The 141377-nt window shown below is 57.0% G+C and overlaps 2 protein-coding genes across 4 annotated transcripts; one reads left to right on the forward strand and one right to left on the reverse strand.

Moving 5' to 3' along the window:
- Positions 1-9703: 9703 nt before the first annotated feature.
- On the reverse strand, positions 9704-116346 carry MCPH1 (microcephalin 1). 3 transcript variants are annotated; one of them, XM_079779009.1, is made up of 15 exons: positions 115732-116346; positions 114424-114515; positions 112820-112938; positions 106886-106973; positions 105707-105821; positions 104447-104590; positions 103923-104012; positions 102273-103211; positions 99045-99151; positions 97716-97753; positions 96409-96571; positions 77237-77314; positions 10874-11111; positions 9980-10125; positions 9704-9822 (listed from the first exon to the last, which is right to left on the reverse strand). In XM_079779009.1, the coding sequence occupies exons 1-14, from the start codon at positions 115769-115771 to the stop codon at positions 10070-10072; spliced, it is 2307 nt and encodes a 768-aa protein (XP_079635135.1). In that variant the 5' UTR covers positions 115772-116346; the 3' UTR covers positions 9704-9822; positions 9980-10069. The 3 variants fall into 3 exon arrangements, with proteins under 3 accessions (XP_079635135.1, XP_079635137.1, XP_079635136.1); XM_079779011.1 differs by lacking the exons at positions 9704-9822; positions 102273-103211 and having other exon boundaries at positions 9987-10125; XM_079779010.1 differs by lacking the exons at positions 9704-9822; positions 9980-10125; positions 10874-11111 and adding an exon at positions 75442-77021.
- ANGPT2 (angiopoietin 2) lies at positions 31234-75316 on the forward strand. The gene is made up of 9 exons (XM_079779012.1): positions 31234-32087; positions 54398-54553; positions 57482-57603; positions 59944-60176; positions 63402-63529; positions 67944-68045; positions 68550-68716; positions 73412-73542; positions 74516-75316. Exons 1-9 carry the CDS (start codon positions 31755-31757, stop codon positions 74674-74676), a joined length of 1533 nt encoding a protein of 510 aa, XP_079635138.1. The 5' UTR covers positions 31234-31754; the 3' UTR covers positions 74677-75316.
- Positions 116347-141377: the final 25031 nt, after the last annotated feature.

The following is a 141377-nucleotide window of genomic DNA, read 5'->3' on the forward strand; positions in this document are numbered from 1 at the left end:
AAATCAATTGTATATATGTGTTACATATATGTATATGTATTTATATGTATGTATGTATGTATGTATGTGTATATATGACAAAACCCAGAGAGTGTACACCACCAAGAGTGAACCCTAAGAAAAACTATGGACTTTAGTTAATAAGAATGTGTTAATATTGGCTCATCAATTGTAACAAATGTACACTAATGTAAGATGTAAAAAACAGGGAAATGGGTGGTTGGTGAGGGGAATATATGAAAACCGTATCTTTTGTTCAATATTTTCTGTAGATCTAAACCTGCTAAAATTGTCTATTAATTTTTATAAATATCTAATTAAAAATGTTTTATAGCCTCATATTCCTTTTTTTCTTTTTTACCAAAGTAAAACAGGGACATGCGTTTTACTCACGTTACCTGTTCTCATCGCTGTTCCTTCTTTGCTTAATGTCCTTGCCATTTCCTGGCCTAATTTTCCTTTTTCTGGCCAAAAATAACCGCCAGCAGAGGACGCTAGAAGGCAGGCGTCCCTCTGCCGAGAGGGGCCTTGGGCTCCGCTGGCTTAGCTCTAACTGCCCCGCTGCCCCTCGGGCACCTGGGGATGAACTCCCTGCTCGGAGCTTTAGGAGACCCGAGGGTCTGTCTACAGGGCGGCCGCGAATATCTGAAGAAAGAAGACGCGCTGTCTGGACACCGGGAGGGAACTCCCAGCTTTCCTGGATGTTCATGTGTAAGGCAAGTTGAAAGGTGTTGGTTTGCTTTTTCATCTTGTAGACACCAGAGTTCCCTGTCTAGCTAAGTTCTCAAGAAAATTAGAATACATTTCACTTAACCACTGTTTAGTGAGGGATCCAGGTTTTGGCTTAATTTGCTGTTGCTCTTCAAAGAAAACTCCCAGTAATGACAGCAAATAAATGAAGATATTAAAAGCTTCATTTAAGAGTGAGTTTCTCAGAGCCGTCTAATTAACCTGTAAAGTCATTTCATGTTCAGGTCTTTACTGAGGAACCGGTTCATTAAGAGTTTCGTTCAACTGGCCCATAAAATTCTGAATGTGACTGCCCTGTCTCCAGAGGTTATCCAAGCAAGGACGTGGGATGATCCCGCAGAGCATGACATGGGAAAATGCTTCAACTATTTATAGCAGCTCTTCGCTCTGGAAATCCCAGGCCTCTCGGTCTATTTATAGTCATTCTTCGGGTTAAAAGGGTGAACGCAGAAATCTTGAAAATGCTGCCTCTTATCCGGCGTGGAGGGAGACGGGTCAGCTGTCTCCCGGGGTTTGGTCACCAGACCTTCGGAGAGTCGTTCTGGAAACGACAATACACGCATCTTTGTTGAGGGAACAACGGGCTTCGTCCCGGCGAGCCGTTTCCCGATTCAGTGATGCTGACTGCAAACTGGATGTTGTCCCCGCACATGTGGGGAGGGGAGTGGGGTGACAAACATTTGCACGGGGCTCACGGAGACTCTCCGACGCTGGTCCATTAAGCTGGATAAAATGACCACGTTCTCCATTCCTCCGAGGAAGACCGCTTCTGAGAATGCCCGTCCTCAGGCCGCCTCCTCCTGCCGTGACCTGGGGCACAGGCCTCGTGTGGGCAGCACGGACTGCGGGACCTGCCGGCGCCGGGAGCCTGACTGGCCGCTTCTCAGTGTGTTCTGGGGGGAGAGAAAAGTTAGGGTTCCCGCAGTCGAACGTCCTGAGAGCTGGCCTGCCCTGAGCCGGGGGCTGCGGGAGCAGCCCCGCTTCTTCAGAATGGAATCGGTTGGCTCAAGGGCTAAGAGTGAACGTCCATGACTCCCCCTGTGGAGGACGATATGGCGTTTCCTCAAAAAATCAAAAATGGAGCTCCCACTTGACCCAGTCACCCCACTTCTAGGAATACATCCCAAGACACCAGAAACACCCATCAGAAAGGACATATGCACCCCTATGTTCACAGCAGCACAACTTACAAGAGCTAAGATATGGAAACAGCCAAGTGCCCATCAGGAGACGAGGAGATAAAAAGCTGTGGTCCCTTTACACCATGGAACACTACGCAGCTGTAAAAAAGGAGGATCTCTTACCCTCTGAGACTGCATGGAGGGACCTGGAGAGCATCATGCTGAGTGAAATAAGTCAGAGAAAGACAAGCATCACATCATCTCACTCATGTGTGGAATCTAATGAACAAAATAAACTGACGAAAGGAGTGGACCCAGAGACACGGACCACGCCTTTATCATACAGACGGCCACGCCTTTATCATACACATGACCACGCCTTGATCATACAAATGCACCACACCGTTATCATACAGATGACCATGCCTTTATCATACAGATGACCATGCTTTTATCATACAGATGATCACACCTTTTATTACACAGATGACCACGCCTTGATCATACAAATGCACCACACCGTTATCATACAGATGACCACGCCTTCATCATACAGATGACCACGTCTTGATCATACAGATGACCGCGCCTTCATCATACAGATGACCACGCCTTCATCATACAGATGACTGCACCTTTATCCATTCTGCTACCAGTGGGAGCTCCACAGCGGCTGCCGGTCTCACTCCCACCAGCAGTGAGGAGGCCGCCCCGTCCCTGCGCCCTGGCCAGCTGTGCTGCTTGTTGATGTGTCGATGGCAGCCACTCTGACAGGTGTGAGGCGACAGCTCACTGTGGTTTGATTCGCCCCCCCTCCAGTGCTGAGTGACATTGAGCATCTTTGTGTACGTCTGATGGCTGTCTGTCTGTCTTCCTCAGAGAAATGTCCCTTCATGTCCTCTGCCCACTTTCGATTGGATTATTTCTTGCTCTGGAGTTGTATGAGCTCCTCATGCATTCTGGATTCCAACCCCTTCTTACATGCATCATCCGGGGAATATCCCGCCCCACTCAGTAGCTCGCCTTTTGGTTTTGTTGATGGTTTTCTTTGTGTAGAAGCAAAGACAAACACCATATGGTCGGACTGATATGTGGAATCCACAAAAAAGCAAAACAAATAAACAAAACCAGACATAGAAACAGATTAAACGGATGGCTGCCAGAGGGGAGGGTTGTGAGCATTGACCTATGAACCAGGAGGCCAGGGTTCCATTCCCAGTCAGGGCGCATGATTCTCTCTCATCATTGATGTGTCTGTCTCTCTCTCCCTCTCTGAAATCAGTAAAAACATATTAAACAAAGAAAAGGCAAAGGGGACCAGAGTCAACAGCATTGCCGTAGGTTGGCAGGGTGACAGGTGAGTCCTAGAATAGAGGGGTGGCCACAGGGTAAGGTAAAGAGGCGGAACCACCATATTGTACATCTGAAGCTAACATGACCTGTGTACCGGCTCTACTCAAAGGAAAACATGAATTTAAGGAAAAGAAAAGTGGGGGAGTCCCCGGAGCACAGGCCACGCTGGGCGGCCGCTCCCCGTCCTGTCACGCGGGGTGCACACGTGAGCCAGTGAGTCACACTGTGGTCCGTCTCCGTTCATCCCAAACGCACTTCCATGTCACGTGTCCGGAACAGAAGACACCAGGAGGCGCGCTTACAAGTGCGCACGGCCCGTGACCTTCCGGGCGGGGAGAACCATCTCCTCCGATGGCGGGTCAGCGCCAGGGCAGAGACCCACTGCGTGAGAACCACGACACAAACATAAGGGGGCCCAGCTGGCGTGGCTCAGTGGATAGAGCTTCGTCCTGTGGACTGAAGGGTCCCGGGTTCGAGTCTCATCAAGGGAATGTGCCCGGGTTGCGGGCTCCATCCCCAGTGGGGGGCGTGCAGGAGGCAGCCGACCAATGATTCTCTCTCCCTTCCTCTGAAATCAATAAAAAATATTTTAAAAATTAAAAAAAGAAAACAGTAGTAGCTCATGGATGGGATGGAGAGGAGGGAGGCTTTAGAGAGAAACACAAGGGACCCCCCATTTCTCTCCTTCCCGCCCTGACTTCGGTCCCACGGGTCCCCCAACAAACCACACCTCCCGCCGGGTGGGCTTTCCACGGCAGCATCTTCCAAGGGTTCCCGTTGACCCCTGACCCCGGGCCCAGGCCTCAGGAAGCTGCCCCGGGCCAGGGGGACCCGGTCGTCATGGTGCTCACGTCTGTGCACACTCCTCCCCATGGGGCTGGGGGGGGGGGGGGAAGCGGCTGTTTGGGGCCAACAAGGTGCCACGCGTGGACGGGACGCGACCTCTGAGCCCGCCGGGTGGGAGGCGCTGCGTGGCGCAGGCCGCAGCGCGGGGGAGGCCGAGAAGCTGAGGCCCGAGGGGCTGCACGTGGCCAGCACGGGAGCGAGGGGACACCCACCACGCAGGACGGGGAACGCACCCACCTGCTTCTCGGGGACTCGGAAGGGGGTCCTCGCGGAGCCCCGTGGGGAGTCGGTGCAGGCCGTTGCTTGGTGGGCTCTGCTGGGGCAAACGTGAGGGTCGGGAGAGCCCCGAGCCAGGGGGGAGACCGAGGCCCGCGTGGCAGACAGCACAGCACGCGCCTTCACCCGTGGGCTGCGGGGAGGGCCGGTGGTCCTGCAGCGTGCGGCCCACGGCTGACCGTGTCTGTGCTACGCGCACTGCCCAGCGTGTCCTTCCCCGAGCGCGGGACCCCTCGCCTCCCTATTTGACAGTTTGTGTTTCCGTCGCAGCCGACATTCAGTGTCACTTTCATCAGTTCGTGTTCAGCACAGCGTTCGACAATGACATGACTGAGGAAGCGATTCTGCGAAAGTGCAGCCCACACGGTTATTCCAAGGTTCTGGCTGCGTTCCCGCACTGCACTTGACATCCCGCGACTGTTCTGTCGCTGCCCATCGTCTTCTCAAGCCCCTGTCCCCGCCCCGCGGCCTCCTCTCTGGCAGCCAGTCTGTCCTTCGCGGCTCTGAGTCTGTCCTGTCTTAAAGGAACGATCCCTCCGTCCACTGAGCACCCCCAATCGAAATGAGAGTCACCAGGGCCTGTTGGTCCCACTTCACAGGCCCGCGGCCTCTGCCTCCCCTCCGTCCTCGCTGTCCCTGCCGCTGGACCTTCAGAACCTTCCAGCATCCTCTGCCTCCAGGCTCGCCCACCCAAGCCTCCTCCACACTCCCTTCAGACGACTTTCAGGCGACCTTTCCCCCACACGCATCGGATCACACGGCTTCCTGCTCAGAAGCTTCTAAGTGAAGGGGAGCCGGGCTGGCGTGGAACCTCTGCCTCCCATCTCCTGTCCGGCCGTTCCCGGCTCCGAGCCCCGCTGCCCGCCCCTGGCCCGCCGCGCGGTGCAGGGATGGTGAACCGACGCTCCCCGGGCGCGTCCCTGCTGCTTCCTGGGAGCGGCCGCGCCCATCTTCCTGCCAGAGGCTCGGACGTGGCTCTTTTCTTTCCTTAAGGTTTTTATTGAGTTTAGAGAGAGAGGAAGGGAAGGGTAGAAACATGGAGGAGAGAGACACACGGCTGCCCCCAGCCCCCCAGCCCCCCAGCCCCCCAGGCCCAGGCCCAGCAGGGCTCACGGAGCAGAGGCTCTGCGGGAGCCCCTCCGGGTGAGCGTGCTGTGACCAGGACAAGAACACAGAGAAATCCTTCTGGAAGATTTCCAGACCGAGGACTGAACTCAGGAAGGGTTTGGTGAGCCGCGCTCACGGGGAATTCAGGGAACGCGACGTGTTGGTCTCCCTCCCAGCAGCAGATGGATTAGACCTGACGGCTTTCTGTGACACGGCCCTTTCGGGCTGGCGGAGGCTCCACTGGGAGCCCCAGAGAGAATCCGACACCCCTCCCGCCAGACCCCCAGCGGGCGGCTTCACCCAGGCTAGGGCTCGGCTGGAGGGGGGGGGGCGGGCTGGCTCTTAGGAGGCTGACTGTGCTCACCATGATGTGTGTTTTTTTGTGGGGAGGGCTCTACTTGTGACTTTGAGCATCGCCCACTTCATGGGCAGCTGCAGGCACCCTATTAACTCCGGCTGGTTTCATCCCGAGGATCGCTGGCTGCTGGGCAGAGGCAGTGGACATTACCAGTGAATCCTGACAATCTGGGAGTTAGCTTTTGGGTGTGAGAGCGTCCCGTGGTGACTGAAGTGGCTGAACCTACCCGCCCGCTTTCCTGGCGGCACCTGGAGCAGAGGGTCCCCAAGGAGCCGCTTCCCAGCCATGCGCAGGGGCCGGCGCCCCCAGGGGGGCTGGTACCTACCGGGAGAGCAGGACTGCGCTGAGCGTGGGCCAGCCAGTGCCCCCCCGCCCCCCGCGAACTCCTGTTACAGAGCTGTCCCGGGTGCCAGGAAGTCCAATGTGGCTGCAATTCGAGTCCCAGCATGGTTTTCAGGGGGAGGTGGCGCGGGCGTGGATTTCAGGGGGAGGGGGCGCGGGCGTGGATTTCAGGGGGAGGGGGGGGGACGCGGGCGTGGATTTCAGGGGGATGGGGGGGCGCGGGCGTAGATTTCAGGGGGAGGGGGGGACGTGGGCGTAGATTTCGGGGGGTAGAGGGGGCGCGGGCGTGGATTTCAGGGGGCGGAGGGGGCGCGGGCCTGGATTCCGAGGGGAGTGGGGGTTGGGCCCCGCACTGAGAACCCCTCCTCCGCGTCCCTAAGTTCAGGGCTCCGGGTGATTCTACCAACCTCCTGCCCTCAGCGCAGGGAGCGAGCGTGAGCCTGGGGCACAGCTGTGCTTCCTGTGGGTCTAAGCTGGGCCCCAAGGGCATTACAAGGGGCCCTGGAGCCAGTAACCGCAGGAGGGCGTGCTGGGAACTCTCAGGAACCCCGGTCCCCGTTGACCGCTGCAGGCCCCTCGGAGGCAGACGGAGGGGAGTGGCCTCCCAGCGCTCTAGGACGGCTGCCTGAGCCTCCACTTCCCTTCCAGTCCCTTCCCCTGAGGCCCCAGAACCAGAACCAGGCCCTGAGCCCGCCCTCCGGCTGCCCAGCTGCTCTGCACACTCAGGATGCCTCGTGGTCCCCAGTGAACGGCGAGTTTCAGCCGCTGGCAGAGACGCGTGGGCTGACAGCCGGCTGCGTGTGCCAGGCCCTGCGTGTCACCCCCCCCCCCCCCGCCCTGCCCGCCGCCCCCCCCCCCCCCCGCCCCTCTGTGCGCTGCGTTCACGGCTACACAGGGACAGAGGAAGACAGCTGGGGAGCCCAGGACGGGATTCCTCCCTCCGCCCAGGCTGGGCACAGGAGGGCCACGTTAGCTTGTTTCTGGTAAATCTCCTCTGAGTGTTAAAGACGTGAACTGCCGTCCCACAGAGAGGCTGAGTCCAGGCGTTAAAAGTGAAAGCAGAACAGATGACGGCCAGCATCCCGGAGCCGAGCCGGGGAGGGGGCACGGGATGGCGGCCGAGGCTTCGGGAAACACTGACCGCTAACGACCAAGCAGGACACACACAGCGACCACACACCAGGCCGCCGACCAGCCTGCTCGCCTTTGCGCCTTCGTTCAGTCGCTTCCATCCTCGTCTCGGGAGCCGCTCCCATGCTCCCGGGACAAACTGAGATCTGTCCTCCTGGCACAGAAAACAGACCATCGTCCTCCACGGAGGAGACAGCAGCCTGGGAGCGGGGCCTGGGCTTGAGCCACAGCCACAGGGCCTCTACATGCGTGCACCCGCGTGACCGAGCAGTTAAGCAATGATTAAACACACAATAGCTGTAGGTAAAAAATTACCCCGTCTTCATGGTTTTGTTTATTACTTAAAAATGTATTTTTTATTGATTTCAGAAAGGATGGAGAGGGAGAGAGAGAAACATCAATGATGGCAGAGAATCACTGACGGGCTGCCTCCTGCACGCTCCCCACAGGGGATTGAGCCCGCACCTGCCCACAGGGGGGGCGGGAAGCCGAGGAACCCGCTCTGGCCTCCAGAAAGGAGGAGGCTAAGCAGGCGGGAGAGGGCAAAGGAACGGGGCTGAACACAGACAAATACGGAGCCGAGTGGAGCTCAAGAAGAGGTGCGGGGGGACGGGGGGAGGGGTGGTGGGGGAAGCAGGGAGGGAAGGCAGCCCGGGAAGCTGGGCCTCCTCCATTTGCAAAGAGCTCTGAGCAGGGCCGGTCCAAGACGGTGTCCCTGCCCCTGTGGACACAGAGAAGCCAGGCCTGGGGTGGAAGGACCTCGGCCGGAGGAAGGCCCAGCACCAGGAAGGAGCCGCCAAACTGCAGCCAACACCTGCCGGCGCGAGGCTCGGACGGCGACTGTTCCCAACAGGAAGTGACGAGTCTTTCTCTTCAGAACAGCAGCGCTGCTGACCACTGCAACACAGTGCGTCCCAGCCCAGCCCCTCAGCTTCCATGGCTCTGCCTGCAGCCTCCACACAGGGGCCTGGGCCGCTCCGACTGCAGCCTCCCGCCTTCAGAGTGAACGTGCCCCATCCTCGGGCTCCGTCTCCGTCTCCGTGACGATCTTGGCAGCTGCGAGGCACTGCCCGGCCGATGGGCCAGGCCGGCAGGCAATTCCCACGCTGGGCCTGCACTGCCCCGTGCTTCCCTGCGAACCACGCTGCAGCCAGCCTCCGCGCGCCTCTCCCCTAAGGGCACGCTCCGAGAGGAGGACCGGGAGGGGCTGTGGGCACCCCTGCTCCCAGGTGCCGGCTGGAGAGAGACCTGCTGATTTCCATCCGCACACGTTTACCAAGACCGGCCGCGGCTCTCATGACCTGCCCGGGAGGAGCCAGGCTGCCGAGAGGAATGTACGCGCTGCTGCCTTTGGAGGGACGTCCGCGTCCACCTGGGACATGGCCTCTAAGCAGCGGTCCAGCCGATGGCCGGCAGACACTGGGTCCGTGAGGTCCAAAAGGTGGCCAGCAGACACTGGGTCCTCGAGGTCCCAGCCGGTGGCCGGCAGACACTGGGTCCGCGAGGTCAGAAAGGCTCGGCCGCTGCTCGAAGGCCCGTTTTTACTGGTTTCTGCCCGACGACCTGCCCGCGGTGGTTACACTGAATCCATCGGCCACCTTGAGAGCTGCCTCTTACCGATGTCGTCTTCTAAAACATGAACGCGGCACATTTCTCCGTTTGTCAGATCTTCAGTCTCTCTTAGCAACGTTTTACAGGTTCCCGTACTTTTGTTACATTTATTCCTAGTTAATGTTTAGATGCCATTATAAACCAATTGCATTCTTCCATTTTCAAATTGGTTATGGATAATATATATAGAAATACAATTAACTTAGTTTGGCATATTGGTTTTTATGTCTTGTAACCTTGTTAAAGGTTTTTATTTTTTGATTCCTTATATATTTTACAGATAGCGTCATGTGATCTGAGAACAGTTTTACTTCATTTCTAATCTGTGTGCCTTTCACGTCGTCTTCTCTGGGTGGGATCCGAGGAGCATGGTGAAAGCCGCCCTGTGGGACCGTACAGACCCCTCCTGAGCCCGCAGCCGAGGTGCGGCTCACCTGCGGCACTGCCAGGAGGATGGGAGGTTAAAGGCGCTTCCAGGGCCGGGCCGGGGGCGCCGTGAACTCGGGGGCGCCGTGAGGGGACTGCCTGTGTCGGACACGGATTTAAATCCGAGAGAAAGCCCTCATTACTTCCATGCGTCGTGACCTGGACTCCCGAAGGTGCACCTCCGGAGTTGACCATTGCGACGTCGGGGGACTTGAACTCGGGGGAGTCACAGCTACGCGAGCAGCCGCCCTCCCGCCCCCTCAGCAGGTGCCCGGGCAGCGTGGGCCAGTTCCCTCCGGGGACGGCGAGCCCGAGGGCAGCGTGGCGGACCCGCCCTGCTCCCGCCCCGCGTTCAGGGCCCCCCGCCACTAACCTAACCGCCTAACCGCCGTGAGTCTCGCTGCACAACCAGCACCCGGACCGAGGGGCGGCGTGGCCATCTCTGGCGGACGGCGGCTAGAAAGACCAGCGTCTGGAGGAACTGAGGGGCGCGACCGTTCTCTGCAACGAGACCATGAAACGGTCCCCACTCTTTATTCACCAGGAGAGACCGAGGCCTGTGGGATCTGGTCACGGCCACTCCCAGACACAGACACCCCCGGGCAGGGCAGGCTTCCGAGACGCGGGGCCACGGGAGGCCCGTGGGTGGGAGCCGCACCCAGCCTCGCTGCGGCGTGGACGGCCCTCTGGGGGCTCCGGCCCCGTCTCCGGAGCGTCGGATGGAGCCGCCTCAGGCGCGGGAGGGCCCTCACGGCCGCAGCAGGTAGTCCTCGCAGGCGCAGACCGCGTGCTGGGTGACCGAGTCTGGGGAGAGACAGGGCAGGTCGGTGGGTCAGTGGCAGGCGCACAGGAAGCGTCCCCTTTCTGTCCAAGCGTGAGCCGCACCGTGAGGTCTGCGGTGGCCTAGCGCCGCACTCTCCCCGCGTCCCCACGGCCGCAGCACATAAATCAGCAGGAAACGAAACCAAGGAGAGACGTGGCCTCAGGCACACGCACCTCACGCTGGGCCACCACGGGTGCCGTCGGAGTACTGGCTTCGCTCCTCAGACCACCAAACAGGGACCACGTGGGTGACGTCCGCGCAGGTGAGCGAGCGGGAGCCGCGGGTCAGCATGTCAAGCTCACCCGGCCCAGGAACGCCACGCGTATGTCCCCCCCCAGGACCCCGGCTGTCCCCGAGCCTGCAGTCAGAGGCACCCCCGACCTCCCTGCACTCCCCAGAACCCCAGCTGTCCCTGAACCTGCAGTCAGAGGTGCCCCCCAACCTCCCTGCACCCCCCAGAACCCCAGCTGTCCCTGAACCTGCAGTCAGAGGCTCCCCACAACCTCCCTGCACCCCCCAGAACCCCAGCTGTCCCTGAACCTGTAGTCAGAGGCACCCCCAATCTCCCGTGTGTCCCCCCCAGAACCCCGGCTGTCCCTGAGCCTGCAGTCAGAGGCACCCCCGACCTCCCGTGTGTCCCCCCCCAGAACCCCGGCTGTCCCTGAGCCTGCAGTCAGAGGTGCCCCCCGACCTCCCATTGTCCCTCAGGACCCCCGAGCAGGTTCCTACCAAGGATCCACTTCTCCGACAGGTACGTGACGGCCTCCTTCCTTCTCCCCTGGCAGGGCCCGATGAAGAGGCTGGCCTGGCGAGGGACCCCCGTGACCCGGCCCCCACACAGGAGGACCAGCTCCCACAGCTTGGCTCTGGGGGGGTCGCTGGCCGGTGAGATGAACATCGTGGGCTGGTCGGCGAACAGCGTCCCCTGGTACTGCCCCGCGGACAGGTGGCGCTCCTGGCGGCAGAGCTGTGGGCAGAGACACAGGGTCGGGCCTGAGCGGTCGTGTCGGGAACTCACGCCCTCTTGGGGGTGGCGCGTGGCACGGCCGGTGAATCCTGAATCTGAGGACCCGGAGCAGGTGGCGGCACAGACACGGACGTTCTCCGAAGCAAACTGCAGGCAAAGCCGTACAGGCGAGCGAGGGTCAGGCCCTGAGCTGTCCGCGCTCTGGCCGAGCTGCCGAGGACTCCCAGCTGCGCAGCAGAGAGAACACGGTGTCCACGCGTCCCGGCACCGCCCCACCCGCACGAGCAGGGCAGCCTGTCACAGGCCCGGGAGGGCTCCCCATGCGGCGCCGCGGTCCACACGGGAGAACCAAGCCGAACCCCTCACGCCCCCGGGCGCGTGGCTGGGAGGGATGCGGGCACAGGGCTGTTGGGGGCAGCGGGAAGCCTTCGGACCCGGGATGCGGGGTGAAGACCCTAACTGTAACGGAGCTTCTGTCCGGCTCCCTGCAGCGGGGTCTCCACGCGCTGACCTGCGCCCTCGCAGGGACTCCGATGGCCGGGCCCAAGCAGCCCCTGTCAGAACACTGCATTCTGGTCTCAGGCCCTTTCCACTGCGGCCAGCCTGCCCGTCTTACTGCCGAGCAAACGCCTCAAGGAAGGCAGCGCACAGGGAGGGCGGTGAGAAGCACAGCCGCGGGCCGTCTGCAAACTGCACTCCCACGGCGGCTCACGTTCGGAACCACGACTCGAGCACCGCAAGGAGCCGAGTCCCAGACGCAGCCGAGGCGGAGGAACCAGGCCTCCGCGGGATTGGACCGGCCTGTGCACGGGACGGGGTGGGAGGGAGGGAGACACGATGACAAAACGAGGTGCTCCCTCCAGGCAAATCCTCCCTCTGCCACCTACTCTGTGACTGAGCTTCAGACGGTCAACACCGTGCTGCCCAGGGCGGGGGACAGGCCGCGGCCCTGGCCATGTTGCCAGGTGTTCACAGGGCATCTGGCGAAGACCCTTCACCCCCATGACTCCTCAGCCCACGCCCCTCCCACTCCACAGCCCATGCCCCTCCCACTCCGCAGCCCAAGCCCCTCCCACTCAGCAGCCCAAGCCCCGCCCACTCCACAGCCCATGCCCCTCCCACTCCACAGCCCAAGCCCCTCCCACTCCACAGCCCATGCCCCTCCCACTCCGCAGCCCAAGCCCCGCCCACTCTGAAACACCTGCCCCGTGGCCCCAGGACCCCTCGGGGTTTTCTCTTGCCCCTCCCGGGGCCTGGGCTCACCTTCTCCAGGCCACACTATCCGAGAATTCTCCTCTTCCCGCCGCAAGCTCCGTCCTACCAACGCGGTTCATTTCCGGCTTCAGCACAGGCTCTGGGCCCTCAGAACCAACCACCCGCTGGTTCCTTTCGAAGGACTTGCAGGCACCCCACATGCCACGTGTCCGAATCCTAACTCACCCTCTCCATCCCCAAACCGGGTCCCTTCAGGCAGCAGCCGCAGTGACTCGGGGCCGCTGTGTCCAGCTCAGTGCAGACAGAGGGCCAGGCCCCACCAGGTCACGCAGCCCAAGGGAAGGCCTGGTTCCCACTGGCCGCTCCGCTCTTAACACAGGCACACGCTGCTCCCAGAACCTCCGGCCGGGGAACCCCCCCCCCCACCCCCTCGGTGGAAGCAGTGCCCAGGAAGTGCCTCTCCTCTCCTCTCCCTCACCCCCTGCCCCCGCCCCTGCCCCCAGGGCCGGGTCTGGAGGAGCAGAGCTGGTGGAGGCACAGCTGGGAGCTCAGAAAGCCCCATTTCCTGGAAGACTGCGACACAGCACTCCCGGGGGAGCCGGTGAAGGGAAGCCGCCAAGATGCGGCCGAGCTCTGGGACAGTCAGTGAGGCCTGTCCCCTCGCGGCTCCTGCCGACGCGACGGGAGACGAGGGGGCGGGAGACCCAGTGGCCACGCCGGCCCACACACCTGCACCTGCACCGACTGAGACTGAGGTGCAAACACAACACTTCTCAGTCTGAGGGGGGAGATGGGAGGGTGTCGAAGCAACGGCCAGGGAAAGTGGTGCCGAGGACGCCAGGAAGCCTCGGGGTTTCGCCGGCAAAGCCTCCGGCAAACCCTGCAGTCAGGCCTGGAGGCCGCGCCCAGGGTCAGGGGCGCTTTTTAAATTGCTTTAAGTTCCTTTTCTGGCTTTACTGAGCAACAGGACGTACAATCGGCCCCGACGGGAACACCACGTTTCAAAATGTTTCTCCAAAAATGGAAACGAGGGAAGGAGAGGGGCTGGGGCCCAGCACGGCGCGTCTCCTGCCACGGGAGCGTCCGCTCGATGGACCGTCTGTGCTGGTGTCCAGAGGAGGAGGGGGAGGCCTGCCTTGCATGCAGGGGTCTCCGAGGACGGTTTTCGGAAGTTCTCGTTTTAGGAGAAAAGTGGAGTCAAGCCCCCAGCCAGCACCAGCCTGCGCCTGCTCCCCACCGTGGACTCGTGTGAGCCCAGGAGGCTGCGTGCCCAGCCTCTCGCCGGCTGCTGAGACCACCGTGTGAGGCCTGGATTTTTAAAGCGCCGTGTGAGTTTGAAAGGCCACGTGAGTGATGGGAACAGTCGCCTTGGGGACCCACAAACAGGCGGTAGGAGCTGTGAGCCTGGGCTTCATGCCTCGCCGCCTTCATCACTGTGAGGAGAGGCTCCGCGCTGCGTCCCCGCCGCTGCGTCCGGCTGAGCGGGCCTCCCCGTGCGCTTCAGCACATCAGCGAGCCGGCCACACTGGCCTCCAGGTCACTTTTCCTCTCGGTTTTCGAAAATCCCGGCAAAATACACACAAGGAAATCGCTTCTGGGTTCCACAGAACTTTATCTTTGACCCTTTAAAAGCTGCCCGGTAGGTGGCAAGACGTGGAAACCCGTGAAAACCCCGAAGCCGTGGTGTCAGTGAACGCTGGGGCCCCTGGCAGCGCCTTAAGTCCGGGCTGCGGGCCGGACAGCGGGGCTCCCGGGGGCTCCAGGGGTGCGAGGGCCGAGGAAGGGTCCAGCAGAGGCTCAGTACCCGGGCAGCACACAGGTCCCAGACGTTCTGGGTCAGCTAAGGGGGCGAGGCCTGGGCGCAGCCATTAACCGCCAGGGGACGCTATGAGCCATGCCGCCCCGTCACAACCGAAGGGGCTCTGCTCACCAGCATCTGCCCTGAAAGGCTCTGTGGTTCGGAGGCCGGGAGCCGAGGAGACATCTGCCGGGACTTGAGGAGTGGGTGCTGTTTGCCTTGCGTGGACCCGACCCACGACCACAAATGCACAAACTATGGCCGCTGCCCTAAGAAGCTTGAAAGGGGCGGGAAAACACCCACCACAGCGAGGCCGGCCGCGCCTCCTCCGGGAGTGTGGGAGGAAGGAGCAGACGGCGGGTCTCCACCTCATGTGACCTGGCAATGTGAGCAGCGCTGTCCACACCACCAGCAGGTCCTCCCGGAGGCCGGGGAGGGGACCGGCTTCTCATCTGGAGGGTGCAGAGCCCGCAGACCCGGGCCAGCATGGTCAGCGCCCACTGCTCTTAGAGGCTCCCACAGGGCGGAAGGAGCAGAGGCGCGAGGGCCACGCCCTGGGCCGCGGGCTGGCGCTGTTCCTGGTGCTGCAGCCGCGGGCCTTGAGGACTGAGACCTCAGGGCGGAGGCCCAGCCCAGCCGCCAGCCACAGACGGACGTGCAAACCACGCTGTGGAGCCCGCAGAGACCTGCCTCCCGGAACGCCGCACGGAACGCGGGCTGTGGGGCCAGACCGACGCTGGTGCAGAGTTTGTTCCTGGCTGGATCAGCCGGGGTCTTTCCTGAGAACCCCACAGCCCACGCTCAGTGGGAAACCACAGCCAGGTGCCCCTCCTTGCCAGGCCTTCCCAGGGTTCTCTCTTCAAATGCACACGTCCCGGGGGAGGGACTGCACGGTGAGAAGCCACATACATGCATAAGCAATGATGTATGGTTTCCTAGCATGTCCATCTGCCGAGACCCCGCTCCCGCGCCTCTGCACCGGCTCTGGGCACGAGGGGCAGCCTGTCCCGGAGCTCCGGGCGGGCGGGGGACAGCAAGGCTGCCACATGTTTGAGCCTCAGCCATGTGGCTGCGTGTCCTCTTCACGGCTACACATGTCCCATTACTTTCTGACTCACCTGGCGATGAACACCGGGGTGCTCTCTCTCCTCGGAGTAGGACATGCTTCTGTTTCCCGGGGAAATACCAGGAGTGGAGTGGCTGGCCATTTGGTAAGTACGCACTCGTTACACTTCAACGGAAACTGCCAAACAGCCTCTGCAGTACCTGCCGTTTTATCCGGGAAGCAAAGCATGCGTCCTAGCGGCTCTGTGGGCCATTGCCTCGGCACTAGCGTGGCCTCAGTGGGTGTGTAGACGTGGCTCTCTGTGGCTTCAACGCTCATCTCCACGGCGACTCTCTGGGCATCTTCTCCTGTGCCCTTTCGTATTCACAGCACCTCCCTGTGAAGCCCTGGTCTTTGTTCAGGCCCATTTTTAAAGAACTTGGATTGGGTTGTAAGAATTCTTTATCTATTCTGACTACAACTTTCTTTTCAAACATATGGACTAGAAATAGTTTCTTAATTCTGGGGCTTCCCTTTCATTCTCTCAATGATGTCTTTAAAGAACATAACTTTTCATTTCCATGAAGTCAAACTGCAGCTCATAACACACTCACCACAGACACCACACACACACACACACACACACACATACTGAGTGGCCAGATGATGATGACTCTGAACGCATAATCATCTGGCCACTCAGTGTATATCCTATATAATAAAAGGCTAATATGCAAATTGTCCCCTCGACCAGGAGTTCAACCAGCAGGCAGGCTGGCCAACCGCCCATGTCCCCTCCCCCTGGCCAGGCTGGCCGGACCCCACCCATGCACGAATTCATGCACCAAGCCTCTAATACACACACACACACACACACACACACACACACACACACACACACTGAGTGGCCAGATTATTATGCGTTCAGATCATCATCATCTGGCCACTCAGTGTACACTGCATGCACACCTTTATTTACTTACAATTTCTTTCCCACTTTAAGACCACACACACGGGGCCCTACTGAGTCTAGTGTAACTCTCAGTACCATCGAGATGGAATAAAACCCACAGCACCGACAGCGGCCTCAGAGGGTGGCGGAGTTTAAGTCTAACCGCAGTGGGGCCCGGGGGTGACCAGGAGGGAAGGAGCCGAGATCTGTGTACGAAGACCCGTCTGCGCACAGTGAGGAAGCCGCGGAGCAAACGCCCTCCAAGGCTGACCAGGACGCGCCGCGGATCCGCGGAGGGAGGGACAGGCGAGGAAGCCCCCACTGGCCCTGCTGAGCAGGACCCCAAGGCTGGCGCCCCTCCCCCACCCTTCCCGCAGGACTGTCCCGTGTTCAGGCCAGGTCCTCCCAGCCCGTGGTTTCCCACCCACAGGCGGCTCCGGCACCCCCACAGCCTTAGACCAACTCCATCTGCCTCCCTTCACCGCCCGGATCCTCACAAACCGGGCCCAGGAGCACGTCCGGCTGCGGCCCCGTTTGGTCGGAAGGCCTCTCACACGCGGCTCATCGGGCCGTCCTCCCCACGAGGAACCTCCTGTCCTGGAATCTCTGCTCAGGGCCCGGCCCCCTTCCAGGCAGACGCGACTCCACCTCCAGATGTTGCGGGGTCTCCAGCGCAGGTGCAGGGGCCGCACCCGCCTTCCAAGCTCGGGATCCAGCGGGAGACAGCCGTGAACGGCCACCCACGGGCCCTGCTTTCCAGGTGCTGATGCTGGTGCCGTGAGAACAGCACCGAAACCACAAAGGGGGGTTAATTCCTCCTGGAAGGAGAGGGAACGCTGCCCGGAAAAGCCTGTCCCGGGGAGTCAGGGAACGGGTGTGTGTGGCACTGTGACGGGCAGGAGGCGCGGGGTCAGGATGGCCATGGTGGGGAGACCGGCATAAACAGCGGGCCGGGCGCGGAGGTCGCCGTGTTGGAGGGTCTGTGAAAGGTCCCAAGTGCCTTCCTGCGGGTCTGACCTTGACCTTGGAGGCAAACGGAAGGCCTAGAAACGTGGATGCAGAGTGCAGCGCGCTGAAGCCTGGGGTCCAGAGGTGAACGGGGCAGCGGCGGAGAGGCCAGCCCGTCTGCAGCTCGGCAACATGCGGGGGCGACGTGTGAGGGCCATGATGCTGGTGTCCCGTCTGCGCGCCTGCGCCCCGTGTCCCCCATGCCTTGCTGAAGCACCCACAGAAGAGGAGGCAAAGCTCTGCCTCCCGGGGCTCAGTCCATGGCCCCCTTCTTACCGTCTCTACTGGTGGGGCGGCAGCAATTACAGCCTCACGTCCCCTGCTCTGTGGTCACCCCAACATCTGCCCCCCAGACTGTGACCAGGCACTGCCATCCTTCTCCACCTGGTGTGGGCTGTTGGTTGGGGTTGGGTCACACAGGCCTCCTAGCGCCCTGCCCGGGAGGGGCACCTGAGCCTCCTAGCACCCTGCCCGGGAGGGGGACCTGAGCCTCCTAGCGCCCTGCCCGGGAGGGGGCCATGAGCCTCCTAGCACCCTGCCCGGGAGGGGACCTGAGCCTCCTAGCACCCTGCCCGGAAATGGCACCTGAGCCTCCTAGCACCCTGCCCGGGAGGGGCACCTGAGCCTCCTAGCACCCTGCCCGGGAGGGGCACCTGAGCCTCCTAGCACCCTGCCCGGAAATGGCACCTGAGCCTCCTAGCACCCTGCCCGGGAGGGGACCTGAGCCTCCTAGCACCCTGCCCGGAAATGGCACCTGAGCCTCCTAGCACCCTGCCCGGGAGGGGCACCTGAGCCTCCTAGCGCCCTGCCCGGGAGGGGGCACCTGAGCCTCCTAGCACCCTGCCCGGGAGGGGGACCTGAGCCTCCTAGCACCCTGCCCGGGAGGGGCACCTGAGCCTCCTAGCACCCTGCCCGGGAGGGGCACCTGAGCCTCCTAGCACCCTGCCCGGGAGGGCACCTGAGCCATACAATGAGGGGCCCGGCCTCCTGGACCTCCCAGCCCCTGGAGCAGTTACCTTCTGAAGCTCTAGCATCACTTACGTATCCAAACGATGTTGAAAAGCCCACCCTTACTCACACTTACTCACCGAGGCTCCGTTCTTTCCTCTCAGAGCAATAACCCACCCTTCGGTGGGCGTCAGTCAGTAACAGCGACTTAAAAACCCGGCGAAGGGAAACTCTCCACAGAGGGCCGCCAAGCTCTCGTCTGTCACATCGACAGTCTTGCTCAGACTAACACGCGGTCACGGGGCATCGCGAGCCCGGGCCTCCCTTCGGGTGGGAAGCTGGGGGAACCCGCTCACGGGGGGACCTGAGCGCTGTGCCCACTGAGCCCCGGGAGGTCACGGAGCAGCAGAGGCCTGGCCACACTCCCAAGGTCACGTCCACAGCGCCAGGCAGTCACCATGTGCCCACAGGGGCAGCTCCTCAGCCTCAAAGGTCACCTCACCAAGGACGATGCACAGACCGAGCTCACGGGGGCAAGATCAAACCGCAGGAGACACCACCCCCGCCTGGCGGACTGAGCGGCAGGAACCTCGCTCGCACTGGGGATGCGGCGGTGCATGGCAGCGCGGGCTGTTGCTTACACAACCAAACACGCTCTCCACACGACCCAGCAGCCACGCTCCTTGGTATTTACCCAAGAGCTGAACACTGACGTCCACACGAGAGCCGCACATGGATGCTGACAGCAGCCTCACCCGCCGAGGCGCCCTTCCGTCGGGAGGTACCGACGCTGCGCTCACTGGACCACGAGGTGGGCCTCCGCTACGAGGAAGGGCGTCGTCATGGGGAGCCAAGGAGGAGCCGAAGGCGTGCGGCCCCTTCATAGGGTGATTCCAACGCCGTGCCGTCCGGTTTCTGGGCGGGGGCGGGGGGGGGGGGGGAAGAGCAGACGCACGGGGGTTTTCCAGGCGTGAACCCCTCAGTGCTGGGGGACCCCCCTTCATGGGCACATGCCACCACACACCTGTCCACACCCCAGAGGCCGCTGCCCTGTGGGCTCCGGGGGACGACCCGTCAGCAGCGCAGGTTCATGGGCTGTGACAAATGTCCCGCTGGTGAGTGAGGCTGAGAACGCGGGAGGGTGTGTGTGTGGGGGGAGGATATAGGAAATCTCGGTACCTTCCTCTCAATTTTGCTCAAAACCTGTAACTATCCTTAAAAACGGTCTTCGTTAAGAAAAACAATGAGGTACTCCGTGCTCCATGCCTGAGGGAACAGAGCCTGCAACCACCTGCCCCTCCGAGCCCGCATGGCCCTGGTGTAGCCGCGGGGACCCCATTCCCCGCACGTCCGTCTGTGGCCCCTCCTGGGCTCCCCGTGAAGTCCAGATGGCGGACCTGTGAGGGCAGCAGTGGGTTTCACACGTGGCTCTCGCCACGTCCCAGGCAGCACCGCAGCCACATCCTTCAGGCAGGACGGACCCGGACCAGCGTGCTCCGAGCCGAAGCCGAGCCCCCATCGCTGCTGCCAGACGCTGGGCTGAAGCCTCAGCGCGGACAGGAGGAACAGCTCTTTCCTCCTCACGGTCCCCGCCCGCCCCGCCCGGCAGCCCTGGGGGCAGCAGAAGCTGGAGGCACCTGCCTGGGGGCGGGGTGGCTCTCCGAGGCACGCCCTCCCTCCCTCCTGCCTTCCCTCCCTCCCTCCCTCCCTCCCTCTCGGGGCTGCATTTAAAAATGTGCACCTCTCTACAGAACCTCCAACCCCCAGCCCGCCCACTGCCTTAAACAAAAACACAAAAACAAGCCCCAAGCGCAGGGAAAGCCGGACCAGGGGACACTGCGGGGCGGCGGGCCGGGCCGTTGCGCCCGATGACTCAGCCAGCACCTGAGAATGCGCGGCCGCTTCCTGCCAATAAAACCCAAACAAGTTGCTTCCTCCACAAACACGCGGTGACATCAGCGGCTCCTATCATCCGGGCGCCCCCTCCAGCGTTTTCTTTGGCAAATGTGGAAACGTCCTCCTGACGGGGAGGGAAACAGCGCCGTGCGCGTGCCGATAAGAGAGGCGCAGAGCGCACCCAGCTCCCGCTGGCCGGCTGCGCTGGGATGGGGAAGGCGTCCCGCAGTCCGGGACCCGCGCCCAGGTACTGCCTGAGTCACTGGGCGCGCATTCCAAAGGCGTCCGTGATTCCTGTCACAAGGTCCGTCCTCTCAGGCACGTCCTTCCGGCAGGAGCAGCATTCCTGCGGGTGACGCGGAGCGACCTCCGGGAGGAGGCGCCTTCCTTTCAGGGCCTGGGGGCCGGGGGGGGGGGGGCTCCCCCTGCGCAGGGGCTCCGTGGGTCCACACCTCTCCAGGCTTCGCTCCTCGCAGCGCCAGGGGACCTGTTTCATGCTTTTTAAAATTTAAATTCTTTATTGTTTAAAGAATTACACGTCTCCTTTCCCACGGGCCATCTCCGCCGCCCCCCCGCCTCCCGCACATGCCCGCACCCCGGCTGTCCGTGTCCACTGGTGGATCTCTTACCCCCCCACCTCCCCTGCCTTCCCTCTGAGGCTGGACGTCTGTTGTGCGTCTGTGTCTCTGGGTTTGTTTATGTTGTCCGTCAATTTCACGCCTTTGAGATTCACGGCCTGATGTCCTCTGTCCCCCGGGTCAGCAGGTGCACGTCCCAGCGACGGCCTCGCTCCTCGTCCGTCCTTGGAAAAGCACTGGCTTTGGAACTCGGAGCCTGAAGGCGGCGCTCCCTCCGGGAGGCTGGAATTGACGATGGTTCCGGAAGGCCCAGCACCCACGGCAGGAGCCCACGCGGCCCGCCTTCTCTGGGGCCGCAGCGGCCAACCTCCAGTGCACGTCCCTCTGTCTGTCCAGATCCCTCAGGATCCGTGCAGGGAGCACCCTGACCTGGGCGGGGGGCGGGGGGGGGGCGGCCACACCCCACTCTCGGCGCCTCCTCCCGTGCCGGCCACGACAGCAGGGCAGGCGGGGGCTCTGTCCCCTGAAGGCAGACTGCGGGGCAGCACGCCAGGCACACCTTCACGGAGAAGCGGGCCACCTCACGCGCACAGCGCACCCGTCCCTGAGCGGGACCGTGACCCCAGACGGCTTCCTAAAGGTGGGAGACCCTCCAGTTCCAAACCCAGGGCCCCTCAGCCAACCAGCCTGAGCCGCAGCTGGAGCCGGACCTGAGTGCGAAGACGAGGATAAAGCTCGCCGTTTGGGGAAAAGGAGAGAGACAAGCAAGCGCCTAGATCACCCTTGAAGTGACGCGTGCGCCGAACACCCAGCAACTCAGGTCCAAAGGAGAAACTGAGTCTGGCAGGAACCCACTCGGTGTCTGGATTCACTCAGAGGGCGAGGACCCAGGTGGGGCCGTGCAGGGCAGAGGCGGGGGAGGCAGGGGGAGGGGCCCCCTCACTCGGCACGCATGCTGGTTCTGAGCCTGAGGGGCAGGTGCTGCGCGGCCTGAAGTGCCACGGACCCGGGTCCGAGCAGGACAGAGCCTTCGCCCTTCCTGCTGCACATCCCAGCGGGAGACGGGGCCCTCGCTGGGTCCCTGGGGCTGTGGGTCAGGAGTCCGGGCCCCGCCCTTCCTCTCAAAGCCCCGGTAAGTCTCCTCGGGTCCACTCCCACCGCATCCAGTGCGAGGCCCTCTGCAGCCCATCTCCACTGGCCGTGAGGTGAGGTCACGGCCCGGCGGGCGCCCTCCCCCGCCCCGCGGAGCGGCAGGAGCAGAGTCAGCACCGCACCAGAAGGAACTTGGGAAACGAAACTGCGCTTCCAAGGCGAGAATTCTGAAATCTACATTTCTTTCCTCAAGAGCTGACTAGCTGTGCAACGAATGAACAGAACAGGCGACAAGGGGCCTCTCCCACCAGTAATGCCCGCCCGACGCTCCGCGGCTCTCAGACACGCCGCCCTCTCCTGTGGACGCTTGTCCTGCTCCCGCGATGTCATCCTCCCCATGTCGTCCCCTTAGCCGGCACCGACACGCAAGAACACGCGGCTCCAGAGCCAGTTCCCCCAGGCCCCTCGCCAGCGGGAGCCCAGAACCCAGCAGATCCTCTGGTGGCCATGCGGGGGTTTCACCCGCGGCCCCCAGGACGCCCGTGCCCCCAGGACGCCCGTGCCCCCAGGACGCCCGTGCCCCCAGGACGCCCATGCCCCCAGGACGCCCGTGCCCCCAGGACGCCCGTGCCCCCAGGACGCCCATGCCCCCAGGACGCCGAGCCGTGTCCCTGCTCTGCCTGTGGCCACATCGGCTCAAAGCACCACAGAAAAGAGCAAAGGGCTTCCTCCCTCCCTGGCAGTGGTCCCCGGCCGATGGGTGCATCCGGGTCCTCCCTCCCCGTCACCCGCTGCGTGTCACTCGGTTCCGGGAGTGACTGCCACACGACTGGAAGCGGGATCCCTTCCCGAGCGAAGGAGACACTCCTGCTCCAAAACGCCGTGAACTCCACCGTCCTGCCCCCTCCCTCGGCTCCTGGTCCCCACGCCCTCGCTTCCCTGTTACAACGCTTCGACGTGGCCTTCGCGGAGGGGCAGTGCCATTCGCTAGCACAAACCTGCGGGCACAGGGCGGCTGTGCGTGCCCTGGAGGCACATTAGTAACACTGAGGGCGAGACTTCCCTCTGGATTAGCTCCATCTCAGTGAGCGCAGCTGGTCGCATCATCCCGCTATTTGGCCGCAGCTCACGTCTCCGTCTGAAGACGAAGGAGACGCAGAGCACGCAATGGCCGCACACGGATGCACACGTTAAGCCCGAGACCACGCCCGAGGTGCCGAGTTGCCACAAACGCCGGGGCAACCCCTGCAGCACCGAGGGCGGGGGTCCGAGGGCCAGGGCGCCCTGTCCCCACTGCCCAGCTCCTGGTGGTCCCCCCACCACCCCCCTCCCTGAAATAACCCCCTGTGCAGGGTCCCATCACTCCAGAGCGAGGGCTGATGTCACCCAGTCTGGAATTCCTGGTGGGAAACGCGGATGAACTCACTGGCCACCGAGATCCTGTTTTCGTGTCAATATCCTCAGTCACAGAATGTGAGGAAAGAGAGGAAGTGAGACGGCAAATAAATATTCCTCACTCGCTGTCTGTGTGTGCTGAGAAATTCCCGTAAATTCAGGTGCCACTTGCTGGTCGAGAAGGAAAAACAACGCTTAACAAGCGACAAAAATGCCACCTGAGTCCGAGTTCTGGAAAACGTCCTGATCTCCAAGGACGGTTCTCTCCTCCTTCACCACAAAGAACCCTGCGGCCCCTGGGCCCTTCACCCCTCCTCCTCCCTCCTGCCCCCTCTACCCGCCCCATCCCTTGGCCCCTTCACCCCTCCTCCTCCCTCCTGCCCCCTCTACCCCGCCCCATCCTTCACCCCCTTCACCCCTCCTCCTCCCTCCTGCCCCCTCTACCCCGCCCCATCCCTCACCCCCTTCACCCCTCCTCCTCCCTCCTGCCCCCTCTACCCGCCCCATCCCTCAGCCCCTTCACCCCCTTCACCCCTCCTCCTCCCTCCTGCCCCCTCTACCCGCCCCATCCCTCACCCCCTTCACCCCTCCTCCTCCCTCCTGCCCCCTCTACCCCGCCCCATCCCTCACCCCCTTCATCCCTCCTCCTCCCTCCTGCCCCCTCTACCCGCCCCATCCCTCAGCCCCTTCACCCCCTTCACCCCTCCTCCTCCCTCCTGCCCCCTCTACCCGCCCCATCCCTCGGCCCCTTCACCCCCTTCACCCCTCCTCCTCCCTCCTGCCCCCTCTACCCCGCCCCATCCCTCGGCCCCTTCACCCCCTTCACCCCTCCTCCTCCCTCCTGCCCCCTCTACCCCGCCCCATCCCTCAGCCCCTTCACCCCCTTCACCCCTCCTCCTCCCTCCTGCCCCCTCTACCCGCCCCATCCCTCGGCCCCTTCACCCCTCCTCCTCCCTCCTGCCCCCTCTACCCTCCCGGTCCCTCGGTCTCTCTGCCCCTTCACGCTCTCTGGTGATCACCATTAGCCATGCGCTGGGCTTTCTGAATTGGTAGCTTAGTGCCTGTAATCAATTTGGGAAAATCTCCAGCCTGTGTTTTCAATGCCTTCGGCTGTTTTCTCCATCCCCTCCAAACCAGGTCTCCCCCCTTTCCTGCTGGCTCCGCCTCCCGTGGTTCCATGCCTCTTCAGTGTTCAGATCTAATCGGTCATTGAACATGCCCTTAAATGTCAGTAATTGCACTTTTTAGTTCTGGGAGTTTTCTTCTCATAGCTGTAAGATTTTTTCTTCTCTACTTTTCTCATTTAAGTGTTACCAAATTTTATTTTATACGTTTCAGCCTGGTAGGTATTAGGGGTTGAATTATGGCCCCTTCGCACCCCCACAAGATATAAGTGCTGGCCGATCGCCCGTGCCTGAGACCTGACCCCGGACTGGAAATGGGGCTGTCAGAGCGTGCTGCAGGCGTGGGCCGTGTAAGGGCCTTTTCATCCAAGGCTCACGCGAACCACGGGTCCCCTAGCTGCGACCGGCTGGGAGCTCCCTGCTGCTTGGTGTGTGCGCACACACGCACGGAGTGGGACTCGACTTCTGCGTGTGGCGCGGTGTTTCTCCGCGTGGAACTGTGATGAAGGCATCCTGGGTGGTATGTTAGTTGCTATTGATGCGTGTCCTTATTAATTGCACCTCATTCCTGTAACTGACTAATGAAAACGGTCAGTTTTGCTCACTATCCTATATAATAAAAGCATAGTATGCAAGCTATCCCCTCGACTGGGAGTTTGTCTGGGAGTTCGACCAGGGGGCGGGGCCGGCCAGGGGAAGGGAGAGAGGCCCTGGCCGGCAGCAGGAAGCCCCAGCTGGAGGTCGAGGTGGCAGGCGGCCGGGGGAAGGGAGGGAGTACCTGGCCGGCAGCCGCCAGGGACCCTACCAATGCACGGATTTCGTGCCCTCGGCCTCTATCCTATAAAACAAAGGGGTGATATGCAAATTGACCCTGACAGCAGAACAACCAGAACCACCGCCTGACAGTCACTGAGGCGCGCTGACCACCTCTGGGTCCCTTCCCCGGCCGGCAGGCTCCCATCGCCCGTGGTGAGGGGAACCGGGGGTGGGTGGCGGGGATGCGGGTGGCGCCAGGCCAAGGCCCCGCCCCACCAACTGCCCCACACACAGAGGGCACCCCTGGTGAGGGAGGGCCGGTGAGCGGGCAGAACGGCTGACCGCTTGGCTCCTCCCCCTGGCCGGTAGGTTCCGATCACCTGATGGCAAACGGGGAACTGGGGGTAGGTGGTGGCGGGGGACAAGGCCGCTGCCGACAGCTGGGGAAGATGGCCCTGATTGCAGGCCAGGCCTAGGGACCGTACCCACGCACGAACTTCGTGCACCAGGCCTCTAGTCTATACGAAAAAGCCTACGCGACTGGCCAGTCGCTATGACACACACTGACCACCAGGGGGCAGACGCTCAGTGCAGGAGCTGCCGGCGGCGGTCACTTGGCAGTGGCGGTAGTTGGGTGACGTACCCAGAACCAGAAAGGAGGGAGCCCAATTCTGGGCTGCATCACCCGAGAACCGCCCTCTTGCAATCTGGGACCCCTCGGGGGATATCGGAGAGCCGGTTTTGGCCCGATCCCCGCAGGCCAGGCCGAGGGACCCCACCGGTGCACGGATGGGACTCTAGTTTGTTATAAGACCAGCAGAGGGAGCAGCGAGCATCACCAGTGGATTTAATATTTGCATTCTCCTACAGCAAGCATGTCAAACTCAAAGGCTAACACGGCCAAATAAACAAGGTTTCAGTTATGTGGGCCGCAAAAAAACAAAAGCTTCAATTTTCATAGAAACGCAGGTTTATGTGGATAGAGACATGCTGAATACAAAGGGCTGAAATAAATGAGTCATCGTGAACATAAAATAAATGAACATCTTAATAATAAATTTTTCTTGAACATTACCAGACCCTGAATAACTGCACAAATTAATAAGCATAATGCAAATAAACCTATTTTCCTTGTTCTCCGAAAGCAAAATATTTCCTGTTGTGCACACCCAACAAGTCAGTACAAGACTAATGACATAGCCATCGGCGGCTAAAATATTCGCTGCTAGTATTAGTGGAGAGAAATTGCCGAAACCGGTTTGGCTCAGTGGATAGAGCGTCAGCCTGCGGACTGAAAGGTCCCAGGTTCAATTCCGGTCAAGGGCATGTACCTTGGTTGCGGGCACATCCCCGGCAGGGGATGTGCAGGAGGCAGCTGATCGATGTTTCTCTCTCATCGATGTTTCTAGCTCTCTATCCCTCTCTCTTCCTCTCTGTAAAAAATCAATAAAAAATAAATTTAAAAAAATAAAAAAATAAAAATAAAAAAATAAAAAAAAAATTAGTGGAGAGAAATGGTGCGCCTGCGTGTAAGGCGTGTGAGGGAAATGAATGCAACACGATGATAGTAACCAGTCATTAACGAACACTATAGTTCGTTATTAATAACTAGAGGCCCGATGCACGAAATTCATGCAAGAGTAGGTCTTCCTTCCCCTGGCTGCCGGCACTGGCTTCCCTCTGGCACCCAGGATCCAGGCTTCCCTCCAGCTGCTGACAGGCACCCGGGACCTGGGCTTCCCTTGCAGTCCTGGCTTCGTCTGGAAGGTTGTCCGGAAGGACGTCTGGTCTAATTAGCATATTATGCTTTTTTTAAATTATAGATTATGTATAACAGGATATTGTAAAAGTTAAGTTACAAAGTTTTTATTAACATGTTTCTTACATTCCGTTATATTGACTGGGCTGCAGAAATATCCCAGGGCCCGCAAGTTTGACATGCTTGTCCTATAGGTAACATCGCTAGATTTTTGTTTTAGTTTTTATTTAAGTCAAGCAACACTTTCTGACGATAAGTTAAAAAGGTCACTGAAAAGTGCATCAGGATTTTGGGAAAAGCAAACTTTTTTTTTTCTGTAACTATCCTACCAGCGTCAGGGCTTTTGAAAACAGATGCCAAGACGAGGCACTTAATTCAGTTACCGATGTCCTCTCCTGACAGGCTTGCAAAATAAACTTCCTTTCATCTTTCTTTGCATTGAGTCTCTTTCCTTGAAATAAAATATTTGGGGATGAACAATTCCTTATTTAAAAAAAATAATTAAAAAAAATTTTTTTTATTGATTTCAGAGAGGAAGGAAGAGGGAGAGAGAGAGAAACAACCATGATGAGAGAGAATCATCGATCGGCTGCCTCCTGCACGCCCCCTACAGGGGATCGAGCCTGTCACCCAGGCATGTGACGTGTCTAGGAATCCAACCGTGACCTCCAGGTTCACAGGTCTACTTTCAACCACTGAGCTACACGGCCGGGCGAAATGGTTCATTCTTAATGGCGCGAGTACCAAGGAATCGCATACGATGGGGCTTAGGAAGACAAGAGGTGCCCGTCCTGGGTCATCAGGAAAGACGTAGGTCACGGGACAGCCACGCGTGGATTCGTGAAGGAATAAGACGGAGTATTTTTATACACTTGGTGCAAACATCACATCTTTGTATGCACAACTATTCCAACATCGTTCTCCAAAAACTAATTCCTCAAAAACACTTTTTATACATGTAACTCCATAATCAAGCCTAATTTCCCATAGGAAGATTTTTTTTAATATCGAGTCAGACTGATGGGAATACCCAAAGGGGATCTTGTGCTTTTCTTTTTTTTACTTCTTGGACGTAAGTGATTTTATTTATGTTAACCTATAACCAAGAGTGATAATTTATCATAATGTAAACAGCATGCATGACATTTCTCTCTCTCTTATTTTGAAAGGCTTCTCAATTAAGATAAAAATTTTATAGTTATATTAAAGATTAATCTAGATGGTATTAAGCCCTTTCAAAAGAAATTCACCGTGAGAGAAATTAGTTTTTAGTAGAATGATGATGACAAGAGACTAGACACATTTTTTTTTCACAAGCAACAGCATTTGAGTTCTCTACATTTTTGTTGAAATAAATGTAAGAACATTTAATATAAAATTATAACTCATAAACTCACTTCAAAGTCTCTAATATTATTAGTCAAAGGAAAGACTTTATTGACTTTACATTGGTCACGTGTAAAGCAGTCATCACTGACATCAATCCATGAAAAGAAAATGCTTGGCATGTTTTCTATGGGGAGAAAACAGGACACAGAATTACGGGCAAAAGATTATCAGGCGAACGCACTCACCTGTTGTTTTAGAATTCACCCACCGGCTTTTTAAAGTTATGATTTGTATCTTAGCCTTTCAGGCATTCTTTTGATGAGATGATAAAACATTTCACAAAAATATTAGAGAATGAAAATATTTAAAAATCAAAGAGCATTTGAGATAACTTTTTTGTAACAGGCGAATTATATAAACCAAAATATTCCTAAAAATTCAGGGAATTCATCATGAAATCTTAAAACAAACAAACAAAAAACCCCCACAAAAAACAGTTACTTGGATATTTCCCAAGTCCTGACGGTCACATATCTATCTACACAACGTGGCCTCAAACGCGAAGGCTCTGCAGAGGGTGCTACGCTGGTTTTTGGCAGAACAAACAAAGAGTCCAGGAATCTCTTAAGTTTCTTTTTAAAAAACTGCCCTCTGTGTCTTTCGGACGTAACTTCACAGGGAGCCTCGGACAAGCAGGGCGACGAGTGGGTTTGCTTCCTCTGTGACTGAACAAACCTCAGGAAGAACTGCGGCCACGGAGCCGTCACTGCGACCAGGTTCCCTCATCAGGTCATCAGCTCCGACTCGCCCCTCCAGACCAGCCGCCCAGCAGCAGTGACGCAGCTGCGGGGACGAGGCCCACGCGCCCAGTCTGCCCCCACGCCGCTCACCCTGCCCGCTCACCTACCCACTCACCTACCCACCCACCCTGCCCGCTCATCTACCCGCCTGCTCACCTACCCGCTCACTCACCTACCCACTCGCCTACCTGCTTGCCCTGCCCACTCACCTACCTGCTCACCTACCTGCTCACCTACCCGCTCGCCCTGCCCGCTCGCCTACCCGCTCACCTACCCGCTAGGCCTACTTGTGGGAATGGAAACACCTGGAAGCTCCGGGAAATGGCTGCTCCCAGAGAGGAAGTGGCCTGAGAACACACCTGGCAAAGGCCTGTCCTCCCTCCGGCAGGCAGGTCCCTGTCCCGGCAGAACACACGGTTCCCCTCCCCCAGCCGGGTCCCAGGGAGCCGAGGCCGCCGAGTGGACACTCAGGTTGTTCTCCAAGCACATGGCAGGTCCAATGCCAGAGATGCTCACCTGCAGCCAGACGGGCCTGCGCTCCACGGGGCATCGCGCGTCATGCCAGGAGCCGCCTAAACTCTAGAAGGCACAGCAGGCCCTGCTGGCCACCTCCATTCGGTGGCACGAGGAGGCGGAGAACGGGAAAACACCGTCACAGCGGGACAGCGGGGCATGCAGCCGGCCGTGCCCCTGGGAGGCTGCACCTGGACGCTCGAGGCTAGAGCGAGGCCCGGCGTCATGCCCGCTGCCCTGGGCTCAGCCAGGCCTCTGCCGCTCGGAGGCGCAGGCCCAGGGGCTGAGGCAGGCAGCGCCAGCTCAGCGTGACCACGGCCACAAGTGGGGAAACGGAGGCTTGAAGCCGGGCTTCTGATCTCACTGAACCCAGTTGTAATGTCTTCTAAAACCCGCAGGCTTCCCCCGCCTTTTCCTGACCTCCGGTGCCCGTGGGACCAGGCGCCCCTGTCCTGCTCAGTGACGCCCAGCGTCCAGCTTTCCCGAGTGACGGGGCCTCGGGAGTCGGCTGAAGGCACAGCCCTTCGGAAAGACCTGGCGCTCTCTGCTCAGGCACGGCAGCACGCGCTGTCGGGGACGAGTGTGGCGCCCCGCCTGGCGCCCAAGAAGAGCCCCTGTGACGCCTGCTGACGAGAAAGGCCAGACACGCGCTGCGGGACCCCAGTGGAGGCAGGCGGCGTCTCGGGGGAGCCCGGGGGAGCACAGACTTCCCACCCAGGCAGGACCTGGGGCCTTCGAGGAGGGCGGCCTTAAGGTGTAATGGAGTCTCATGAAAACACATTCCAGACCTGAGCTCACTCTGCAAATTCACCTTCACCCAGAACAGAATCACGAGCCTGTGCTCTGTGTGACGGCAGCAGCCCGAACCTGCACAGAATTTTTGTGAGTTTATTTGAGCCAAACGGATGACAACGGCTGGGAAGCAGCACCTCAGCGGCTCAGCTAGTGCTCGGGGCACGGCAGGCTGCGCCTCACTCCGACATCACCACCCACGGCGGCGGCGGAGAGGGAGCGGTGGAGAGGAGGGATGCCCTGGGGCTGGATAACAAGTGACACGACAGACACACGCCGTGTGCACGGCGGGCGGGACGGTAACCATCAGCACTCACGGCGCGTGGCGATGTGGGAGGGGACCAGGGCCCTGAGGGTCTGGCAAGGCCCCTCTGGCTTTGCACAGGTATGCCGCCAGGTGCGGGGGCAGCAGACGCTCACGCAGGTCAAGCCGGACTTCGGACGGGCTCCGCCCTGACCGCCTTCCTGAGGAATGTGCATGCGGGGCCGTCCTCGGGGTTCCTGCCTTACCTGGTCTGTAAGGCACACCTGGGAGCCGGGCTGGCATGCGGCGGCCGGGCCCTGGCTTTCCAAAGGGCCCACCAGGGAGGGGTGCCCGCTGGCACGGAGATGCAACGGCCACCTCCCTGGTGCCCTCTGCTGGGGGTGAGCGCAGCCTGGTCTCCAAGGGCCGGGCTCAGCTCCTCAGGGAGAGGCGGGGGCGCCCGGCCTCGGAACCCAGCCAGGCGAGTCCCGGCCACAGGTGAGGACCTCAGCCATTAATTACAGGGGCGGCTGGAACGGGCCCTGGAAATGTCACACGTGACGGGTGAGAGCAAGCGGGTCTGCAGGCGCAGGTCTGCTCTCCGCTGCCCCGTCCTGCTGCTCTGCCCGCTGGACCTGCAGGCGCCTTCGGAGGCCCCTCCCGGTCCCTCTGACTTGGGAGTGGGTGTTTGTGGGAGAGACGGCATCGGCTCAGACACGGACCTTCGCTCAGCGAAGCGCGGTCTCCCGCCGAACGGAAATGAAAGCTCGTGCTGAGCCGAGGGTCACAACGCAGGCAGGTTTCCACGCGGCTCCGTCCTCCTGCTGACCCAGCCAGCCAGCCCTGACGCAGCTGCAGCGCGGGGCTCCGAGGGCACGGGAACCTTCACTGCGTTCCGGCTGCTGCCTCAGCTACCTGGCCGCCGCGGAGGCGGGCAGAGGAGAGCGGCTCTCAGGAAGCGCTCCGTTAGGGAGGTGCCATGCCCGGGGCCTGCAGCCTCGGCGGCGTTCCCAGTGGGCTCGCCGGCAGCGCTGGCGGGAGGCAGGCAGCCAGCGGCCGGGGTTTTTCCTGTTGCCTGGCTGCTGACCCCCCACAGGAAGATAACGGAGCGGCCGGGGGCGGAGCAGCTCACACACATGCCTGGCTGCGCTGATCCACTCATATAAGGAGCGGGAGCGAGCGGCTCGGATCCTGACACGGCAGCTCTGGGCAGAGAGAAAAGCCCAGCGACTGGTCCCTGGGAACTCAGCCCCCAGGCGCAGGGTCCACGCCCGCGGCAGGGCAGCCCCGCGGACTGAGGGACGGAGCCGGCCCGCCTGCTGCCCGGAGCGCAGGACAGGCTTCTGCGGATGGACCCTGAGCTGAGCGCTGAGCCCGGCGTCTGAGCAGCGGACGTCCCATGCGCGGCGGCCTGCTGAGCGGCGGGAGGGTCAGCGAAGACGCAGGCATGTGGCAGCTCGTGTTCCTCACGCTGAGCTGGGACCTGGTCCCAGCCGCGGCCCACAGCCTCCACAGGAGCATGGACAGCGTGGGGCGGCGGCAGTACCAGGTGCAGCACGGCGCCTGCAGCTACACCTTCCTGCTGCCCGAGACCGACAACTGCCGCCCGCCCGCCAGCTCCTACGTGCCCAACGCCGTGCAGAGGGACGCGCCGCTGGACTACGACGACTCGGTGCAGAGGCTGCAGGTGCTGGAGGGCATCATGGAGAACAACACGCAGTGGCTGATGAAGGTAGGGCCGCGCTCAGTCCGAGGGCGCGGAGGCTCTGCTTCAACAGCGGGGGCGGGGTGGGGGGGCAGGGAGAGGGGGTCGCCCCATGAGTGGGGTTTCTGGGTCCTGGGCAGTGAGGTTGTGGCTGAGGGGAGGATTCTTTGAAGAGAGCCTGACTCCAGGGAGCGAGCTCTGCGGGAGGGTCTCCTCTGAGGAGGCAGCGGCTCAGGCTGCAGCTTGTGGTTAAGCTCCAAGCTGAGCTCCCTAATGCCCTGCCCTCAGGCTATAGACCTCACTCACCAGGAAAGCCTGAGAGATGACAATCCTGCTAATTGCTGATTGGGGCGGATGAGGAAAGTGCTTTACCAATTTCCTGAATTTATTTACTAAAACGCACTGTGGCTCTTGGTAATGAGAGGAAGTTAGCTAAAGAGACCTGTGTTTCTCCGAGCCCTGGCTTCCCCCGGGGCTGCCGCCTGGGAAGGGCAGAGGCTCCCTGAGCTGGACCCGGCGCGCAGCCCCCTCGCCGGCGCCGTGGCTGTGAGGGCAGCCGCCCACAGGGGAGGCGCGGGCCAGACCCCTGCACTCACTCCGGGACAGGGGCCGTGTTCCCACGCAAACCCGCACTGTTTACAGGACCCGGGGCTGGTTCACGTGGACTGTGCGCCGAGGGAGGTGAGGGGCCCTCCGTCGTCCGTGGGGGGCCGAGGGCAGAGGGGCCCCAGCCCCCAGGAGCTCACCCGCTGGCTCTTCATTCACAACTTTGCCCCAGAGACCGTCACCACCAGGCCTGCCTGTCACGGGAACTCTGACCTGGGCCGGAGCTGCGTTTCTCATTAACTCGCGGGGAGGAAGGGGCCTCAGGAGCCCAGCGTTGGAATGAATGGGGCTCGCAGCTCTGCCTTCACGGGAGGCAGCGGCCGCTTCCCCTCCAAGGGCAGGAGCAGGAGCCGCAGAGCGGCCTGCCCTCCCGAGAGGGTCCCCGACTGCTCTTTTTAAATCGTCTAAAACGCACGGAAGCGTAAACAACGAAATTACACCCACGACACAGGCTCCAGGCCCGGGACACACCTGCCTCCTGGCCCCCCGCTCTCGTGACCCCTTCTTTCTGGGACCTGCTCCCCAGTGGGCACCTGGGGGGAAGCGCCCACAGCCGGGCCGGGCAGGGGGAGAGGGGACACCCTCCGTCCTGCAGGCCGTCCTCTCTTAGCTAAACAGTCAGAACAGGAAAGAGTGTTTGCACGCGCCCCACACCGCCCCCCCCCCAGGTCTCCCTGAGACCCCGAGCCAGGGCCGCCTTTCTCTCAGACAAACACCCACGGGCCTTTGGGCTCCGTGTAAAGAAGGACGAGGACAGGGACTCCACGTGGTGTTCTGAGCTCCTCCGAGCCGAGCTGAGCGGCGCAAGGATGATGCTCACCTCCTGGCGGCTCAGCACCTGCCTGCCACCTGGGCCCGCCCCTGCACGCCCCTCACCCCTCATGTGCGGGCTCCCGGTTTGGGAATAAAAGCTAAAGAGCCAATATGACCCCACATGAAAGTGAACCCCCATAACCTCTCTGCTGTTCCTTTCCTCTGTGTTTTGTCACCTGTGACAATAAACATCGCTCTTTTCAGAAGAGAATAAAGATAAGGGATGACAGGCAAGCCGCAGGATCAAAGGGTCAGTGCCACACTTAACACCTCCCAGACCATCACAGAGAGAACCGCCGTGTTATTCATTGTTTCCCATATTTCCTTCCTCTTAGCGCCGTTTATATATATTTTTTGTTTCCATATTTCCTTTCTCTCCCTGACCAACACTGAAAATGAGAGGGAGAGGGAGGGAGGGATGGATGGATGGAGGCAGGGAGGGATGGATGGATGGAGGCAGGGAGGGAGGGAGGGAGGGAGGGAGGCAGGAAGGGAGGGAAGGATGGAGGGAGACAGGGAGGGCTGGAGGGCGGGAGGGAGGGAGAGAGGGAGGGAGGGAGAGGAGCATGGACCTTGATGCTTTCAAGAAACCCTGTCAAGGAGGAGAGTGAGACACGTCCCTGGTGATGGGGCGGGATGAGCAGCCCCGCCCCAGGTGTGGGTGCTGGGGGAGCAAAGGGTGGAGATGGTGAGGGGACCAGGGGACCAGGGGACCAGGGGGCCGGAGGGGTGGCAGTGCCGCCCCAGGAGCTTGCACCTCATCAGAGCTGCTGCTGTGCCCCTCTAGCCGGTGGGCGGGTGGGACTTGGGGGGCGGACTTGCGAATGAGTGAGGAGTGAGCCTGGAGGGAGCAGCTGGGGGCGGGGAGGCTGGCTCTCAGCGCTGGGGCAGACAAGGGCAGGCAGAAAGGGCTCTGTGAGGGCGGAAGGCAGACGGCAGCTCTGGAGGGCACACCGCCCCGATGCCCAGCCTCACTCGGGACACAGACAAGTGACTCTGCAGAATGGACGGGTCCTGCTGGGAGACCAAATGTTTCCCCGTAAGAGGAAACGGGAACGGAAATAAACAACTGCTTCACACTGATGAGTGCCTTAGATTCATAAACAACTGCAAAGCCCATTGTGCTTCACCACAGAATGTGTTCCAAACAGCTCCTGTTAGGACTCCCGGTAAACACTTCCTGCGATCCCGCGGTTCTCAGTGCAGCCTGCAGGCTGGGAACAGACCTGAACGCAGTCCTCTGCTCTGTAGGCGCCTGAGGACGTGGCAAAGAGGAGAACCGCGCGTCCCTCCCCGTGAGGTCACCGTGCAGCTTTGCTCCTAAAGGCAAATCTGTGTCCACTCCGTGGGGGCCGAGGCTGGGAGGCCCACACGCCCCCGGGCCACCAGCCCTCCCAGCCCGCCAGGGACTGTCATGTGTCAGTGTGTGCGAGAGCGTGTGTGTCAGTGTGTGAATGTGTGAGTGTGTGTGTATATGAGTGTGTGAGTGTATGTCAGTGTGTGACTGTGTTGTGAATGTGAGTGTGTATGTGTGAATATGAGTGATGTCAGTGTGTGATTGTGTGTGCGAATGTATGTCAGTGTGAGTGTGTGTCAGTGTGTGACTGTGTGTGTCAGTGTGACTGTGTGAGTGAGTGATGTCAGTGTGTGACTGTGTGAGTGATGTCAGTGTGTGACTATGTCAGTGTATGTCAGTGTGTGACTGTGTGTGTGAGTGACGTCAGTGTGTGACTGTGTGTGTCAGTGTATGTGTGTCAGTGTGTGAATGTGTGTGTGATGTCAGTGTGTGACTGTGTGTGTGAGTGATGTCAGTGTGTGACTGTGTGTGTCAGTGTATGTGTGTCAGTGTGTGAATGTGTGTGATGTCAGTGTGTGACTGTGAGTGATGTCAGTGTGTGACTATGTCAGTGTATGTCAGTGTGTGACTGTGTGTGAGTGATGTCAGTGTGTGACTGTGTGTGTCAGTGTATGTGTGTCAGTGTGTGTCAGTGTGTGACTGTGTGTGATGTCAGTGTGTGACTGTGTGTATGAGTGATGTCAGTGAGTATGTGTGTATGTGCGAGTGTATGTCAGTGTGTGTGTGAATGTGAGTGTATGTCAGTGTGTGTGTGTGTGAATGTGTGAGTGTATGTCAGTGTGTGACTGTGTGTGAGTGATGTCAGTGTGTGACTGTGTGGGAGTGTATGTCAGTGTGAGAGTGTGTTTTAGGGTGTGAGTGTGAGTGTGTGGCTGCACCCCCCGTGTCCCTGCTTGGTTCACTGATGGAAGGAGAAGCCCGTCCTGCCGTGGCCGCGCCCTGATGGGGAGACGGCCTGGGCCTGCTCAGTGGAAAGCAAACGCCGTGCTTCCAGATGGGTGGACGGACGTCTTTAAGACGGGACAAGAGGGTTCCCGTGACTGAGCGCACTGAGGCACGGGCGGCAGGGAGGACGAGGTGACAGGTGTCACTGGGGCAGGGCCAGTGTGGCCAGGGCACGTGTCAGAGTGTTTGTTGTCCAGGCAGGTGTGCACGACATAGAGCCGAACATGAACCGTGAGCGGTGTGACGAGGGCTGTCGTGTGGGGAGACTTGCCTTCCGCGGCCAAGCAGCCGCTGCTCGTTACGCGGGCTGTGTGCTGCGCCGACCAGCTCTGGGGACCACGCCACGACGGGGTGACCATTTGCCTGCAGAGCCGAGAGCTGAGACGGCTGGGGCTCGTGACGGCCAGGACCCCTTCCTTCCTGACGGGAAACCCCACGCCCGCGGGGCCTCCTCCTGGCACATGGAAGGCGGCCGTCTGCATCGCAGGCCGGAGCCAAAGTCGCTCAGAGGCAGGGCTCCACCTGACCGTGGAGGGATGGCGCCGCGTTTACGGGTCGGAGCCCAGGCTGCCACGTCTTGATTCCATGCCACACGTGACCGCAGTTCTGCTCATCTGTGGTTGAAAATCCTTTCTTATCTACCAACACATGGTCATTTAGAAACCAAACAGAGAGACTTTGGAAGTGATTGGCCGGCACTGAAGCTAAAGGTCAAACCCTTAAGACGGCAGAAAAGATCAGTTCCCCTCCCTGCTCTTCGTCCCCGCCTGGCTTCCCCTCGATCACACGCAATGAAGGTGCGCGCTCGTGCACGCCCAGATGACAGCGCCGCCGCCATCACCAGACTCTCTGGCTCATAAGGGCATGAAGAGAGCCTGGAGGGAGAGACGCTATTTGGGGGAAAAGAGCAAAACTTAGGAGCAGAGGCACAGGAGACGGGGTTAAAGGTGTGTGTGAGAGACAGACAGACAGACAGACCGACACTTGCTCCCCCCGAGGTGAGAGGCCCACACTGTACCCCCGAGGTCACAGCTCCGGACACAGCAGGCACCACCACCGCCCCCGGTCACACAGGGACACGGGCCAGGGCGTCAGCGCCACGCAGTCAGCGGTGGCGCAGGCTCAGCGGAGGGAAAAGTAAACGTGGGGAAGCACGCGTCCCACTCGGTGACGGCTGACGGCGGCCTGCCCTGTCCGCGGGGGCCGGGGGAGAAGTGTGAACGGATGCGAACCGAGTGTTACTTCTTAGCTCTTTAACGTCACGGAGCGTCACGGTGCGGGAAGGCCGGCCACCCCCACGCCTCAGGGCTCGTCACGCGGCGCCACCGGGCTCACGTCTTCAGCAACAAGTCAGCAAGCCTGTGCGGGAGGCCCGCGCGTGCCCAGCACCCACCCCACCTCGACCCGATAACGGAGGCGTTTACTTTAAAGTACAAAGGAAGCGAGTCCGAGAGGTGAGGGCAGGAAGGGAAGCGGCCGCCCAGCACGCGTCCAGGGCGTTCAGGGCACGCGGTCCGGGCACGGCTGGGCGTCTGAGGGCCACTGAGCGGGCAGGTGAGAGAGGAGACCTTGCCGAGAGGGAAGGAGGGGGCGGGGCCCCAGCTACTGCGGAGAGGCCACTGGGACGTCTCCTGTGCAAAACGATGACACGGAATCCCACTTGTAGCTCCGAAAAGTACAACCCCCTCGGTGCCGACCAGAGGATGACGGACGTACGCGGCGTGGCCCCGGCGGGAGCTGCTGAGGTGACACCTGCACGTCACCGAGCACCTCCGATCCCGCACAGGAAGCCAGGCCCCGAAAGGCAGGTGCCTGCCCTGCCCCCGCGGTGATTTGGAAAGGACGAGAGGGCGTCTCCCACCCGCAGGTCTGACCCGAACCTCAGCACCAGCACCATGCGAGTGCGGAGTGAGGAACACGCGCCCCAGGACGGAAGGAACAAACGGAGGGGCGTGTCAGGGTACCTTTCAGACACGTCTCCCCGCCTGGGCTGAGGCGGCTTCTGTGCGGCTGAGAGCACGGGGACGGGCTCCCCACACCTGGACAGCGAGGCAGGTGGCCAGCGTCTGCTTTAAATCAGCATTTTGAGTAGCCATTTCCCCCTGAAATCACCATCCTTTCTCACCCTGATCTGGGCGCGCGCCGCTAGGGGTGAGACCCTCAGGAATGGGCCTGCCCTCCGACCGTCTTCACTCCTCCAGCAGCCAGCACATCCCCTTCGCACGGCCCAGGAACCCAACTACCCTCCTGCACGACCTCCTTTGAGCAGACTTCACGCGCTTCTGGAATCCTAGACAGCTCACCACGACAGAGGACTCATTGTTTAGAGAACCAACGATCAAGCACACTACACTTACATGTCACGGATATAACCTGCATCTTCATATTTAATTTTATGTGGGGTGTGTGTGAGCGTGTGCATGTGCATGGGTTGTGTATGTGACTGTATGTGTGTGACTGTTGTGTGTCTGTATGTGTGTGACTGTTGTGTGAGTGTATGTGTGAGTGTGTATGTGACTGTTGTTTGTGTGTGTCTTTTGTGTGTTGTGTGTTTGTGCATATTTTGTGTTGTGAGTGTGTGCATATGTGTGTGAGAGTGTGGTGTGAGTGTATGTGTGAGAGTGTGCGTGTGACTATTGTGTGAGTGTTCATTCATGTTGTATGTTTTTGTGTGTGCACATGTGTGAGTATGTTGTGTGAATATATGTATGAGTGTGACTGTTGTGTGTGTGCATATGTGTGTGAGAGTGTGGTGTGAGTGTGTGTGTTCGTTCATGTTGTATGTTTTTGTGTGTGCAGATGTGTGAGTATGTTGTGTGAGTATATGTATGAGTGTGACTGTTGTGTGTGTGCATGTGTGTGAATATGTGTATGTGTGTGAACAGTGGTGAGACACGGAGGCCTTGGGAACATCGCTTCCCAGCGGTTCCATGTGCGGAACGTTTGGAAAGTCTTTCAAGGAGGCGTGCAGCTGGACTGCATTCCCCAAGGGCTCCCCCGTCGGAACCACGTCCTCGCTGCTCACAGGAAGGGTCTCCCTGGTGTGAGGGCGGTTCCCGGGCACTGCCCCGCCCCTGCCTCCAGGACTCAGTATCCTAGGACATACACCAGTCAGCCTCCCTGCGCCTGTGCCTGCGCCCGTGCCCGCGGGAGGGCAGGCCTGGCTCTGTAGTCTCTAACTGCCCCCTAGCAGCGGGCTCGCTCCCTGGAGGCTCTCCTCTCGCCTCAGAGCTTGGTAGTCAGGCTGAAAGCACAGGGGACGGACCTGCTGGAAGGTGGGTAACTGGGTGGCCCTAGCGCGGAGCCACAGCCCGGCACAGCCTGCTCACAGCGCCTGTAGATTCCTGTGGCTCTGCCCGTGTCCCAGCGTCTCTCCTGGTGCAGCATGCCAGGTCCCAAAGCGGGAGACCGTGAGCGCGGCACCCCAATGGCCTCTTCTGCCACACGCCTCTCCCTCCTCCAGGACGTGGCCGCAGGGCCTCTGCCTGACGGGCCTCCCGTTTGCTCAGTGCCCGCCCTCTCACTCCGCTAAGGGGGCCGGCTGACCCACGTGCACCTCTCACTGCCGTGGGGCCTCGGGGACGATCTGTGTCCCAAGTGGGTGGTGAGTGTAAAGTGACTGAAGCTGCCAGGCGTCACCAGGGACTGTGGTCGTGTAGCAGCGGCAGCACACGCGTCAGGACCTGCGCTGCAGCCAACCCCACAGAGGGGGTCGCCCGAGGAGGATAACCGAGGGGGTCGCCGAGGAGGCCTCTGTGCCCTGCGACAGTGACCTTCCTGGCGCAGAAAGGACGCCTGCAAGTGGGTGGCAGCACTTGCACTTCTGTCATTTCTCCCGCACGCACGGACTGGGCCCCTAGAAACGCCGCTCCGAAATCGCCCGGGCGCCCCCAAACCTGCCCATGCCGTCATGCCGAGGCCGCCGGGAGCCCATCAAGCAGCCACTTGCCCGTGGACTCGGCGTCTGCACTTGGGCTCTCAGTGGGTCCAGCAATGCCGCCTGGTCTGCCCGCTGCCGCGGAGGAGCAGGGCCCGAGTGGGCCCGAAGCCGCCTCCTAGATGAGCTCATCCCTGCACCTCTTGGCCGGAAAGAGCCAAACACCCGGGAGGCAGATTCCTCTGAGCTCCTGACGGCATGTTCTCGGTCGTTAAACTTGTGGGATCAACAGACAGGATCAGTTCTTGGTTATGCGCTGGATAATCATAAACACTCGTCTGTAGCTAATTGAAGTATTCCTTTGAGTTTTATTAACTACTATTGAGTCTCTGAACAATTATTACAAACAGATGTAGCTTAAAACTTCCCTGAGCAAAATGTAATGAGAAATTCTAGTGCAAAAACACTGCTAGAGAGAAGATATTTTGCTGAGTCACATAAAATAACCAAATTCCGACCACAAGCTAATTATCCATGCTTCACATTTAGTGGAAGTACATGAAATTCTTAATTATTTTCAGCTATGAAGGAGTATTCAGAAATTACCTTTTAAAAAAGCTTACCCAGTTTAACTTAATAAAGTGTTAATGATAGGAACTCCTGACCAGAATTGGGTTTAACTCAAGCATAACAGTGAAGTGCTCCTAAGAGCAGTGATGGTTGGGACAATTTGATGACAAGCTAACGCATCAAGATGAATCAGAACCCCGTCTCCTCAAATGACAACTGGCCGTTTTGTGGTGCGTAACGAGCTGTCCGCATGTCCCATGTGGCTCCCTGCAGGTCATCGCGAGCACAAGCATCCCACGTGCTCCCCTCTGATTGGACAGTGTCTGAAACGCAGACTGTATTACAGGCGAGCCCGCCTCGCGCCCTGAGGTTGCCCACCACCCACACACAGAGCCTGGAGGAGAAAGGGAGGACGGCAATGACTGAGGGATCATCGGCTCTCTCCCCTTCATCGGGACCCTTCTCGGCCCGTCTCGGTTCTCAGGGGCTCAGAACCCCGAGCCGCATGCGGCAGCCATGCCCACTGCCTCCCCTCCCCACAAACAAGGTCAGCACTCATGGCTACGCCGCCAGCAGCGTTCGCTGGTTTGTTTAAAAAGCCTCAGGGTCCTTGCAGAGGACACTGCTCATACAACAGCAATCGTGACAAAGCCCAGAACTCGCCCCCTGGGCACCCGTGGTTGTCTGTAAAAGGACGTGACGATGCTGCCTGTCGTCATGGTGACACGGGCTCAGTTATGTTCGCCACGGCCCCCTGAGCAGACACCCCTTCCTCCGAGAAGAGACTCAGCTCCGAGAGGCAAACCTATCCTCAAGCTCCTTGATTTCAGAGCTTGGTACAAAGTCAGGTTTTCAAAGATGGAAGAAAAGCCCCACCTTCTGTGTGTGAATCAGCAGAGCTAACAGACCATGGGGTTTCCCAACACCCGGCCTCTGACCCACACGGACTCACGCCAGAGCTGCCCACCTCCAGGGCGAGAACCACCTGGGAGATGGGGGAAGAGCCAGGGACCCACGTGGTGGAGGGTCCGCCCCCTGTTTGCCCTGGGGAGCGCTGGGAGAGCTGAGGGGCTAAGGGATGTGCAGGGGTTTCAACCCAGGGTTCCCACGTCAGAGGCCCCTGTCCGCCCAAGTTTTGCCTTTCACTCTTGAGACTGGAACCTAGACCTACAGTGAAGGCAAAACATGGCTGTGACAGGGAGCAAGCAGGTGCACTGACAGCCACTGGCAGCCCAATCTGGAGGCCACGGCACGGCACAGCACATCGTGGCACGGCTTCCGGCCTCCGGAGGAACGCACGTGTGAGCAGGTGCGCCGCTCCATGCTCCCTCCCCGCCAGCCTCCCGTCTTCATCCATCCGACGTGCCCGACTCTGGGCTTTGCCATCTGCGTTACAGAATGTCCTGCACTTACTTTTCTTGGGGGAGGGTGCACACAGGAAGCAGGGGGAGGGGGAGGGTGCACACAGGAAGCGGGGGGAGGGGGAGGGTGCACACAGGAAGTAGGGGGAGGGGAGGGTGCACACAGGAAGTGGGGGGAGGGGAGGGTGCACACCGGCGAAACTTGGAATAAAACGAGCAGCGCCTGAGTGCCTTGGCCCGTGTAACGGCCTGCAATGCCGGCACCGTGGCTCTCCGCTCGGTTCGTGTCTCACAGGACTGCGTGATTAGCTCTGGGGGCTTCCCTGGGGCGCGTCCGTGCTGCACGTCAGTAAGCCCACCTCCCCGGGCAGTGAGTGTTTCATGCACAGCAGACGCCATCTGCGTCCCGCTGTGCCACTGCGGTGGGTGTCGGTGCTTTCACGGAGTCAGCACTCCTTAGGTGGACAAGCCCCGCCTGCTTCTGTTGCCTCAGTGACCTCCAAGACCAGCCCACCCCTAAGGAACCCACTCCTCCGAGGCCGGGGAGGCCTGGGCTGGGTTCCCGAGGGCCAGGGAGAACTGGACCCCAGCCCGTGCAACCCAGCCCCACGGCGCCCATCCTCTGCCCGCTGGGCCCTTCTGTCTTCCCCTCCCGACACCCCAATCCCAGGATCAGCAGAGCCAGATGGCCCCACACACCTCCCCAGGTCAGAGTTTGCTTCCGCGGGCACCGGGGACCCTCCTTCGTCCCAGCCATTCTAACCGTCCAGCCTTAGTGAGCGCGTCACCACTGGGAAACCCACCGTGAGCCCCGTGCCACGCTCATCTCCTCTTCCCGCCACTTCCTGTGTGCACCCTCCTCCCTCCACCCACTTCCTGTGTGCACCCTCCTCCCTCCCCACTTCCTATGTGCACCCTCACCCACTTCCTGTGTGCACCCTCCTCCCTCCCCACTTCCTGTGTGCACCCTTCCCCTCCCCCCGCTTCCTGTGTGCACCCTTCCCCTCCCCCCGCTTCCTGTGTGCACCCTTCCCCTCCCCCCGCTTCCTGTGTGCACCCTTCCCCTCCCCCCGCTTCCTGTGTGCACCCTTCCCCTCCCCCCACTTTCTATGTGCACCCTCCCCTCACTCCACTTCCTGTGTGCACTGTCCCCCTCCCCCTGCTTCCTATGTGCACCCTCCTCCCTCCCCCACTTCCTATGTGCACCCTTCTCCTCACCCACTACCTATGTGCACCCTCCCCTCACCCTACTTCCTGTGTGCACCCTCCCACATCCCCTTACTTCCTGTTTGCACCCTCCCCATCACCCACTTCCTGTGTGCACCCTCCTCCCTCACCCCCCTTCCTGTGCGCACCCTCTCCCTCACCCACTTCCTGTGTGCACCCTCCCCCTCATCCACTTCGTGTGCACCCTCCCCCTAACCCCACTTCCTGTGTGCACCCTCCCCCTCACCCACTTCCTGTGTGCACCCTCTCCCTCCCCTCACCCACTTCCTGTGTGCACCCTCCCCCTCACCCACTTCCTGTGTGCACCCTCTCCCTCCCCTCACCCACTTCCTGTGCGCACCCTCCCCTCACCCCACTTCCTGTGTGCACCCTCCCCCTCCCCCACTTCCTGTGTGCACCATCTCCCTCCCCTCACCCACTTCCTGTGTGCACCCTCCCCTCACCCCACTTCCTGTGCGCACCCTCCCCTCACCCCACTTCCTGTGTGCACCCTCCCCCAACCCCACTTCCTGTGTGCACCCTCTCCCTCCCCCCCCCGCCGTTTCCTGTGTGCACCCTCCCCGTCCCTCTGCTTCCTGTGTGCATCCCACTTCCCATGTGCACCCTCACCCTCCCTTCCACTTCCTGTCTGCACCCATCAGAGCTTGTAGCTCCCACTCAGTGAGTCAGACGTGAGTCCTGAGTGACTGTGAACGAGAGTCACTCTTCTGAAGATGAGGGAGAGGGTGGCGTGCGGCCCTGTCACGCTGTCACTCAGAAAGCACCGATACATGCAAACACCTGACTCCCTAGCGATGAAGCCCAGCCAGCCCAGCGTGCCATGGCGGCCCGTGATGCTCACCCCACTGACAAAGTGTCTCTTGAAATGATTTCCCCTCAAGCCGAGAGTAAAAATTCAAGCATGAGGACGAAAAAGTCAATTCTGAATGACATGCTTTTTATAGCTCACGCAGGGGAGTGACGGGGCCAGGAATTTTCCACTAGTTTCCCTGGAACGGACATGCGCGTGCAGGCGGAGGGCGGAGGGCGGGGGAGAGGCGCGGACTCCAGCACTGAGCCTGGTCCTGGGAAAATGACTCAAGGGCTTGCGCTGTCACCACAAGCATGCGGAGAATCGCACTCAGAATGCCGCCCCACGCTGCCTGGGCGTCGCGGGAACTGGGTTTTCTAAGCTATGAGCTAGTTCAGCTCGAACACACGAGGGTGGCCAGCACGCAAGCTCACGGATCACATGCAGGAACTAACCACCGATGTAACACGGCACACGTCCTGTCCCTCCACCACGCCACCGAACACCACCCAGGCACCAGGCCGTCCGGGCTGCCCGGGGCGCGCAGAGGACTCCCCAGGCCCATGTCAGCCTGCAGGAGACGCGACAACCAACCGCTCGCAGGAAACACGCTGTTTTCCTTAACGTGTCAGAAGGTGGGAACACCGTCAGGGCACGTCTTGGTGAAGATCTTAAGTTACAGCTCTGTACGCCTCACTGGCTGTCCAATAAACACACGGAGTCACGGAGATGGCAATCACGGACAGTGCGCATCTGCCCGGGGGGGGGGGCAGTTCACCCCGTGTGTGCCAGCCTCCATCTGAGATGCTGGGCGACCTGCAGGCCTGGCCACCCTTTCTCAGCAGCGTTTGCTCACGGACGGTGCCTCTGGGCCAAAAGAAACGCTGAACAGCTTACATTTATTAAGTAGTTTCGTCCTGAAATTTCGTAGCCAGTTAAACACATAAACTGAAAGAGAAAACATGAGCTTTACTTCTCTTAAGCGACCCCAGTCACTCAGAGTGAACATGGCTGCAGTGGGCACTGGCAGCTTCTCGCCCCCGGGCAGACGGAGCCTCGTCTCCAGCTCCAGCCCGACTGCCGTGCAGGCCTTGCCTCCAGGACAGCACCCAGCCCCGCTCTGCACGCCGTGGTCCGCGGGGGCTGAGCGCCATGCGAAGCTCCTGATTCTCCCAGGGCCGGCAGGTGAGGTGCTGAGGGTGACCCTTCAACCTGTAAACTGTCTCCCGGGCTCCTGAGAGGGTGCCATGGCACACAGTCTGGGAACTGTGGTAAGTGGCTGCCTTTCCCACTAGCAGCCCAGGAGGCGCTCACAGAGCCCTCGAGCGAGGACGCACCTGAGCTGACCGGACAGGACCAGCTGAGCTGGGTCCCCCGTGGGTGAGGCCCCAGGTCGCACTGGGCGATGACCTGTTCCCTGCTTCAACCCCACGCACAAATCGACTCCTTCAGGCTCTTCTCGGATGCTAAAAGCAGGAAACACTCGAACGGGAGTAACTCAAAATACGACTAAGTGCAAAAGGCTAATTCACTGACTTCACTTTCCCCGAGTCATCCGAACGTGTTCCGCCGGAGGTCAGTCAGTTCTCCCTGCCCTGGAAGGCTGCCCCGCGGCGCGGGCCGGGCGCACACGGGCACTGGCTCACTGTTTACTTTTAGGCCAACGGGAACGGCACGCAGTCTTCCGTGGTCTCCGAGGAGCCAATGCCTTTTAGGCCCGATCGGGACAGAGCCCGTGCGGGACGCTCTGCCCTCTGTGGGCGGCTGCCATGCTGCAGCCAGGCTCTGTGCAGTCACTTCCAATTCACGGGTCCGAGGTCGTCCGTTCGGACATCGGTTAGGGACAAGCAGATGAAGGCCGCGGACAGGAGAACGCCCAGCTTCGCACTGAGGGCTCCGCTGCAGGGAGGAGGCCGCAGGAGGCACACCCGGGAACACGTCAGCTGGGGAGGTCCGCGCATGTCGTCGCGTGGAAAAGGGGGTCCTCGGCGGTGAGTCCCGCGGACTCGCGAGCCCGTCCGTGGGGTCCCCGCGGCTGCTGGAACCCCTCACCCTCCTTTGGTGGCAGGAGGAGGAGGCCAGCAGGAGGCCTGCATTCTGAGGCTCTCGGGCCTCCCGAGCCCCCCACGCCGCCCTCCTCCAGGACCCGCAGGGCTGCCTCCTTGCTCCTCAGGAACCAGCCTGCCGTGAAAGCACCGTAAGAGGAGATCACGTAAGTCCCTGCAGCCGTTTCCTCTCCTCCCGACCGGCCGTGTAACTTTATTCCGTGTGGAAAGAAGGAGACAGCCTGCTCTAGAGATGGGTCTTGTCGCCAGCGGTCTACCAGGATCTGGCAAACTCACGCAATAGGAAGAGACACGGGCAGGTCGGACACAGGGACCTTCGGGGGAAGCCTGTGGCAGAGAAGGGTGAGGAGGCAGCACGCAGCTCTCTCAGCACACGGCCAGGTGTGTCCAGGTGTACTGGGGCGTGGCCGCAGGGGCGGCTGCGTGTTAATTCTCTCCTGGGAGCTCGCACTGTGACCCAGGCCTATGTCCTAACTCACAAAATGCGAGCTCAGCGATGTTACCGATTTACTGAATTCTAAAGCCCCCCCCTCCAGGGAACTGAAAATGGGGGGTATATTCGTATCTATGTCCACACGGGAAGACACGTGTTTGTAAATGTGGACGCCTCTGAAGACGTGTTTCGGTCCAACTGCCACCGTCTCCCTCTCAGTGCATCTCAATCTCAGAGGCAAGACCTTCAGTTTCATGAAAAAATAAACACCCAGCCCTGGGGCGCTCAGCGGGCCGGGCGTCGTCCATGCACCAGCAGGCGCAGGTTCAGTTCCCCGTCGGGCACACACCTGGGTTGCGGTTGGATCCCCAGTGCATGTGGGAGGCAACTGGTCGATGTTTCCCTCTCACATCCGTGCTTCTCTCTCCCTCTCCCTTCCTCTCTCTGAAATCAATGAAAATATACCCTCAGGTGAGGATTTAAATAAAGAATGCCCAGTATATTGTCGTCTGAATTCACCCACCTCTTCCCAGAGCTGCATCCCAGCCGCCCCATTTGCACTAGCCGATGGTTCTGTTCACTTGACGGAGAGAGCAGTCTTAGATCCCTTTCACCCGCATCTCTGCGCGAGAATACACCAGGAAGCAGACGATGGCCAAGGTGGACAGAGCCCACGCAAGGGGCCCACTGAGAGTGGCGTGAGTCTCCGTGGCTTTGGCTAGCGGCTGTTGGGCTCACGCTGCCCTCCTCACACACTGCCCTCCTCACGGGCACCTCTGCTTGGCCTTCCTCCAGCCCGTCAGAGCGGTCAGCCAGGGCACCAGACTGCCGAGGGGAGCTTTACCCACAGAGCCCACGCCGCGGGGCCATCTGTCCCGAGGCCCAGGCCTGTGGGAGGCACGGGGAGGCCGGGAGAACCCCTGCTCTGTCTCAGGAACTCTGGGGGGGGGGACGCGCATCCTTTCGCCCCCACCCCCACCCCTGGCCACTCCGCATGGACAGGCCCAGCGGCTCCGGCAGCACGTGGGGGTAGCTGCTCCCGCCAGCGATGCAGCCGACCCCAGCGCCTGGCGGCTTGGTGGGAACCCCGGAGTGTGGCGGGCGGTGCCCAGGGCTGCCTGACCCAGAGGGATGGAGTTCTCCTCTGTGCCAGGTGGGCGGCTCCTCAGACGGAACCGGGGCTCCCCTGGTCACCACGTGGCCCCGCTGCCGCCTCCCTGCCCGTCCGGCGGCTCCTGGGACCGCGTCCTAAGTAAACTTCCTGCATGTAGCCTGTGTCTCGGGCTCTGCGGGGGAAACCCATGCGAAGGCCGTGTGAGAATCTGAGATGGATACACACGTGGCATCTGCAGCTGCAGGCGGGTCTCACCGTTCTCGCAGAAGATGCACACACAGGGCCTCAGGCACCCGCTGCTCGGCCCCGCCCGGCCTGCAGCCGCCTGTGAAGGGGCTGTGGCCAAGCCTGAGGGGGGCGCCAGGGAGCAGAGATTCGGGTCCATGTATATGGACCCAGGAGCCTCTACAAGCTTTCGTGCCTGACACACAACACGTTTGTCACACGAATGCCCTGGTTTACACACGGTTCCTCCAATTTGTATAGATTTTAAAGGGAAAAATAGTCATTGCATCGGCAGGAAATGAGCACAATGTTTTAAGGGGGAATTACGTTTTCCCTCAGACTCTGGACTGATGGTCAGGGAAACATACAAAGAGGCAGAGCCACGTGAGTGCATGTGACGAAACCCCCAGTTAAGTAACCAAAGGACCACGGAGCCTCGGATAGAAGCGAGGACACGCATGCGACTTGCACAGGAGGAGGGGACAGACTAGCAACTAGGCCCCACTGGTGCCCGCAGCTCTGCTCCTCATGCCTCGAGTTCAAGGTCACCAGCGTGACCTTCAGTCCCTGCAGAGCAGTGTCAACGGGAAGTTGCTCCCACGTTCCCTGCAGAAAACAGCGAGAAGCACTCAGAGCCCATCAGTCTCAGGAGGCGCTCCACGAGCCGGCGCGGGTCCACGCAGCAGGGGACGGGGGCTGGCTGTGTCCTCGCCCTGCTGCCTGCCCTGCCCAGTCAGTCACCGAGGCACGGGGCTTTGGCAGGGGCTCTGGGCCACAGGACTCAGGCCTGCGAGGCGCCCCGCCTCCCCCGCCTCCCCGCAGCTCGCCTTAACCACCGCTGAGCATGTCGGTTGGCGCCGCCTGCCACCTCCCGAGGAGAACAAGAAACCTCGCGAGGAGGAGGAAAGCCCAGCTTTGCCACTTTGCAGTCTGAAGAGCTCACGACAGGGAACCCAGAACATGAGGTCAAAGCCTCCCAGTCTTCCTGGAGTCAGTCATCTCGCATTCTGGTTTCCCACAACCACCAGAGCGCGTGCTCTGCCTGCGGCCAGCTCCGCGCCTGCAGAACGCCCGCTGCAGCCTCCCAGCGAGCGAGCAGTCTCCAGTCCAGGAGGTGGGACCAGAACAAGCCCAGGTGTTCCGATGCCACAGGGGCGAGGGGTCTGACGAGGTGAGGGGGCCACAGGCGAGGGGTCGTCTCCTCTCAGGAGAGAGGACCAGGCGAAGGAGCCACAGGCCAAGGCCCAGAGGGAAGTGGCCCAGGGCCAGATGCAGCTGGAGGCAAGCTACACGGGGGAACGAGGCCGGGGTTCCAGAGCGGGAAGGGGGTGCGGCCATCCCGGGAACCAGCATGCCGCCCGCAGGCTAAGGGGCAAGGCCGCGTCTGAGCTGCCCAGGGCCAGGCCTGCACCGAGCCCGCAGCTCCCAGGTGCGCTGCGTGACAGTCCGGAAGGAAGGGTGGCAGCGTCTGGTGGAAGAAGGGAGTGTGGGGGCTACTGAGGGAGAAGAGACGAGCGTTTCTAAGTTGCAAAGCTGGAGAGTAAATGCTGCCAGTGACACAAGGTATTTGTCCGTGTGCTAGGAATCAAGTTGTTCAGGTGAGCAAAGACTAATTAGCCATTTGTACGCCATACGCGTCTCTAGAGGCAAGTGGTGGACCTTTTTAAGCTAAATGGAAAATACGGTGGCCGTTAACTGGTTCAGTAAACGTCAGGAACACACCCTGGCAGCCAGGACCCCGTGGTCGGTGAGGGACCCACATCCAAGTCTTGGGGCGCTTTTGTAAGTGTTCCCCTTTCCCAGCCAGTTTCAAGATTCCTTTCCTTTCGATAGAAAAAGCAGACAATGATCTTGGTGAGAAGGAGATAGCGAGGGAACTACTTCAACGTGTAATCAACCTGCCAGTTGCCTCGAAAATGGACTTATTTTCCTGTCAAGTTTGATCATTGCAAACACGGGGGGGGGGGGGGCGAGGGAACCCGTCAGGACGGATTTCACGTCTTAGAACAGATGTCTGTGTTAGGCGTTTATTCCGGTCCCTAGAGCGTCCACGCATCGCCAACTTGCAAAGACTGTCTGAGGTGCGACTGCCTTTGAATGAAAACGACCAAAAGGACAATCGCCGCGAAGTGCCCATGGCATTCGGGCTGCTCGCCCTCGCTCTAGGGAAGGGGACGCAGCACTAATTCCAAGAGGACAGAGTGGACGTCCACACGGCCCCTCCGACGCGTCCGTCCAGGGCCTTTCAGAGGGACTGGGACCCACAGGTCAGCACTGGGCCTAGTCACCCTCAGACATGAGGGTCGCCATTCCCGCAAGCGCCTGGCGAAGCCGCAGCCAGAGTGGGGAAGGAGCCGCCCTCGCTGGGGAGAATCCCGGCGCTCAGCGGTCCTGACTAGAGCAGCGAGTGGAAAGGCATGGGAAGGAGACGGGGGGGGGGTGGGGGTGGGGGCGTGCACGCTCTGCTGGGAGGGAGGTCTCCTGTGCCTCCTCCTTTCGTCCTGTGTCAGGACTCCCTCGCGCCAGCAGGGATTTCGCCGGGCAGGTCCCTGTACTTGTGGGCTTCCGCTGCAGACAATAAAAACCAGATGCCACACAGAAAGACGTCTCAGGGCCATAAACTGGGAAGGACGCACTGGTCCCAGCCCAGGGCCAGGGAGGTGACCAGGTGCCCCTCCCACAGGGGGGCAACCAGCAAACTGGGCCAGGCAGCTTCCCAGGGGCTCGGCCTCCAGCCCGGGATGTGCAGGGAGGTGGGGGCCACCACGAAGGTCATTTCCACACCCATTACGGCCGCCGGCGGGAGTCCCCCCTAAAAAGTTACTGCTCATCTTGGGAGGGAAACGGATGCCTTTGTCATGAAGCTCCCAGGAGTCAGGCACCAGTCCTGGATTCCAGGCGTGTCTGCTGGTGAAAACGGCCCGCCCTCCGACGGCAGGGTAGGTGGTCTCTGGTTTTCAAGGCTGCAACCCTGGGCTGTGGGAAGGCACATCATGCCAGCTGGGGGACAGGCCACCTTGGAAGGTTGTTAAAAGGCAGGAAAAGGGTGGGTGGCTGGTGGGTGAAGCGCCAGTTTGACATGCCAGCCCTCAGAGCCTCAGAGCGCCCGCCTCACACAGCACCCGGAGCCCTCAGGGAGCCCGCACACGATGCCAGGCACCCGGAGCCCTCAGAGTGCCCGCCTCACACAGCGCCCGGAGCCCTCAGAGAGCCCGCCTCACACAGCGCCCGGAGCCCTCAGAGTGCCCGCGCACGATGCCAGGCACCCGGAGTCCTGGTGGCTGAGACACGGGGAGTAACCGCGGTCACCGTGGCTGTTACTGCTTCTGACACCAAATACTTTCCTCTTCCTTCGTCGAGCGCTCTCAACTCACGCCACCCCCGTCTCCTAAAACCTTCATTCCTCTCACAGCTTCAAGTGCGAGAACACGAGTCTTTTTGAGAATCAACACAAAATGTCTAACAGTGATGGGCAACCTTTTGAGCTTGGTGTGTCAAACTTCGCCAAAAAACTGAGCATAACTTGGGTAGTGTGTCACTTTGAGGAAAAAACATTATTTCGCAAATGTTTCATCCTCGGCATGCGGCCGCCTCAGCGGCCGCGTGTCATCAGAAATGGCTACGCGTGTCAGTGCTGACACGCGTGTCATAGGTTCGCCATCACTGGTCTAACACCTGACATTTCTGTATCCAGTCCTCTTTCTCCCAAGACGTCGACTAGTTAGCAGCTGGGCCAGTGCAGAGCCAATTCCACTTCCTTTTGCTGCATAGATTGTATATAGAGACTATACACATATACGACATCCACTCACACATCAGATGTACACACACATCACACGTACACACATCATACGTACACACACATCACACGTACACACACATCACACGTACACACATCACACGTACACACACATCAGATGTACACACACATCACACGTACACACACATCTGTAATTTGCTTGAATGTAAGAAGAACCACACACACATACACACACGCTATCCATATACTTTGTCATCCTGAAAAGGTGAAAAGCAGTTGGCTTAAAAAGAATTTTGCATCTATCATTTTCAAGCTTAGACAAAGTGATGGCAATAATGCTAAGAACTTGCATTTTAAAAATTAGGTCTTTTATGTCTTTTAAAGCTCTCGAGTCTAACGTGAGTTTAGACCCAGCAGCTGCAGAATGGGGCTGGGGGAGCGCTACAGGGCTCCGTCCCCTCTGGCCACACACCAGAGGGACAGGGAGAGAACAGCTCTTATCTCGCTCGTAAGGACGGGTCAGTAAGATGGCGCCCTTTATCTGTCCTAGCTTGTACACCATCACTCGGAGCTCAGACGGAACCCAACTCCGCCGAGTGTGCCTTCCCGAGCTCCAAACTTCCCAGGATAAGTTCTTTCTAAATATTATTTTTGCTGGGTGTTAAGAGTAACCAAGATAACTTCTCTGGATGACTTATATAGCTTTAACTTTACCCTCAAAAATTCCACTATTCCCCTGGTGATGAGCGAGAGTGAGAGTGGGCGGGAAGGGAATGACAGACTTCTATGTGAAGTTCTCTTAAGCTGGGCATCAAACCATGGAAGTCTGTAAAGAGGGAAGGCCAGGATGCATTAAGATAGAGTGCCACGAAGCCGGCCAGTCATCCGGGTGACAGGCGCTGCTCTGGGGCTTTGGTGAGGTCCCTGTGAGGTGTTTGCTGGGGCTGCCCGGGAAGAGAGCCTGAGATGTTCACGCCGGTCTAGTCTATTTCACTCACACGGAGAGGCCAAGGCCGCAACATGGTTCTACAAACAGTCAGAGCCCAGCGTTGGCCAGGTTCACACCCTGGATCTGCCCAGCGGCCCAGGGAGAGTCAGGGGCGCCCGGGAAGCATCCAGATGTGTGTGTGCACGTGCGTGTGTACGTGCATGCTCCGTGAGTGGGGACAGTGCATGGCAAGCCAGCCCAGGGAGCCAGGAGCACAGCTTCAAGGAGCATCCTGAGGCCTAACACGACCCGAGTCACCGTTTACAACTCGCTCCAGGAGGAGCTCCCGCCTGCCTACCTGCACCCCCAGGCAGGCGCACGGAGGGCCGGGCGCCCCCACCTGCACCCCCAGGCAGGCGCACGGAGGGCCGGGCGCCCCCACCTGCACCCCCAGGCAGGCGCACGGAGGGCCGGGCGCCCCCACCTGCACCCCCAGGCAGGCGCACGGAGGGCCGGGCGCCCCCACCTGCACCCACAGGCAGGCGCACGGAGGGCCGGGCAGGCACCAGGAGGAGAACCCCTGGCCTGGGACTGCCTAGTGAAAGGATTCTTGGGGGTTTTATATTTTTATTTTTATTTAAAAAAATATATTTTATTGATTTTTTACAGAGAGGGAGAGGGATAAAGAGTTAGAAACATGGATGAGAGAGAAACATCGATCAGCTGCCTCCTGCACACCTCCTACCGGGGATGTATCCGCAACCAAGGAACATGCCCCTGACCGGAATCGAACCTGGGACCTTTCAGTCCGCAGGCCGACGCTCTATCCACTGAGCCACTACAGTCAGGGCTCTTGGTGGTTTTAGAGAAAGGCATGATAAGCAGTTTTGTGATCAAATTTTACTCATTCAACTTAACAAGAAGCACTTGAGCTCTAACCACGTGATAAAAAGACAGAACCAGGGTGTCTGTCCTCCTGACCGTGCAGGGTGGACCCCTGAGTGGACTGTGGCCCCATCACTGGTCGTCACAGAACACAAGGAAGAAAGGAAACGGACCTTCAGGGCCTGAGTGACGCGCACACTGGCTTCCACGCTCAGCTCAGCTCTGAGGAAGCAGCCCGGTGCCCGGGGCACAGGGGGATGCCAGGCTGTGGCACCCACACACCGAACCTTAATCCGCCGTAAAAAGGACGGAATCTTACCCTTCGCAGCCGCCTGGGTGGACCTAGAGGGTGTGGCTGAGGGAGATAAAGTCAGACAGACAAATGCCAGATGGTTTCACTCAGAGGTGGAATCTAAAGAGTAAAATAAACAAACAAGACAGACTCAGAGACACAGAGCAGACTGATGGCGGGGGGCGAGGGCACTGAGTGAAAAGGTGAGGGATTGAGCAGCACACACTGGGGTTACGGACATCGAGGGGATGTAAGCGCAGCACAGGGAACAGCCAATGACGCGGGAACAACTAGGCACAGTGCCAGGTGGGCACAGACCCGCCATCGGGGTCACTCTGTAAAGCACTTTGTAAACAGTCCTCGGACCCATCAGAAACTACTTTGTACATGAGGACCCGGGGCCCGAAGGTAAGCCGCCTCCTGATCACAGGCTGCAGCGTGGGGAGCAGGCGCCCCTGCCCGACCCCATGGCCTGGCGCCCGCTGTCCTGCGTGGACAGTTCCCTATGTCACTCGGCAGCCGAGCTAGCACCCCACACCCACACCCACGGGAGGGAGACGGGTGCTCACCCGCACGGCAACTCGGGCAGGGAGGCGAGGAGCACTGGGGTGGGGTGGGGCTGGAACTGGTGCGTGAAGCGATGGAACTGAGACGTGCACCCGGGCACCGGCTGGGGAACCTGAGCTGCCTGATGTGTGATGAACTCCGTGAGGGGGCGCGCTCAGAACGTGAGGGGTCCTGACAGTCCGGGCAAGGCCGAAGGCGGCCTCCCCGCTCCGTCTGAGGCATCTGAACTCTGCATTCTGGGAAACAGATCTACAACGTGGCACAAACAACGCTTCTCAGGGCCAACTTTCCATTCCCTACAGCACAGGGACCCAGCGGCAGCGGGCAGAGGGCGTGGCAGGGCGACCCTGGGGTCCCTCCCGGACACCCCGTCGCTGTGCGCCCCGCGCGTGGCCTCGCTCCCTCCGCCTGCCGCGGGGTGGAAGCCTAGTTGGCCTCCTATGCACGCACGATGCCTCGTATTTGACTGCTAGTGGCTAAGGTTCCGCCCGACTAACGCCCCGCCCCGCCCGTGCCCACAGCTGGAGAGCTACATCCAGGACAGCATGCGCAGGGGCGTGGCCGCGCTGCAGCAGAGCGCTGCGCACAACCAGACGGCCGCGATGATGGAGATCGGCTCCAGCCTCCTCAACCAGACGGCCGCGCAGACGCGCAAGCTGACAGACGTCGAGGCCCAGGTGAGTGATGCGGGGACAGGCGGTCCACCAGGCAACAGCCCGAGATGGCGCACGCGACCACGAAAGCCCAGTGGGCAAGTGGAGGCAGGACGGGGGGGGTGGGGGGAGGACGCGGTAAGCACTCAGGCCCAGACCGGGATGTGGCATCGGGACCGCATCCTCGCGGTTAGCGCTGAGGTGAAGGGATCTGTCCCACCAGGGGCCGCGCCGTGCTCCTGTCCCACACACGCGTGCCTCTCGTGCTTCTGGGCCCTCGAGGTCTCCTCCTCCCAGCCCTTAGCTGCTCGTGCAGAGAACGAGGCCCCGGGCAGAGGCTAGAACTGCTCTCCATCAGACCTCAGGGCAAAACCTCCATCTCGGGGAACTGTCCCATCGCTTGTGGTAGAAGACTGTGCCATTCCTGGTGTGAGTTACACAATTTGTCCTACCGGTTCACACAGTCACGGTCTGACTTGGCAAAGAGGCAGACGGGGGAGCAGGGAGACAGAGAGATAGATGGACAGAGGGATCAGGGAGGACAGAGAGGCAGACAGAGGGAGCAGGCAGGACAGAGAGACAGACAGACGGACAGAGGGAGCAGGGAGACAGAGAGACAGACAGAGGGAGCAGGGAGCACAGACAGACAGATGGACAGAGGGAGCAGGCAGGACAGAGAGACAGACAGACGGACAGAGGGAGCAGGGAGCACAGACAGACAGACAAAGGGAGCAGGCATGGGGGCTCACTCCGCCGGGAGCCAGGCTCTCTGATGGTCCCGGCTCCACGTGGCTGGATGAATAGCTGAGCGAGGCCCTGGGCTCTGGGACCTCAGCCGTGTGGCTATGGATGAGGCAGGGTCACAGGAATGACTGCTAAGTCCCCTTTCAGCTTTAAGAGTCTGTGAGCTAATGGTTAACAGTAGAAAAGACCTTGAAACACGAAAATATTAAAAGAATAACTGCAAAAGAGTAAAACAAAATTCATGGAGCCGCCAGCGGCACACACAGGACAGCAGGTGAGCGTGGGGGAAGAGCTTCGGGAAGAACCTGTGGCGCCCCCCCGCCCCCCGCCCCCTGCGAGTGCTCCCGGCTCCCAGGCCCGCTCCCCTCCGGGCTGCTGGGCGAGCACCTTCCTGCTCTGAGGATCCGTGATGCTCAGGAGAGACCAGCAGCTCTAATGCAGGCACGTCCCACGCACGTCCCAGTGGGAGTGGCCGTCTCAGCTCGGGGGCCAGCCAGGAGGTAGGAGCCTCACCTTCCCCCTGAGCTGGGCCACCTGTCCCCCTGGCAGCTGACGGCAGGGAACAGGAAAACAGGGTGGTGGGAGAAGCACAGGTCAGCTCACGTGAGGACGGGTAAGAGTGACCTGCTGACCTCATCTTCCCACAACCTCAGACAGTTTAGGGAAAACAGGAGCATGTACACGATGGGTCACAAGGTACCAAAAAGGGTAATCCACAGAGGTGATAAAAGGTAAGAATGAAAACGTGTAAAACTTTTAACGGGAAAGTGTCAGCACACCCAGTCCGTTATTACAACAAACGGTCGTGACGAAGCCACGCTGCCGCTTCTGATGGAAGGCTGGTGGGTGTGGGCTCGCCCGATGTGCCCGGAAGGTGACAGCAATGAGTGGCAGAGCAGCCGGGACGCACACCTCCCTACATCCTGTGCAAGACCTGCCGGCGCTTCATAAGCCTTTGTGGTCGGGGCCGTGAAGCCACACGTCACAGGATCCAGCTGGGAGCACGGCGGACGGCTGGAGAGCAAACAGCCATGTCCAGGTGGACACGTGAGAACGCGGCCCGAGCCGGGGCTGCGCGGCGCACTGTGTCACCAGCAGTGACCGTGCGAGGCAGGGTTGAGTCCAAGCATGGACGCTGCTGTACCAAGTGTGACTCCTCGAGCCTGTGAGACGACAACGGGACAGGGGCAGCGGCGGCCTGGGATCCTGGACTCAGTGACCGACAGGCACCCGCAGCCGGAGGCCCCGCAGGCGACGAAGCATTGCGCTGGGTCCTGGGCGAGGAGGGACACGCACGCCACCCTCCGCACCCCCCCCCCCCCCACGGTCCTCTGGGCCTTCGGAGTTTCCATTCCCTCTTAGCAAGAGCCCAAACAGAATGCTTGGGCCACAGAGGGAAGTGTTTGGTTCAAGCCCCGCCCCAGGCTGGCCAGTGCCCGCGTGGCCACCGAGGAGAGGGCCCGGCCTGCCCTCCTCCAGCCGCGACTCAGGCTGGGCCGGCCCTGCCCTGCCCACGGCCTTTCATGAATGTCAGGGCCCCGAGCAAACAATGCTCCCCTCAGTCAAGAACCCCGGTTCCTGCGCAGCCATTCCGCCCACACTTCCACGTGACTGCGCATCCCGAAAGGCCACGCCACACGGGAGCGAGCAATGGATCCTTCCTGCCGCAAGGCAGGCAAACGCGAACGCACGTGTCCTTGGGCCGCGGTGGGGCCGTGGCAATGCGTGCGGCGGGGCTCCGCATTCCCCCGTGGGCTGTCTCCTGACGGCTGACGCCAGGTGTAGAACCGGAAAAAGAAACGGAAGAGGAAGAAGACGCTAACCACGAGACCACCAGCGACGAGGAGACGGGGAAACGAGCTGTGGCGAATGGAGCAGGTGGCGTCCGCCCAGCGTGGCCGCGGACAAGGGGAGGCAGGGCCTTTGTGTCACAATTCCCGGCATTTGGGTGAGCGTTTCACACCCACCGCCTCACTGAGCACGGCCAACACGGCAGGACAAGGAAACTAGCGCTGTTATCTGACACAAACACCACTGTCCGGAACGGGCAGACACTCTCCCAATAAAGCACACCCTGACGTAACCGGGAAACCACGCCTCTGACCCCGTAGGCACGGGGTGAACGCGCACTCTAGGGCTGGATCCCCGCCCGGGGGCTCAGGGTCCCAGTGAAAGCTGACCGGCGGGCGTCTGCTGTGTCACATGCAGGTGCTGAACCAGACGACGAGGCTCGAGCTCCAGCTTCTGGAACATTCCCTGTCCACCAACAAACTGGAGAAACAGATCCTGGACCAGACCAGTGAAATAAACAAGCTGCAGGATAAGAACAGGTAAGAAAAGCACAAATAATGTATAATTTGAAAAAGCAAGTCAATTTTTAATCCAAGTATTTTTCTTAAATGTTTCAAATTTTCGCTTCTGCAAAGCGGGAAACACACGTTCGAGACCCATCACTGAGCCGGGTCTCGCTAGGCGCATCGTGCCGAGGCCTCTTGAACAGGCTGCGCGGTCACTCGCCGACGACGCCGGGGGCAGCGTGTGCCGCACTGGCCAGCCTGCTGACACACCCAGGAGGGGCCTGTCCCGCTTTGTTTTATTTACTGCGCCACGGTGCTCGCACCCTCGGGCACGGCACCCAGCGCCCTCCGTGTAAAGATCTGTCCAGTCACTGCCACTTCCCCGAGAAGTGGGACCCGCCTCCCGAGCTCAGACACCGCTCAGCCCTTCACGAACGGCCCGCACGCTGCTCAGTCAGCTGGAGCGCTTTCAAACGCAGTCATGACTGCACCCCTTTAACTGCCGCTGACTGGGTGGTTCTGGGTGTGAAAGCTGGACAAGCACGGGCCGGGGACCCAGCCGCCCTGGGCTGGCGTGCGTCCTGCCTCATCTTGCTATAGGCTCTCCATTCCTTCACACTCTTTCCCGAACAGCTTCGCTGCCCCCATTTACTCTGCTTTCCCAGGTGCTCACCCAGTTTGTGAAATAAGATGTAAACATCACAGTATTTACTGAAAGACGTCCAGTTCAGCCCCGCGCTGTTCAAGGGCCACGGTGTTTGATTTCCTTTCATTAGAAGTGCCGGTGCGGCTCACCGAGCTGATGTCAGCCAGCGCTGCTCTGACTAGGACGGGCGACCTGGAGCGCTGGGAGGACCCAGGCTGGCGTGGCCCCTGCGTTTGCGAGGAGGCCTTTTACATCAGGATGCGACTGCCTCTGCAGCTGTGCTGGTCTAGCTCAGGGAGAAATCAACTAGTTTCCTGAGAAAACGCATGCCCGTGTGTCCCCACATCCACGCACGCGCTGGGCCATGTGACCGCCCATCTCTCACGCCCCCCCCTCCCCCGGGGGAACAGTGAAAACAAAGGAGGGCGCATGCTGTGCAGGCGGCAGAGGCAGGGACCAGTGCCCGCAGGAGGCTCCAAAGCTGAGCCTGAGCGGGCGCTGGCAATGACGCCAGGCAGAAGGCCACGCTTGGCGCATTTACCTCCGTTACCTTCTGCTGTGGTGAGTCACCTGGTTTTCATTAAGGATGGTGACGTACAACTGACAACGACTTGGCTGATGTCAAGGAAACTGTTAAGGGATGACCACTGAAAAGGATGTGGGAAACGGGTGCAAGCCGAGTGCACGTGACCGCGTGGAGAAACGGGCTGCTTGCTGGCGAGGCGCGGACAGGGGCTACTGTCCTGGTTCCCAGGGACCGAGGGCTGGGGTGCAGTTACCAGATACAACCGGGTGTCTGACGATAACTGTGCATACGGGATGCTAACGCTGCCAGAGAAGGCTTTACTGGGTGGTCAGTTCCGTGGCTGAGTCATGTCCCAGGGGTAAAGATGGAGATGTTACTGCCCCAAAAGAAGCACACTGAGTCAGACCACAGAGCAGAAGGGCCTCCGAGGCCACATACCTCGCGCCTTCGTTTATAACATGACTGTGCACCGTGATGTTCTGTGACAGGCAGGGCATTACTGAGAGCCAGAGAGCGCAAGGCCTGCCAGGTAACAGGCGAGGTCACGTGAGGAGGGAGGGGCTCAGCCTGCTCTTCCCACTGCCCCGCCCACTTCCCCTGCCCTGTCCACCTGCGCTCCCAAAGCTCAGGCACCTCTGCATGGTCCACGCTCCTCTCCAGAGAGGCCATGGTGGCCAGCCTTCCTACTACAGACATCCTGGGATACCCTGCCACACCCCTCCGTTCTCACGAGGGCATGTCCTCCTCAAATCCCTTCAGATGGACGGCATGGCCACCTGTCCACCCACGGAGCGCCCGAGAGCTCCTTCAGGCTGCAGCGGCATCACCCTACAACTGCTCTGACATCTTTTAAAAAAGTTTCATTGATTTCAGAGAGGAAGGGAGAGAGAGAGAAACATCAATGATGTGAGAGAACCACTGATCGGCTGCCTCCGCACACCCCCTACTGGGGATCAAGCCCGCGATCGAGGCATGTGCCCTGATGGGGAATCACACCGTGACCTCTGGTTCCCAGGTCGATGTTCAACCACTGAGCCATGCGGGCCGGCTCCTCTGACATCTTAACGGTGCCTTGGAGAAGCAGAAACTCCAAGGACATGAATCCCTGGGCGAGGTTACGAGACTGACCAGACGGGCATGGGCCTGGGCCTTGGGGGGCTCAGAACACCCTGCACGAGCTGACACGCTTTCCCTCCCCAAGCTTCCTGGAGAAGAAAGTGCTCGACATGGAAGGCAAGCACACGGTGCAGCTCCAGTCCATGAAGGAGGAGAAGGACCAGCTGCAGGTGCTGGTGTCCAAGCAGAACTCCATCATCGAGGAGCTCGAGAAGCAGCTGGTGACGGCCACCGTGAACAACTCGGCCCTGCAGAAGCAGCAGCACGACCTCATGGAGACCGTGCACAGCCTGCTGACGCTCGTGTCCACGCCAGGCGGTGAGTGCGGCCACCCCTCAGCCAGTGCACACCCTCGTGGCCACGCCGGGCGGTGAGTGCGGCCACCCCTCAGCCAGTGCACACCCTCGTGGCCACGCCGGGCGGTGAGTGCGGCCACCCCTCAGTCAGTGCACACCCTCGTGGCCACGCCGGGCAGTGAGTGCGGCCACCCCTCAGCCAGTGCACACCCTCGTGGCCACGCCGGGCGGTGAGTGCGGCCACCCCTCAGTCAGTGCACACCCTCGTGGCCACGCCGGGCGGTGAGTGCGGCCACCCCTCAGCCAGTGCACACCCTCGTGGCCACGCCAGGCGGTGAGTGCAGCCACCCCTCAGTCAGTGCACAGCCTCGTGGCCACGCCGGGCGGTAAGTGCGGCCACCCCTCAGCCAGTGCACACCCTCGTGTTCATGTCGGGCGGTGAGGGAGGCCACCCCTCAGCCAGTGCACACCCTCGTGTTCATGTCGGGCGGTGAGGGAGGCCACCCCTCAGTCAGTGCACACCATGGTGGCCACGCCGGGCGGTGAGTGCGGCCACCCCTCAGTCAGTGCACACCCTCGTGTTCATGTCGGGCGGTGAGGGAGGCCACCCCTCAGTCAGTGCACACCATGGTGGCCACACCCACCTCAGATCAAGTGCAGTGGAATTCAGTGAAATTCTCAAAATTCTAAAAAATTCTCATCTTTCAGAAAAGGCATTTCTTCTCTTACATATCCTATATAAAAAAAGGGTAATATGCAAATCAACCAAACGGCAGAACGACTGGTCGCTATGACGCACACTGACCACCAGGGGGAAGATGCTCAACACAAGAGCTGCCCCCTGGTGGTCAGTGCGCTCCCACAGGGGAAGTGCTGCTCAGCCAGAAGCTGGGCTCACAACTGGCGAGGGCAGAGGTGGTGGCGGGAGCCTCTCCCACCACAGCAGCAGCGCTAAGGGTGTCCGACTGCTGGCTTAGGTCCGCGGGGAGTGGGCCTAAGCCATCAGTCGGACATCCCCCGAGGGCTCCTGGACTGCAAGAGGGTGCAGGCCGGGCTGAGGCACCACCACCCCCCCCACCCAGTGCATGAATGCTGTGCACCAGGCCTCTAGTTTGATATAAAAGCTTTACAGGGTCTCAACACAGAACCAAGTAGGAAGGACAAAACGGAAGAAGGGGAGGGATGTATTTACACAAAATAGTTATTATGAAACAAAGCACCCAAACATCCTTTTATTCATGGGCCACAAAGAGCCCATTTGAGTTAGTCCCACCATCACTGGGTATACGGGCCTGGCAGGCAATGTCTTAAGTGGGAAAAAGAGCCCTGGGCCCCGAGGACTATGTGAAGACTGGATGAGACACTGTCAGTAACTGGGCAACGCTGCTCCCTCCTCTAACACCCACACTTGTGCTGCCCCCCCACACCTGTGGGACCCCCCAGCTGCACCCCCCACACCTGTGGGACCCCCCAGCTGCACCCCCCTCACCTGCGGGACCCCGCAGCTGCACCCCCCACACCTGCAGGACCCCCCCAGCTGTACCCCCCACACCTGCGGGACCCCCCCCAGCTGCACCCCCCTCACCTGTGGGACCCCCCAGCTGCACCCCCCACACCTGCAGGACCCCCCCAGCTGTAACCCCCACACCTGCGGGACCCCCCCCAGCTGCACCCCCCTCACCTGTGGGACCCCCCAGCTGCACCCCCCACACCTGCAGGACCCCCCCAGCTGTAACCCCCACACTTGCGGGACCCCCCCCCCAGCTGCACCCCCCTCACCTGTGGGACCCCCCAGCTGCACCCCCCACACCTGCAGGACCCCCCCAGCTGTAACCCCCACACCTGCGGGACCCCCCCCAGCTGCACCCCCCACACCTGCGGGACCACCCCCCCAGCTGTACCCCCCACACCTGCGGGACACCCCCCCAGCTGTACCCCCCCTGCACACCACACCCCCTGCAGCACCTGTTTCTCTACCTCCTCACTGAGGGCGAAGGCTGTGTCTCGTCCTGAATTAGAGATGCGACATGTGGTTGTGGGCGTTCTACGTTTTTTCCTTAAGTACACGTGTCTAGTTCTTTACGGCTCACCTCATACTGTCCTTCCAACTTGTATCTTCGACAGACACACTTTGCGCATGAGTCACATTGAGCTTTCATCTTCCCCTGAGAGACACGATCCCGCTCCCCTTCAGCGTGCAATTACCCCATCTCAGCAGAGAACGTAGACAAGGTTTCTACTCAGCCAGGACACAAACACGGGGCACAGGACCCACCCTGGGGCTCAGCGCCAGGCCTCACACGGGCCAGAGGGCCACACCTGCCCTCCAGCTCGCTTCTCACTCGTGTCATTGAGGAAAAGTACACTTTTCCACTTTCACAGAAAAGGCATGACCAGGGGAATGGAGGTGCGGGAGGTGTCAGCTGGGACGAGAGAGCAGAGAATCTGGGTCTCTGGCAGGGAAAGCGGAGGAGGGAGAGCAAGAGGCCCCGCCCCGTCCCCCGAGCGCCCCCTCCAAGGGCCCAGACCTGTGCCTGGGACCCTCCCTCCAGTGAAAAGCAGGCAAACGCCGCGAGGACACACACACACACACACACACACACACACACACACACACACACGGACACACACGGACACACACGCACACAGACACACACACATAGACACATGCACACGGACACACACACGGACACATGCACACACACACACACTTTTAAAATGTGGCAAAAAGGGATGGGAATTCTGAATATTAAAATTTGGAAGAATTTCATAGTCTTAGAATTTTTATACCTAGACAAAGAATTTCAAAGACACAGATAAACAAACATTAAGTTCCCCTTTAACACAAACTCTCTGGGACAATTGCTAAACCCCCAGGGTCACTAAATGTCTTCGCCAGCAGTCTTGATGGGGTGAGGGCCAGGGGTGCGTGCAGCCCTGGCTGGTACCATTGCTTTGGGGGATGTTCGTTTATTCTCCTGTCATAACTGTATCGGGCTCCACTCCGGATGGAAGAACTTTAAAAGTGATAGTTTGTTACAGCCGATGGGGAAGCTGATGAGGAAGCGGGGGCGTGACCACAGGTAACCATCGCTGAGAATCAACAGCACACAGGCCGCGAGGCAGGTTTGGGAAAGGGCAGAAAACCAGCACGTCCTTCCTCCTCCTGTGAGAAGTCAGTAATGACCCCCAATGAGTGCCTCTCGGAGCCCCACCTAAAATAAACGCTCTTTATCTCTGGAAGCAGCCCGGCCCGCCCCGGCCGCTAAGGAGGAGCAAGTCGCTTTCCGAGACTGCGCCGAGGCCTTCAAGTCCGGCCTGACCACCAGCGGCGTCTACACGCTGACGTTCCCCAACTCCACGGAGGAGACAAAGGTGAGGGCTCCCCGGGTTCCTCCCGGCTGCGGGCAGGGCACTCTGCCCGTCCTGCGGGCTCCAGGTCCACGCTGAGCAGGCTGACCTGCTGACCACATGGCGCTCCGCTCACTCGACTCCCCTCTCCTGGCCCCGGGCTTGTCAGTTGTCCTCCTTGAAGTGTGAGACCCTTTCCTTAAGTTTAAAGAAAATACCTCCCAATGAACAGCCATCGTCCCCTTTCAATGGTGAGTTCAAGTAACAATGGGGCACCCCAAAGGCTCAGGGGCCACGCCTCCTCCCTTCCCCAGGGCTGTCCTCTGGGACAAGCACAGCCTGGTGTGCAGGTGAGCAGACATTGCCTCAGCACACACCTGCCTCAGCACACACCTACCTCCAACACACACACCTGCCTCAGCACACACACCTGCCTCAGCACACACCTGTCTCTAGCACACACACCTGCCTCAGCACACACCTGTCTCCGCACACACCTGCCTCCAACACACCTGCCTCCAACACACCTGCCTCAGCACACACCTGCCTCCAACACACACCTGCCTCAGCACACACATCTGCCTCCAACACACACACCTGCCTCAGCACACACACCTGCCTCAGCACACACCTGCCTCCAGCACCAGCACACACCTGCCTCAGCATACACACCTGCCTCAGCACACACCTGTCTCCGCACATACCTGCCTCCAACACACCTTCCTCCAACACACACCTGCCTCAGCACACACCTGCCTCAGCACACACATCTGCCTCCAGCACACACCTGCCTCAGCACACACACCTGCCTCAGCACACACCTGCCTCCAGCACCAGCACACACCTGCCTCAGCACACACCTGCCTCAGCACACACCTGCCTCAGCACACACCTGCCTCAGCACACACACCTGCCTCAGCACACACACACACACACACACACACACACACACACCTGCCTCAGCACACAACACACACACACACACACCTGCCTCAGCACACAACACACACACACACACACACCTGCCTCAGCACACAGACATGAGAAGGCGTGCACTCCGCTTTCAATCAGCCTTGGAGTCAGCTACTGTCCCCGGTGCCCTGGAAGCAGTGCATTAGGGGAAAAGCCCGAGGTACTCTGCTGCCGATGAGAACGAGACGCCCCGCAGGAGGGAGGCAGGCAGGGCTGGGCGTGACGAGTCTCCGCTCGCGCTGGAAGTATTAGGACTGGTGTTCCTCTCAAACGTTAGCAGTAACTCACGCAGGGAACAGCCATCTTTCTCCTCAAGTTCCTTTTCTCTAAAATGGTCCAGATGAAGTGCTTTAGATTCCCTTCCAGCCGGAGACTCTGATGCACAGGTGTGGGCTTACATTCTGGCTCTGCCAACTGTGTGTCTGAGTCAGTCACTTCAGCTGTACACGGCCCGCGTTCCTCATCTGTCACGTGATGTCCCCTTGAGGCTGGGGCTGGTGCTCACCGCCCATCCCACAGACGGGAGTTGTTACCCCGGGAGTGCCCTCAGCCCCCAGGGACAGCTCCCTGCATGGCGGGCGCCCCCTTCCGCCCCGAATCAGCTAATCCAAGCGATGGATGTTGAGGAGATTAGGGAGATCTTTTCCAAAAGGGCCTAAATATTTCAACGTCACTTCTGAAAACGCCAGTGGTCTTGGTGCAGACACTGCAGGGTGGCGCATGGAAAGCGCTGTGTCTGCTGGTTCGAGACGGAACAGTTTCCTCCCAATGTCACGGGAAGGCTCTGTGTGCTTGTGTGTGCTGTTCAGTGGGTCCCTCACCGTGACCTCAGGCCGATCACAACCTTGAACTTGCTCGAGCACTTGCAGAGACCTCCCGCTTTAGAGCCAGCTCGCCCTGAGCCCTGCGGCGGGGCGCCCACAGCCCCAAGGGCCCTGGGCGGGGGCTGCTCCCCATTCCCCCAGTGCCGCGGGCTTGGACGACTGAAAGTCTCACGACCGAATTAGCCACAACACCCCACTTTCCGCGAGCTCTCTCCTTTAAAACCTGGACAGTCTCGGCGTCAGAGACCAGGGATGCACTGCTCACGCACACGCAGGAACCCGCCCCATCCCAGAGGCTCAACTCTGACTTCCAAACCGAGATGAACGGCTGACCTGACATCAGTAACTTCAGAGCGGAGGTTGGACATCTAAGGACGCCACGTTCCTGGAGCGAGGCAGGCGCACTGAGGACCAACCAGCCTGCCCGGCCGGATGCGCGTCCGGGTCGGGGGTTCACATCTCTGCGCGCACACGCCTCGCAGCCCGAGGCAGCGTGTGGAGCCAGTTCACCAGGTGGGTTTTACGTGACACACGATGGACGTGAGCGGCCGGGCCGCCGTGGCCCACAGCAAACAGGAGAGGACTGTGTGTGGACCCCCGTCGACGCGGACCTGCTGCGGGGCCTCGGGCCAGTCCCCGTTTCTGGGGCCGAGTGAGGTGGACAATACTCCGTGGCAGTCCTGTGTCCCACTTCCCAGCTGGGCGACGGCCGGCCGCATTAGCCAAACCCGACTACACCTCCTTCACTCCAGAGGCAGCCACAGCCTCACAGAGCCGCTGTCTGATTGGATACCACGAACAGGAAGCAGTCTCGCAGAGCCGGTGTCTGATTGGATACCACGAACAGGAAGCAGTCTCGCAGAGCCGGTGTCTGATTGGATAACACGAGCAGGGGATCCCTGGAGCTCCCCACGGGTGTGCACAGCGGCAACCATGACTAACAAGGTTGCTGCCAGCCCAGGGTGAGGGGTTCCCGCAAGCAGATCAAGTCTAATGTCCAATGAACTGAAGATGGGAAATCATTTTATTCTTACCTGGAGGCCCGGTGCATGAAATTCGTGCATGGGTAGGGTCCCTAGCCTGGCCGGGTATCAGGGCCGATTGGGGCCTTCCGGCTGCCGGCCAGGGCCTTCCTTCGTTCTGCGCCACCCCCTGGTGGTCAGCACACGTCATAGCGAGCGATCAAACTCCCGGTCTCCCAGTGGAACTCCCGTGGGGACAATTTGCATATTAGGCATATATATATGTATATGTGTGTGTGTGTGTATATATATATATATATATATATATATGCATATGCATAAGCATAAGTGGAATTTTCTTTATTTGTTAATCTTCACCCAAGGATGTTTTTCCCATTGGTTTTTTTTAGAGAGAGAGAAAGGGAGGGGAAGAGACAGAGAAACATCAATGTGAGAGACACATCGATTGGTTGCCTCCTGCACACGCCCTGACTGGGGGCCAGGATGAGCCTGCAACCCAGGTGTGTGCCCTTGACCAATCAAATCCACAACCCTTCCGTCCGTGGACCCACACTACCCGCTGACCTACACAGGCGAGGCTGCATGTTCCTTTCCAACGGACAGGTTTCCAAAGGGAGAGGCTGTGAGAGGGGAAGGCTGGCAGCAGGCAGCCCTCAGCGTGGAAGAGGGCCCAGCTCACTGGTTTAGCGCCCGGAGCAGCACGCCTGTCAACATGTTCGCCATCATCACCGAAAGGACCGCGGAGAACGTCAAAGCGAGACTACTGCTCATGGTTATGAACCTCACCTTCCACATTTACTACCTGCTACACTGCAGGGCGTTTCTCTTCCCTTTCCGGGAAACGTTTCGTTCCACCATAATCTCATTACTTAGAGCTACTTATGTGATCTTCTTCTCAGGGGGTTTTAATTTCATGAAAAACCTCTAGCTGAGCTGAAAGGGAGCATGCATGCCCCCATCCCAGAAAGAATTCCGTTCTGACAAAGTCTAAACCTGCCGAGCCGGCGTGGCAGCAGAGCTGAGAGGCGCTGGGGGTGGGGGGAGGAGCGGGAATGCCACGGGCAGTGAGCAAAGGGCAGAGCCCGATGCGAGTCGGAGGCAAGCAGCCAGGCCACGCTTGGATCACACCAGGCCCGTGGCCCCTCAGGCCCCTGCTGCTGAGTGATGGCCGCCAGTTTTGACTTGGCCCCACGTGGGGAAGCGGGATGGCCCCAGGACACGCCACATCACAGGAGTCCCGGGAACCCTAACAGCAGAGGTGCAGGGACTGGCTGACGTCACAAAGGTTTTCAGGGACATGGACGGGGTCCATGCATGTCTGCCAGGGTGGAGACGAGAGGGCGGGGCCCCCTGCCGATGCCCCATCAGAGCGACTCTAAGGAAGGGCGAGCCGCGTCAGCTGCTGGGGGGTCGTAGCCTAACAGAGGACAGGCACCCTTCGTCCATCGCCAGCCTGCGTCTTATCGCTGTGATCTTCATCCTCTTAAGTCATGGGTTTCAATTTATTTAAAACCACCTGTTTCTTGGGAGACCACGAGATTCCCCGCGGAGAACCCCACCAGCACATGTTGTTGGGCATCTACACGTATCTCGCTCCTCACATTCAGCAGGAGACCCAGTCGCAACCCGCACACCAGTCACGTGCCCTTCCCGTTGCAGGCCTACTGCGACATGGAGTCCGCCGGAGGCGGGTGGACGCTCATCCAGCGGCGAGAAGACGGCAGCGTGGACTTCCAGAGGACTTGGAAAGAGTATAAAGCGGTATGAACAGCCCTGAGCCATCTGAAATGAGAGAGCTTTCACCACAAACCCAAGCTCACCAATGACTCAGGACAACTTTTTAACCAAAGGGTTCTGTTACCTGGTGTGTCCACCCCCCCCCCGCCCCCATTAAAGACCAGCCCTGTCAGTATAGTGTGGGCCACGCAGTGAGAGAGAGCACGTGAGCACGGGGCTCACATCAGGGCAGCTGGCGGCTGGCAAGCCCACACACCCAGCTGCTACCCCAGCACGAATTCCCCCCCATGAAGCTTAGTTTCTTATAACTGGCCTCACCCAGCCTCACCCAGGCCCACATTCTTCTCTGGAGGACCCGTCTCCCGGCACAGTGACATCTGAGGTCGCTGCACGGGAGGGAGGTAGAGGGCCACTCATCTCAGACCCAGGGGAAGCCCACGGGGAAGCCCACACGGAAGCCCACGGGGATGCCCTCACAGGAAGCCCACGGGGAAGCCCACGGGGACTGACTTTCCACTCGGGTTGCAGGGCTTCGGGAACCCGGCGGGCGAGCACTGGCTGGGGAACGAGTTTGTCTCCCAGGTGACCACCCAGAAGCGCTACGTGCTGAGGATCCGCCTGGCCGACTGGGAGGGGAACGAGGCCCAGGCCCTGTACGAGCACTTCTCTCTCTCGGGCGAGGACCTCAACTACAGGTGAGGACTTGCTGGTGATTCTCCCAGGAGGGAGCACCACTGTAGTGGCTGGGTCCAGACCACCCTGAGAAAACCTCTGGCTTCCTAGAGCTCCTCGCCCGTTGGGTGAGCCTCTCCGTTCTCAGAGTCGAACTGGCTTTCACGACAGAGGGGCCCCTGTGAGGACAGTGCTTGCCTGGGGCCTGCTCCCTGTCTGCAGGAGCCAACGATGCCGTCCGTGGGCGTGGAGTGTGGGCCTGCAGGGAAGTGTCAGGATGGCGTCCTACAGACACACACTTAGGGCTGCTGTATGATTTACCCAAAAGCTTTAAGAGTCACTGCCTTCTGCAGTTTAAACACACCCAGTTGTATGATTCAGCCCAAAGTCAGGATGACTGCCAAGTTCAAAAGAGGCAGAATTGGGGGAACGGTGGACAGTCACCCCGCAGCGCTCTGCTATGGTTCCCTTACTCCCTCCCATTACCTTGTACGCCAGCTGGTGGCGCTACTCATGAAGGCTTGGAGAAAACAGGGCAACCCTGGCCTAGAATTCTCTCTGGCTGTAAAAGCGGTGAGAGCAGGCAGGGCAGCAGAGGCTCTGAGAGCCGGGACCCTGAGGCTGTGCGGGTGGGTGAGGCTCTGTGGGTGGGTGAGGCTGTGCGGGTGGGTGAGTCTGTGAGGGTGGGTGAGGCTCTGTGGGTGGGTGAGGCTATGCGGGTGGGTGAGGCTCTGTGGGTGGGTGAGGCTGTGCGGGTGGGTGAGGCTCTGTAGGTGGGTGAGGCTGTGATGGTGGGTGAGGCTCTGTGGGTGGGTGAGGCTGTGCGGGTGGGTGAGGCTCTGTGGGTGGGTGAGGCTGTGTGAGGCTGTGAGGGTGGGTGAGGCTGTGCGGGTGGATGAGGCTCTGCGGGTGGGTGAGGCTCTGTGGGTGGGTGAGGCTGTGTGAGGCTGTGAGGGTGGGTGAGGCTCTGTGGGTGGGTGAGGCTGTGCAGGTGGGTGAGGCTGTGAGAGTGGGTGAGGCTCTGTGGATGGGTGAGTCTGTGAGGGTGGGTGAGGCTCTGTGGGTGGGTGAGGCTCTGAGGGTGGGTGAGGCTGTGATGGTGGGTGAGGCTCTGTGGGTGGGTGAGGCTGTGTGAGGCTGGGTGAGGCTGTGCGGGTGGGTGAGGCTGTGCGGGTGGGTGAGGCTCTGTGGGTGGGTGAGGCTGTGTGAGGCTCTGTGGGTGGGTGAGGCTGTGTGAGGCTCTGTGGGTGGGTGAGGCTGTGCGGGTGGGTGAGGCTGTGCGGGTGGGTGAGGCTGTGAGGGTGGGTGAGGCTCTGTGGGTGGGTGAGGCTGTGCGGGTGGGTGAGGCTGTGAGGGTGGGTGAGGCTGTGAGGGTGGGTGAGGCTGTGAGGGTGGGTGAGGCTGTGCGGGTGGGTGAGGCTGTGCGGGTGGGTGAGGCTGTGAGGGTGGGTGAGGCTGTGCGGGTGGGTGAGGCTGTGCGGGTGGGTGAGGCTGTGCGGGTGGGTGAGGCTGTGAGGGTGGGTGAGGCTGTGCGGGTGGGTGAGGCTGTGCGGGTGGGTGAGGCTGTGAGGGTGGGTGAGGCTGTGAGGGTGGGTGAGGCTGTGCGGGTGGGTGAGGCTGTGCGGGTGGGTGAGGCTGTGCGGGTGGGTGAGGCTGTGCGGGTGGGTGAGGCTGTGAGGGTGGGTGAGGCTGTGCGGGTGGGTGAGGCTGTGTGGGTGAGGCTCGCACAGAGGAGGCACTTATGGGCGTGTGGTTCCTAAGGACTCAGAATGCATGTGCCCATGATGAGGACGGGGAGGGGGGTGGACAGTGCAGGGGTGCCCCAGGAGCTGGTCTGAGGGCCCCGCAGACCTCAGCCACCCCCATGCCCCGAGGAGCCCGGCGGGCAGACTGGGGGTGAGTGCCAACCACGAAGCCCACGTGCACCGCCCACTGAGGTCGGAGATAAACCACGAGCAGGGGGACCTCACACGAACCGTCACTGCCTGGCACAGCCCCACGCAAACCCCGTTCGCACCCTCTGCCCCACAGGACAGTCTCAGGCCCGAGCTGGCTCCCAGGGGAGGGACGGCCAGCAGCCTGAGCATGCGGGGAGTATGCAACTCCCCAGCGCTGCGCCCCACCCCCCAGCCTGCTGCTTTGTAAAGGGCCCAGCAGAGGGGTATGCCTGAAAGCAGGCAGGTGACATCCGGTCGGTGCTGACCGCGCAGTGGGAGTCAGGGACAGTCCACAGAAGCACAGGGAGAGCGGCTCCCGGAGGCCGCCCCTCGGCGGGCGGCGGCGAGGCAGGTGTCGAGCCTCGCCCCCCACCAAGGACGCTCCAAAGATCGAAGCCTGGAGGAATGCTCAGACACCAGGGGTTGGTCACTGTTTTACCTCCAAGCTAAATATTTTGTCAACTGGCAACAGCTAGGAGTCTACAACAGAGGAATTTAAAAAAAGAAACACAGAAATTAAGGATTAGACTGTTTATATAAGATTTTACAAAACGGGTCATTAACCTCAGATGCTGACATTATAAAAATATTTTAACCTGAGTTGTTTCGTTTAGAAATGTAAATCAATTTTTGGCTATGCCGTTTTATAAAGCACGCGTTTGTTTAAAGCTCAGTTTAACGTGCTTGGCAGTATAAGACAGATGGCACCCTGAAAACACGACTTCCCTAACAAAGCATGCCCACGTTCCATCAGAATCACTGCAGAGGGCTCAGGAAGTCACCGTCTACAGCAGCTGCGATGTATGGTCCCCAAGTGGCAGAAAACTGAAAAATACATCAGTAAAATACAATTCTCTTTGCTAAAACTAAAACTATTTGCACATTAAACTGTGTAACTGGTCACTGGTCACGCACTGAGGCAGTTCCGTGGACTGAGATTCAATGTGACGTGGCGTGTTCCCTCCACCCTCACTCCTCTGCTCCGTGAAAGGCACGGACAGCCGAGCAGCAGAGTCCAAGAAGGCAGCCCCTCGAGTCCCCAAGGTGAGAAGAAAGCGACTTCCCACCAGTGGCCACACCCTGAGTCTCACAGAGACTGGCCAAGAGCAGAGCCCTCCCTGTTTGCTGGCCTTTGGGGAGGTGCCCTGAGCCCCCGAGCTGAGCTGCTCAGGGAGGCAGGAGGGAACGGGGACAGCTGGCCTCAGGCTTTGGGAGACGAGGAGAGGGCCTGCGAGAAACCCCGGACCTGAGACCAGCGATGAGCAGGACCTGCATGAGCCTTTGTGGCAGGCGTGCCAGGCCGTGCCGGGACCATGCAGAGCCATGCGGGTCCATGCAACAGGCGTGTGGGGCCATGCAGGGACCATGTGGGCCTGTGCAGCAGCGTGAGGGGAACATGCAGGGCCATGCGGGGCGTGCAACAGGCATGCCGGGGACCATGTGGGGGCCATGCGGGGCGTGCAGCAGGTGTGCCGGGGACCATGCAGAGCTGTGCGGGGACCATGTGGGGACCACGTGGGGGCCGTGTGGCTGGGCCCTGTGGGGCATCTTGGAAACAAGGGTAACACTGAAATTCTGAAATCTAGTCAATGCCTATGATCGTGTGTCCGGAGCTGCCACATCTAAAAACACTGAAACCTGTCACTCACATGAAGGTGCCCTGGGACAGGCTCCCGCCCGGCCTCCATGGCCGCCTCCTCAGTGAGCAGCACCCCCCTCCAGTCCCCCCACCCGAGAAGTGTGTGCGTGGGACCCTGATGGAGGAGTGCGGGCCCGGCCTGCTCCACGGAGGAGTCCCACCCGGAACCACAACCACCCCACATGTGGAGACGGGAGCGCGGGCTCCCGGGCTGTGCGGGCATGGATGCTCCGTGGAAGGGCCTGGCAGAGCTGGGTCACTTGGCCCGTGACCCTCCCTTCTCCACCCGCGTGCCGACGTGGTTCTTGGAAACGAGATCTCCCAGGCCGTGGCTGGCAAACGAGCGGGCGTCAGGGATCCCCTGGGGCTGGCGTGCGGTCCTCCCTCTGACTTTGCAGGGCCTGTGCTGTGGATCCCAGGATGTGCAGACCCGATGCCCAGGCTCCACACCCCACCCAGCACGTGGACCCTGCTCTCGGCCCCGGCCAGCCTGCCGCCACGGCTCCCCTGAAGGGGTTTCCCTGCCTCCTCCCCGTCCCGTTCCCCTCCCAGCACAGGCACTGGGACAGCCAGGCTCTGCCACCTTCGCAGGAGGGCCATGCCCACTGCCTGGCGGGTCAGCACCTCTCTTCCTCCCCCAGTGCACAGACACGGGCACAGCAGCACGAGGGCTCGGCTTCCTCTCGGTGCTGTAGGCTCTGCTGCAGACCCAAGGCCCTTCCCCGCTCCTGCCGGCCTCCCAGGCCACTCCCACCAACAACAACAGTGCTGAGGTCGCAGTCACCATGAAGCATTCCTATCTGGGTGAAGCCCGCGGACCTGGACAGAGCCCCGCCCTCCCCTCCCCACCCCCCACGCACAGTCCCCTTCCTGTTTATCTCAGAGCGGCAGGAAGAGAGTGGAAGGCCCCAAGTCCCGCTGATGCCTGTGCAAGTGATATCCGCGGAGGTTTCACCAAAACACGCTCCGCCTCAGGACTCGATGATAAGCGGGTTCCTGTTTATTCCCGCGCGAGGATGCTCGGTCCAGGCTGCTGGGGGCACTTGCGGGCCGGCGCCCTTTGGCAGAGGGCTTCTTTGTGGGAAGTGTCCCACGGCGGCACACACCCGCTCATCCCCCTCTTCTCCCCTCCGCGCCCCCAGGATCCACCTGAAGGGCCTCACGGGGTCGGCCGGCAAGATCAGCAGCATCAGCCAGCCGGGGAGCGACTTCAGCACCAAGGACGTGGACAGGGACCGGTGCATCTGCAAGTGCGCCCAGATGCTCACGGGAGGTAGGCCTTCCTGTCGGTGTGGGCCCGGGCCCTGTGGGGGGAAAGGCTGGCCATGGGTCAGCTGTGAGTGGTGACCACGTCCCCATCACAGAAGGCCTGCCCTCGGGGGAGAGGCTTGCTTCCGCTTTGTCCCTGAGCTGCTAGGCCAGGAGAGCCTGGGCACCTGGTGAAGGGCCGGTGACTCAGTCCAGGGGCCACATCGCAGAACGTAATGTAAATACTGCCCCAGAGTCCTTTTCAAAGAAACAGAACATCCAGACACAAACAGCCGCTCTGCCAACCCGCCCCTGAGCTGACCCCTGCACTCAGGTTCACCCACATTATCTGTCTCACTGCATACGAAATGGCAACAATCCTGCTCCCGTCTTCCATGTCTTAAAGTCTCATATAAGTGGCATCACACTCTCTCTGTCCTTCCACGCCACCCTGCAGGCCTGGGCACCGTGAGCTGGGTGGGGGGAGAGCAGGCGCCCAGCCCCTGGGTGCAGATGGGGGCCCAGCCCCCCCTGTTCCCCACTCACCGGCTTCACCTCAGTGAGCACCGCTTGGCTTTAAGTTTTTTCTTTTTATCTAGCTCCACTGGACACTTAAAACTTGGGGTTATATTTTAAACAAAAAGAATTCCTCAAGGGGTGGGGGGAGCCTGGATCAGTCCAGGTCACTGAGCTGGGGAACTGGAAAGGGTGTGGCTGCCAAGAGCCACCCCGAGGCCTCGGTGTCCCCGTCCAGACGTTCTGCCTCCTGCGCGTGGCCGTGGCCTCCCCACGCGTGGCCGTGGCCTCCCCATGCAGCGCCAGAGCAAAGGGGAGAAGCCTGTCCGAGCCCCGCCCACAGTGCACGGGGCACCCTCCCTCTGCGGCCCGCCCAGGGCACTCAGGACACCGTCACGTAAAATGCAGGGAATGTGCGGTGGACCGGCGGGCGGCTGCTCCCGGGAGGTGGCCCCGTCCTGACCCTCTGCTGCGCTTCGCAGGCTGGTGGTTCGACGCGTGTGGCCCCTCCAACCTCAACGGAATGTACTACCCCCAGAGGCAGAGCACCAACAGGTTCAACGGCATCAAGTGGTACTACTGGAAGGGCTCGGGATACTCGCTCAAGGCCACGGCCATGATGATCCGGCCCGCGGACTTCTGAGGCCTGCGCCCACGGCGGGGGCGGGGGCGGGGGCTGCGGCGTCCTCTACCAAAGCCCAGGGGACATGGCTGCCTTGTCCCTCCGCCCCAGAGGGAGGCGCCCGGGGCCCGAGTCAGAGCCCCCCAAACTCCCTGCTGACACCTGCCCTGCTCGGCAACCCCAGCACAGCCCGACCTTCACCTCGTGACCTGCAGGGCGTCTGCGCAGAGACGAGCTTACGCTGCAAATGAGATGATGGCTCGCAGGCTCCGTGTCACGCCAAGCACGCCGAGTCGAGCGCATCAGTGAATAACTGGAAACAGCTCCGGGCTCCGGGGTTGTCTGGCTGCACCCCCGCTCGCCTGCCAGGGCTGACGGAGGGGACGGCAGCCTCCACGCCTGGCACAGACTCAGGTTCCTGGGAGGGTCAGAGTGCCTTCTGCCCTCTCTTGAGTGCTTTAATTTTCATCTGGAAACAGCGTGTCTGCACAGGCGTCGCCAGCTGAGTTCTAAGCTAATGCTCAAAAAGATGTCAAGTTTATACAGAGAAACTCCCAGGATGTATTCTTTCATTTTATGTAAAGATTGTACTACTTGTTTTTGCTGCCTGACTGTTAACTATGAAGGTATTTTTAGTAATTAAATATAACTTATGAGGTGAGGTGACGACAGTGAACTTTTACAATAATGTTTACAATTCTGCAATCTGATTCCAAAATAACGGCCGTGCATCCTGACCAGGGGCCTCTCCCTTTCCGTGGGAGCGCCTGGGTCTGCTCTCCGGACAGACCCGCTCACCCCCGTCCCACGGGGCTCTTCCCTCCGGGGCGGGCAGGCCGAGGAGGGGAAGCCCAGACGTGGGAGGTGCACGAAGCTGTAAACTCCCTCCTTAAGTTATTTCAGGAAAAAGGTAACTTGTATTAGTACGCTATTTATAAGTGTCTACCACAAAACTTTGAAGAAGGGGTTTTGAAGCACAAAACTGAAGTCTGGTGTTCCCCTCGCAGTCGCGCGCACGTGTGACAGCGCGAGTGAGATGCTCGCCCAGGCCGCACACAGGCCCTCGACCCGGGGCTAACTCGGCAGCTGTCCCGCGGCGAGCGCGGGCCGGCGGCTCTGAGCTGGAGGCCCTCAGGCATTTGCTTTCCACCCAGTTGCCAGGCAGCTCAGCCAGATGGACAACCAGCAACTGTTCACGTCTCTTCACCATCTTCCGTCCTACCACAGCCGTGTCCCCTAGACCAGCCACAGCCGTGTCCTTTAGTTCCTCCACAGCCGTGTCCCCTAGTCCCGCCACAGCCGTGTCCCTAGTCCCGCCACAGCCGTGTCCCTAGTCCCGCCACAGCCGTGTCCCTAGTCCCGCCACAGCCGTGTCCCTAGTCCACGCTCTTCTCTAACTTATGTGGCCCCACAGGCCGCCCGCCCCGCAGCTCATCCACAGACTGGCCGGGTCGGGCGCTCCCTCGCTCTGGGTCTCCTGTTATGAACGCGAGGCTATAACCATCAGAGGCGCCCGCTGTGCGGAGGGGGGGCATCTGATGAGACTCACGGCTGGGAGGAGGGCACGTTTCCAGATCTCGGGGAGCCCACGGCTGTATGAGGGGAGCCGACACGGAGAGGTGGGCAACGACACCATCCACACCGCTTGCCCACGCAGAGCAGGCAGGTCCGACACATTTCCAAGGCGACCGCCCGGTGTACTCGGGCTGCCCGTCCCTCGTGTGAGAGCGAAGGGGACCTTGACCTTGTGCTGTTAACTCTACGCTTCAATCCCTTACATGGATTTCAAAGCCTCGCTGAGAGGACATGTTCTCTCCGTAAGAAAACGTCTATAAAGTTGACAGGAAATCAAAGCAGTCATCTCAAAAGTGAAAACAGAACCACCCACAACCTCGAAAGCCCAGCGATTCAGGGCAGCGGCCAACCTCTGTCACGGGACAATCACCCAGAACACTCGAGCGGCCAACACGCACCAAGGCTGCCGCCGATACAACCACCGTTCGTCTTCCAGGTGATAACCGTGCGAACGAACACACCGCACACACCAGTCGCCACCTGCGCAGTGCTGCCACCCAGTCACCTGGGACCCAGTCACCTGGGACCACCTGCAGGATCAGGCCTCCGCCTTCGGAAGCCAGGCCTGGAGCGTGCCTGTTCGCATCGGACACCCTGGAAACTCAGGCGGGTCGAGCCGAGTTGGGAAACGTGGACACAAAGCCCGCCGCGTCCTGCGGGCCGGCCACGCTTTTACGCCTCCCAGGTCTGTCCTGTGGGCGGCAGCAGCAGCATCGCTCAAAGCTGTGAGCGGATACAACAGGACCTTCTCAAGAACCGGCCTTTTCATTTTCGTTTTTCTGTCCTGAGGGCTTCATAATTAAGGCTTTTTGAGAATGCGTTTCTCACAATTTTTTGCAAAGCATTCTCACATTTGTTCTCACAAATAAATGGTCTCTGGATGTCTTTCTAGTTATGGGCATAACTGCTCTTGATTTAATAAACATCAGCGCGCACAGCTTTGCTAATAATAATTTCTCAAGAAACTGTAGTTGAAGTTCCCACCACAAAGTAACGCCTGACTCACCGGAGCAGCGGGAAAGGAGTCGGAGAGTTCGAAGGGCTCCTCAGAAATCCAGTGACCCAGTTCCAAAGACCACAGGACCTGCAACGGCACAGAAGGGAGCATTTTTAACATCTATTGTCAAATGTTCTTAGTGAACAACAAGCCACCTGGAAGATCGAGCAAAAACAAAACACACGGAAAACCCAGCGGCGAGTGCACACCCCCCGGATCAGAGCAGACGTGTGTTGCACCCCGAAGGGCCCCAGCACCTCCAGGCTGCACACGCGGCACATGGGTAAGGGCCTGGTCAGGTGTCATCTCGTGATGACTAGACGCCAGGGCTGCTGTCCCATGGAGGCCAAATACGACGAGAGACCCCCCTGCTCCTGGACACGGAACAGTACATTCCTTTAAAGTTACACGTCTCCAGTTTAAGGAGGCATTGTAGGCCATGCTCAGGAAAGGTTTCCACAGTCTTATTAATTAAAAAGAAAGGCACACAAATCAGGAGGAGACAGACCAGAGGCCTAAACTTAAAAAGCAACCCTTTGGTGTGTACTGTTCCCAACATCGTCTGACACTTTCAGAAGTTCCCCAGAACACACGTGAGAGACCCCCAGACGTGTGAAGAGGAAATATCTCATAAACACGCTTTCATCATCATCAGCATCAGCAGCAGCAGCATCTGAATCCACACATTTAAAAGATCAAAACGACGTCTTCATTTTGATTCAGCAACGCCTGACGCGGGAGGCTCGGGCGCCATCTCCGCTCTGTGACCGAATCCCTCCAGCCTGTTTCTACGCTCCGGCAGGATTCACAACCGGAGCCACCATGGACATCCCTGCTTCCTGCAGAGGCTACGAGCTACGTCCTTCCGGCTGAACTGCTGGTGGAGCGGGAGCCCTCCCTTTCGGGAATTCCTACAGCTCAGCACCACCTACGGGCACCGGCCTGACACATCCCCTACCGTCACCGCCAGCGCTACCCACAGGGGACGGCCATGCTGTTTCTAGAGAAAGCGCGTGTGGCAGGGAAGTCGGGCGCAGGGCATGGGGTCCGCATGCTACCGCCCAGCACTGGCCTGGGCCCTAGACACAGGAGTCACAACAGCCCTTCCCTGGCCCACGTGTCGTTCCTCTGTGGCCTGGAAGCACACCAGCCCCGAGACGGTCAGGCTCCGTGGGCGGCGGGGAGGCAGCCAGCACAGGGTGCTCCAGCACAGCCATGGGAGCCCCGCGGGGAAGCCACTGGCTGTCCAGGCAGGGGTGGGGGTCCTTTCTCGCCAAGGGCCATTTGGTTATTTATAGCATCATCCTTGGGCCATGCAACACCATCCATTGATTTGGTCAAACACTGAATGAACTCTGGCAGGGCCAGGCCAAATGATGTCACAGGCCTTATACAGCCCGTGCCCAGACGCTCTCCCTCTCCCCCTCCCCCATCCCAGTCTAGGAAGACCCAGAAAGGGTCGGCAACGAGCTGAGCTGACGTTTACACGGAGCCCCAGGGAGCTCGGCAGGCAAAGGGGCGGGGACGCCAGCGGAGAGAGGACCTCGGGCCAAGACGGCCCCTTTCTGGTGGAGTGGGGTGCTCTGGAAGAAGGGTAGGGAGACGGGGTGGTTGGGTCCGTCTGGGAGGCATGAGGGGTGCTGTTTCTTTCCCTGTGTGCTGGGGCATCGGCTCGGGGCAGGGGAATCTGAAAAAAAGCCAGGACGAGCGCCTGGGCTGGGCCCTCGATGGCCTGGGGAAGCAGCAGGCCGCGGGGAAATCTGCCTCCACAGGGAGGGCACGGGACAGGTGTGTGCTCGGGGACCCGCTCAGTCTTCAGTTGGACCCGCGGGTCCACGTGCATTTTGCCAATTAGGCCGCATTTTGGTTGTCCACCGATTTTTACTGCCTAACCAACATCTCTCACACACACACACACACACACACACACACACACACACAGACTTAGGAAGTCCAGTGAAAGGAGGTTTTATAAATTTGGAAACTCGACACTAAAGCCATGTTTCTCCCGGCTCTTTCTGGGTGGTTACAAACACTTAGAATAGCTGTTTGCCTGGCTTGTACCGGCCCACGGTCACTGACGGAGACACACGAGCTGCGTGGTTCCTCGCGGTCACAGGCTTAGCATCATCCAGGAAGCCAGCTCAGCGTGGGCAGGAGCACACGGGACCAGAGTCAGGGAGCATCTTAGGCACGCCGTGGCACCGAGTTCACGTAGAATCCACATAAAAATGCCAACCGAGTTAAACAGCCTCTGGGAAAACGTACATTCTCTGAATGTGTCCCTCCCTAAATGTTATGAAAATAAAACCATAAGACGTCGACAGTACACTTTTGGTAAGTGAATTGCATGTTTCATTTCTCTATGTACCCAAAGAAGGAGTATTTCACAGAGATAACAGAAAACACAGATCTGACTATAAGGAAATCAAATCGGAAATAAATCACGGAAAAAAGTATACGCTTTTCCCTTTAGAACCTTCACTAGCCAAACGGATTTTTACCTTCATGTTCAAATAAAGAAAGCATACTATGCAAGACAACAGTAAAGACCATGAGTGATCTTACAAATGAGAAGTTAACCCGACCTATTTCCCATCGTATGTGTGATAGGAAAGTAACTGAGAAGCTACGTACAGCAGGGTGGAGTGAAGGAATACAGAGGGTCCATCCCGTGTGGCATAGCCTGACAGGAGGGTGATTTCAGCATTCACTACAAAGGGACATGATATTCCTAACACTCATAAAGCAGGAACCTTGATGACTTCAACGAGAAACCATTATCTTGCTTGATTGTTGGAGCGATAGCCACTGATGCTACCACGTTCCATAATGTGTGAGCCCTCACTCCGTGCAGCCCAGACCGCCCCCATCCATGCTCTCCTCGCTTTATGTACATGGAATCATTCCACTTGGGGGGGAGCGGGCAGCGCTGTGATTGCAAGCCAGCCAGGAAACAGTGCTGTCGTCAGTGCAAGGCAAGGAGAGCACCCGACACGAGGAAAACCCAGTCGCCTCCGGTCACACGGCACCTTGAGCACATGCCAACAGGCAGCTAAAATGATGGGGTCAAAGGCAGGGAGAGTCCGCAGCAGAGAGGTGGCCAAGAAGCTGCTACATGGTCAGGGACTCAGAAGGCAGAGCACAGCTGGGATGCAAGTGTCTAGAGAAGGAAGGCGACAGGGAGTGTCCAGTGCCTGCTTCAGATCTCCTGAGACAGGAAGCAGGTGGCAGAAGTCGGAGAAAGGGTGTAGAACGGGAGGTGGGGCTCTCCTTCCCCAGCCCACACCCCTCGGGATGAGGCAGACGTGAAACCAGACGGAGCAAAACTGTCCTGTCGGCCTCATCCTGGACACCGGCGAGACCCTGGAGCAGGACACGGGCGTGTTCCCAGAAAAGGCAGACACACAGAGACTGACGCGTGGCCTCCCTCCACCCAACCCCCCACTCACATAGATCACACTGTCCACACGCCGCCCAGGCAAGCAGCTCACACCACGTGTCAGGGCCTGATATCCCCGTAATTTATGCCATTAGCTGCGACTCTAGAAGACAGACACGGGCCAAACCAAACAGCGGGGATTCCCGGGTCACGCTGACGACAGGCCCTGACAGCAGCTGCGCCACAGCCTCGCGAGGGCCCGTCTGGGGGGAGCGGCAGGGCTCCGGGTGGTGGTGCCCAGATAACCTGCGGGACTGGAAGATGACCCGAGGGCAGGCAGGGGTGAGAGAACTGTGTCTTCTTAGAAACCCCCGCAGCAACTCAGTGTTAACGATTACCTCAGGAAAAACCAACAAAAATTACCAAAAAGGGAACGGAATCAGCACATTATACGGCTCAGCTCCAACAGCACTCACATAAGCATCCACACAAGCATCCACACGTGTGTGTGTGTGTGTGTGTGCGCGCGCCTGTGTGTGTCCATACTCATCTATGAAACTTCACACAAAAACTATGACCACAGTGGGCAGCCTGGGGAGGGGCAGGGGAGGAACTGGTAAAAGCCATGCGGTCCTATTTTAGTCTTCCTCAGCCGTCTATAGACAATGTCCAAATACGGCCGGAGGCGTTTTAGACAGACACATGTAGGTAAAATACCAGAAGGCTATTTTAAGGGTGGAATCAGGCTGGGACACAACAGGGCAGGCAGTGGCATTTTTATTATAAGCCTCATAAATTACACTTGATTTTCTCAACACTGCACTTTGGGAAATCGCAGACTTGCAGAAGACTCGCCCAAACCGCTCAGAGCGTTCTCATCCCCCGTCCCCTGGACTCCTCCACTGTGTGCGTCTCCAACTGGCTCTTCGTTTCAAAAGCGCGTTTCTGACCAGACCCACTTGTTGAGATCTGCAAAAACCTCGTGCTGGGCTTGTAGCGGGAACTGAGGTGAAGCTACAGACCGAAAGCGTAGAAAGTACCACGTTCTCCAATTCATAGCATCTCCCCCCTCTTTATTCTGGTCTTGTTTGATTTCTTTCACAAGAGCTTTGTAGTTTTCAACAAAAAGATCCTGCAAATATTTTGTCAGATTTAAACTTAAATATTTCTGTTTCTGGGGTGTAATATAAATTGGATTTAAAAATATTAGAATTCCAGTGGTTCATTTCTCGTAGACAGAAATACAACGGAATTTTGCACATGACCTGCATCTGTAACACGGCTGGGCTCAGGCTGCTAGCTGTGGAGCTTTTCTGTAGATCTAGTGACATTTTCGATGTGATCGCGTTTCCTGTGAGTGGGCAGTCTAATCTCTCTCCCCCCTCTCGTAGGCATATATATATTTTTCCTGCCTTATTGCATTGGCTAGGCCTTCCCCAGCAAGAGCATTCAAGTTGCATGAACCACCCTGTGAGGCAGCTTCGTGTGGATTATGACGGAAGAGCATATACCCAAAGTGTCCTTGTGTACCAATTCGTGTTTCTACGGGAAGCGGAGGCTTTTTCCACTTAGTTTCATCTTGTTTTTAAGTAAAAAAATATAGATTGTTATCTAGTCCTGGTGCTGGCGAGTGGCCATGGTGTGCTCATTACCTGCCTCAACTTCTTATTCCCCAGAGAATTAGAAAATTCCGAGTGGTCAAAAGTACTACGGCTCAACATCAGTAAGTGTCCCTTTCCAGGACAAGAACAATCAAATTAGTTTTTTCTAACATTCACCTTGATTTCTTAACATTTTATTAATTTCCTAAGAACTCTTCTTAGGTGTTTAAAAAAAATTAATGTACTCACAAATAAGCAAACACTCTAAACTAAACAAGGTATACGTAAGTTTTGCCTTCTCAAAAAAAAATAAAGTTTAAAGGGAAAACAACAGATTTCAGTCTGAGTGATGAGAGAAATCTGGGATTGAAGAACAAGCAACCAACAGGGAGATTTTAGGTTGTACTTTAAAAAATTAATCACTCCAGGCAATAATGAGCCACTCCTGGTATAAAAATTACAATTGTACTATGAAGCTGATTTAACTCACTCCAAAGCATTACTGATCATGTTGAAAACATTTACGAGTATTCAGGGTTAGTTATAACTGCATTATTAAGTTTGTTCTAAATTCCTAAGTAGTCAGCTGAATCAATCACTGTTTGTGGACCTGTGTCCAAAGCACACCACCTACCATATATAATTGTTAACTTCAACAACAATATGGTACTGAGAATAAACAAATCATCTTTTTTGTCAAAGAACAGTTTAGACAGCCGCCATGTTGAACTGCGTGACTTGGCAGCCGCCATGTTGGCCACATGGCTTGCAGCTCCCCTGGGGGCCGCCATTTTGAAACAGCAAGGGCCAACCCCTCCCTTTGAATTAGCCAATCACGAAAGACTGTGCCTGAGCTCCAATCAAGAGCAAGGGACAGGTCATGTGCGTCAGGGATTATAAAGCTGAGCAGACTGCCTGCTCGGTATGTGCGCGCTTCCAGACCATGTGTGCGCACCCTTCTACGTAGAAGTAAAGATATTTGCCTTGCTACCTAGCTTCCAAGTATGTTTTGTGTTCTACCAGGACCCGACTTGGGGGGCTCGCCTTATTTCTAACAATTTGGGGGATCGTCTGGGATACTGTCTGTCGCCACAGGGAAAATGGACCTCTCTCCTGAGGAGGTGCACCCCGCTGCCAAGTTGCGGCGGCCTCAGTGAGGCGGGACAGCCAATGCCCCTGGGCCAACTACGAGTTCGGGATTGAGAGTCAGTCAGCAACACAGGAAGGGCCCAAGCAAGACCCGCGGCCATCAGGTGACCTCATGCATGAGCCAAGGCGGGAAATGGACTGAGTACTGCTTTGGTGATTGGATATCCTCGGAGGTCGGGCATATGTGACTGGGATGTGTCTTGGACATAAAGCGACTGTGGAGTTCTTATCTGTGGTTCCGTTTTCCTGCGAGGGAAGCAGCCAGAGAGGGACGAAGCAGATCTCGGGGAGTACGAGAAACCTCCAACATGGGGGGTTGAGTACATAGTCACAGGAGACCTGCCGAGGATGGGAAACAGAAATTCTAGGCCTAGGGAATACATTCCCCCGAAATAGTCCATTGGGAGAATGCTGAGGTTCTGGGGAGGCAAGTTCCCGAACCCGGGACAGAGACATTGCTCTTGGTGTAACTTTGTGTTGCACGCACCTGTTTGAGTGTTTGTGTTGATGTTTTATTTCTGTCTTTATGTCTATAAAGTAGGGACTTTAATTTGCTCTTCTATGATTTATGATTTTCTGTGCTGGATTAAAATTTTAAGATTCTAAGATTTAAAAGTGTAAAATTTGTAGAGGTTGCAACCCAGAGAAGTTCAAAAGAAAAGCCAACTAATTCCAAGCCTAACAAACCATTATCTTCCCCACCTGAGGCAAAGCAGGAGGGAAAAGGAAAAAACACAAGGTTTCCAAGTGGCAAAATGGGAGGCGGTGCTTGCTGAACTCAGCAGGGTGGAGAATTTTGCAAAATCCCGCCCAGCATCACGTCCATTAAACATCCAGTTGTCAGCGTTGGTATTCCGGGACGGGACCGGAATGAGACCAGAATGGGAACAGGACTGCGACAGGAAGCGGGTGACCCACGCCTGCTTGTGACGTCACAAACCCGCGCAGGCCAGCCGAGGCAGAACTAAGGCTGACCTTGGGGGCATGGCAGCGAGAGAATGGGCGGTTCTTGAATGAGGATGGACCACATTCCAAGGGTGATCCTGGGTCATAGGACTCCCAGCCAGATTAGCGTGTCCTTCTTTGAACAGAAAGGACAATCATAGTGAACAGCATAATTCAAATCCCTGTTACAAAATTAGTCAAGAAAATGCTTTAGGTAATAATTGGCTTTAAAAATCTCAAAGTTGTTAAGATATAAAACTTTTCAGTAAAAATCTAAAGAGGACAAGGGCAGACAGGAATGAGACCCTTGTCCTGCCTTCCCCTCCCTATGTGACTCAGGGACAATCTGAGGGAAGAGCCAAGATGGCGATTTACAATCCCAGCCTCCCCCTCAGGCTCCAGCCAGCCCTTTGGCCACCACGCCATCAGAAACTAGCTTTTCGAGTCTGCGAAAGAAGTTGGAGCAGTAAAAAGAAAGAGTTAAAGCCTCTCCTGGAAGACCCACATGGTGTAGCTGGCCAATTAGATCAATTTCTAGGCCCTCAAGTATACGTGGACTGAATTAATGTCCATTTTAGAAATCCTATTCTCGGGAGAAGAGAGAGCAATGATTTGAAGGACCGCTGTGGCGGTCTGGGAGTGAGAGCACCCGACTGGCCCTGGGGCACTTCCAGCAGAGGTAAAATTTCCAAACCAGGAGCTCCAGTGGGACCCTAACAACATGGCCCATCAAGGGCACATGAGAGACCTTAGGGAGCTAATCATTAAAGGAACTAGGGAAGCAGTTCCCCCGTCTCAGAACCAAAATAAAGCCTTTAATATTCAACAAGGCAAAGAAGGGTCTTCCGAATTTACCAAGACTAAACGATCAAATGAGAAAGTACTCTGGGCCAGACCCTGAGGACCTGTTGGGCCAAGAAATATTATAAATTACATTTGTCACCAATAGTTGGCCTGACATCTCAGGAAAGTGGCCTAGGGAAGGGCAGCACTAACCTTAGGTGATGTATCTCTAAGGAAGAATGTAGCAGTTTATGCACAACTTTACAAAGTCTTTGGTAACTTAAAACTTGGAGTTTGCTGAATTAAATAATAAGAATTATTAAATATCTAGGTATTTTAAGATGAAATATTAATCTGAATTTGCCTCATATAAAAAATCTAGAGGATAGATTTGAATCTATTAATTAAATATGTCTTGTATTTTATTTTAAATATCTTTAAAACATAAATGTATTACTAATCTGAGAAATGCTAAGTATTTAACTTGCCACCTAAAATTTGAGGCTTCTAAGAGTTAAAAGTTCAAATTAAGTTGGGAGAAATTATGTGGTGGTAAACAATGCATAAAGTATAGAAATTCATTTTTTAGAAAAGTAATTCTTGTATTTTCTCTGGAAAAATTAGTTGTACAAAATATATTGTAGTCTTTATGTGTAACATGTGTAGTAAAATTTCACCTTGAATATATTTTATTGGCCTGATAAAAAAAGAGGATTAATTAGTCCAAACAAAATTTTTAATATTAAAACCAGTTTAAATTTAATTAATGACTTTTAGAATAATTACAAAACGTGTGTTGACAAACATTAATCTAAGAAATGCTGGCTGTTTGCTTTTTGGTAATTATTGAAAAATTAAGGTTTCTAAAAGTGAAGAATTCTAATACATTAAAAAAAAAAGGTCTGCACAATTTGCTGATGGGGTGACAGAAAGAAAAAATATTGGAGTGGAGATGCTTAACCTTTTGCACTCGGATGTCGAGTGTGACTCGACACGATTAGCATCGGTAGCAGCTCTTTTTATACTCTTTGAATGTATCAATAATTTGAAATATAAAAAATCCAAATAAATAAGTTTGTATGAAAAGAAACTCCAGTTTTTTATTCTACTGCCGCACTTTGTAAAATCTGGGGTATTTAAAAAATTAAATCCCGAGTAGAATAAAGGAATCGACAAAAAGCAAGCGAGTGCAAAGGGTTAATGGAAGGACTAAGGCATGGTTATGCATTTTTGAAGGACATAGAAGATTTGAAGGCTAATCTGAAAGTGTGAAATTTGTGAAGGTTGTGTCTGTGATAAGAAAGAAAAGAGAAATGTTAAAATGAAATTGATTAAATGATACGGGCTGGTAAGCCAGGACAAGCAGAATAGAGAAACTGAAATATTAAAACAGCAGTTTGCAACCATCTAGAAAACTCTGTCTTCCCTAAATCAAGGACTCTTAACCTTTTGCACTCGGATGTCAAGTGTGACTCGACACGGTTAGCATCGGTAGCAGCTCTTTTTATACTCTTTGAATGTATCAATAATTTGAAATATAAAAAATCCAAATAAATAAGTTTGTATGAAAAGAAACTCCAGTTTTTTATTCTACTGCTGCACTTTGTAAAATCTGGGGTATTTAAAAAATTAAATCCTGAGTAGAATAAAGGAATCAAGAAAAAAGCAAGCGAGTGCAAAGGGTTAAGAGTAAATGATGTGTATTTTGTCTCCCTAAACAGAGGGTAAATAGCTTATGCCAAAGTACTCAAGGAGACTGATAACAGAAATCCAAGCCTACATAATAAAAGCCCAGCGACCGAAATGGTGAAATGACCAGAATGACCGGAGACCAGACAACCATGGCCCCTTGCTCAGGCCAGCCCCGACACACAGGGAGCAGTTAGTGGTGCCCCTAGGCAATGCGATAGGGTGTGAGTTTGATGGGGGAAAGTCAAAGAAATAGGGGGGAAGGTCTAAGGGTCTGCAGGGTTGGGGTGGTCGGCCCGGAGTAGGTTTGGAGTGTGCTGGGGAAGGAAGAGTAAGATCCGATTGGAAAATGGCTCAGCACAGTACTTTTCTCATTGCCAGCCGGGATGGCGCCAGCCGTGGACTGAATGGGCAGTTGTTTCATGACACGTTCATGGCAGTGGCAGTACTCCCGAAACTTCACTGATTCTAAATAGTAAACAGCCATCAACGTCAAAGAACAGAAAAATCCTCTCCAACTAGAGGCCCTGGACATTGCAACGTGACTGAAGGAAACACCACTTACGGAGGAGCTAGAAAAACCGGAAGTATTCGACCAGAGGATTGTGGGATTGTGGAGGATGCCTACGCCTAGAATGTGAGCCTGTTATTGCGCATGTACATAGTCAGCCCTACAGTCCTGTCTCTCAGTATTTGGACGTGACTTCTGGCGGGAAATTATGTCGATTCAGGTTTGCTGTTTCCTTGCGGCGAGGAAGATCAGAATTAAAGGTTTCCTTTGTTGCCTTGGTTTGAAGTGGAGGAAAATGGGATAGTGATGAATAAGAAACTTAGGAAATAGTGAAGGGCAGTTTGTTCAGACTGTTGAGAGCTCAGAATTACAGTTTAATTGGGATAGAAACCCTGCTCATAGCACTAAGTTTTTTGGAGACTGCCTATTAAAATATTCCTGGTTGGAAAGTGCAGAACACCACGGCCCCTCGAATACGCTGGCCCTGCCTCCCAGGGAGCAGTTAGGGGCGATGAGACGGGCAGGCAGAGGTGGTCAGGGGTAATCAGGCAGGCTGGCGAGTGGTTAGGGGCAATGAGGCAGGCAGGCAGAGGCGGTTAGGGGTGATCAGGTAGGCAGGCGAGTGGTTAGGGGCAATCAGGCAGGCAGGCAAGTAGTTAGGGGTGATCAGGCAGGCAGGCAGAGGTGATTAGGGGTAATCAGGCAGGCAGGCGAGTGGTTAGGGGTGATCAGGCAGGCAAGTGAGTGGTTAGGGGTGATCACACAGGCAGGGGAGTGGTTGGGGACGATCAGGCAGGCAGGTGAGCAGTTAGGACCCAGTGGTCCTGGATTGCGAAAGCGTGCAGACCTTGCTGAGGGGACTTCCCCCACCATGCATGAAATTTCGTGCACCAGGCCTCTAGTTAGTTATATATAATCTTTTGGTAAAACCCTTCCTAGGGTTTGAATTTTAGGAAAAGTTTTGTGTTTTTTTTAACCTGGAATTGGCTGTAGGTGATTCCAATAGGCCCTGGAATGCCTCAAGATCTTCCTACAATGGAAACTAGAGACCAATTTCTTAAGAACTGTGTACTGGCTATCTTTTCTACTTTAATCTCTCTCAGGTTAGAAGGCCTCCTGACCCAAGGCCCTCTTGAGTTTCCGGTTCATCACCATCGACCGGAAGACTACGTTTGTTCTAATCAAGATTTGGAAGGGAAGCAAGTTGGAACCCTCCTGGGAAGGCCCTTACCTGTCTTGCTTACTACAGAGACTGCTGTTCGGACTGCAGAGCGAGGTTGGACCCATCACACATGGGTTAAGGGCGGACACACCTCAACTTGAACAGCCATACCAGGACATATCCCCTTGAAACTGACGCTAAAAACTGTGAGCGGTCTTAATAACCATCATGTACTGGGCTCTATTTGCTTTAGGAATCTGGCAAATTGCAGGGGCTTACAATGTGGGCTGGAGAAATGTGTACAATCTGGATCATGCTTACCCAATTAAGTTATTGGTTATAGATAACTTGAATATTTCAGCCTCTAGGTCAAAGATTGGCTAGGACTAGATTTAGGAGTAGATGTCACAGGCCAAGATCCCCTAGGCCCATGGTCGGAAACTGCGGCTCTCAAGCCACATGCGGCTCTTTGGCCCCTTGAGTGTGGCTCTTCCACAAAATACTATGGCCTGGGCGAGTCTATTTTGAAGAAGTGGCGTTAGAAGAAGTTTAAGTTTAAAAAATTTGGCTCTCAAAAGAAATTTCAATTGTTGTACTGTTGATATTTGGCTCTGTTGACTAACGAGTTTGCCGACCACTGCCCTAGGCCACTGCCACCACCATGCGAATAGAAGTAGGACATAAGGGAACGAATGCCTGGGTGGAATGGATTAGATATTCTGTTCACGCCCTGAATAAAAGTGACTGTTATGCTTGTGCGGCAGGAAGGCTAGAGGCCCACGTGGTCCCGTTCCCATTCGGATGGACCTCAGACAGTACCAGGATGGAATGTGTGCTTGCCTTGTACCCGGAGGAAACGATCTGGGGAAACACTTCCTGTAAGACTCTCGCCCTACTGTTCCCATTCAACAGAGGTAAAGAGCTAGGACCTCCCAGAACGATCTGGCCCGTCCTCCGACGTAAACTATGCCTCCTGCCTCTCAAGGGGGGATCAGTGCTTGGAGTTTATGAGAAATGTATCCGGATGCGTAAATGGCCGAGTATCTTCAGAAGCCCATTGTGCTGCACTGTGGGTACCCCGTGCTAATGTCTGGTGTGTCATGGGGGACCCTGACTTGTGGCCTTGACCAGCAGTTGGAGTGGACCTTGCGCTCTGATACAATTGGCTATCCCTTTCCCTTTGGCATATCGTAACCTTTTTCAATGGACAGACAGACTAGGAAGGGGAGAGAGAGTCCGGGGGGCTCCTTTGATCCCCATATACACACATATCCCACTGGGGTTTCCAGGAGGAGTGCCAAGGAGTTGAAGGCTAGAAATAGACTGATGCAGGGTTTGAGTCTGTCCGGTGTTGGTGGCCCACTGTGAACAAGAATGTGGTGGATTAATTGTATTTTCTAGTACCAGCAAAGGCTTGTTAACTACACTCGAGACACAGCTAAGGGGATAGTGAGCAGCTAGATGCCAGCAGCAGGGTGACCTGGGAGAGTAGGTTGACCTTGGATACGGTTCTGACAGAAGGAGGAGGAAGATGTGTAATGTTGGGGCCAGTGCTGCACATTCATCCCTGACAACACAGCAGACGGACCGTCACTGAGCCTAAGGCACCGGCAGCTTTAGTGATGCGTGAGCTGGAGCCTGGGGCCTAGGGTCCTTTCTCTGATGCACTAGAGCGATGGTGTCCACTTCACCCCTTTGGTTAGGAACTACAGTGATGGGATGTCACATCGTCCCATGTCTTATCCAAGGGCTAATCGAAACCACATTGACCAAACAGCAAGTTAATCTTCTCCTAGACACTGCAGAGCAGGAAAGTCAATGAATGTCAGCCGAGTTTGAAGAAAAGAGTTTAAATAAAGAAAAGGGGGGAATTGTGAGAAGAAACAAGTCATCTTTTCTGTCAAAGAACAGTTTGGACAGCCGCCATGTTGGACTGCGTGACTTGGCAGCCGCCATGTTGGCCACATGGCTGGCAGCTCCCATGGGGGCCGCCATTTTGAAACAGCAAAAGCCAATTCCTCCCTTGGGATTAGCCAATCGCGAAAGACTGCGCCTGAGCTCCAATGAAGAGCAAGGGGCAGGTCACGTGCATCAGGGATTATAAATCCCAAGCAGACCGCCTGCTTGGTGTGCGCGTGCTTCCAGACCATGTGTGCGCCCCCTTCTACGTAGAAGTAAAGATGTTTGCCTGCTGCCTGGCTCCCGAGTATGTTTTGTGTTCTACCAGGACTTTGGGGGCTCGCCTTATTTCTAACAGTTCTAGGAACACTTGGGAGAACACAGCAGGTAAAGAAAAGGGGGCCCAGCCTGGCCAGCATGGCTCAGTGGTTGAGCGTTGACCTATGAACCAGGAGGTCAGGGCTCAATTCCTGGTCAGGGCACATGCCTGGGTTGTGGGCTCGATCCCCAGTGTGGAGCGTGTAGGAGGCAGCCAATCAATGATTCTCTCTCATCATTGATGTTTCTGTCTCTCTCTCTTCCTTTCCCTTCTTCTCTGAAATCAATAAAAAAATATTTAAAAGAAGAAAAAAGAAAAGCGGGCCGCTGGAGAGGATACGCCAACGATGTTCTTGGCATAAGAAGAATTTATTCTGTACAAAACATCAGCTGGTTAATTAAAACCAAATCTGACACTTAGCACCTGTGCCACAGGTTTAACCCATGGGGATCCCGTTAATTCCAGTAGTTCACAAGTCTGCTTTTCACCCCACTTCCACCACCAGGAGTGACCGACCGGGCTGTCTTCACCTGCCAGCCCTGCCACCTTCCTCCTCCAGCGGGGCAGGTGTAAGGACAAACATTTGCATTTGCCAAGCTTTTCTTTTCTACAGAAGAACTCAAACAGTAATTGCCTTTTTTTTTTTGCTATTTTAAGCTAACACCAAAATTACAGGATTTTTCTCATCAGACTTCACAGAGTCTTTGTCTCAGCTGTGAAGGTAACTGATGTTCTCAAACAAGCACCCTTAAGAGAATTTGCTACTGTGTACACGGCCTTTATTTTCTTCTAGAGGGAGGGTATGTGTCGCTCCCACAACCAGACAGTTAGTGAGCTGAGAACCCAGAACTCACGCCACTGGGTCAAACCAACCTCTACCGCTTCACAGCTTGTGACAAAAGACAAGCTAGAAAACCTCACAAGTCCCTGTGAGAACGAAAGCATCCCTGTGGTCAATGAATCGCCATGCACAGAAGTTCTACGTGGGTTGAACTTGGGGAGCAAAGACCGGGCTGTCAATGGCATAATTTTTAATAATAAATAGCGGAGCGCTTATGTCCTGGACACTGGGGCCAAAATCAGAGGAGATCTAGACTTCCGAGAAGACATACTTGGCCCGGCGAGGTTTCAAGGCAATAACATGGGTTCCAAAATAAGCCATTCCCCGTATTTCCAACCATCTCAGAACACCAAGGAATACTTCCTGTAATTCTATCGGGTTTCTTTAAAAACACAAACCTATGCAGCAGATGCAATGCTGCCTCCAAGAGGCCGCTTTCCGTCTGTGAGCCTGTAATGGAGAGCAGCTCACGCTACACAATGAACCATCTGAAAGGGCCTTCAGCGGACTCCCAGGCTGTGCAGCCACTGCTTCGCCCAGCTTCAGGGCTTCTCACTCACTGGGAGCATGCCCGGTGTCCACTGCGCACCCCCCGGACTCACCCATTGGACACGTCACACGTGCCCGCCCTGCTCCCCTGCCTGAGCAGTGCTTCCGTGTCCAGGCGCCCCAGGCCTCTGTAAGGTTCACGAACACTTACTGAGAGCGGCCTGAGCAGCTTACTGGGACACGGAAGCAGCTCAGAGGGTCTAACGGCCTCACTGGCCTGGACAAGGTTGGCATCAACAGTCACTCTCCCACCCGTTCACCGTTCAGACCCACGCACGCTGCGTGCAGTCACGGAACGAAGACACTGGTATTAGGACCGGGGGAGAGGATGACCCAGGCTACCTTGGGAAGGGGGTGCCTGGGAGAACAGGGGCTCGGAACTGAGGAAATGCTGAATTCAAGTTCAAAACTCCCCATTTCCAAGCACTGCGAGCCAGTGACTGAACCCCCAGCAACACCCAAGCTGGAACGAATTCACGTCCCGGGTCCCCAGGATGACTGTGCCCGCTGGGCATGCGCCGGCCTCCTGACAGAGCCGCTCCGAGCCCAGGAACTTTCTAGGTGAGGACCACGAACGTGGTCGGGAGCAGCCTGTCCCCCACCTGCTCGCTGCCCCCAGCACCGCCCTGGGCAGCGCGGTCCTGGACCAGCCGCCTGCCTCACCTGTGAGCTGGCAGCAAAGCAAGAAGCTGGGCCCAGCCCTACAGAATCAGGACCTGCACTTTAAAAAGTCCAGGGCTTGTGTGTCTTTAAGGCTCAGAAAGCACCACGCAGCTGGCCCCAAAGTGGCACTAAACCAGGGCCTCCACACGACCTATGTGACCACGACAGAGAAGATAAGCAAAAAAGTCCTAAAAATAAGTAGCTAGGAACCCTTTCCCTTTTTAAGAGATGTGAGCAGACAGACACTAAACCTCAGATGGAGGAGCGAGGAAGCCGCACACGGACACGGCCCATGGCAACAGCAACGCGCAGCGATGCTGAAACGGGCTATTCTGGGGTTGGCGAGCTTCGCGGCGCCCTGGCAGCCACGTCTTACATCTCACTGAGCACGGAGCAGGGTGACCCAGCCTCTCTCCAGCAGTTACATGCGAAGGCCAAGCGTCTTTATAAATAGCACAGGCTCCTATGTCCCTTATCAAAATGAAAACAAAAATAAACATACTCATTCCAATGCAACCGAGACAAACAGCAGGGGCATCCCTTTATGAAACAAGCAGAATTATTCGCAGCGACAATCGCCCAGTGTCAGGCGCTGGCAGCAACTCGGGTTCCTGCCCTTCTTCCCATGAACTTGAGCTACCCGAGCGCTTTTCTCACATGAGCACCAGGTCACCTGACTGTCCTGAGCTCTCACAAGGAACACACGTGTAAAGGACACGGCTGTAGTTTATGGTGATGCACGTTGCTTGCATGGGACATTTCTAGCTCAGAGGCCAGAAGCAATTCTAAAACTCTTTTTAAAAAGCTTTATTGTTGAAGTATTACCGATGTCCCCTATTTCCCCCATTGACCCCTTCTAGCCCACCTCACCCCCACCCGGCCCCCACCCCACGGCTGTCTGTGTCCACAGGTTATGCCTACACCCATACCAGTCCTCTGGTTGATCCCACTGTCCCTCTGAGATTGCAGCCTGTTCCAGCCTCCCAGTCTCTGGTTCTGAGATTGCCAAGTATGTTCAGTCATTTCTGTTTCCTCTCCCAGGTGAGTGCTGGCTCCGGTCCCCTGGGCCCTGGCCAGGTGAGCACAGGCAGGCGGCTCTGCCCTGAGCTCCTCTCAGTGACAGCAGCCAGGGCGGGACCCCCACCTCCTCCCGCGCCCCCAGGCTCAGCTCCAGCTCCTCAGAGCGCGGGCCTTTCCAGTACTTGCTTGTGAGAGCAGCACAGCCCAGGTTAGACGGCCGCATGACGCCGCAGGACAGTGGGAAGGGTCGGCGGTGACGTCAGAGTGGCCCCCGTCCTACCGAGGAAAGGCCTGCACTGACTGACAGACTCAGCACGCACCTGCCGGACTCACCGGGCTCAGACCCCCTCTCCTACCCGACACAGGCTGACACGCCCGCCCCAGCTCCATCTCCCAGGCCCGGACTCCACCCCAGGGGGCAGGAGAGGCGGGTCACCCTCCCCCGGAGGCCACGCAGAGCACGCGGGAGACTCCCAGCCAGGGATGGCGAGGAGCCCAGGAGCGAAGGGTCCACGGAGCCCATGCCTGAGCACAACACGACGGAACGTGGTGTCTCAACCTAAGGGGCCTGTGGTCCGGCCGGCTCCTCCTTTCCCGCTGTGCCGCGCCCGCCGGCTGCCCACGGAAACGCCACGCCTGCCGGTCCTCTCTCTCTACCTCCGGCCACCAGCCAGAAGTGGGAGACCCAGGGCTCTGGGCCGCCAGCGGGGAGTGGCTGCCAGCGTGCTTTCCCAAAGGAAAACAAATACATGGCTTTTGTTATAAAATCACCATAGTATTTGATAGACTATGTGGCCACATACAAACGTCTAACTTGGAAGAACAGCTAGAACGCTACGAGAAATTTCCAGAGACCACCACACAGCCCTGAAATAAAAACATTCTTGGCCGTGTTTGTCTTGGAGGCAAGCTCACACTGCTCGCCAAGAATATTTTAAGAATCCCCAACTGCACTGGGGACCCAGAAAAAGGGGGGACCACAGAGAAAGCCTGTCCTCCGCACAGAGGGGGGCTCCCCAAGGGTGTGGTGGACGCTGCCACCTTGGCCCTGAGAAACGGCCTCCTGGGCCACTCGGCGTCACCAGTCTGCGGCGAGCTCCCCCACCGTGCGGGCGGCAGCTCTTCTCCCTCCAACGCTGTGGAGCTGTAACTCCCTCAGGCCTGAGGGCCGGGGCTTCCTCCAGCAGACCCTGGGGACCCGGCGGGGCACCCGCAGGTATTAGCCACACGCTTTACCCCGCCCCACCTTCCTCACTCAGCAGCGAGCCCCACAGGCAGGCGAACCTTGCACCTGGCTCCTGCTCCGCTTCTGCAGAGGGCTTGTGGGAGGCCCAGGCCACACCCTGGGGGGCGCAGAGGTGCCCAGGGAGGCAGAGGGGATGCGCCAGGCACCAGGGGAGCAGGCTGGCACAGAGGCATCTCCATAGATGCAGGACTTCTTCCTTTGGGACGTGAGGGGAGGAGCCACCAACTGAGGAGGACACGTCGTGACCGGGAGAGAGAACAGGGCATCACTCATGGAAGCCGACTTACTGGTGCCATCTCATGCCCGTCCGTGGGGGTCAGTCCTGACATCTGATCAGGCACAGTGACCACCAACCGCCACCGATGCGGACAGAGCGTCCCAGGCCATTTCCCTCCCACTCGTGACTCTAAGCTCTGATGTCTTCTGCTTCCCAGGCCCGAGAGCCGGCCCAGAGCTACCGCAGGGCAGAGCGAGGCCACAGTGGCTCTGCAGAGGGCGCACCGACAGCCCCGAGCGAGCACAGGGCTACCAGGAGATGTCGCAGGGGAGGGGCCGGGTGGACACTTAGCAGATGCAAGAGCCACGCAAGGAACGGACAACACCACTCGCCCAACCGGCCGCAGGCTTCGGAGTGACCGGGGTGAGGAGCAAGTAAAAGCAGAAATGGCAACAGACAATTTCAACTTCTATGAATAATGAAAACAATGATTTAAAAAAAAAAAGGCCTTTAATTCACAGAAATGAGGGCAAGTTATGTTACAGACAGATGTGTGTAAGACAGAACATGTCTAAGGGGACACACGTACATGGCTCACCCTAAGTGATGTGTGTAAGACAGAACATGTCTAAGGGGACACACGTACATGGCTCACCCTAAGTGAAGTGTGTAAGACGGAACATATCTAAGGGGACACCTGTACGTGGCTCACCCTAAGTGAAGCCATCTGCAAAAACCATCAGCCAATTCTTGGGGCTTTTGAAACCACCCCCGATGTAGGTCACATGACTTCTCGCTCAGACGCGGGAAAATGCATGTAACTGTGAGAACATGCACAGGGAGTCTCCCTTCCCTTCGGCTCCAATCGGGCTTCTTCCTGCGGCTCAGGGTCCTCCCCGTGCCCATCCTCCCCGTCCTCCCCACCCCCCGAGATGCAGCCATGGCTGCAGGAAGGTGTGCAACAAACAAGGTGTGCAGGGCACGGCTCTCCTGTCCACATTTCCGGTGACCCAGCCCACTGGAGCACCGTCAGGGTCAGAAACTGTGGCTCAGCCACACCCCCACTCCCAGGAGGGCCTCAGTGGGAACACGGGGCCCAGCACAGACCCCCACTCCCAGGAGGGTCTCAGTGGGAACACGGGGCCCAGCATAGACCCCACACTCCCAGGAGGGCCTCAGTGGGAACACGGGCTCAACAGACTCACCCACTCATAGGAGAGGATCCAGCAGCCGCGTGCCAGGCCCAGCAGCACGTTGAGGGTGCGCAGCGCCTGCCCGGCCAGCACATGGGTGGTGCTCTCACACACTTCTCGGGCCAACGAGAAGCCTTTCAATTTGGCCACCACCCGGGTGACGATGCTCTGCTTTCTGTCAAAGAGGAAAACAGCACCGTCAAGGTCTCCTGCCCAGGAGCATCAGGCGACACAGCCAATCGCAGAGGCAAGGACAGCTGCACTGCTGCACCGATTTCAGCTGCGCTGGCCACGTCTCAGTCTCCTTACAGCCCATAACTGGGAATCCGGGGGAGACGGGACGTCAGCTCTCACTCGAGGGTCGCTGTGAAGGGCTGAGTGCAGGCCTGGCTGCGATGGCGTCGCCAGGTCCTAGACGGGCGGGAACGCAGCCAGGGAGTGTGCAGCCTGGGAGTGCGCTCACCAGCAGTAGGAGGGCGGGCCTGCCTCTCTCAGTGGCAGTACGGCAGGAAGGGACCTGGTCCTGCGAATGCGTGGAACTCGCACGCCTGCTGCAGCCGGATTTTCACGGAAAGGGCCCAGGTTTCGATTAGAATCTCAAAACCTCAAAACCTATGGCTGATGTGAAGAAACACGTGTCCCTGTGAACAGGAATTCCAGATCTGTCACAAAGGTGGTGCCGCATTTCCGTTGGAAGTGCGTGCTGTCCGGCTCTGCACCCTCCAGGACACATGTGGACGCTGCTCCAAGCATGCAGGGAGCCCCTGCCAGAGCCTGCCCAGAGCTTCAGGGAAATGGGCGCGAGGCTCCCCTGCTGAGCAGGTGCGAGTCCTGGGCTGGGGGCTCATACATGCACCAGCTGAGCAACAGGGAGAGCACCAGGTGCAAGCCCTCTCCCGACTCTGCACCCAGCTTCACAGCGGACCTGCTCGGTCTTTTAGTTTTTCAATCCTCACCCACGCTATTTTCCATTGATTTTTCAGAGGGAGTGGAAGGACAGGGAGAGACACATGGACTGGCTGCCTGCCACCAGCGCCCCTACTGGCCAGGGAGTGAACCGCAACCTACTTATGTGCCCTGCACCACGCGACCTGCCAGGCCCGGGCTGATGCTCCAACCACAGAGCCCTGGCCAGGGCACACTTAGTCTTTAACCACCTTTGAAGTGTCCAGGGATTTTCTAACTCGGATGTTCACGATATAGCACAACTGAGAGACAGTCCAGACCTGCGGCTGCAGAAGCCCAGGTCACAGGACATGCAGGAAGCAAAGGCCAAAACCCTAGGCTGAGGAGAAGCCATCGGGACAGTGAGTACTTACTCAGTGGGCATGCTTGTCATGACCAATGTTCTCACTGGCTGGAGGGTTCAAAAGAGAAGGGAGAAAAAAAGTCAAAAATGTAAAAACATTTCCCACATAAATAAACATTAACATGTGTTTTTTTAAAGTTACATCGCTTAAAAATAAACATTTCAGCAAATATCAAAGGAAAATAACTTCGTCTTCCTGAAAACAAACAGCCTACAAGACAGAAAGGGAGGCAGTACCCCCACACCAACCCACACCAACCCAGACATGAGGTGGCAGAGAAAACCCAGGTCCCCTCCAGATGCCCGCCCCCCGGCAGCGAGAGGCCCCGGCCACTGTGCGTGGGCTCACGGCTGCTCCTCTGGACAGACAGACCAGCTTTGTGGTCCATCATGAGTGAGTGAGCTCAACAGAGCCGTTAACACACGTCCATTTCCTGTGGTGAGCTGTGATGCACCTTCTAAAAGCCACCTTTGAAGGTCTCCCACGGACAAGGCCCAGGCTCAAGGGGCAGAAGCAGACGTCATGGCCAGAGACGCACACCCCGCGGCAGCTTCCCCCCTCCTCCCTCCCTGCCTTCCCCGCTTTGATTGGCTCCCAGAGGCCCATCCAGGGGCCGTAGGACTGGGCTGACGACCTGGTTTTCTGAAGTTGCCTTTCCTCTCGACCAGTTTTTGTTTTGTTTCACTAACAGATACACAAAGGCAGGCCGTGGAGGCACTGTGGGCTCCGCACCAGACACAGCGAGGCGTGCCACAATAAAGCAAGTCACGCATGTTGGTCTCCCAGCCCACGTAAGCTTCGTCTGTGCTTCACTAAGCCCACCGAGCGTGCAGTAGCATCACGTCTAACCCATGTACACACCCTGATTAAACCACTTCGCTGCCAAAAGAGAAAGCAGCAGAGCGAGCAAAAGGCCTTCAATGTGCACACAATGCCAAGCTCCTCCCGCCACTGTCCCTGCCTGCGGGAGAGCCTGCCCAGAGCAGAAAGGCCTGGGCACCCGGCAGAGGGCCTGGACACGCCCACGGCTGGAGGGCGAGCCTGACCCTTCACTGAAGGATGTGTGGGCTCCTCACCGCCTACCCCTGAACGTTTGTTCCGATTATAGAACAATTTCTGGCATAGCTGACACTCTCGGCTGGAGACGGCCATCGGCATCTCTACAAGCAAGAGCCGCACCGGCCAGGAGCCACAGGGCCTGTCTCATCAGCAGTCTCCGCCCTGAGGGGACCAGTCCCAGGGCTCACAGGGCCCCCGCCTCACACAGGTGGACGGCGGGCCCCCGCCGCACCCCGGTGAGCCGGCATGGGGACAGTTAGCGGGCCATCACACACCAACCTTGGGGCCTCTCCCTCTCTTCTTCGCAGCCGCAGGTCTGGCGTGGTCCTCGCAGCCTTCCCGGGCGCCTTCGGGAACGTCCTGCCTCGCCGGTCCAGGCTTGACATCTGCAACCCAGGGGCCTGGAGGTCAGTTAGCACCTTCCATGCAGTGAAGGCCCAGGCAGCCGCGTGCGGGTCCCGGAGGCAGAGCCTGCAAACAGCAGCGCAGCCTCTCCTGCGCTGAGGTCCACTCCGGACCGTCCCTTCACGCCGCCCAACGTGCCACGCAATCCCTCGACTCGCCTCTGGGCAACAATGTGCAGCTCCACCGGCCCAGGCGTCCACCTGCCCGTGGGGACAGACCCTCCATCTCCCGCACGACTCCAACCTCAGTTCTGTTTTACAGGACGAGCAAAGCCCGCCCTCCCGAGGACACAGCTCTCGGCCCTGGGTGAGTGCGAGGGGCTGGAGACAGCCCCCTCCGCCCTCAGCTACCAATCCGCAAACTTCCTCCGCATCTGCACCGACACCAGCGTCCGCCGTGAGGACACACTCTAAGACGACACCATGGAGGCCTGGCCCGTCTGGCTGTGGTTAGAGCGTCAGCCCCAGGGGCTGCGGGTCCAGTCCGGTCAAGGGCACACACCTGGGTTGCAGGTTCAAGCCCCTGCCAGTAGGGAGGCAACCAATTGCTGTGTCTCTCTCATCAATGCTTCTCTCTCTCCCTCCATTGTCTCGGAAAAAAAATCAGTGGAAACAATGTCCTCGGGTGAGGATGAAAAGAAAAGAAAGACCCCCACCCGGTGACACGTGGCTTCGTGTGTCTCCTTGTTCTCACCCGTCCTCTCTGAATGGCTGCCCACTCTCTGAACCAGCTGCTGTCCTGAGGCCTCACACCACCACCACCTGCCTGGCCTCCAGGGTCCGGCAGTCACTTCCGCCCCAGCCCAGACTGCAGCTGCTCAGCCAGCCCACGCGGCCGGTGACGCACTTACCCATAAACGCAACTCCTGCGGAGACAACGATGCAGAGCACTGCCCCAGCCTGGGAGCACAAAACAGCGGACAACGCAGACAGACAAGTCAATACGAGGCAGAAACAACGTAAGCACCATCGAAACCAAGCCACGCAGCACGAGAAGGACTGACTGTGTGAGATATTTCAAGTGACACAGGGCGCTCTCACGCCGGATCCAATGCTTGGGGGTCTGACAGAAAGTGTCCACTCCTCTTCCACAGGCAGGCTCCAGCCGAGTGAGCACGAGTGCAGAACGAGGGCTAAATGTTTTCTTGAATTAAAACTAGTTCTTTGCAACTCGAGCCCTAAAAACGCCAGGTCCTGAGCACCTACGAGCCCTCATCCCGATCGATGCCTTTGGGGACGCAGCCAACCCCATGCTGGCCCCGTCTCCTCAGCGAGCCTTTACACTCCACTCCTATTATTCAGCTCCCTCCCGGCCTCCTTCATCCCAGCCACGGCCTCGGGGGGAGAGACCCCGCCTGGCGCAGGTGGTCAGGCCATGTCCAAGGGCTTCTGGCCGCTCATCGCACTGCAAAACCACAGCGAGCCCCCGCGGCCTCTCAGGACCGGAGGACCTGAGGCCTGGCCCCCGCGGCCTTCCCTTCCTGACCTCACCCCGTCCCCACTCCCAGGGGAGGTGACACCAGGGCGGACGAAGGACCACTGAAACACCAGCAGGTCTTGATTCCATCACTACAGAGCCAGGCTCAGACTCAGACCAGACGATGCGCAGCCTCCTAGGCCCTGAAGGGCTCTGTGTCACGCCAGGGCCCTGCCTGCACCCGCTGAGTGGCAGCCCACACCTGGTGGTGACTGGGAATGGAAGTTCCTAGAGGCCTGCGCTAACCGACCTCACGGGGCGTGGGCACTGGGCGAGTCCTGGGCAGGCTGTGCCTGCCCCCAAGGACCACCCTTCTCCTGACACCACGGGGTCCAGGGCACACGGCACCCTGACACCAGCTCCCCACATGCGCGTGTATGTGCTTTTATGTGCGTGTCACAAATAGCACTCGAAGCTCTAAAATACACAGGACACACACACAAAAAAAAATACACAGGACACAGCCAAGAATATCCTTAACCACCAAAACTAGTCTATGCCCTGGTGTTCTAAACTCACTTTACAGTCCACAACATTTAAAATAAATATTTGCAAACACACACTAAGCGTAATGGAATATAAAATACACTTTCTTGTCAAATTTTATATATTTTCAGAACACTAAGACATAAAAATTAAAAACATACAAAATCCTTTTTGTGAGAAGATTTTGGGGAGTTCATTTATCTCCAAGGAAAAGATATACAATACATCTACGATTATTTCAACCCCAAAACTTTCCATCTTGGAAAGGGTGGTTAGCAGCATCTGAGGAACAGGAAAGGGTGAAGAATGCACTTGGTCTTAGTGAAACAAGCAGCCAGCCGTTGGTCATGACGGTGGGATTTCAAGGTCTCGCACTCTGATGGCTGACACCCAGTTCTGCTCAGTCAGAAAGCGCAGTGTTCTGATTCTGCGCTTTGCTGTAGTTGCTACCATGCCCGAGTTCGCTAACATGGCCACACTAAGTTACAGAGTGGAATAATCTGCTTGAGTGATATGTAACCTATTTAAAGCAAAATATATACAAGTCAACAAGGCCTGGTGCAATGAACTTCTGACCAAGGAACACATTACCTATCTCTTTACAGCAAACAATGCCCAAAGCTTCTCCGAACAAACACTGACCACGTAAGTCCACGCACTTTCACCCCTTCCCTTTCCTGACAGAATCGGGCCGGCAGCACTTCCTTCCCTCCGAGGCGACAGCCCCACCGCTGGGAACTGCGACCACAACCTGAGTGGCCTGCACAGCAGCTGCCGACACAGGACAGCGCCCCTCCTGCCTCCGAGGGGGGCTCTCTCTCCACCCGAGAAGGTAAGGGTGAGAGAAACAGGTCCATAGCAGCAGGTGGGACCTAGACATTCCATAGGGAGGTGAGCCAGGATCCCTAAAGAGTTAACCATTGCAAAGTATCAAGCCCACATTCTCTAACATTAAAAAGAAAAAAGATACTTTTAATTATGAAAAAGTTCTGATAAACGTCAAGATGGGTACACCATGACATATTCCTGTGACAGACACGTGGAGTCGTCCCCTCTACATCCTCTGGCTACGCCTTCCCGTTCTCCTTGGATCCTCCACATCCCAGCGCCTACAAAACCTAGCTCCTCACTGAGATTCACCTTCAGGGGAACTCAACCGTCCAGAGGTGGCGTCCTCTTCCCGCAGGCGCCTCACGTCCGCCGAGTCCCCGTTTTCCTTACCACCGGGGGTGACAGCCCCGTGGCGTCCCTCAGAGCCCCCGTCTCCCCTCTGAGCATCCTCAGGGGGGCTGCGCCCCGGAGCGTCCTCGGCAGCAGCTGTGTTCCTCAGGGAAGGTGTGTAGGACCCCCCGCCTGCAGGTGCACGAAGCCCGGGGCTGGGCTGGGCAGTGGCACTGGTAGCGGGCACTGCGCTGGGGCCCTTGCCCAGGCAGGAGAAGTCGGACATGCCCAGGATGCTGGCTCGCTCCCACCTGGAAAGCCCGGCTCTGCAGGGGGGGTGGGCGGGGCCGGGAGGTGACTGCAGCCCTGGAGGGAGAGTCTCCATGCTCCTCTCCCGGAGGTTGTCAGGTGAGAAGTAATCCTCATAGGAGGACGTGTCCCCGGCAGGAGTCGCCAAGGCAGGGCTGGCAGGGGCCTGACCCCCGGAAGAGGGGAACAGCCGCACGGCAGACTTCCGGCCGCACTTGGGCTTCTTCAGCCGCCCCTCCGGGGGCGAGTGGGCATGCTCCGATGGGCGCTTTCTCTTTGCCGAGGAGCTCCTGGGTGCGTGTCCCAGATGGTGGCCTTTAGTTACCGACGGCTGCTGGTCAGGGGTGGCCGCCGCGCCTGCAGGGTCCCTCTGCCAACCCGCGTCCTCCTCCGCACGATGGTGCTCAGACGTCGGAGGCGCTAGCCGGCCGAGGTACCTGGGAGACGCTGGTGAGCGAACGCTGCTCGTTTCCAATGCGGGTGACGAAGCACACACACGGCTTACAGTGTCATCAGCGGGTCCTCCCAATCTCCTCTCCTGGTCCCCATGCCCCGAGTCTCCACAAGGATCATCAAAAGGTGACTGCAGGCCGCCAGCCAAGGAGTCCTCTGGAAAACAGGAGAGTCACTTTAAGGAAGGTCTTGATCCCCGCGGGCACACGAGGTCTCTCACAGCGACACCTTCCCAGCACTGTCCTCAGGTCAGGAGCCCCCCAGCCTGCTGGTGATGCCAGGTAGGTGTGGCGTGACCCACGCAATCACACGCTCCCTGCACCCACTGCACAGGCTGCGGAGCCTCCTGCAGCTCCTGCTGTTCTCTGTACTGTACACTTGAACTGCAAGTGGTTAGTTCACGCGAGATTGTAATTGCTTTTTTTTAAAAAAATGTATTTTTATTGACTTTTTACAGAGAGGAAGGGAGAGGGATAGAGAGTTAGAAACATCGATGAGAGAGAAGAAACATTGATCAGCTGCCTCCTGCACACTCCCCACTGGGTATGTGCCTGCAACCAAGGTACATGCCCTTGACCGGAATCGAACCTGGGACCCTTGAGTCCTTAGGCCGATGCTCTATCCACTGAGCCAAACCGGTTAGGGATGTAATTGCTTTTTTTAATAAGCAATTGATTCTGTGCCAAGAAAGAAAATGCCTAAGAGAAAAACCACAGGAACCAAAAACAAGTAATGTGCTTATTACAATTCCTAATTTCAGGGTGAATTCAGGAATTCTAGTTTTAACTAGTCTTCTCATCAAATAAAATTCCAAATAAGAGAAAACATAATATTCTTAAAGCTAAAATATCAAAGGAAATGATTTACCTGAACATAAAGTGTCATGTGAAATATTCAAAGACGCTTCACATGAGGTGTGAACTGGGTTATCATAAGACTTTTCAATCATCTGGGAAGCTGGAAACATAATCAAAACATTAGATATAATTTTGTTATTTTTTCAGATGCAGCCAGCAGAAAGCCTACACATTCTGCTCTTAACCCTGGAGAATACTAACTATACACCCAATACATGCCTAAAATACAGGTGTTCCAAAAACATGTATACAAACTTTGAATAATTATTAATTCCAATGGGTTAAATCTGAAAAGAAAGAAACATCAATCGAGCTATTAAAAAATGTCTGTGTATACATTTTGGGGGAACACCTTATATTAATGAAGCATAAGGAATTTCTGGAAGAAAATTTAAAGTCTACCCTGAGATAGATTAAAATCTGTTAGAATCGGGTAACTTTAACTAAAATATCTAGATAAAGAAAAAAAACCACAAACGCTTCCCACCACAATTTACCCAGACAGCGTTCATTTCACCCAACATGAGCGCTTACAGGTTGGGGACAGGTTTGCCCGCTTCTCCTTCATCTCCTGCAGCCTCTGCTCCATGGCACTGAGCCGACCTCTGTGTGCCGTCGCCGTGGGGCTGTACATCAAGGCACCGCCGGACTCAAATAAGAGGACAGGCACATCGTTATCTGAAACAAGGAAAAGCCACAGTTACGGAAATCGCTTGTTTGTGCCCATGATGTGCAGATTGGTCTGAAACACTGAATTCAGAGGACAGGTGACCCAGGCAGAGAGAAATACCCAAAACACAGAAAGTACTTCAGAGTTTCATGACATTACAAAGTATTTGTCCAAATCATTAAAAGAATATATCTAGTGAAATAAATGGGCAGAGGTCCCCAGCCGGCATGGCTCAGTGGTTGAGCGTCGAACTATGAACCAGGAGGTCATAGTTGGATTCCCCATCAGGGCACATGCCAGGGTTGCGGGCTAGATACCCCATGTGGGGTGTGCAGGAGGCAGCCGATCAATGATTCTCTCTCATTATTGACATTTCTATCTCTCTTCCTCTCTGAAATCAGTAAAAATGTTTTTTTTTAAATTTAAAAATACAACTGCCATATGTCCCAGGAATGTCACATCCAGGGAGGTAACCAAAGAAAATGAAAGCTGTCTGCACCCCATGTTAAATGCAGTATTGTTGATAATGGTCAAGATATGGGAATAATCTAAATATCCATCAGTGAATGAATGGATAAAGAAAATGTGGTGCTTATGTATACAATGGAGTATTACACAGCCATAAAACAGAACGGAATCTTGCCATTTGAGACAACACGGATTGGACCTGGAGGGCATTATGCTAAGTGAAGTAAGTCAGACAAAGTAAGACAGATTCTGTATGAAATCACTAATATGTGGAATCTTAAAAAAACAAAACAAACAAAACAACCAACCCCTGAACTCCCTGATACAGAGCACAGATTGGTGGCAGCAGGCGTAGGGGACGGAATATTTGAAACTTGCTGAGCACATCTCCAAAGCACTCCTGGTGGAGGTTCACGAGGCGTACGATACCGATCCACCAGGCCGTCCACCTGGAACCAACATCCTGTTTGACGCCAGTTACAGCTCAATGAACAGAAGCTGTCTGGATCGATGGGCTCAGCGGCGTGGCCCTGCGATGGCCACGATCACGTCGCAGGCGACTTTATTCCGTTTTCTCTTCCTGGGCTACAGCCGCTGCAGGCCCCCTCGGTGTGCAAGCACAGACACAAAGGAGGGTGCCATATTTCTTTGCTTACCTAATGTTGTTTTTTGCCTTTGTAGCTCATTAGCCATTTTCTCAAATTTCTTTTGAAGTCTCTTATCATTTTCTGGTGTTTTAGGAGTAAAATCTTTGGGCTGCATACATCTATGCTGTGCGAAAAAGAACACAGACATGAACTCTCAGTGCAGCCTTTGTGCAGGCCAGGAAAGGGACCTGCTCGTGTCCATTCTGGGTATCTCTAATCACAGTAATAAAACCCTAAGAAGGCATTTTTGCACTACATGTGAGTTTGTACGATTGTAAAATATCTAAGGGCCCTGGCCGCGCGGCTCAGTTGGTTGGAGCGTCATCCCGTGCACCGAAGGGCCCAGGCTCAGTTCCGGTCGGGCACACACCCAGGTGTGGGCTGAGGCAATCCACGGAGTCTCTCTCTCACATCAATGTTTGTGGTCCTCCCTCTCCCCTACTCTCTAAGAAGCCGATAACCATATCCTCAGGTGAGGATTTAAAAAACACAACAATACGTAACTAGGGCTGGCTGTCCCAGGAGCTCTGCCTCTGAGGCATTTTCAGTATCCCAGCATTCGTAGTTTCCATGAAAATAGTCTTTCTTCTTATTTTTGCTACTCTCATTACATTATGACAAACACAATGACATAGTAGTAAAACACAAAAGCAATTATTTTTTAACTGCCAAAGGAAAAAAACATTATTTAATCTTATCTTTAAATCACAGTAACCCCATTCAGCCAGTAAAAACCAGAAAGTCTAACTACACATACACACGGTGACAGAATCAGGAAACCTGGGCCTACGAAGCCCGGGAGCGGCGTCCCCGGCACAGCTCTCCTGTCAGAATACCCGCTGCTTCCCGGGCTCTGCGCTGGAGCTGGAAGTTTCCAGCCGCACTGAACGAAGGCATCTGACTCTGGACCCACACTCCTCGGCCGAGGCCACAGGGCGCCGGACTGCACTGGCCTCCTGGCGACTTGGTTTTCTCTTGGCCGACAACAGTCCCCGTTTCTTACAGATCCCCTCAAAGCACCCAGAGGGCAAAATCACCGCTCACCCACTAAGGACGCTGCGACAGCGGCAGCATCAACAGCGACACTGAAGGCAGCGCCTGACTCCGCTGCTAAAAGCTTTCCTTTCCAGGAATAAAGTAAAAGAACGAATAAATGAGTAACTGTCCACACTGGGGTCAGATACTTACCTTTTTTTTAACGAGGCAGGGCAGGTGTTCGTGGGTGTTCGCCGCAGGGAACAGGGCCTCGTCAACGTGCGCCCCAGCCGTCCTGCACCTGCGCGAGGAGACAAGTCCTCTGTGAGCATCTGTGCTAGACGCACACGTGTCAGTGTAACGGAGGATGCCCACGGAGGGCAGAAAGCGTATCTTTCCTACAGAGCCAGTTCTCTGTTCTGTGTGTTTCTCTCAGACCCTGTCGCACAGCCGGGCTGCGGAAGGGGAGGCACCGCCGAGCAGGGGGTGGCAGGACCCCCACTCTGCAGACGGCACAAGAGCTGGGTTCTCACACGGTGTCCACACCCCACAGGCTGTGGCTCCCAGGGCCTGGCCGGCACCCGCCCTCCAGCGAACATCACCTGATCAGCATCGTGACCTTTCACCTGGCTGACCCTGATTCTGTGGACGCCAGGCCTGTCTCCTCCACAAACCTGTGCTGAGACAGGGAACGCCTCTGACTTTGGGGCTGATGACCTCATGCGTAACCGGAGATGGTTTGTGCGTTGCTCGCCTGTTTTTAACTAACACAGCGACACCAAACGTTTGCTGCAGCAGAACGGTCTAGCTGCAGGTGTTCTAGAAGCACCGGTCCTTGTAACACACCGCTGTTCACCGCAGGAACAGGCTCAGCAAACTTCAGTGAAGAACAATCTTGAACCTGAGACCTCAGGTGTCTGTTCTTATAAAGGAAACGCCCAGAAATAACCCACGATGGGATTCTAGCGACACCTAGTGACCCTTCCTAGGTACTGCTCACGTTTCCAGAGGAAATCAGGAGCCTAACAAAGCAGACACAGAACCTGAAATAAAGGTCCGTTTGGTGCCACCTCTAAGTTCTGGTGAAGAAAGTTCGAGTGCACTAAAAATTAAGGAAACACATGACACCAACTTTATGTTCTCACCTACAAAGTGGGGAAGACGAGAGGACGCCGTGTGAGGGCGCGGGGTGAGGATGTGGTGTGAGGGCGCGGTGTGAGGATGTGGTGTGAGGGGGCGCAGGGTGAGGGCGCAGGGTGAGGGTGCAGTATGAGGATGTGGTGTGAGGGGGCGGTGTGAGGATGTGGTGTGAGGGGGCGCAGGGTGAGGGCGCAGGGTGAGGGTGCGGTATGAGGATGTGGTGTGAGGGGGCGGTGTGAGGATGTGGTGTGAGGGGGCGGTGTGAGGATGTGGTGTGAGGGCGCGGTGTGAGGATGTGGTGTGAGGGGGCGGTGTGAGGATGTGGTGTGAGGGCGCGGTGTGAGGATGTGGTGTGAGGGGGCGCAGGGTGAGGGCGCAGGGTGAGGGTGCAGTATGAGGATGTGGTGTGAGGGGGCGCAGGGTGAGGGCGCAGGGTGAGGGTGCAGTATGAGGATGTGGTGTGAGGGGGCGCAGGGTGAGGGCGCAGGGTGAGGGTGCGGTATGAGGATGTGGTGTGAGGGGGCGGTGTGAGGATGTGGTGTGAGGGGGCGCAGGGTGAGGGCGCAGGGTGAGGGTGCGGTATGAGGATGTGGTGTGAGGGGGCGGTGTGAGGATGTGGTGTGAGGGCGCGGTGTGAGGATGTGGTGTGAGGGGGCGCAGGGTGAGGGCGCAGGGTGAGGGTGCAGTATGAGGATGTGGTGTGAGGGGGCGCAGGGTGAGGGCGCAGGGTGAGGGTGCGGTATGAGGATGTGGTGTGAGGGGGCGGTGTGAGGATGTGGTGTGAGGGCGCGGTGTGAGGATGTGGTGTGAGGGGGCGCAGGGTGAGGGCGCAGGGTGAGGGTGCAGTATGAGGATGTGGTGTGAGGGGGCGCAGGGTGAGGGCGCAGGGTGAGGGTGCGGTATGAGGATGTGGTGTGAGGGGGCGGTGTGAGGATGTGGTGTGAGGGCGCGGTGTGAGGGCACGGGGTGAGGGCGCGGTGTGAGGATGTGGTGTGAGGGCGCGGTGTGAGGGTGTGGTGTGAGGATGCGGTGTATGGACGCCATGTGAGGGTGCAGTGTGAGGACGTGGTGTGAGGGTGCGGTGTGAGGATATGGTGTGAGGGTGTGGTGTGAAGAAGGCTGTGGGACAGGCGCCTTCACTGCTGGGAAAGCAGGGAACAGGCACTTCTCCAGGAGATAATCTGACGGCATCCACTGCACACAGCATGCGAGCCCCCGAAGCCCAGAAGCCCCCCTGGACTGTAACCCACAGAAAGCCGTGTCATGCAGGCAGCGTCTCCACGCCCACCAGTGATCACCGGGCACCTACGATGAGCCAGGTGCTCAGAGGCCTCCGTGGAAGCACAGCACAAACAGGACAAACACGTGGATGCACTTTACATGGGAACAGAAAGACCACAGCCCACGGTGACCGGACAGGTGGGTGACAAGACAGAGCAGAGCAGGATCTAACAGCCAAAAAGGGACCAGAGTGGCCCAGGGGCCTCCTACAGACGGGGCAGAGATCCCTTCCACTGTGACAGGGAGAAGGAGCCGAGCAGCAGCAGGGGGGAGCGGGGCGAGGGGGCAGCATACAGGAATCCAGAGTCCATAACGCGCCGTGTCCAAAACTTAGCCCACAGCTACGTCACGAGGAGCCAAGAAAACGCGACAGTCTCCAGAGAAAACCCACCAGCAGATGCCAGCCTCGATTGCTGGAATCCCCGAAGGAGCACTTAGAGAACTGCTACAATTACACTCTGTACGGAAACGCTCTGTAGTGAAAGGCAGGGAGAGCAAAGACAGAACATCTCAGCGGAGAAGCAACACACGCACACGTGAAAAAGAACCAAGCGGGAGCAAGTGGGCCCTGGCCGGTAGCTCAGTTGGTTAGAGTTGTCCTGACACGCCACAGTCCGGAGTGCGATCCCCAGTCAGGGCACATTCAAAATCAACCAAGGAGTTTGTGTGAATAAGGGGAACGGCAGATCGCCGTTTCGCCCTTCCTCTCTCAAATCAATAAAATCAAAAGTAAAAGTAAAACCAATGGAACTGTTACAACTAATATTGCCCAAAATAATGTACTAAATGGACATAACGACAAAACAGAGTTGACAGAGAAGAGTCAGTTAACGTGAAGATCGATTTGGCGAGGAAATAAAAACTGAAAAATAATGAAGAAAGCCAGGCCTCAGGAACTGGGAAGTGGGAAGATATCAAAGGTCAAAGGCTGCTGACACAGGAGGGTCTGACACTGAGGCCCAGGCCACCCCTGGCCACCATCACACCCACCTCTGCTGCTTCTCCAGGGCGCCCTTCACCCGCAGAGCTGAGCAGCTCAATGAAGACCCAAGGGCTCTGTCCGAGTCCTAGTGAGAGAGAGTCAAGGGGCAGAAAAGCCGCTTGAAGAAACGGCCAAAACCGAGTAGCTCATACGTTCCAACACCCCCACGACATCCACAAAAGACAAGTGGGAAAGCACGTCAGGGAAACTTCTGAAAACCCAAGTTAAGAAGAAAGACTGAGAGAAGCCAGAGGAAAAGGCACGCGACCTCCAGCTAAGAAAGGATGGCGTGACCAGGCGCCTCCCGAGCCCCCGAGGACAGCAGGCTGTGGGGACACCTGGACCTGCTGGACACAAGCCACTGTCCACCTGGCATTGCATGTCCATGGAAACTGTGCTCACAGATGAACCCGGAATAGGACGTTGTCAGACAAGGAAAACTAAGGAAATGTGTTGTCATCTCTTTCAAGAAATGCTGTACCTACAGAACTGAAGTGAGAAATCAGCAATTTAACAATGACATTTGGAGACTTCAATAGGCCATTTAAAAAGTATGAACCAGCTACTCTGACCTGTCAGAAAGGTACGTACAGAACATCCTTCCACAGCCACAGAACACATTCTCCCGTGCACATGCAATATTCTCCCGGGAGACCAATGTGAGAGCACAAAACACGTCTCTGTTACCTGAAGGAGACTGAAATGATACAAAACACATCCTCCGACCACAACAGAATAAAGCGAGGTATCAAAAATAGAATGACGTTTGGAAAACTCAAAATATGTGGAAATTAAATAAGAACCTCCTAAATAACCAATGGGTAAAATAAACTGCAAAAAAAATTAGAAGATACTTTGAAGTAAATGACAACCCCTCAACCCAGCAAAGACCTACCACCTGCTAATCAAACACCTGCCCCCACCATCCCTCCCTTCGGCAAGCCTGGCGCTGGCCAGTCCTTCATTATCACTGCTTTGCACTTCCCTCCACTCCCTTGGTGGAGGCTGCTGGCAAAACCCCACCCTGATTAATCCACTCTGCCTCCTTCCAGCTGTGGGCTGCTCCACTGGCCTCACCTTCAACTTACAACCACCATCCTCCAGGGAGCTATCCCTCCTTCGCTGCTGCTGGTGCGCGCCCGCCTCCAGCCTGGCTCACTCAGTGCCTCCACCCCTCCCTGCTCCTACCCCGGCCTTGGTCCCACACCTTCTCCTCTGCCTCACATCCCACAAGAACCTGCAGCATGGGATGCCCGTGACCTCTCCCACCTCAATCTCCTCCCATGCTTCCCCTCAACACTCCCATCCAGGGTTCAATTGAGCCCCAGAAAATTCATAAGCCCTAACCCCCAGAACCTCAGAACATGACTGTATTTGGAGAGGAGCTTTCTAAGACCTAATTAAGGTTAAATGAGGTTATATGAGTGGGCCCTAATCCAATGGGACTAATCTATATATACTAGAGGCCCTTGCATGAAATTCGTACACAGTAGGGTCCCTAGGCCTGGCTGGTGATCAGGGCCTATCTGTGGGGTGACCGGTGGAGTGATCAGGGGGGCCCCCTACTTGCACTTGACCCCGCCGCTGCCGCTGGTCAGGGCCTGTGAGCTGGGGGCAGCTTCTGTGTTGAACATCTGCAACCTGGTGGTCAGTTACATCATAGCGACCAGTCATTCCACCCTTCGGTCCATTTGCATATTAGGTCGTTCTGCCGTTCAGTCGATTTGCATATTAGGGTTTTATATATAGATAAAAGGCTAATATGCTAAGTGTCCATCTTACCGGTAGCTATGATGTGCACTGACCACCAGGGAGCAGACGCTCAACACAGGAGCTGCCGAGCTGCAGTGACTTGGCAGTGGTGGTTCTCGGATGACGCATCCCAAAACCAGAGAGGAGGGAGCCTGATTCCTCGTGGGGCCGCACGATTCCACCTTCAGCCGTGGGTTATGTGTTGCTGGGGCACTGTCGGCCCTGAATCTGGTTTCCTGCACACTTGCGTTTGCGTTCCTCACCCTGTATGACGGCAACTTTGCAGAGTGCCCTCTCGCACTCCGGGACCCCTCAGGGGATGTCGGAGAGCCGGTTTTGGCCCGATCCCCACAGGCCAGGCCAAGGGACTCCACCTGCGGGAGGGACCCTGCTCACTCTGCAGATGCTGGGGAAGGACCGTGGGAGGTTGGCTCCAGGGCGTGTCCGGCCCTTCTCTCCCAGTCCCCACTGGCCACCTTCTAATTAATTTCCTTTCAATGTGCACAAATCCATGCACCAGGTCACTAGTGTCTTTATAAGAATTGATTAGAACACAGACCCTCAGGCACAGCCATCTGCAGACCAAGCAGAGAGGCCTCAGAAGAAACCTGCCTTGCCAGAACCTGACCCCGAACACCAGCCCCCAGAACAGTGAGAATTACAGGTCTGTTGTTCCAGTCGGTGGAAGGTTGTTATGGCCACCCAGGCGGCAGCTGATACAATCACTTCATGACATCTGCTCCCTTATTGTTTCCTGAGCCCTCAAAGCACAAGCTCCGGGCTGTGTGCTCCTTCCCCTCTGGGGGGCGGGGGGGGGGGGGGAGGGGGGAGGCTGTAACCTCCCTCCAACTTGGAAACTGAGGCTTGAGGGTGTCCAATGACGTGTCCAGCGCGAGGCAGATGGCAAGCAAGCACCACCTGGTTCTGTGATCCATGCGAAATGTACTGCTCTGCTCACCAACACTAGCTCCTCAAGGGAAGAAAGGACTTACTTTTCGACCCAGAGCACAGAGACGAGCTTGACGCCTCTCTCTCGGGCTTTGTCCCAGGTGCGTGGGTATCCGTCTTTGAACACGACATGAGTTACGTGCTTGTTAAAAGTTTTTGAGACCTGTAGATAAAGTGCAGGAAAAAAAATTACATTACTACTATTTGCACACAATTTCATAAAGTAAGTATAAGCGAGTGCCATTCATGGAGAGAGATGCAAAATAAGCAACAAAACAGCAAACTGTACCAACCTATAAAAAGAGTAATACTGGGCGGGCAAAAGTCGGTTTACTGTTATTCACATGAAAAACTACAGGAATTAACAAATAACAATGCGAGAATAAACTGTTTCGCGTACCCACAACTGTAAACCTACTTTTGCCTCTGAGCATCCCCACTGCTTGAATGTATTCCAGCACTGCAAAGTTGGTTAACATGAAAAAAAGCCCAGTGATTATTCACTACATTAACAAAATAAAAGATCATTATGATCATCTCAGTAGATGCATACAACACACCCGACAAAATTCACAAGTTTATTCCAAGGACAATTCTTAGTAAATGAGGAGCTCAATGCTGGTACAAAATGCACTAGCCTTGACTACCTCAAGTTCCCATGTTGGTACACCTAAAATCTGTCAGATATTCCCAATGTCCCAACTTCACAACCTTCCCGTTAAACACCTGTTCCCTCCCCTGCATTCCCCACTTGACCAACAGCATCACGCCTCCAAGTAACCAATGGCAGGGTCCGTATTCTCACCCTAGAGTCCTCCTCCCTCATAAGCACAAGACCAACCGTTGCATAAATTCTACTGTGCCAAATTCTTACTGTGGTCTTTTTTCTCCTGTCACATTCCCACTGTCTTCTTTCCCCTTCATGTTCTAATAACTCCCCAAATTATGTGCCAGAGGTCTATCACACGGAGCAATGGTGAGGTGAATTTGTTACATGTACAATGGTGAGGTGAATCTGTTACTCACATGTACAATGGTGAGGCGAATCTGTTACTCACATGTAGCAATGGTGTGGTGAATTTGTTACTCACATGTACAATGGTGAGGTGAATTTGTTACTCACATGTACAATGGTGAGGCGAATTTGTTACTCACATGTAGCAATGGTATGGTGAATCTGTTACATGTAGCAATGGTGAGGTGAATTTGTTACTCACATGTACAATGGTGAAGTGAATGTCACTCACATGTACAATGGTGAGGTGAGTATGTTACTCACATGTAGCAATGGAACGATAAATGTTACATGTAGCAATGGTGAGGTGAATCTGTTACATGTAGCAATGGTGAGGTGAATTTGTTACTCACATGTACAATGGTGAGGTGAATTTGTTACTCACATGTACAATGGTGAGGTGAATCTGTTACTCACATGTACAATGGTGAGGTGAATCTGTTACTCACATGTACAATGGTCAGGTGAATTTGTTACTCACATGTACAATGGTGAGGTGAATCTGTTACTCACATGTACAATGATGAGGTGAATCTGTTACTCACATGTACAATGGTGAGGTGAATCTGTTACTCACATGTACAATGGTCAGGTGAATTTGTTACTTGTACAATGGTGAGATGAATTTCTTACCTTTGCCCCCATTTCCACAAGTTGGTTTGTAAATGTCTTTGAATAATTTTCTGTTCCATTGGCTGACCACACTTCAACATAAGCTACTACATCTGAAAACAAACAAGGTGTTAGCATGAAATATATTGAAATTCCATCCTCCCTTGCCCAAGTATTTCAATACATTTCTCTCTTGTTATACTTACACTATTTTTTTTTAATTTCTTCAATTACAAGCCTATTCAAAATAGCATATGTGCCATTATGGTTCTTAAAAATTTCAAGCAAAGGACAACTTTAGTCATACACATGACACCGTTTACATTATGAACACTCAATGCTCCCCCCAAACCCCCAAACCAGGCTTAACTTTTCCAGGGCCAGAGTCTGTTTTCTGAAAAGAACTGGACAGTAAATATTTCAGACTCAGGAGCAGAGCTGTATTCCAATAAAACTTGACAAACAACAAAGTTTGAAATTTTCATCTGTCATCCTTCTAAACCATTTAAAAACGTAAGGAACTGTCGTAGCTTGCAGCCCTGCAAGAACTGGCAGCCCTGGCAGACCTGGGCCGGGGGCAGGCCGTGGTGCAGACCCGGCTCCAGTGGCTTCTCGACAAGGTGAGCAACGCAGAAGGGACGTCGGGTGAACGTCACAGAAATGCCCACGTGAGAAAGCAGGACGGCTGACAGCTGATCCGAGTTTAGGGAGAGCCTTGTCTTCTCTTCCCACGCCAAGGTCTGGACACCCCTCCGGGCCCCTCCGCGCAGACCCCACCACGCATCGCCCCTTCTCCCAACACCGCCCGCCGCTCCCATCCCCCTGGGGTTCCACCCAGGTGCCCTCCGGGGTCAGGGGCAGGCTCCCTGCTCCCATCACGGGCGTGGACTGGCTCTGCGCGGGGCGGGGGGTTGGGGAAGGTTGCACACTCCGGCCTCAGTTTCCCCGCCTGCGAAGTGAGGTGACGCCGAGTTGCTGGCGACACGACAGCGTTACTCCGCACGTGGCCCGCTCCCGGGCACAGGTCGCCAGGGCGGGCCGCGTGTTTGCATGAATGACAGGCACACACGTGGCCGCGGACGGCTTTTCCCAACGTCAGTCACCCGCGCCCCTGAAGCCACCGGCCACGCCACGGCGCGGGGACCGGGGGGAGCGGAATACCAATGCCCGGGGGGCTGGGGGCGGTCCGCCTCCCCGGACTCGGGGCCGGCACCGCCCGCCCCCGCCAGCCCAGGCGGCGCCACACGTCCCGAACCCGGGGCAGCCCCACACACGCCACGGGGGGCCGGGAGCCCCCCGCCCGCCCGCCCCCAGGAGAACCGGCCTCACCTTTCAGGACCGAGCCCCGCGGGGTCGCGGGGGCCGCCATGAGGGGTGGAGGGAGCCGCACCGCCGACCGCGCCGAGCCGACCGGGCAGCCCCGCGCATGCGCCAGGCGGGCGCGCCGCTCCCCTCCGGCCCCGCGGAAGTCCGCTCCCCCGGGGGTCTCGGCGGCCGGGGGGGAAAGCGGGGACCCCCGGGGGGCTGGGGCCGGGCGTTTCCTGCGCTGAGTCGGACGCGCCCCTCGCGTCCCCGCGGGTCCGGGTCCTGCTCCGCGAGGCCTTCGCTCTGTCCTCTCGTCCGTTAGGAGGGCGGACGGCCCGTGAGGTCCGAGCCGAACCGCTCTGCGCCCAAAGGCGACTCGGACGCTCTCGGCGCCGCAGCTGGCCCACCTGGGAGCGGGGCGCGGGAGGGCGTCGTCCGCTCAGGCCCGCGGGGGCCGCGGAGTAACCGCCCAGAGCGCGCCTCGCCTCGGTTCCCCGCGCTCCCCAGCGCCGCCCTGTCGTCCGCGCGCGGAATGGCCGCTCGGGACGCCGGCGCGAGTGGGGTCGCCTCGCGGGAGCCCCTGTCAATCAAACTCCGCAACTGGCGAATCCCGGAGCGGAAGCCGCCAGACCGGGCCGGACGGGCTCCGCCGTCTGCCTTCAAACCGCCCGCCCGCGGGGCCCCGCCCACCCGGCGCAGGGCGCAGGCGCAGCCCCGCCCCGAGGCTCTGCGCAGGCGCCCGCCAGGAGCACAGCCGGGCGGGTCCACCAGGGAGGGCGCCCTTCCCTGTCCTGTCACTCTGTCCTGACCAGAAGTCCCGCTTTTGGCCGGGACAGTCCCGGTTTTTAACAATTTGTCCCGCGTCCTGCGGCGTTTTAAAAAATTCCCGATTTTTGGAAAGAATGCACGACAAGCTAGGGAATGGCGGGAGAACGGGAAGGGAAGTTCTATGAAAATTTTTGTTGCTCCATATAGACCAATTTTTTAAAAAATATATATTTTATTGACTTTTTTTACAGAGAGGAAGGGAGGATTTAAATTTAAATTTTGGATATTAACACCTCCTTGAGGCTGACCAGGAGATGCCAAACTGGCGGCTAAGCTTACAGTCCTCCGAAGGCTGGAACTAGAATTAAGTCTTGGTTTGCAGATGTGGGGCTTAGCATAAGTGACTGTATTTTGGGCCTGTTGTTTCTTTATTATTATTACCAGAGGCCCAGTGCATGAAATTCATGCACTCGGGGGGGGGGGTGGTGTCTGGCAGCATCAAGCCCCCGCCGGTGCCTGTGGGACCCCAGGCCTCGGTGTGCGGAGCTGCAGGACCTGCCTCTGAGCCGCACACACAGTGTCAAGTCCCTGCCCGCCCACGCGTGCCTCGCATGCAGCCCCGCCCACCCGCGTGCACCTGCTGCACACGCAGCCTCCTGATGATGGGTTGTTATGGCGTGAGGGTATCGCAACCACATAGGCTTTTATTATATATGATTATTACTGAATTTATTGGGGTGACATTGGCTAATAAAATTATATAGGTTTCAGGTGTACAATTCTATAACACATCATCTATATTTGTATTGTGTGTTCACCACCCCAAGTCAAGTCTCCTTCCATCACCATTTATCCCTCCTATACCCTCTGGTAATCACTGTACTGTTGTCTGTGTCTATGAGGTTGCTTGCTTGTTTGTTATTGTTGTTTGGCTCAGTCCCTTCACCTTTGTCTCCCATCCCTGCAACTCTCCTCCCTTCTGACAGCTGTCAGTCTGTTCTCTGTATCTAAGAGTCAGTTTCTATTTTGTTTGTTAGTTTATTTTGTTCCTTAGATTCCACATATAAGTGAAATCATATAGTACTTGTCTTTCTCTGACGGGCTTATTTCACCTAGCACAGTGCTTTCCAGGTCCACCCCTTCTGTCCCAAAGGTTTCCTGCCTTTTTACGGCCGAGTAACATTCCGTGGTGTAAATGCACCGCTGCTTTTTTATCTACTCACCACCGATAGGCACTTGGCTGCTTCCATAGCTTGGCAAAATAACGCTGCAATGAACATGGGGTGCATATAGTCTTTCAAATTAGTGTTTCAGGTTTCTTCAAATACATTCCCAGAAGTAGAATCACTGGGTCATAAGGCAGTGTTTAATTTTTTTTTAAAAAAATATATTTTACTGATTTTTCACAGAGAGGAAGGGAGAGGGATAGAGAGTTAGAAACATCGATCAGCTGCTTCCTGCACGTCCCCTACTGGGGATGTGCCTGCAACCAAGGTACATGCCCTTGACGGGATTCGAACCTGGGACCCTTCAGTCCACAGGCTGACGCTCTATCCACTGAGCCAAACAGGCCAGGGCAGTGTTTAACTTTTGAGGTAACACCATACTGCTTTCCACAGTGGCTGCACCAGTCTGCATTCCCACCAACAGTGCACAAGGGTTCCCTTTTCTCCACATCCTCACCAACACTTGTTGTTTGTTGATTTACTGATGATAGCCATTCTGACAGGTGTGAGGTGATATCTCATTGTGGTTTTAATTTACATCTCTCTGATGATTCGTGACATTGAATTAATTCATTCCATTCCCCCAAATGGCCTTCTGTATGTCCTCTTTGGAAAAGTATTCAGGTCCTTTGCCCATTTTTCAAATGGGATTTTTTTTTTTTGGTGTTGAGTTTTGTAAGTTCTTTGTAAATCTTGGATATCTTGGATATTAACACCTTATCAGATGTATTATTGGTGAATATGTTCTCCCATTCAGTGGGTTGTTTTTCATTTTGTTGATGGTTTCCTTTGCTGTGCAAAAACATTTTAGTTTGATGTAGTCCCATTTGTTTATTTTTTCTTTTGTTTCCCTCACCTGAGGTGATATATCAGAAAAAATATTGCCGTGAGAAATGTCTGAGATTTTACCGCCTATGGTTTCTCCCAGGATTTTTATGGTTTCATGTCTAACATTAAAGCTGTTGGTTTTTCTTAACTGAACCACAAGAGGGGCTACCTTGACAAGCCCTACAAACTCATTAACTGAAAGTAACCACACAGGATGTGTTAATCATAAAAATTTCCTCACTCAGCGAGTAATGATGGGACGTCACATCCTAATGCCTACATGATAGGTTAAGCTTTACCTTGATCAATCCCGGCCCATTGTTTTTGTATACAATGGAACTTCGATTCTCAAACTTAATTCGTTCCGGAAGGCTGTTCAAGAAGGGATTTGTTCGAAAACCAAAACATTTTTTCCATTAGATATAATGTAAGCCCGGCCGGTGTGGTTCAGGGGTTGAGCATCGACCTATGAACCAGGAGATAATGGTTTGATTCCCAGTCAAGGGCACATGTCCGGGTTGTGGGCTCAATCCCCAATAGTAGACGTGCAGGATGAGGCCAATCAATGATTCTCTCTCATCATTGATGTTTCTATCTCTCCCTCTCCCTTCCTCTCTAAAATAAATACAAATATAAATTTTAAAAATAAATAACGTAAATTGAATTAATTCATTCCATTCCCCTAAATGATGCCCTGTTTTAGCCTTTCTTCTATACCATGCATGTCTAATGTACTGTTTAACCTAAAAACACTTCTTTTCTTACATTTGTCAAATCACCCCCCTCTTGGCCTTAAAGCAATCACTGTCAACACCCGGCCCAGGATGTCTCCCAGGCTGTCAGGTGCAGCAGCTTCACTCCCCCCGTCCCGATGCTGCCACTGGCTCCCTGCTTCTCCTTGATCCAAATCAGCAACCGTTCTTCTGCCTCTTGCATTGCCTGATAATTGTTCCTGTCACATGCCCAGCAACATCAGTATTCTCAATGGCCTCTTTATGTTTAAAACTAGAGGCCTGGTGCATGAAATTTGTGCAAGGGTGGGGGGTGTCCCTCAGCCCAGCCTGCACCTTCTCCAATCTGGGACCCCCTAAGGCAGTCGGACATCCCGCTCACAATCCAGGACTGCTGGCTCCCAACCGCTCGCCTGCCTGCCAGCCTGATCACCCCCTAAACACTCCCCTGGCAGCCTGATTGATGCCTAACTGTTCCCCTGCTGGCCCGATTGCCCCTAACTGCCCTCCCCTGCAGGCCTGGTCGCCCCTAACTGCTCTCCCCTGCAGGCCTGGTCGCCCCCAATCTCCCTCGCCTGCAGGCCTGGTCCCCCCCAACTGCCCTCCTCTGCCGGTCATCTTGTGGCTGCCATCTTGTGTGTTGGAGTGATGGTCAATTTGCATATTACCTCTTTGTTATATAGGATTGTGCTAATCGTCCATTTTGCTAGCAACATAAACACATATGGAAAAGTATCCTTGGGTGACCTTACCTGAAGTAATCCTTTTAAAAACATTGGATTTCCCTGTCCCACCCCCTCTGTGCTTTCACACACCTTCCGTTTCTGTAGCCTCTGGAGCGCCTGTCCACTTGCCGATGGGACGCAGCCCAATCCGTGAATCCTTCAGGAAAGCCAGTTAGATCTTTACAAGGTACTTGGTTCAGTTTCTGTTGCTTAACAGTATGACATGATCATATTTCTATATCTGTATACCAGTTGTACTTACGATATATATAAGCCTGAAACTCTTTCAAAATAAAAAGGTGAAGAAAATGATGGCAGGACAGTAGCTGCTAGGCAGTGATTAGCCCTGAGGGCCTTCCCCTCTGGGCAGAAGACCACCCTGGTGGCCAGGACGTGGTGGCCTCAGGCCCAGAGCAGTCCCACAGGGGAGCCGCCCTGTTCTGCACAGGGTGAGAGGAAAGTGGGGGTTGGAGTGGCAGAAACAAAAAAAGAATTAAAAGAAAATCACTGTCATCACTTGACACATCTCGCCCTGTCCAGAGAAAAGCACTTAGCTCTACCTGCCATTTCCAACTGTGGCCGCAAGAATGTTTAAAACATGCAACACCTGACTATTCAGTCAGGGGCATGGACCGCGTTTCCTTTAAATTGTCAACCAAACGAAAAATGACAACAACCAATACAACAACAGCTGTCTGTTGTGAATGAATCATTTATACCTTTTTTTTTTTTGTCAGATCAGCAACATATATATTTTTTGGTGTGCTGCAGAATTTTAGTAACTCGTGTATGTGCTGTGAGATGAAAAAGGTTGAAAATCACTGCGCTACGTGATTGACAATCATTTCTGTGAAAGATGGGATGATTTTACTATAGAATTCCTAATGGCTAGGAAAATACTGCTGGTACTGGCTTCCCTCTGGCACCCAGGACCCAGCTTCCCTCACAGTCCTGGCTTCATCCAGAAGGTCGTCCAGAAGGACATCTGGACATCTGGTCTAATTAGCATATTATGCTTTTAATATATATATTAGAGACCCGATGCATGAATTCGTGCATGGGTGGGGTCCGGCCAGCTTGGCCAGGGGGAGGGGACATGGGTGGTTGGCCGGCCTGCCTGCTGGTCGAACTCCTGGTCGAGGGGACAATTTGCATATTAGCCTTTTATTATATAGGATATACACTGAGTGGCCAGATTATTATGCATTCAGAGATCATAATAATCTGGCCACTCAGTGTATAGAAATGTTTAAAAATGCCTAAAAAATGTTAAGAAGGTTTTAAAATGTTTAAATTAACTTTCCTTGAAACTTAAAGTGTGATATTAAGGACACATTCCCCATTGCCCTGAAGCATGTGTACCTCACAGATAAGGATTTGAACTTCAGTTACTGACTCAGAGTGACTTGGTAAGATAACCATTTGAGTGAGTGATGTTCTCTCCCTAGATAATCACATGTAGCCCCTCGCCCTGTTTGAGATTAACATGTGTGCATTGACGTAACTCATTGATAGCCACCTGATCTTCTGCGGGTACGAAACAGGCTTTAAAAATGGGTCCTGACCAGCCAACAGCGCTCGCCTGTGGAGACGGCCACAAAGGCACGGCCTTTTGTCAGTCCTGCAAGCGACGCCGCTCCACTCCATGCCCCGCTTCCTGCCAGACGACAGAACGGCTAGTACCTCCCGATTGAGACGTGACTGAGCCTTCGGGTGAGGAACGCCAGCCCCCTGCATCCGGACCGGACCAGCCCAGCTGCCGGACCCCAGAGGACAGCACCACCGGGACCCCCAATTAAGCCTGTACCCGCAGCACCAGAAATTGTGTGAGTAATAAAGTGCTGTGTGATTTGCAACTGCATCTGTGTCATGTGGTGTAATTCCTCTGACAGTTAATTGAATTATTGTGCGTACGCTTAAAATTTAAATTAAAGCCTCTGGTCTTTTTGGTCTTAAGCCTGCCCTTGGTCCTGCTGGCATGGAGTAGCCTCTTCGCTAGCAACTACTTGAATGTCCCAACTCTTGCAAGGTTAAAGTTTATCTCAAGGGACACCTTAGATAACACCCCAGATCCTTTCCCGGGATCTACTTGGGACAAAATGCTACACGGAAAACATCCTTATTCCTTATTTAAGCTGGAAAGATATTTACTTTGCCCAGAATAGAGTCTCCAGGGTAAAGGTGTTTAGATTTAGTGCTGTTTTAGGGACAGTTTTTTAGGGACAGTTTCAGGCTGTAACAAAAAGCCTTGCTTATAAAAAAGGCAAAATTTGCCCTGGCTGGCGTAGCACAGCTGGTTGGGTCATACCGTGCACCAAAGGTGGTGGTTCAGTTCCTGTCAGGGCACGTGCCCGGTGGTGGGTCGGTTCCTGTCAGGGCACGTGCCTGGGTGGAGGTCTCCATCCTGGGGGGAGGGGAGGCAGGCATGAGGCAACCTACTGGTACACATTGATGTGTCCTTTTCTCTCAAATCAATAAAAACAGGAGACTTCGCCCTCCCCACGTGGGAGTCTGTACTTGTTCTTCAGTAAGTCTCCATCTTTGCTAAAAAAAATAAAAAATAAAATAAAATCAATAAAAAAACATTCTAAAGTAAAATTTAAAAAGGAAAGAAAAGGCTTGAGCCAGCAACAGCATAGAGAGACCCGTGCCTGACACACAAAACACTAAATCTAAACGATGTTCCATCCGATCCAGCACGGTGGGGCTCAGAGAAATAAGGCCACGGCTCAGAATCACAGAGCCTCTCACTCAGGGTCAGGCCTCGAGCGTGGCCTGTGGGCACCAGCTCCAGGCCCTCGGCGTTTCCAGGCTACACCCCTCCCGTGGCACTTACTGAACACTTTCCGTGTACCATGAACGGCTACATGTAACTACGTGGTGGCGACCTTCTCTCATTTGCTCCACTACCTCCACCTCAGAAGGAGACTGTATAACAGAGTCATCCCAGCTAAGGACTATATGCCTCCGGTCCTGGCCGGTTTGGCTCAGTGGATAGAGTGTCAGCCTGCGGAGTAGAGGGTCCCGGGTTCTATTCTGGTCAAGGGCACGTACCTCGGCTGCAGGTTTCTCCCTGGCCCGGGCCCTGGTCGGGGTGCGTGCAGGAGGCAACCAATCGATGTGTTTCTCTCACATCAATGTCTCTCTCTCTCTCTCTCTCTCTCTCTCTCTCTCTCTCTCCCTCCCATCCTCTCTAAAAATCAAAGGAATAATATCCTTGGGTGAGGATTTTAATAAAAGGACTATACCATTCCTTATTATGGACAATGTTAGTTGAATTAATAAGTTCAAAGAAACTCAGTCTCTGCAGGAATACATGCTGGTTTAATATTCTGTCACTGCATTTATGGTCAGGGTTTAAAACATTTCTATTGAATTTATTGGGGTGAGGTTGGTTAATAAAATTATGTCAGTTTCAAGGGTACAATTCTATAACACATCACCGGCATATTCAGGGTTTTAAATAAAAATCACTTAAAGAAAGGAGTTAGCGAAGTCATCTGTGCCTTTTCATGTGCCCTCTCTGCAGAGGAATAGAGAGGAAAGACGCTTTCCCTGCCAGCCCTCCCCCGAAACAAAGGGCTGGGGACCAGGAAGCCCTGGACACAAGGCCGCGGAGGCTAAAAACACTGACTCAGCTCCGCAGGCGGGGTGTCTGGGGGGCTGCTGCCTGACAAGCTGACGGCCTGGACAGGAACCAGGCCGGGCGGATCTCCGAGATGTCCCGCAGAAGTGAGATGAAAGGTCCAGGGGTCAGCAGGAAGCGGGGCGCCCAGGGCCTGACCTTCCCTGGGACCCCATCCTCACCAGCCCTACAGACACTCGGGGTAAATCGACCGAACGGCAGAGCCACTGGTCGCTATGACGTGCACTGACCACCAGGGGGCAGATGCTCAAGGCAGGAGCTGCCCCCTGGTGGTCAGTGCGCTCCCATAGCGGGAGCGCTGCTGGGCTCAGGGCTGGCAAGTGCAGCTGAGGGGATCCAAGACTCTCCCACCTCCACGGTAGCGCTACTGAGCCGTGCAGCAGGCAGGATGAGCAGGAGCTGCATGGTGCCCGGCTGCCTGCCTGCTTCGCACACTGCTACATCTCCCGAGGGGTCCCGGATCGTGAGAGGGCACAGGCCAGGCTGAGGGACCCCACCCATGCACGAGTCTGTGCACCGGGCCTCTAGTCTTACCTAATAAAAGAGAAACATGCAAATTAACCATCACTCCGCTTCACCCACAGCCAATCAGAGTGAGTATGCAAATTGACCCAACAAAGATGGGGGTTAATTTGCATATGCAGGTGCGGAGCGGTGTGAAGCCTGCTCTGAGCGGAGGGAGCTACTGGAGTGGTGCTCCAGACAGAAGCGAGGACTTGCCGGCTCCCGGCGGGAGCGAGGAGCGGGGACTTGCCGGCTCCCGGGTGGCTGTGAGTGAAGCCAGGGGAAGGAAGGCCTATTCTTGCACAAATATCGTGCAACGGCCTCTAGTATAAAATAATACTGACTGTGAACTGTAATTGAAAAATGAACTAAAAAAAGATGGTTTCCCCCCCTCCCATCCCCAAGCTGTTCTAATTGCTACCGCCACTTGTCTTGTGAACACACAGATACAATCACGTCCCTCCCCTGCTTCGTGTCCTCAGTGTCTCCGCCCACTTTTCTGTCCCTGGGACGTGCGGACTCCTCAGCACGGACTGGGGAGCGCTCGCTTGGCCCTCGCCTGCCCGGCTGCAGGCCTCCATCCTGCTCCTGCCCGTTCCTGAGCTTCTCAGAAATGCTGACTCCTACCCGCTCCCAGCTCACCCGCTGTTGACGTGGCCACCCAATTCTTTCTACTCCACTAGGGGACTCCCCCTCGCCATCAAACGCCAATGAAATGTTACTTCTTCAGGGGGATTTTCCAGCGCGGACACAGCCCCCCAAGCCTGTAGCCACGGCTGTGTCCACTTTCTTTTTTTTTTTTTAAATATTTTTATTGATTTCAGAGAGGAAGGGAGAGGGAGAGAGAGAGAGAGAGAGAGAGAGAGAGAGAGAGAGAAACATCGATGAGAGAGAATCATTGATCAGCTGCCTCCTGCACGCCCCCTACTGGGGATCCAGCCCGCAACCCAGGCATGTGCCCTTGACCGGAATTGAATCTGGGACCCTTCAGTCCGCAGGCTGACGCTCTGTCCACTGAGCCAAACTGACTCAGGGCTGTGTCCACTTTCTTGACCGCGTCTCCCCGTGACCCCGCTCCCAGCTCCCTTCAGAGTTGTCTCCGTTTAATGGAGGGTCTCACTATGTCACGGTCCTGGCGCTCACACGATTCCCACCCTCGTAAGTGCCTGCACAGTGAGGCTGCATCAGTGTTGAATGAGCAGGTGGATGAAGGAAAGAGGAGACAGAGCTCGGCAGGGCGCCCATTTCCCGGTGACGTGGACGTGCGGCAGGAGAGGGGACGAGGGGGTGACCGAGGCGGCAGGAAACAAGCCCAGGAGCAAGGCCAGAGAGGGAGCTGACCCGTCACCAGGCAGGAGGCCACAGTGTCAAAGGTCAAAGGGTCAGCTAATACAGTGGCTCAGAGCTTGAGCATCGACTTACGTACGGACCAGGAGGTCACAATTCAATTCCCGATCAGGGCATGTGCCTGGGTTGTGGGCTCGATCCCCAGTAGGGGGTGTGCAGGAGGCAGCTAATAAATGATTCTCTCTCAACACTGATGTTTCTATCTCTCTCTCCCTCCCTTCCATGTTGAAATCAATAAAAATGTATTAAAAAACATAAACGTAGTGACAGAGACCATCGGGGACTCTGTTGAGAACATTTCGGGGAAGTGAGGTGTGAGGGCAGGTCTCAGGCTGGGTCCCTGTGAATGAGGGCAGTGAGATGAGCAGAGAATGGGGGTTGAGCTTCCCACCGCGGCTGAGCTGTTGCTGAGTGTGGCCTTCAGAAACTTCAGTTTTGTGCTCCTCATCTGTGACGTGGGAATAATAACGGTACCACCTGCTGGGATGCTGAAGAATCTATAATAATAAAAGCGTAATATGCTAATTAGACCGGACAGCCGAACGGCCTTCTGGACGTCATTCCAGATGTCTTTCTGGACAAAGACATGGGGGCAGGGGCCAAGGCAGAGGCAGTTAGGGGTGATCAGGCAGGCAGGCGAGCAGTTAGGGGTGATCAGGCAGGCAGGCAGAGTGGTTAGGGGTGATCAGGCAGGCAGGCAGAGTGGTTAGGGGCGATCAGGCAGGCAGGCAGAGTGGTTAGGGGTGATCAGGCAGGCAGAGTGGTTAGGGGTGATCAGGCAGGCAGGCGAGCAGTTAGGGGTGATCAGGCAGGCAGGCGAGCAGTTAGGGGTGATCAGGCAGGCAGGCAGAGTGGTTAGGGGCGATCAGGCAGGCAGGCAGAGTGGTTAGGGGTGATCAGGCAGGCAGGCGAGCAGTTAGGGGTGATCAGGCAGGCAGAATGGTTAGGGGCAATCAGGCAGGCAGGCAGAGTGGTTAGGGGTGATCAGGCAGGCAGGCGAGCAGTTAGGGGTGATCAGGCAGGCAGAGTGGTTAGGGGCGATCAGGCAGGCAGGACTGAGGGGGACCCCCTCTATCCCCCATGCATGAATTTCGTGCACCGGGCCTCTAGTTAGAAATAACGAAGCCACAGATATGCCTCGAGGGGATCCTTGATAAAGGGTGGCAGTTGCTATAATCTAGTTCAGTGTCTGCATTTAAATGTGCTGTTCTGGGAGAAGAAAGAGATCTAACTAAAGCGACAGAGGCTGATGTAGGTTAAAAAAGTTTACCATGTACGTTAGTGTGAAACCCTTACATCACAGAGCCTGCCCCAGTGAGAATTTATAAAAACTCGTTAAGGAATACCTAATCAGGAGGCTTCGCATCTATCAGTAGTAACCATACAAACCAGTGAATTGTAGACGAGGAATCGCTGGGTGATGTGTTTCCATCGAAGAAGCAACCCCATCATCGCTATAACGTGTCTCTCTTTAGGCAAAACGTGTCTGACTTCACCGTGACGATGGTGAACTCCCACTGCTTGGGAAGAGTTCTCAGGTTCGGCATCGGGGTGATCGTGGAGAGGACCTGGTCCCGACCCACAGCGCAAACTGGACTGTCATCTGTCTGCTCCACAAAGGGAGAACAGGACCAGGGCTATTCTGCAGCCCAGGACGCGGCCCAGGACCAGCACCCAGGAGGAAAAGCGTCCCACCACGAGGTGGCGCTGCTGCGCTTCGAGAATCCCAGGACCACAAGGCTCATAGGAAACAGCAGCAGGAGGGCGTTCCTGGGGAACCCCCCACAGCCACCCCGTGCCCCCACCTCCACCCGGGAGACTGGCCTGACTCTCCGGTGCTGGACGACAGCGAGCGCGTTGCAATGCAGCTCATCGTGTGCACGTGACTCACAGCCCATGGCTCAGCCCCCGACATTCGTACACAGCTGCTCGGGGGCCATGTAGAGATCATGCACACACACGCGCACATACTATAACATAGAGGCTATATGTCCATTTTAGCACATGTGCAAGGACTAGTACCATGAACCGAGGTGAGACAGGGAAACACGGGGTCACACCTTATCGCTTTAAAAATATAGGGTGTCACGCTCTGAATAACTTGAAAGGCAGTGTTGCTTAAAATGCATTTCATTTTCAAACTGGAGCGGTCCGCTGTTAGAGCGTGCATACATTTGGGGGGCCTCCCCGTATGACACAGGTCACCCAGGTTCCCTGTAGGAGAAGCAGAAGGTGCAGAGAATCCGGATGCCGGAAAGTGCCGACCCCTGCCAGCACGGCTTGTGCAGAGCAGTGCGGCCTGCGTCCCGACGCCGGGAGCCAGGGCACCTCAGCGCTGTCGGTGTTGGCCGTCCGTCCGTCCGTCCGGCCTTCACACGGTCCTGGGCAAGGCGGGTCCCGACCCCTCAGGTCTGCAGTGCACACGCCCCTCCTTCTGCCTTTTTGGAAGTTGTCTCTTATGGAGGCTGCCTTACCACCGCCGAGCGCCAGGGGGCAGTCGAGGCCTGGCCATCGGTCCCTGCATGGGAAGGCGCCAGTTCCCTGGGAAGGAAATGGGGAGCAGGCGCTCCACGTGCCGCCCTGGACCGTCTGGAAACCAGAGGCCGGGGAGCAGGTGAGGGAGGTGGTGCAGGAGGCGTGCTTTCTGCGTCCCCGGGGCAGGGCAGAGGCACACCAGGGCTCCATGAACCGGGGATTCTCTGAAGAAGCGCGTCACCAGCCCTTTAAATGATGCAAAGGCCGGGGCTGGCGTGGCTCAGTGGCTGAGCACCGACCTAGGAACCAGGAGGTCAGGGTTCGATTCCCGATCGGGGCACAGGCCCAGGTTACGGGCTCGATCCCCCGTAGCGGGTGTGCAGGAGGCAGCCAACCAGTGATTCTCTCATCACTGATGCTTCTCTCTCTCTCTCCCTCTCCCTTCCTCTCTGACATCAACAAAAATATTTAAAACACCAAAGAAAAGGAAGGACATTCTGACACGTGCGACGGCCGGCGTGGACGGACGTGGAGGACCCTGCGGAAATAAGAAACTCATGAAGGGGCAGGACCCTGGGATCCTCTTACCTTATCTGGGACCCAGGGCGGTCACACGCTTAGAGACGGAGAGGGGGTGCAGGGAGCCCAGGCCGGTGAGGGGAGGAGGGAGTCCGTGTTTAACACGGACGGAGTTCCCGTTCAGGAAGGTGAAAAGCTCTGGGGATGGGTGTTGGGGACGGGTGCACAACAGTGTGAACGGACTTCATGCCATGGAAGGAAGGGTGTGTGCTGTGTGTATGTTCTACCTCCATGGAACACGTTTAAAAACAGGGGCAAGCGTATCTACTGTGGGGGCTGCTGGAAGGGTTCAGTGAGAGACGCACGCAAACGGCCTAGGAGGGCATAAGAACTGTTCCTTCCTGGCGCCTGGGGTTTGACCTCCACTCTACACCTTGCTACGAAGCATGAACCCCCTTCCTATGGTCCCGGGGTCCCCGGTTGGGGCGGAGGTGCGGGGGCAGAGATGAGCAGGTCCCCTAAATCTGCACTTTGACCAAATACCGTAACAGCGACGGCGTCACTCAGGCGCTGAGGGAACAGGGGCTGGACGGGCCAGGTCTGAGGTCGTGGACCAGCCCACGCTGAGGATGCTGCTGAGGGAGGGTGAGCCGCGCTTTGTCTGCTCGCTGACCTCGGGGTCTCTCCTGCGTGAGGATGTTCCCGTTGTATCCTGTGACCAGCATCTGCATGGGCTTCGCTCTCACGTCCCCACTCCCTCGTTGCGTTGAAAAAGCCGCGGCTCTCCCAGCGGCCCCGGGTCCTAACGGCGTTTCCGCTTTCACCTCCTGACCGCACTCCAGCGCGTTCAGCAGCCAGCAGACGCCGCACGGCTTCAGCGGAGGCAGCGGCCACGGCAGAATGAAAACTTTGTAGGTTAAAGGGGATTTAAGATGGAAAGCAGTTACATGGGACACAAAGAAGATGATGGCTAAGGTTATTTCCGAAGGAAACACGGTGGTGGGGCGTGAGGACTTGGGCAGGGGCGCGACTTAAATAGCCCTGGATTAGCCCCTGAAGGCACGCATGGCCTCCTGGGTATTGGCCGGGAACACGGCACAGCACGTGGCTCATCATCCCGGGAGCTGGAGAGCACAGAGCTCAGTGCAGAGACGCAGGACGGGTCTCTCCTCCAGGTCCGCCCTGCCACGGGGTGGGGGTGAGGGTGGGGGTGGGGGTGTACGTGGGGCATGAGCCTGAGGGCGGAGGGAGGGCCGGAAGGACGGGCCCGGGGGGTGGTCTGCATGGCAGGTGAGACATACGCTGACGTGACCCTCGGCCCTGGCCAGGCAGAGTCCCCGAAGGCTCTGGGCTGGCACGTGGACCTCGGCAGACGGAGGAGGAGTCTGTCCTCTGTCCTTCCTGCTGAGTGGCTGGAAACAGGGGAGCCATCTACAGAGCAAACCCCAGTCTCTGCAGGGGGGACCGCAGGCAGACGGGGGACTCGGGCCCCATGGCGTCAGGGTGCGGCCAGCAAAGGCCCCGTAGGGAGGGACCGGACCTCATACTCTGACCCAGCAGTCCTGAGGGGTCCTCCCACTTGGGGTGTCCACAGAGACGAGTGGGGGGCCCGGGTTCTCCCTCCTGCGGCCGGACAAGGCGGGGCCCCTCTGCTCCTGAGCCTGGGCATCACGTTGGCTCCGGGACGGCCTTCGATGACGGGGTTCCTGGCTGGGTGTCCACAGTCGGTCCCACTGCAGAGCGGCCACCTGGGTTACCCCAGGTCAGTGGTCGGCAAACTCATTAGTCAACAGAGCCAAATACCAACAGTACAACGATTGAAATTTCTTTTGAGAGCCAAATTTTTTAAACTTAAACTTCTTCTAACGCCACTTCTTCAAAATAGACTCGCCCAGGCCGTGGTATTTTGTGGAAGAGCCACACTCAAGGGGCCAAAGAGCCGCATGTGGCTCGAGAGCCGTAGTTTGCTGACCACGGCCCTAGGTAATGGCAGGTCTCGTGATGAGAAGCTGTGAGCGCCACTCTGGCCTGTGGTTTCCGTCGGGCGGATTCTCTCCAACTCATCTCTGCGTTCAGCCGTTAATGTCTGGGCTCACCGGCACGTGATAACCATTACATCACTGACCAACACCGGGACTTGACGCAAGCGCCCGGGCCTGCGGAAAGTGGAATGCTGCTCGCCCGGCCGGCGTGGCTCCGTGGCTTGAGCATCCACCTAGGAACCAGGCGGTCAGGGTTCAATGCCCGGTCGGGCACGTACCTGGTTGCGGGCTCCATGATCCTCAGTGTGGGGCGTGCAGGTGGCAGCCCATCCATGGTTCTCTCTCATCACTGATGTTTCTCTCTCCCTTCCTCTCTGAGATCAATAAAAAATATTTAAAAAAATACAGTTAATGTTGCTCAGCGTTGGCGGGACCTGGCTTCATAGCAAGTAGACACACCTTACAGGGAGGCCTGGACAGCAGGTGGGTGGCTGCTCGAGGCTGACGGCCCCCAAGGGGCAGGGGAGGGCCCATCGAGCAGCTCTCCAGGCCCAGAAACGCCATCTTCCGTGGGAACTCACCGAGCCACGGCAGCGGGAAGGCGGTGGACGAGTCAGAACGAGGGGAAGGGACTCACACCTTCCCCTCAGGAGGGTCTGGGTTGTGTGTGTGTGTGTGTGTGGCAGGGGGAGCCCCACCCAAGCAGGTGCCGACTGGAAGCTCATGGGATCCGACCCTCGGTGCCCCACCGCCCAGCGGCCACGGCAGCTTGCAAACACCGTGCCGCTCGAGAGAGAATCACCTTCTAAGGGACCAGAACCCGCCCCTGAGAACAGTCTCCGGAGACAGTTTCGTGGATATTGAAGTTCCTACTTTTCTGTCGGGGGGATTGTGGGAGTCGGAGTCAGACGCGGATTCACATTTCGGCTCTGTCCTCGGGCAGATGCTCAGCTCCCACCTGCTGCCGTGTTCTCACCGGGGAAGGTTAGCGCTCCCCTAAGAATGCTGGGAAAGTCAAGGGAACGGTGCGTGGAAACCCTAGCGTGGTGGCCGCTCCCCGAGTCACCCCACCTCTCCATCCCCCGGTCCTGCACGTGACGCGCTGACAGCCCTCCCCACGCGGCCGGGCTTCCCCCGAGAGCAGCTCCTCCCCGTGGCCGTGGCTACCGGCGCCCGCGCGGCAGGTGGTTCCTTCCGCAGGAGACTGACTTTGTGACGGACCCTTCCTTCTCATTTTCGTCCGGAAAATGGTTTTTTAACCTCAAGTTCACTTTTTTAAAATACATTTTTATTGATTTCAGAGAGGAAGGGAGAGGGAGAGAGAGAGAGAGAAACATCCATGATGAGAGAGAATCATGGTTCGGTTGCCTGCTGCATGCCCCCTACTGGAGATCCAGCCCACAACCTGAGCATGTGCCCTGACCGGGAACCGAACCCGGGACCCTTCACTCCACAGGCCGACGCTCTACTCACTGAGCCACACCTCCTGGTATCTTTGAGGGCAGCCTGCTGTTGACCACATCGCCTGCCGGCAGAGACCCACGTTTGCAGCAACGCGCCAGTGCTGACAAGTGCATGGCCCACATGGCCTGTCTTTGTTTCAACGGCGTGCAAAACAGTCGCATGCTGGGAAAGCCCTGTTTGGGGAGAACGCACCTCCTCGTACGCAGAAGAGCTGCTCTACCGCTGGTTTAGGTGCCGGGCTTCGGGGAGGTCGGCCGATGCTTGCTCTCACCGACGTGTCTCTGTGGCTACAGCAGTCCTTACCCAGCGTCTGACTGCGAAGGCCTGGGAGTGAGATGGATGCCTCTGTGAGGAATAAGTAACCGCCTTCAGGAGGAGAGCAGGCAGCTGATCAGTTCATTGAGGCTGGGAGCCGAATGACCGCCATCCGTTAGCCACCTGGCATCCGACGGGAGGGCGAGAGGAGAAGCCGTTCCGTGTGAGAACGGCTGCTGGGATCCCGGAGGATGCAGACTTTGGTCTTGGGCCTGCCTTGGACGCTCGGCTCTGAGCCGGATAAACTCTGCTACTTTGGGCGAAGGAGTGAGTCCCTCGGAACCTTAATTTCCTTATAAAAATTTAAAAAATGGTTAAGATTTGTTGATGCTTTTTTAAAAATATGTTTTTATTGATTTCAGAGAGGAAGGGAGAGGGAGAGAGAGATGGATACATCAATGATGAGAGAGAATCATGGATCAGCCACCTCCTGCACGCCCCCCACTGGGGATGGAACCTGCAATTTGGGCACATGCCCTGACCGGGAATCAAACCCTGACCTCCTGGTTCATAGGTCGATGCTCACACACTGAGCCACGGCGGCTGGGGGTAGTTTTTAGTTTTAACCATTCTGTCACGTGGCCGTCCTAAAGAAGAGACGCTCTGGCATGCCGAGCGCACCTGGGCTTGGCGGAGGCGTGTGTGAGTATGTGTGAGATGGCCCATTTTAGGTACCGTATTTTCCAGCGTATAAGACGACTTTTTAAACCAGGAAAATCTTCTATACGCCCAGTCGTCTTATACACCGGAAAATACTGTAAACCTCCTTGGTAATGGCCGATGAAGAATAAACACCAGAATTTCAGAGACCAGAAAGCTGAGCAGGAAAGGAAATATTTTGAACCAGGAAATAGCGATTAATCCACGTGGGGGAGAAACAACCTCACACACATTCATGAGAAACGCACGTCTGGGAAGAGTGTGGTGAGTCTCGTTAGAGAGATCGATCCCGCCCCTCCCGCTCTGCTCTCTGCACCCGCTCAGCCCTCAGCCTCCTCTACAGACGGCGGGACTCCCGAGCCAGAGGGGCCCCAGGCTCCAGGCTGCAGACGGGATTGATTCTGTCAGACACCAGGGGCCATGCTGGGTTATTGATGGGGATCTAATTCTATTTGGTCTTCCCATCCGCACCGCCTGCTCTCCCTCTGGAGGTACATGCCGTTGTAAAATGCAGAATTCCACCACATTTCAGGTGAGTTTCACCTGAGGGCGATTGCGTCCCCGAGAACCACGTGCGGCGCCCCGTGTCGTGTCCCAGCATCTGTTCCGGTCCCTGCAGCCTGGCCTGGCCTTCCCGGGAGGTTACTCAGCCTGCAGGGCCCACACCCGCCCGCTCTGCTCTGCCCGGAAGCTCCCTGTCACCGAGCTCGTGGCAAAGCCCATGCTGCGAGGGTGTGACATGCACGGCGACCTTTCAGGCCCGTTTTCTCCGCCACGAAGGCGAGCACACCTGGGCTCTGCTCTCTGCTGGGTCCTCTGGATAGAGCGCTTTGTTTAGGCTGCAGCCTATGAAATTGCTAATAATCCACTGTTCTTAGCCATGAGAGCAGAAACTTCATATGGTTCTACCCAATGCCTATACGAATAGGCCTTCGGCATCCTATCCTATATAATAAAACCCTAATATACAAATCAACAGAACAGTGGAACAACCGGTCGCTGTGACGTGCACTGACCACCAGAGGGCAGACGCTCAATGCAGGAGCTGCCCCCTGGTGGTCAGTGCGCTCCCACAGGGGGAGCACTACTCAGCCAGAAGCTGGGCTCACGGCTGGCGAGCAAAGCGGTGGTGGCGGGAGCCTCTCCAGCCTCCACTGTAGGCGGGCAGTAAGGAGTGAGGGCACCCGGACTGTGAGAGCCCCGGACTGCGAGAGGGATGTCAGACTGCCAGCTTAGGCCTGATCCCCACCCTGAGGATCGAGTCTACTACCAGGCATGGCCCTGACCAGGAATGGCCATAGGTCCTGGCTCATCGGTCAACACTCAACCACTGAGCCGCACCGGCCGGGCTGCACCAGTTTCTGCTGCTTTTGACCACGGAGTCCTAATGGGAACCCTGCCTTATGCCGCGTACACACCCAGCAGGAGGAGCCGCTGGGCCCACGGAGCGGGTGCTAGCGTGGGAGGAGGCGCGTGCCCCATCAGTAAGGCTGGGCTCCAGTGCCACGTCCACCAGAAAGAACTGTGTCCGCGGGCACATCACCGTGAGTCTCAGCCTCATTCGGAGGCTCTACCCACACGGCCATCACGGCCCTGCCCTTGCCGAGGGCTGTCAGGAAAACCACGAGGGGCACGCACCTGGAGGGCGTGGCGGGCTGGCCCGTGGCCAGTGGAGACAGCGTGGGGAGTGACCACCTCCCGGCTTCTTACCCGGCGGCGGCCCCAGGGTTCTTTCCCGCTGCGGACGGCGCTCAGTTACTCATGTCCAGTCAGCAGAAACTCACCGAGTGGCTCAGACGTGTGGCAGCTGCTGTAGCAAGAGCGAGGCCGAGGAGGCAGCCGTGTCTTCAGGAAGGTCACACCCCAACGCGAGACAGGCATGAGCCGCCGCCTGCAATTCCTGGGACGGGCGCACACGGAAGGGACGCAGCGCGAAGGAGGAGCCATGATCTGGCGTGTGTGTGTGTGTGTGTGTATGTGTGTGTGTGTGTATGTGTGTGTGTGTGTGTGTGTGTGTGTGTGTGTGTGTGTGTGTTGCGGGGGGTAGGGAGGCACGAGCCCTTCCCGTGCTCCGGGAAGAAGACTGGTTTTCACCGGATGGCAGCGGTGGGCCGCCAGGCGGGGCCGGTGGCTGGTGCGCTGTCCGGGTGCCGGGTGCCTGGTGGTCCCTGGCATCGGGGCCCGGCAGGAGGCGGCGTCGGGACGCTTGGAGGCCAGTCCGGTGTCCGAGGGGCAGCAGACGCTGGATAAACACGGGAGGGGCGAGTGGAAGGGGCCAGGCCTGGCGAAGGCTGCTCCCCGTCCCCGCCCTGCCTGCACCCGGCCTGCTGCAGAGGGTCAGGCCCCGCAGGGACGGGACGATGCTCACCTCCCTCCTCTGAGGAAGAGACAGGCATACAGGATGCTGCAGGGACTGTTTTCACGCTGAGAATTCAAGAGGCCAGGTGCCCTGGAGCAGCCCCAGGAGTCAGCACCAGGCCTGGGACGAGCAGACGGAGACGCTGGGGAGAAGGCAGGGCGGCCGGAGAAGGAGGCAGCAGCACAGAACCCCGCCCCCACGTCCCCATTGCTTTCTCTCTCGGCTCCTCGTCCACCTCCTCCGGGTGTTTCCGTTTCCCACCTGGTTCCCGAGGTTCCGGGTTTTCGGGAAGAGGAGGGCAGGTGCTGAGGTCCCGCGCCCGCTCCTGGGCCCGGGCCTGCCCTCGGGGCCCAGCTGGCCCTCATCCGGTCACGGTCTGGGGCAGCGGCCCCTGTGCTGTTAGGTTCCCGGGTCTCAGTGACTCGGCCGTTGCTCATGGCGCCTCTGGGCTCAGAAACAGCGAACAAAACGGACCCCCTCAGTGCTCCACCCGGCAGCCCGTCCTCGGCGTTCACCCCAAGGCGCTGAAACCGACGTCCTCACGGAACCCGCTCGCCGGTGCTTAAGGCGCTTCGCGCACGGCTGCCGAACCCGGAGGCGACCACGCGCCTCGGCAGGTGACCGGGCGCCTGGACTGGGGCCCACCCAGACCGCGGGCTTTGGTTCAGAGCTCACAGGAAGCGAGCCACCGAGCCAGGAAAGGCGAGGGGGGCCCGGGCTGGTGTGGCCCAGTGGACAGAGCGTCGGCCTGCGGACTGAAGGGTCCCGTGTCCGAGTCCCGGTCAGGGCACAGGCCCGGGGTGTGGGCTCCATCCCCAGTAGGGGGCGTGCAGGAGGCAGCCGACCCGTGATTCTCTCATCACTGATGTCATTGTCTCTCTCCCTTCCTCTCTGAAATCAATTAAAAAAAAATAATTTAAAAGAAGTATTGCTAACTGTGTGGCCTGTTTGCTTTCTTTGCTTATTTTGATAATTGGGAGTGCTGCCAATTTTAAGCAAAGATTGCTTTTATGCCGCCTGTAATGACTCAGCACTCGGCTTCCTTAAGAGCATGTATGAGTCCCCTTCGAAGAACCAGGATACAGTGAGCTTGTTTCCTCCCCCCAGTCCACTCCCCAACCCCCTGATGACCCATGCAAGGCACTCACGCTGATCTCCCGCCTTTCTTCTCCTTTTCCTTTTAAATATATTTTATTGATTTTTTACAGAGAGGAAGAGAGAGGGATAGAGAGTTAGAAACATCCATGAGAGAGAAACATCGATCAGCTGCCTCCTGCACACCCCCCACTGGGGATGTGCCCGCAACCAAGGTACATGCCCCTGACCAGAATCGAACCCGGGACCCCCCAGTCCGCAGGCCGATGCTCTACCCACTGAGCCACACCGGTTTCGACTCTGCCACGTTTCTACTGACGGAATCCTTCTACGCGGTTTCAGGGCACATGATGGCACCGTCTACCTGGCCCTTGTGTTTGTTTATGTCTTAGTTCTATAGTTAAACACCCAGACTTTAAAAAAGCTGTTAGTTTCCTTACCTGTTAGCCTGAGACTCTGCCTTGATTAATTTCCTCAGCAAGACTCAGGAGAACCAGGTGGTTTGTTTGTTGTCATTTTCATACCTGAGAGTGGGGTCCCCCTGAGCCCCGCCCCATCGGGTACCCCTGCGCGCCCCCCCCCCCCCCCGCCCGTCGGGTCCACCTGAGCCCCGCCCCATCGGGTCCCCCTGTGCCCAGGAACCCGGGACGCTCCAGCCGCCTGCCCGGCTCGAGTAGCTTTTGCTCAAGTCGGTGGCCAGCTTGCAGCTTTCCCACATCATTTGTAGTCTGTGGGTTAGCTCTGTCTCCTACTTTCGCTGCAAAAAACAAGGAGTTTGCAAAACGGCTTTTGTTCTCCTTATTGCTTTTTTCTGATTTCCAGGAGGAGAAAAACGCTGACACGGCAGCCGCGTTCGCACCGACCCTCAGAGGCTCCAAGCTGGAACCTCACGGCTTCCTTTCTGTTGTGCTTCTGGGTATTCACCTCTAACTGTATCACTTTATGGTCCTAGAACACGGCCCGTATGATATCGATTCAATGATACCAGTTGAGGAATTCTGTGCCACGTAGCGGACAGCCCATTTTGGTCCATGCCCCAGGAGTGCTTGCAGAGAAAGCGTGTTTTCTGATGGTTGGGAGTGGGGTTCGGTGTACGGCCATGGTTTAAGCTTGTTGATTGTTTGGTTTATATTCATTGCTTAATCATTTTTCCCCCTTGCTCAAACATTTACTGAGAGTTGTATATGAAAACCTCTGCCAGGGCTGCCGCCTCGACCTGGTCATTGTCTCAGGTTTTTGGGGTGGGATTTGTGAGGGTTTGAGCCTGTACTGCGTAGGTGGCACATGCATACACGCGTGATCATCTCCCCGGTGACCTGACCCTTTTTCCTGTGGGTTCTCTTTAACTCTGCTGCTGCGTTTTGCCTTAAAACCGTTCTTCTGCTTGGTACTGTAATCACTTTACTCCACCTTTCTTTGTCGCTCTATTTTAGGGAAATCTCTTCCAATTGGCACACAACAGATTTTTTAAAAAAAATTCCAGTTATATCTCGTTGAACTTGTAGGTAAGATCCTATTAGTATGATAAATATGGGGGGGGGGGGAGGGTATAATTAGGTTTACAGTTGTTTGTATGGAAAATCTCTCTATATAAAAGCCTAATATGCGAATTGTCCCCTCGGGAGTTCAACCAGGAGACTGGGAGTTTGATTGTTCGCTATGACACATGCTAACCACCAGGGGGTGGTGTGGAAATGAAGGCAGGCCTGGGCTGGCAGCCAGAAGGCCCCAATCAGCTGTGATCGCCACCCAGGCCTGGGGACCCTACATGTGCATGAATTTCGTGCACCGGGCCTCTAGTAATGCAATAATAAACAATATTACAAGAATGAACTCTGGGTCCTGTGTACTCACACCTGGAAACCTACTGTGCTCAACCCTGTATATTTGGATTGACTTACACTTTCTACTTAACATTCCTTTACTTTACTTTTTATATTTATTTTCCTTTTCTGTTGGGTTGCATTTTCCTTGTATACCCAGTGTTATATTGGAGACCATGGATGTGCTAAGTTCTTAGTGTCATTAATTACTTTAGAATAATAAGTGTGCAAATGTGAAATCAAAAATTGTGTCAAAATAATACTAATAAATGATGCCTTTGTCCATTTTATCTGTAGGGGTTTTATGTAACACTAAGTGTTCCGTTGCTTAATAAAGGTTAAAAACAACCCCTCGGGAGCAATCTGAGCTCGCTGCCTGGACCCTCACTGCACCCACGCTGGATGGACCTGCGTCAAGGTCAAGAGCACCATGGGGACTGGCGGGTGTGGCTCCGTGGTTGAGCGTCCACCTAGAAACCCAGAGGTCATGGTTTGATTCCCAGTCAGAGAACACGCCTGGGTTGTGGGCTCGATCCCCAGTGTAGGGCGTGTAGGAGGCAGCTGATCCATGATTCCCTCTCATCATTGATGTTTCTCTCTCCCTCTCTCTTCCTCTCCGAAACCAATAAAAACATATTTATAGAAAAAAGAAAGTTCCAGCTCTGGAATCACAGGCGTGGTGCTTTGGGGACCAGCCCCGTCTTTACATTGTCTAGGGCTGTGGTCGGCAAACTGCGGCTCGCGAGCCACATGCGGCTCTTTGGCCCCTTGAGTGTGGCTCTTCCACAAAATACCACGGCCTGGGCCAGTCTATTTTGAAGAAGTGCCATTAGAAGAAGTTTAAGTTAAAAAATTTGGCTCTCAAAAGAAATTTCAATCGTTGTCCTGTTGATATTTGGTTTTATTGACGAATGAGTTTGCCGACCCCTGGTCTAGGGGGACAGAGAGCCACCTCACTCGCATAGCGAAGACCTACTGTCCCTGGGGAGACTCTCAGGGCTCCGGAAGCTCTGAGGCAGGAGCTGGGGATGGAGAGCAGGTCTGTCTTTGGGACCCCACGGCGCCTTCCCAGGATCCTCCTGGGCTCTCCCCACGGCGCCTTCCCAGGATCCTCCTGGGCTCTCCCCACGGCGCCTTCCCAGGATCCTCCTGGGCTCTCTCCACGGCGCCTTCCCAGGATCCTCCTGGGCTCTCCCCACGGCGCCTTCCCAGGATCCTCCTGGGCTCTCCCTGTGGATTTCCTCTCATCGCCTCCCGTGACACACAGGCCAGGCTGACTCCTGGTTGGGAGCAACATCAGCAGGTGGAGAGAACCCGGAGCTCAGGGCAGGCGCCTCTAGCAGGCCCTGGAGCGTCACTTACCCTTCTGTTGGTGCAGGCCAGAGCATTTTTAAAAAATATATTTGTATTGATTTCAGGGCGGAAGGAAGAGGGAGGGAGACGAGAGAGAGAGAGAGAGAGAGAGAGAGAGAGAGAGAGAGAGAGAGGAGAGGGAGGGAGAGAAACATCAACGACGAGAGAGAATCATGGATTGGCTGCCTCCAAGGTACATACCCTTGACTGGAATCGAACCCGGGACCCTTCAGGCCACAGGCCGACACCCTATCCATGGAGCCACACCCGCCAGGGCAGAACATAGAGAACTCCAAATAGAAGTGCATTTTCATGGACCGAGAAATGCAGGAGCCATCCCTTTCCATGCCTGAATGGCTCCTTCTAACGTCAGTCATTAATCTCCACCCCCAGCGGCTTGAGTTGATAAAACGGGAATTCCGGTTGGAGGGAGTCACGTGCTGGGCTGAGGGGGGGAAAGGCCTTTGGCATCCAGGGGGGTGGGTCCCGCCCGTGTTCACTGGGGGGAGAGGCAGGAGCCGCCCAGCTCCCGCTGGCAGGGGTGTGGGCGAGGAACCCGGGCGGAGTCTCAGTCGTGGGAAGCGCTCCTCGGTGTGGAACGTGAGGCCCTGGGGCTGCAGCCGTGGCCCCGTGGCCCCAATGCGTCCGCTGGCTTAAAGGAGGCCGTTTCCGCCGCCGTCCGGGGGCTCACTGAAGGCCACCTCTGACCAGACATGGGCCCGGGGCGGGGGGAGCTGCCTGGGCTGAGACCACCCTCCCCGAGGGGCGAGCGAGAGCGTGGCCAGTCACGTGGGCCAGTCACGTGGGCCAGGAACAGGTGCAGAGACTTGAGCCGCCGTGAGTGGCTTCACCTGGGCACATTTCCTCTCGTCTTTCTGGCTTCCACACGCCAGCCTCGTCCTCCCCCCGCCCCCGCCCTCTTCCTCTGTCCCAGGGCGTGGAGGGTCCACGGCAGCCGCTCCTTCGAGTGGGAAGCGAAGGCGGCTCTGGGCCCGGCCGGGGGGTGGAGGGGTGGGGGGAGCTCAGTGGTTGAGTGTCCACCTGTGAACAGGAGGTTCGGGTGCTGCTGGGACCACTGGGCAGGTGCTCACGGGACCCGTGAAGGCCTTGCCACAAACTTGAAGGTCCCGGCGGAGATCTCGTCCTGCGCCGCCCAAGACCACCAGCCTCAGAAGCCAGTCCCCCGCGGCCCACCTGCCCTCCCCCTCCCCCGGCCCTCCCTCTCCCCCTGCCTTCTCCCTCCACCTGCATCCGCCCTCCACCTGCCTCCGAGGCCGGCCCTCCCAAAACCACACCTTCCTCACGTCTGATGGGAACGCAGGTCACCAGCAGGGCCTTCGCTGTTCTACACGCTGCACAGCAGCCGTCTGTCCCGGGACACTGGCGTGGGCTGCGTGCGGACTTGGGATGCGTGCGGCCTTCGTGTGAGCAAATACAGACGTTGACCCAACGGGCGGGGAGAAGGAACACCCTCCTCGCAGACCGGCTCCTCCAGGGAAACCGCGGTCTCACCAGCAATCGTAAACCTGCCTCAGACGGGGAGGGAGCCCGCCGGCAACAGGCAGGTATTTGACCTTCAGGCTCCCTCGGCCCCACACTCCTTCCCACGCTCCGCCGTCTCTGACAGTGACTTCACACGAGGCTTTTATTGATTTCAGAGAGAGGAAGGGAGAGGGAGAGAGAACAACACCCATGATGGCAGAGAAGCGCCCACCGGCTGCCGCCTGCAGGCCCCATCCTGGGGAGGGAGCCCACCACCCGGCCTGTCCCCTGACGGGGACTCGAACTATGACCTCCTGGTTCCGAGGTCCACACATACCCACGGAGCCACAGCAGCCGGGCAGAGTCTT

The sequence above is a fragment of the Cnephaeus nilssonii genome, assembly GCF_951640355.1.
Source record: "Cnephaeus nilssonii genome assembly, chromosome: 8".
Lineage (NCBI taxonomy): Eukaryota > Metazoa > Chordata > Mammalia > Chiroptera > Vespertilionidae > Cnephaeus > Cnephaeus nilssonii.

Coding starts and splice junctions, on each gene's coding strand:
- ANGPT2 (XM_079779012.1), top strand. CDS start 31,755: ATGCGCGGCGGCCTGCTGAGCGGCGGGAGGGTCAGCGAAGACGCAGGC. Junction 68,046..68,549: donor CTTGGAAAGAGTATAAAGCG/GTATGAACAGCC, acceptor CTCGGGTTGCAG/GGCTTCGGGAACCCGGCGGG. Junction 68,717..73,411: donor GGCGAGGACCTCAACTACAG/GTGAGGACTTGC, acceptor CCGCGCCCCCAG/GATCCACCTGAAGGGCCTCA.
- MCPH1 (XM_079779009.1), bottom strand. CDS start 115,771: ATGGCGGCCCCCGCGACCCCGCGGGGCTCGGTCCTGAAAG. Junction 97,754..99,044: donor AGAGAGGGAGAGGCCCCAAG/GTTGGTGTGTGA, acceptor TGAACCCTCCAG/CCAGTGAGAACATTGGTCAT. Junction 10,126..10,873: donor GTCGGAGAAGTGGATCCTTG/GTAGGAACCTGC, acceptor GTCTCTCCCCAG/ACTCGGTCACCCAGCACGCG.